This window comes from Urocitellus parryii, chromosome 12 (genome assembly GCF_045843805.1).
Source record: "Urocitellus parryii isolate mUroPar1 chromosome 12, mUroPar1.hap1, whole genome shotgun sequence".
NCBI lineage: Eukaryota > Metazoa > Chordata > Mammalia > Rodentia > Sciuridae > Urocitellus > Urocitellus parryii.
The window spans coordinates 39,103,372-39,245,091 of NC_135542.1; the positions used below are offsets into that span (position 1 = coordinate 39,103,372).

The 141,720-nt window shown below is 50.4% G+C and overlaps 1 protein-coding gene and 1 long non-coding RNA gene across 8 annotated transcripts; one reads left to right on the forward strand and one right to left on the reverse strand.

Annotated features, from left to right (window-relative positions):
• Nucleotides 1–1,210: 1,210 nt before the first annotated feature.
• Nucleotides 1,211–112,210, forward strand: Lpin1 (lipin 1). Of its 7 annotated transcripts, none has more exons than XM_026388963.2 (23): nt 1,211–1,414; nt 7,681–7,839; nt 28,434–28,490; nt 63,592–63,792; nt 64,415–64,510; nt 65,655–65,962; nt 67,368–67,493; nt 69,497–69,604; nt 72,914–73,043; nt 75,140–75,446; nt 76,196–76,289; nt 76,859–77,049; nt 78,929–79,022; nt 79,856–79,925; nt 83,348–83,440; nt 86,754–86,833; nt 90,648–90,774; nt 92,155–92,303; nt 92,755–92,841; nt 100,777–100,929; nt 105,868–105,982; nt 106,727–106,830; nt 109,346–112,210. In XM_026388963.2, exons 1-23 carry the CDS (start codon nt 1,334–1,336, stop codon nt 109,503–109,505), a joined length of 3,090 nt encoding a protein of 1,029 aa, XP_026244748.2. In that variant the 5' UTR covers nt 1,211–1,333; the 3' UTR covers nt 109,506–112,210. The 7 variants fall into 7 exon arrangements, with proteins under 7 accessions (XP_026244748.2, XP_026244814.2, XP_026244891.2 ...); XM_026389029.2 differs by having other exon boundaries at nt 69,500–69,604; XM_026389106.2 differs by lacking the exon at nt 69,497–69,604.
• Nucleotides 18,356–25,714, reverse strand: LOC113183345 (uncharacterized). The gene is made up of 3 exons (XR_003300863.2): nt 25,530–25,714; nt 23,047–23,229; nt 18,356–19,797 (listed from the first exon to the last, which is right to left on the reverse strand). It is a non-coding gene; the product is annotated as an uncharacterized LOC113183345 (long non-coding RNA).
• Nucleotides 112,211–141,720: the final 29,510 nt, after the last annotated feature.

Below are 141,720 nucleotides of genomic sequence, written 5' to 3' on the forward strand. Positions count from 1 at the left end.
CTATCTACAGCCGCGGGCCGGAGGAGATCAGAGCGCCCTTCCCTGGTTTTCCACCCGACTGTAGGCTATCTAGCGTCGTAAATTTGCTAGTCTAAACGATACATAGTTGTGCACAGGTTTCAAGAAGGAAGTGGAGTGTGATAAGGGGAAGAACTGGTTCCTATTACAAGGCCTTCCATAAATCTCTAGCTTTGGGCCTGGAGCCTCCAGAGGGGCGTTCACACTTCAAAGGGAAGTAGTTAGATCCTGAAGGGAGGGATGGAAAAGGAGGAACCTGCGGTGCTAACCAAGTTTCCAGACGGAGCTCTCTAGAAAGAGGAGGAACTCCCCCTTTCCCCAGCACTAATTCTCAAGACGGTGTCCTAGTTTACTTGGCGTCCAGGTCGAGTCAGTTACCACTGCACCACCCCCTGCAGGCGGCCTGCATCCAGGAAGGGCTGGGATGAGCTTGGGGCGCCTGTCTCTGCAGTCCCCTGGCCTGCTTTGCGACTTTCTGGCTTTGTGACCCAAGACCAGCCCTTTCCACTTCTGTTTTCTCCTTAGAGGGGTGCTGCCACCCTGGTCAGGCAGCTCCAGGGCCAGCACGGCTCCCCATGTGTCGAGGCTGTCACAGCTGGAGAGCGGGGGGTGACGCAGGCGGGCTGAGCTCCCTGGAGGCTGTGCGGTCACTGGGGAAGGGAGCTCGGCCAGGGCCCTGTGGGGCTTGAGGCAGTGGCCAGACCCAGCTCTCCTGACTCCAGACAGGCTGAGGCAGGACAAGGGACAGAGGAAGGGCTCCGTGAGGCTCTGGTGGCAAGCTGGGTAGAGCACAGCTGCCCGCACTCAGCCTGTGGGGTGGAGGGCCACCTCACACCTCTCCCCATCACCTTCCCCCTGGGAAAAGCCGGTGGATCTGAGCCTGATCCTGTCTTAGAGCTGTGACCTTGGGAGCTTCCTCAGTTTCTGAGTCTTGCTCCTGAGAGGATGGGCCCCAGGGCGCCTGGGTGGGACACGGCAAATCCCGGGTGCCCCGTGCTGGATGGGACTGAGGCCCTCCTCCGGTTTCCCCTCACCGAGGGGACAAAGGCGGGTGTCTCGGCAGTCTGTGCATCCGGGTTGTTTGTCAGCCAGTCCCCAGGTGGGAGAGGATTTGCAATTTAACACTCTGCTCTTTTGCTGAGCCTTGTGACTTGGCCAGGGCTCCGACCTGGTGTAAAGGGAAGCACCGCCTGCCGCGGCTCCAGTGTGGCTCCAGTGTCGCCCGGGCAGCCTCCCTGCTCCTGAGCTGCTGTGGCTGAGGGCATTCCTCTCCTGACACGGGGCGAGAAGGGGGCTCGCTCCCCAGGGCCCAGCCATGGCAGACCAGGAGCCCCTCTGCAGCTCCAACTGGGAGGCCCCACAGGGCAAGAGCTCCCTGGACTCAGCGTGGTCATGGGTAAGGGCTGGCCCTGCGACCTTCTGCCAACAAGGCCTCTGCTCTCCTGCCCCGTGTCCCCCCTCAGCTCCTGGGCACCGATGGGGCCCTGGGGTCGTGCTCCCAGAGGGGTCTCGTTCAGGACGTCCTGCACTCCTGTTCTCTAGATAGATGTCGTGAATGCTGGCTTGCTCCGTGGGGCTCCTGTTCAGAGGCTGCGTTATGGGTTGGGGTTAGCACATATTCAAGAATTCAAGGCTGTGCTCTTTCCTTGGGTGGGAGATGCACAGTGGCTGCTCTGATCCTGGGTGTCCTCAGGGCTTCCACCTCATCCGAGAGGGGAGGCGGGGGCGTGGGGGTGACTCCACCCTCTTATCCTTGCCAATAGCACGCGTGCTGTGTGTGCCTGGGCTCGCTGTTTCACACAGCCTGGTTTGGACCTTGTCCTAGATGCCAGGAAAGGGAGAAGTTTGTTCAAAGGCAGTTATTTTCACGGAGAGCCCTGAAGCAGGCTCCCGAGGGTGTTCAGATAACCCCGCGTGGCATGAGGACCGAGGGCACAACCTGGGCTGGAATTCAGGGCCTGGCTGGTTCTCCAAAGGCCAGAGGGTTTGGCTGCAGCGAGGATGTGTGGAACTCCCTGGCCTGGGTCCGCATTCTGGACGCCTCCATGTCACCCTGCTGTGGTCTCAGCTGCAAAAGGCTGGGCCAGCATGGAGGGAGGGCTCCGTGTGTTGGGGAGCAGTGAGCACCGGGCTCTGCATCCTACAGAAGTAAAACCTGGCTGCAGCCACTCTGGAGTATTTGTTGCCTGACACTTTGCTCAGCTCTGTCCCCCGGGGCAGCATCTTTCCCACAGGGGCAGGAAGCCTTGCTGGGGGTCACTCGGGGGCTCAGGCTGAAATGCAGAGAGGGAGCTGGAGGAGGTGAGGGTCCTGGATTCTGCTCCTGGTTCTACCCCACTGGCCACTTGGCCCCTTGGGCAGGTATTCCCTGCATGGACCAGATGTTTGCAGAAGTGTCACCTTGGGTTCATGGCTGGCCTCCCTCTGAACACTGAAGACAGGAGTGGGACCTCCTTTGGGAGTTCTGTGCTGATGAATGACCTCCACACTCTGATTAAATAGACTTTTTGTCATTGGTCAGGAATAGAGTGGCTCTGTCGTGTTCCCATCCTGGAAGGTCTCTTAGCGGTTGTTCTTGCCTGGTGTCACTTAGACTCACACTCTGCCAAGTAGGTGGGTGGGGAGATTGTGGAAGATGTGGTGGGGACCCAGGCCTGCTGGTGCCCTGCACAGCCACATTCTTTCCTCCTGGGCATCCCCACAGGCTCTGTAACCTGAGGAAGCTCTGATTTAATATCAGTTTCCTTCTTTTTGATTATTAGTTATTTTTCATGATAATAAAAGCCTGGTTCATATAGAACATCTAGCACATAAGGGGAGGTATAAATAAGATGAAGAAGTGTGAGTCTTTCCACTGCACAGGGAGCCTGGGAGCTTTGTAAGCAGAGGTCATGCTTCATTCCTTAAAGGCTGTTTATAATTAAGCCACAGAAAAGAGTTGAAACCCACCTCTTGTCCCCTTTTATTCCATATCTGCTCCCACCTGTGTGCTAGATAAGGCTCACTGACTTAGGAAACTCTAAGACCCCAGGTAGAATCCTCAGCAGGGCCGTTGGCTGCTGCACTGTGGTCTGGATACTTCTGCTGACCACTTCTGTGCAGGAGGGGTCTGAACCTCCATGGCCTGGTGGGTGGTGGGGTCATAGGATTTGCCATGCTTCTGCTGAGCACAGGCTCCCGAGAGGGTGGCAGCCCTGGTATGGGGTGTGCAGGGGCCTGAGGCCCTTGGGCTTGGCTCAGGCTTGTATCAGCATCTGGAAGAATCTGACATGCTGCCATGGGCTGAAGCAAGGCGACTGGGAGCTCATGGGCAGCTCCAGTGAGATCAGTGGCCTTCCTTCACTGCAGGGTTCTCGGTTTGGCACTAGTCCTTGCAGGACAAGAGAGGGCCAGGCCCAGGGTCAGGCAGCAAAGCAGAGGAACTGGGACACAAATCAGGACACTAAGGCAGACGCCCAAATGGAGTGATGGCCGAGCAGGGAGCTTTGGGGAGGCTGCAGGAGGTCTGGCGAGCAGGGTGGGACGGCAGGACCTGCAGCTGCCTTGGCCAGGAGCCCAGGTGTGGCTGGCCGGCTTCTGGGCTGGATAAAAGTGACTCAGCCACGGAGGGACTGGAAAGGGCAGCTGGCAGCAACGTGAGCCCTCAGAGGCACCTGCTACGTTGGCACCACCCACCTGCAGCTTTGGCTGGAGCTGTTTGCAGAGACTCTGGGCCATAGGCATTTCTGGACCCTGAATGTTTCCCGAGCCCAGTGAGGTGGGGAGATGGGTAAGCCTGGTCCTTCAAGAGGAGATCAGGCAGGAGGTGGGTAGGTGAGATGCCTCTGACCAGCCAGAGCACAGGTCAGGAACCATCCTCCCGGAAGGGCCAGAGGAGGCCCCTTTGAGAAGCTGGCCTGTGGGCCAGACCATGGAGGAGGGATCGGATTTCAATAACTGGGCAAAAGGGAATGGAGCCCTCTAGGCTGTGGGATGAACTTGCGCAGAGGCTGGATACAAGAGTACAGGGCGTTCCTCTAAAGTTAAGTGTGTTCTCAAGCCGCTGAAGATTTTATTTTTCCTTAGTTGGCACTTGTGTAGTGACACTTATCTTGGCTCGGGGCCCAGCCTATGAAGGATAGCAAGCAGTCACAGACCAAGTGAAGGCCAAGACCTCAGAGCCAGAGGCCTGGGCTGGCCCCCAGCTGAGCTGCTTGCAGGTTTTGGAATGATGGAGTGTCAGTTTTCATCTGGAAAAGGAGGGTTACATGTCGGCGGTGTGATCCTCACAGGTACTCCATAAATGGCTGCTGTCATTAACACTAGTGCTAAACCTAAGCAAAGGTGGTCTGTGCTTACAGGTGGGGCTGTAAATATCATGGTGGTGGACAGTCACATCCATTCACACTTGGACACTGTCACCCAGGATGAAGGAGGACTGAGTTAGTCTTTGTCTACACATTTAGGGTGGCACTCAAGGCCTCTCGAAAACTGGCCACATACTGGCCCAGAGCTGTGCCTTCCTCAGAGGTGCTGAGCCTGTTGCCTTAGTTGAGTCTTGGGGAGGTGACTATCCAGCCCCCCAGATCTACCTCCACGCCCTGTGGGCTTCTTGGGCCCAGACCGACCAGAGCATGTTTGCTGTTTGGACTTCTTGGGCTCCACTGACCAGAGTCTAGACAGAGGCTGGGCGATGCTTTCTCGGGCTTCTTTCTCCAGGGACATCTGATGGTCTCTGATGGTGGCCAGGCATGGAGACATACTCAGGGAAATGATCCTCCTCTGTCCACAGCCTGAATGGCCTGAAGTGCCCTTGTTGGTTGCCCACCAAGGCCCTTCAGGCCACTGCCTCAGGGCTGCCTAAGAGCACCCACACCTGGGCAGGTATGAGGAGAGTGGAGGGCCAGAGAGAAGAACCGTGTGGGGAAATGGCTGGGGTGGGGGGGGGGGTTCGTGGGAACAGCTAAGCTTCTTGACCTATTTGCTCCCCCTCCCAGCATCCAGGGCCCACTTTGAACAGCATCCAGGTGAGGTGGTGGCCTTGAGCTCCCTCTCCAGGTGGAACTCCGCTACTACACACATGAAAACCAACTGTTTTGTAAAAAGTCACATCACTAGTAAAACTACTAACAAGAAGTTAAGATGAACATCGTAACTTGGCCATGTAGGAGCACAGTTGGTCCCTGTGGGTGAGCAGCCAGGCCAGGCCTGCTTGGTGACTGACAGGTCACCTTCTGCATGCTGCTTGGACCCAGGTCTTGGATCTACTCTCTCAATTCCCCACAGCCTTCCCCCTCCTTCCAGGCCCAGTTCAAATGCCTGAGGCTTGAGGATCCTGTATTCCTGCCTGAATTTCCTTCATGTTTGACATGTTTCTCATGTACATAGATTTTGTTTTCCTTACAGAGTCACAGTGCAGGGGACAAGCCCCTGGATGCTGCTTTTAGGTGACCCAGCTGCTGCTCCTCCCTTTTGCCCTGGGATGTTCTAGAACTTCTTTATCTCCCCCCCCACCCGCCCCCAACCTAAACTGTGAGCTCTGAGGGCAGAGAGGGTATCCCCACAGTGATGTCCCTGGAGCACTAGCATGCAGCTACCGGACTGCCTGGCCCACAGCAGACCCTTGTTGCTGGCATGTGCATCCTGTCCTGCCTGTTGGTGGGGTTTACGTGTGTTTTCCTGGTGGGTTATTTACAGCATCCCCTTCGGCTCTGGAAGGCCTGGAAGGGGTCCCCCTCCGCAGCACTCCCTCACTGTTCAGCTAAAGAGCCTGGTTTGGGGCCTCTCCCTCACCTGCCACACATTCCCACCTGGTCCTCTCTTACCAGCTACTTGGGGGTCCTTCTGGTTTCCCCTGCCTCTCTGGCCACACTAAAGGGGTCGTGTTTAAAGTCCTCTCTGAGAGACTCGATTTCCCTCCCTGTGACTGTGAGTCTCAAATGGCTCACGGAGTCAACGCACTTTATACATTGTGGTGCTCCCCACTAAGGTACTGAGACTGGTCAGTGTCGGCTCTGCCTCTCTCCAGGCCCTGTCGGGGTCTGAGAAAGAACACCTGGTCTGGAATTGAAGTCACTTCCAGGAAACTTAGCGCTACATGAAATAATGTAGACCATACAAATTACATCACATTGACTTCTGGGTTCTGATATTTTAAAATGTATGACGGACAGCTGGAGATGACATCCAGGTCAGGCATACTTAAAGTGAAAAGGATCAGACATTGAGAGATGAAGCCATCAAAAGGAGGCTTGGCGAGCTGGCCTTATGCAGCAGTAGGCCTGGGGCCGAACCCCAGCCGGGGAATGAGGGGCTAAGAGGGGGTGCTGAGGGAAGAGGCTGAGATGGCTTTGATCTGCAAAGTGACAGGCCTCCACTGCATTGTCCTTGACTCCTTCTGAACTCCTGATATGCAGTCAAGGTGACCAGACTTGCCCCAAGCCCAACCTCCCCTCTCCTCCCCTGCAGCAGGGCTGGTGTCTAACCTCAGTCCATTGTATACCCAGGGAGGGATGTGCGTCTGGTAAAACCCAGGCTTTGGAGCTCAGGGTCTCTGAATCAGATCCCAACTCTGCTACCTATAAACTGAGCTACCACCCTTTTCTAAGATGCCTTTTGCCTTTCTGAGCTCTGGATTCTTAATCTTTAAAATTGGACTGAAGAGATCTGCTAGACCAGCTTATGCTGAGGATAAATGAAGGGAGCTTGATTGAGTATTATTATTATTATTATTCTCTTAGGAAAATGCTTTCTAAGATTTTAGGAAAATTTTCTCATTAAAAAATATGTTAGAAGCGGCTGTGGGAAAAGCATATATTAATAGGAAATTCCACGTGAATGGTGGTTTGTGAGCTCTGGGCTGGCGTCACATCCACTTAGGCTGATCTGAGTGGAGCCCTGGATCCCAGCGGTTGCTGCAACTGGAGCCCCGCTGTATCACTGCCAAGAATGATCCTGACGTAGGCAGATGCTGGTGGCACAGGACCAGTGGGGCTAATATCTCTTTGCCTCTCCCCTTCCCCAGGAATAACCAGAGTGACACAAAGCTGGATGGTTGTGGGGTGGGAGATGGGCCGGCCAAAGTTTCTGCTGATCCACAGTGAGACAAAACAAGACAATGCTGATGGTAGATGTGTTGATGTGGCCCTGCCCCCTCAGACCTCCTGGGGGGTGCCTGAGAGGAGCACGTTCCATTTGCAGGGAGGTTAAAGTGTCTTTCTTTTATAAAATGATTATCACAGTAGATGTCTCCTTCCTCGCTTTCTTCCTTTTTAAGATTAAAGTTGACAGTTTCATGTCAGTTACCACCCACTCTCCCAAGATGACTAGATGATTGTCTTTGTATTGATTAATTCATATATGTTGGCTGGAAATACAACCATGGTCCCTAAATACAGAGTTTGAGAACACTGGATCTGGTGCCGCCCCTCATTTTACAGAGGGGGAGTCTGAGTCCCCCAGGGCTGCCTTTTCTCGGCACATCTAGAGCAGCAAAGATTGGAAGTTCAGCTTCCTGACCTTCCATGGGAGGAGGGCACACGTTCAGATACCACTTTGCATTTAGATTTGGGACACTCGTGGCCTGGTGTTTCCAGACGTTTCCCTAATCTCGCTCCTCAGCTTCCTCTGCAGGCCTCTGCGTATCCAACCCTTTTCTCCTCTCCTGGTTTGCCCCATCATTAGAGCAGCTGGACAGCGGCCCTGAAGCCCAGCTGGGGGTGGAGCCTCCAGCCTCCAACAAGTCCCCTGTGGAACCTGTGCCCTCTCCTGGGTTCAGGACTGGTGGCGGGTCTCAGCCGAGCAGGGCATCTGTGCAGGAGCAGGCGAGGGAAGGAGCCGCAGGTGAGTGCCCACGTCTGCCTGCACGTGCTGAGGTCCCTGACCCTGCTTTTGGCACTTGTCTGTAATCATCCACAGCTGCTGGGCTGTCACGTTGGGAAGCCCTGCCCTGTGATGGGATGCTCCTGGAGAGGAAGAGCCAGAGTGTGGGTGGCCAGGAACAGTCTAGAGGTCACTCTGCAGTTAGGCCCCCTGGGTGAAATGGGAGAAGACTGGAGGGTTGGGACAGACAGACGCTGGGAAGGTGAAGGCCTGCAAGGTACCAGACGACTTGGCCCAGGTGAGGTGTTCTGCCATACCTGAGGCCAGTGTGTGTTGTTGTCCTGTTGTCTGTGGTGGTTGTCCTGGTTTAAAGGCACAGGAAGGGTAGATGGCCAAGATCCAGACACTATGGGCAGGGCTTGCCCACCAGGAAGACCACCCACCCCACACTCATATCCAGGGGTCAGACGCTGTTCTTCTGCCACCCCTGGGAGAGGATCCATGAAGACATTCCTCATGGTGTTGGTGGCTGGACCAAGGACCTAGCTCATGGGTGGACATGGGTCCTTCATTAGGTAAGAGAACCCATTCTTGACTTTCCTCTTCAGCAGCTGCCCGAGGCAGAGTTTGAGTTGGTGCCCAGTTGCAGAATTATCCCGAGTCCAGATTTCAGGAATAGTTCTCTCCATACCCTCCCATCATCAAAAATCCTGTTCCATTTTTTGTCTTTTAATCTATTTTTGAACAAGTCTATTGCTTTTATTTTTCTTTTAAGCTGCTTGTAATTCTTTCTGGATTTGATAAAATCTATAAGCAAATAATATGCAAAAGTGTGGAATAAATACCTAATACCTTTTTAAGTTGGGAATGACAAGAAAGCAGGGCACTGTTGGGCACTGTGGGAATGTGAGCGCTGGGATTCTGGTCGGGGGTCTGCCGCTGGGGTGCAGGGAGGGGCAGAAAGACACGATACCTCCTATGGCAGAGAGAGCGAGGGGGCTTTGCCACGGAGATTGGGAGAGACAGACTCTTTAGCGGGCAGAATCCTATAGTAGGAGGGAAGGTAGAGAATGGGGGGCTGCTGGAGGTCTGGGCTGGAGCCATCACTGGTGTGGCTCTAGTGTGGCTGCTGTGAATCTAGGTAATGACACTTTCCCAACAGGGCGACCGTGGGTTCCACGAGTCTCTGCAGTTCCAGCCTCGGGGGTGCCCACTCAGGGTCTCCACGCTGCTGTCATTCATGGGAGGCATCAGTTGAGGCTGGCCTTTTCATGTAAGTGGCTTCTGATGGGCATCTTTATAAAAAGAGGTCACGGCAGGACTGCTGTTTGTGGATTGCATAGAGAGCCAGCCAAGGGGACGATTGTGCTTGAGTCACCAGGCCTGCTAGGCCCTGAGACTGAGGCTGGCTGCGACACACCAGAAGAAAGGACACCTTGTTGACATCTGTGCACCTGGAGATGTCTTTTTTTTTTTTTTTTAATGGGGTCAGTCGGCCAGCAGTGGCCCAGGAAGCTAAGTCCAACCATGACTTCAACACCCGCATCCCCCAACATGGAGCCTCCTTATAAAGGGAAATACCCACAATCCTCTCTCTGTACATGGAGGAAAGTTGGGGTGACTCCTGCAGATTCAGGGATGGTGAGCTGGGCCCCCTGACAAAGCTCCCCTTTCATTCCCCACATCAACCCTGCTGCCCCCATGCCAACACCCGCCCTCCTCTGTCCAGTCACCCGGGCTCCATCTGCTCACTCCGGAAGCCCTGGAGGAGGCAATCTCCGAGGCTCCACCACGACATTCTGTAGTCAGAGGCCAGACTTCTTCTGGGAGCAACATGGAGTGACCGTCTCCGTCTCCAGACTTTAGGTGGCAGGACCAAGGCTTCCTGCTGGCCCTGCCGGAGGACCCTGTTTCCATTCCCATTCAGATTCTGCAGGCCCTGCCTGTCCTCATTTAACCCCAAGAAGCACAGCTCTTGGACACAACTTAGGAGTCCCAGCTCCTGGCCCAGAAATACCTTCTAGAGGGCACTGTCACACCAGCGCCCAGGCAGGGCATGGTCTTCTCTCCCCAGGCAAGGGGTGGGAGTGTGGACAAATGAAAAAACGACTTAATACACAAAACATTTCCAGGCAACAAAAATTCTTAAGTGATTTTTTTGGGGTCCAGGCGGGAGTGGGGGGGGGAATCTAAGAATTTTTTTTTTTATCTACAAGTAAGGTGATTTGAATATCAAAGTAATTAAAAAACAAAAAAGGATAGAGAAACTTGGCTAGTTGGCGTCTTCACCTGATTTGACCTGGCAGAATCTGAGTTATTAATAGCCTTCTGATAGACACTTTGCAGTTAATGGCGAAGCAAGATGGGATCAAGTTTCTCGTTTTTATCCAATTGGAAATGTCCAGCGGGTGAGAGAGGTCACCAGATAAAAAGAGAAGGAACAGTAAGTCTCATACACTGAACGTTGAGTCTGAATAGCCATCTTGTGAAACAGTACTTTTCCACATGAGTTATTCCCAACTTTTTGATAGTTCTAAGTACTTTCAAAATGATAAATGGTCAGGCTTATTCTTTTTGTCTACCAAATACCCTCTAGATGCCAGGCACCTAAATAACTCTACATGCCATTTTCTACACTTTGCCCTATGAGTCCCCACGCAGATGGATTATTTGCCCCAGTTTTACCCACAGAGGAGCTTAGGGAGGGTTATGAACTGGGTTGAGCTCTCACATCTAGCAGAGAAGCCCTAATTCCCTGGGCCTCCCGCTTCCAATGACCCTGTTCTCTCCACTGGAAATGACGAGTCCCTATTTCTCTTTGGACAGCTTCTGTAGGATTGAACTTGAACCTTCGCAGAAGGTGGTCCTCCCAGCAGTGATTAAAGATCTGGTTCTCCAGCGGGTACCATCTCACTGAAGTAACTGCCATTTTCTGGCCGATCCCAGCCTTCAGTGCCTCTTCTTTGGGGTGATGGATGTAAGGAGGGTCAGAGAAGTAGCACGAGAGGTGCTTTCCTCCTGGGACCCCGTCTTTGGAAACTTTCTGTGTGAAAGAAGACCTGATGGCATATGGGAGCTTCCAGTGTGTTGACCCTGGAAGAAGCCGTCTTGTCGAAGGTCTCCAAGGTCTGTCTGTCTTCTCCAGACATGAGGCCATCTTCCATCACTCTTGGTCCTGAACATCAGAATCGCTTACAGAGCTTCCAAATAATACAGGAGCAGAATGTTGGGGGTTGGGCCCGAGGCATCTCTGTTTTCTTACAAACTCCATTGGGTCAGGGCTGAAAAGATGATTCTCATCACACTCAAGTTTTCATCCAAAGATCCCTCATGCCGGTGCCTCTTTCCCAGGAGTCCCTGCCACCTGGTCCAGTGAGTTCTCTCGCGTCCTTCATGCCATGCCACTTTTCTTTGGGAACCTTCTCTTTTACCCTTGGAGGCCACATGGATTCACCTTTGTCTTGCCTATTATAATTGCGTCATCTGTCCTAGCCCTTCACTATCGTGTGGGAGACTGTGCAGTGTTGGTTTCCCTACCGGATTGAGGGCGAAAGCCCGGCCTGTGTGTCTTGGTTTCCCAGCCCCAAACGGCATCTGGTTAGAGACAGAGGAGCAGTAAATGCAAGCGGGACGTTGAGCAGCTTGTCCGGAGCTGGCCTAGCCTCATTAGGAACAGAATGTGCCTTTTTTGCAATCCAGCCTTGATCCTATTTAGATTCCCTGGTGCTTCCCAGAATCAGTCTTGTGTGGGTGTGTGTGCACATATCGTGTGTGTACGTGTGTGACTGCTCTCCTAGGATAAGCAGAAAATGTTCATGATTTTTTCTTCTCCAGGTTTACCATACCCAGCCCCTTCTACCGGCTCTTTGTCACAGAGGCGTGGTTTCTGGTTCTAGTACCATCCCCCTTGTACTCTTCCAGTGTTAAAAGTTTAGTGTGACCTGTGCACAGGACAGTGGCCACTAGTGTCCTCGAGGTGGATCTCAGACGTCTCTTACTACTTCCTAAGACAAAAGCTTTCTAGTTTCTTCACATAACTGCTGCAAGCGAAGGCTGTCCCACTTAGAAGTTATACAATCGACTTTTTGAGCCTTGCTTCATGTCTTAAATATCATCTTGTTGGCTTTCGATCTGTCAAAATCCTTTGGTCTTGATCCTGTCATTCTGCATCTCAATTTCTAAATATACGAAATTCCTAAATATACGACCAGCTTGCTTTTCTTTCCTGCCTTCTGTTGAGAATCAGGTGTATTTCCCTTCCCTCTTCTCTTTTTCCTCAATGGCTTCCCTGACGATAGATTGAATTTCTTTCCTTTCAGTGGTTCTCTTCAACTTCAAAAACATGCCCCTAAAACATGGTCTAATGCAGTAAGAATTATTTATGATCTCTATTCTGTCGAACGGGACTTAGGCCTTAGCTATTCAGCAGCGTTGGATATGCTCCCATCTTGTTACTACTGTCCAGAGTTTTAGTTTTTGTTTAAAAGGAAATCTAAAGACCTTTGTTGATATTTTCCAATAGAAGCCTATTTTACTCAAATGCCCAATGCCTCGTGTACATTGTCTGTGATTCACTGCTGTTCCTTGCACCCCACACCTTCCAACTGGCTGATGGTTCTTTTTGCTGGGAACATCATTTGAAGCTTCCTTTAGGGAGGGGATATAGGGCACTATCTGCTGCAGGCTACTCGGCCCCGGGTTGAGCGGGCTGGCTGAGCTCCGCTTTTGCTGCTGCTATCGCAGAGCACTGCCTGCCGCACCCCTGCTGAGCGCTTCCCTGCTGGGCTGTCAGTGCATGCCGGCTTGCAATCTTGCAACCCGGTTGGGCACAAAAACACAAGCCAGTCAAACTGAGACAAAGTTTTATTTTGTGAGAGGCCGTGTGCGTCCCCTAACAAGTGGGTCCACCACGTGTGTTCTACCTGAGGGGGGGGGGCTCCACTTCCCCCGGAACACCCTCCTACCATCCTTTCCCAACCAATGGGAACTCTCCCATTACAAGAGTGACATGAGTAACCTGAGTCCCGAAACGGGCCCAGGTAAACAGCAGGAGACAATTACCATAATGTAACTTAACATAATCATAATCTGAATGGCTGGTTGGCAGTCACTAAACCCAAAGGTGCCTGTATCAATATTTTTGCTGTGGCTCCTAGCACTATCTTTGTATATTAGAAAATGTCTTTTGCACTTTCTTTTTCTTGAATTGTCGTTTAGCTGAGTATAAAATTTTAGGTTGCCAGTTTTATTTATTTACACACACACACACATAATTAGTTTTCTGGGAGACATTAAAATTTTATCCTTTGCCTTGTATGCTCTGCTATTTTACTATAATGTAAATAGATGTGGATTTATTTTTATTTATCCAGTGCTTTGAATTTACTTGTATGAACCATTCAGGTCTTTTATCCATTCTGGAGGATTCCTGAGCATCTCTTTAAAGCTCTTTGGCTTACATAATTCTTTCTCTGGAAGGCTTGGACACAAATTTTGAATGCTCTCTGGATCTTTCATGTCTTCTAGTTTTTTGTTTTTTTTTTTTAATTTCTTCCTTTATCTCTTTGACATACTATTCTGGTTGAATTCTTCTTTGCTGTGTTTCAATTCATTTAATTCCCTATTTCACTGTTTCTGGATAGGTTTTATGTGCTATATTGATTTATATTTTAATTTCAAGGAGTATATTTTTTCGTTTCTAAGATTTCCAATTGGTTCTTTTCCCTAGTGACTGGCTTTTGTTTAATTTTGGTTATCTTTCTGTTTTATAATTTTTCTTCACAATGGAAGTTATTTTAAGCTATGTGCATCCTAACTATTCTTATTTAAAAGTCATTGTCAAGTTGTTCGTTGAGAAGACTAGTGTGAATCCATATTCCACATACTTATCTTGTCTGCTGTCCTTTTGAGAATTAGATGACTTCCCAAGTACAAGGAGTTTTGCTTCAGGGCTCCTTTTGAGTGAAACTTTAAATTTGATGTTTTTTCCTCCCTATTTTAAAAAAATTTAATTGACATACAATGATTGTACATATTTATAGCATTACTGGAGACTGGATAGGTAGAGAGGAAGGTTAGTCAATGGGTACAGTTTGGAGAAAGAAATTCTGGCGTTCCATGACACAGTAATATGACTGGGGTTAGCCATACTCTACTGGTTATTCAAAATGGCTAGAGCATGGTGATAAATAGCCTTAGCCTCTCCCCTGTCCTCTGTTTTGTCGTATCAGGGCTGGGTGATTGAGGGACACACCCTTCCCAGGCTCCCAGGGCACAGTCCAGATCTGGACTCGGTAAGGGCACTCAGGGTGTCTGTTTCACAGTGATACTGAGGATATTTTCGATGCAGGCTCTGAGCAAGGCAGCCCTGGCCGTGGTTCTGACTTGAAAGACTGCAGTGGCCTCCCACGACAGAAGTGTTTATGTCTCTTTTCGCCAGCAGAGGGAACGCCTTGCCAGAATTGCTTCACCTGTGCCCCATCTCAGGTGTTCTGCAGGGACCAACCTCTGGCTACCACCTGCCCAGGACCAGAGCCCACTGGCCTGGGACACCTGTCCATTCAACTCTTCACATGTTTACTCTGTCTTTGGTTCACAAAAACCACATATTGTGTTTGAATCTCACTAGGTCATTTGCTGTGTTGTCTATAGACTATGAGTTTGGGGTGATAGAAGTGTGAATTCACAGCACCATCTTGAGTGCAAGCCACAAACCTGCTTTCCATGACCCAGCATTGATAACATCCTTAAGAAGAAGCAAGAATAGAGCCAGCAGTGTGACACTGGAGGGCTATATCTAATCCGATTTCCACTTCCTCAAGAAAGGCAGTTTAACTCGCTGCACTTGTTATCATATTACCCAGCTTAGGTTGTCTAAACTATTCTTTACGGCCTCGTGAAAGATTTCATCAAATGCCTGGCGGGAACCACAGCATATTGTGTGTATGCATGTGACACTTCTCGACTATTCTTTGAAAAAGGAGAGCGCCCTCTTTAGCAGACTTGTTCCCTGTGAATGCTGGTGGCTGCCCCTTCCTTATACACAGCGAATGTGCCTTGCTTTCCAACATTAACAATGACTGATGGGCGGCTCTCAGAATCAAGCCCACACCCTGATACTGGTTATCTCAAGGAAACGCTGGCACGGTCAAAGCAAAAGGCCTCCTGGATTACTCCCCACACCGGGGATTCTGATTTGTTTACTTGCCGTGAAGTACCATTACTAAGTCTGGTCCCCATTTCCTTATTTTGGCTCTGGTGCTTCCTGGCCTTGTGGCTTTGGAGAGCCACTCCAGCCTTCAGGGTGGAGTCTATGAAATGGGCTTCTATGAGGGGGAAAAAAAGGTAGCTGAGTGGTCCCCAAATACCAGTCACCTGGGAGCTTTGCAAAGTTTCTGGGTTCCCTGTGTAGAGAATTGTACTCATTAGATTTGAGCGGGGCCTAGGAATGATACCTAATGCTACTGAATCCTTCAGCAGACTTTGATAAGTGGCCGGGTTTAGGCGTGGTGGTGTCATGTTTGTCAAGTGCTCCGCAAACTAATCATGGAGCTTAGAAAGTGCCCTGCTCCTGGGTCACCTCTGCTGCCCTTCCTCCCAGGCACACAGGGCTGCAGGTGAGGAGGGTGGCTGCCCAGCTTGGGTTACAGAGGAAACTGTAGAACAAAACTCATTTCAATTGCTCTAAGGTGGATGTTTTCCTTTGATTAAAGTAGTCAGAAAAAAGGGCGATGCTTGCCTCAGAGTCTTTACTCAAATCCCACCCTTGACTGAATCCCATGAGACAGATATAAATAGGGTTCTGGCATTGCACCTGGGGTACTGGGAACATATTGTCGCCCTCCAGCTGAAGTTAGGGAGAAAGTCTCTGGACAGGGCCCCGCCTTGTCTGTAAGCCTCAAATCATACCCTGGAGGCTTTCTCTGACTTTTGTTCCTGTGGATTGGAGGAAGCTTCTAGGTCACGGTGACCTATTTGATACAGTAGGTGGCGCTAGAGAGTAAGAGAAATAAGAGGAAAGGCAGAGAGCTGGGTCCCCAGGACCGCGGAGAGGCCAGCAGGGGTGGCCACAATGGAGAAGTAGAAGCTGCTTTCGCTAAAAGCATGGACTCTTCGTGTATCCTTGCTGTTGCCCAGAATTTTCAAGAATTACAAGAAAATTCAGCTGTCAGCTTTTATAACAACCTGTTCCCAACCCCCAGAGTGGAGCCTAGAAGTCTCCAGTCATTGTCCCCCACCTTCTAGGAGCAACGGAGTCTTGCAGGCAATTGGCCCCAGGATGAGACTGTTCCCCGCCTAAATAGGATTGGTCTTATGGGGACCTAACTGTCCCCTTCCAGGAACAGAGGTGTGATAGATAAACATCCTGAGTAGCAAGTGGAGATGGCCCCTCAAGTGATAAGGACCTCCCTGAGTCACCCCGCACAGCCAGAACGGAGATGGTGGTCAACTGGGCCACACTTTGACCAAGGCTGGTAATTATTTATGCATGACTCTCGCCCCTTGCCCCAGTTCTTATGCCATTTAAAGCTGAAACTCATGTCAGTGCCCAAAGACAGGGTTGAGACTCTTGATCTCACTTTGCCTTCCCAATATGACCAAAATTGATCAAAGTTCCTTCCTAGATGGGAATAGTGGCACACGCCTACGTAATCCCAGTGGCTTGGGAGGCTGAGGCAGGAAGAACGTGAGTTCAAAGCCAGCCTCAGCAAAAGCGAGGTGCTAAGCAACTCAGTGAGATTCTGTCTCTAAATAAAATGCAAATAGGGCTGGGGATTGGCTCAGAGGCCGAGTCCCCTGAGTTAAATCCCTGGTACCAAAAAAAAAAAAAAAAAGTTCCTTTCCTGCTTTTTACCTTTACTTTGTCAATTTGGGTTTGGGGATGAGTGGGTAGACTTGATTCCTTGGGACCCCCAGAGTCGGGTCTCTGCCCTAGGACTCCATTAACAGGTCTTTTACAGAAGATCTGGGCATTGGAATCACCTGGAAAACTTGGTTTTCTGTTCTATGTTTAGGTCTTTGAGTCCCAGATCCAATTCCTATGGAATGAAAATGTAGCCAGGCTTGGGAAACACCAATGTGGAGATTCTAGAATGATCCATGTGATCACAGCACTCTTCTCAATGGTCCAGTCACCAACCTCACTGGCCAGAATCTAGAACCCTGTTCTATTCCATGTGTGGTCCTCAGGCCAGTATATCCACACAGACCTCCCCCTAGGAGCTAGCAGTGCAGGCTCTGGACCCTGCCCCAGATCTGCTGAATCAGAATCTGCACTCTAACAAGACCCCAGTGACTCCCAGGTAAATTGAGGTAGGTGAGGCCGCCTGGCACAGTGCCTTTCTACATCTGAACCATCCGAGGATGGGAGCTCCCTGGGCTAGGGATGGTTTCATTCTTGGTACTTCCCTGGGGCTCAGTTTCCTCATCTTTCAAGGGGATTACAACAACTCTATCCATCCCTCCTTTGGAAGTCTATTAGGGGAACTAATGTGTGATTTCCATATTAGATTGTGAGTTCTTGGAGGCAAAGTCCTTTGTTTTTACAATTTCTTCATACCCACTGCGTAGCATGGTGAATTAGCCATTTGGGCATAGACTTATAGAACCCTGAAACAGAAAAGGGTTTGTAGGTTGTGTAGAACAAGGTGAGGTTAAACAATGTGGTCAAGACACTTGGTTACTGTCACACTGACCTTCCCTGAGAGTTCCTGTAACTGGGCCATGCTTTGACCCAAACTGGTAATTATTTATGCATACCTATCAGAGAGTGCTCCCCGTGAGTTGAGCTCAGCTCCACGACCTTTGTGAAGCTGTCAATCCCTCTATTCACGGCCATCTCTGGGCCCGCTGAGCTGCTGCAGTTTCTTGAGGCACCAAAGCACTGTCACTTTTTGCCTGTGAGCCCTGCCCATCTTCCCTCCATCTCCAGTCTTGTTGGAGCTTGCCGTGTGGTCTTACAGGGCACTATCAGACCCTCAGAAGACAGGGCCATGGTTTTCTTTGTTCCTTGACTGTTTTCCAACACCCAGCACAGGACTGAACACATAACAGGCATGGATAACTTTTTGAATATTTATAATTTTAAAAATATATATGAAAATTTTCACACCCATAAAGGTATGGAGAATAATCAGATGAACACCTGAGTTCCCAAGAAATAAAGAATATTATTGGAAGTGCTTCGGGTGCCACTGCCCAATTCTCCTCACCTGTGGGTTTCAGTGATAGTCTGTCATCAGGGACAACTTGGGGTTTATTCATTTGATGTTCCTGCCCATAAAATAAGCACCTTGAATCCAAGAGTAACAGTTCAATGACTTGGGAATGTTTGAGAGTTGATGAATGCCATTTCCTCAGCTGGGAACTTGGGATACACTGTGAATGGATCTCTGACCATGACAAAGCAAAATAAAAAATAAAGTCCTGCTGAGTTCAGAGGACCACCTGGGATTTCCTCATGAATTGCAACAAATATGATACATATGTAAATTGTGTAACATGCCAGAATTTAAAAGGCAATGGGAAAAAATGAAACAGGTTACAAGGACCACAGTGGTTAGGGGTGGCTTTACTGAGACAATGACCTCTGAGCAATGACATCTTGAGGGGGTGGAGACATTGAGGGACAGTTGTTCCAGGTGGAAGAATAACTAGTGCAAAGTCCCCAAGGTAGAGCATGTGAGGAGCAGCCAGGAGACCAGTGTGGCTGGGGCAGAGAGCAAGATGAGGCACGGGGAGTTGGAGGCAGAGGGTGAGGGCCTGCCAACAGGGCACCAAGGGCTTTCAGGCCATTGTGAGGACTCCAGATGTTACCTTGAGCCATTGCAGAGTTGCAGCTGAGTAATGATATTTTCTGACCTCTCTGGCTTTGGTGTGCAAAGTAGCTTCAGGGGCAAGACAAGGACTGGAAATGCAGCTAGGACTAGGCTGAGAGCAGTGGAGGAGTGAGCAGTGAGACTTAGGTTATGTCCCCAAGACAGCGTCACTGATCCGGGTTTCCTCGTGAATTGCATGTTGGGTGCAAGAGAAGGAGATAAACTCACGGATGCTTTAAGATTTTTGTCTGAGCTCCTGGAAGGGAGAGGTCTCATCACTCAAGATGAGGAGGTGGGGTTTGTGGGCAGAATCCTGAGCCATAGGGTCATTTAAGGTTTGGACTTGCTAAGTTTGAGATATCCACTAGATCTCAGAAATGAAGACGTTGAGTAAGCGGTTGGGCAGGCGAACCTGGAGCGTGGAGAAAACCTGGGCTCAAAACACACTCGACACACTCGGGAGTCATGGGCACCAGGATGGCATTCAGAGTTGTGAGACTGGCTGAGGTCACTCGGGGAGTTCATGTGGGTCAAGAAGAGGAAACGGGACTGATCCCTGAAGCCCAGAGGTGCGCTAAGAACGAGAGCCACCGTTTGAGTCAAAGGAAAGATCAAGAGAATTTGGGGACCTGGAAACTGGGTGAAGAAAGTATTTCAAAGAAGAGAAAGTGGTGAGGAGTGCCGAATGTTGTTGATGGACCAAAAGAGAGATGAGGAGTGAGCCACTTGGACACCACGGGTGACCTTGGTAGGGACAGTTCTGGAGCAGGGAGCTGGGGAGAGCAGAGGCCTGACTGAACTGGAAACAAGAATGAGTTGGAGGAAACAAGTGAGGACAACTCCCTGTGGAACTTGCTGGAAAGGGAAACGGAATTGGGGTAGAGGTGACAGGGGAGCTGGGGACAGGAGGTTTTGTAACATGCAGTGAACAGGGTTAGGCTGTGTTTTGCTATAGATGAGCTTGATCCAGGAGAGACGAGAAGCTGGCAAAAGGCTGAGAGAGGAGAGTTGCTGGAGTGCAGCCATGGAGCCCACCAAGGGAGGGGCTGGCTTCCGAGAGAAGCACTGTCTGCAGGGACAGAGGGCAAGGCGGCCCAGAGAGGCCCGCAGACAGGTCAGGGAGATCCATGGACGTTTTCTTCTGCTTGCTTCACTTTTCTCACTGTAGAGGTAGAGAGCGGAGATGGGAGGAAGGTGGGGGCATTTTCAGAAGAGAGTCCAAACTAAGAAGTAATCACTAGGAGAGTGGAAGAGTGAGTTGGTCTATTGTCCTTAAGCCCCTCCCCCTTGCTCTGAGGTCTGCAGTGGCCTCCGCCATCCCGTGGCGCTGACGGTTGTTGGTTCCCAGATGAGCTCCACCGGGAAGAATGGGGTGTAGTTCGTATCTGAACCCCCAGCTTCCTGCGCAGGCTGGCGACCTGGGTGCTCGTGAAATACTGGGTAATGTGAAATTCCTGTTCAATGTACATATACAGCCCTGGGGTGCTTTTTGATGTGGGTATGTTCTGAGAAATGTGTTAAGCAATTCTGTTGTTTGTGAACACTGTAGAGCATACTTGTGCAAACTAAGATGGCTGTGATGTCAATGGGCAGTGGAATCTTCGTGGACCACCATCGTAAATGTGGTCTATCAGCCACAGGAACATTTTTAAGAAGAGAATGGCTGTGTACGTATCTTCTCCTCTAAGCTATAGGTATATGTGACCTATGGTATATTTTTAAAAGCTGCTGGATTTGGACCTGAATTAGAGCAAGATTGTTCTGGGGCCTACGATGGGCCAGGACGGGGTCTCCATCAGAGCTGGTGGGGTCCACTGGCTGGCAAGGAGCCTGCAGGACTATTATGTTCAGCAGACACTGAGCTTCTGCCCTGCCCAGGGCCGGGGACGCAGGCGGCTTCCTGAATCCATAGGCTGGCCTGCAGCTGTCATCAGAGCAGGAGCCAAAGCCCAGCTCCACACTTCCGCCACAGTACCTTTTGGCCCAGCCGTGGCCTATGGGGCTCCCTCCTGCTCCCCTGCATGGGGCCCCAGCTGCTCTGAGCTTTGACACCTTTGGGGACTGTGGGGACAGTGCATGGAGTACTGCATACATGGCATACGTTAAGGGTGTCTTGAGTGGCAAACCACTCCCCCGTGCTAGGCATGTGAGTGGCAAACTTCTTACCCCGAAGGCACAACCCTGGGCGTGAGGCCACGTGTTGCAGTCCCTGCGCTTGCTCCATGGCCCACTCCTGGATTGGTCGCAGCAGGGACATTTGGCCAGCAATTGCATTAGTGGCTGCCTGTAATGCTTAGCTACTGCCTGAGTATATAAACATGGTAACTGCACAGAAAAACAGACCTGCTTCCTGCTTGTTTCTGGAGGTCTTGACTAGCAACTCCGCAGCTACACTCTCCTCTACCCTGTTCCAAGGACCTCCTTGCTGGATGAGAGAGAGCCCACGCAGGGGACCCCTTCCCACCATGTGGACCTCTTCCCCCTTTTGGCCTTGAAGCTTCCTTCGCCTTCACAGCTGCGCTCTGGTGTCCTCCCTTTGGCCTGCCCTCCTCCTTTCCAGTACTCTGCACTCTGCTGCTCTCTCAAGGACCTCTGCTCTGTCTCTGGGTCCCCAGCCTCTGGCCCAGAGAAGAATTAGTGCCCATGCATGGAGCAGCATCTAGTGAGAAGAGGCAGTGGCCACACAGCTCAGCTTGGGAAGGAGGCTCTGCTTCCTGTGGGCTCCAGGCTTCTCTGCATTGGTTTTCAGAGGCGCCGTCATTCCTGCAGGCAGCCTGAAACTGGAGTCCACGTGTGTCCACAGCCAGCTTTCTGGCTGCTTCTGGAAAGAACTTCACATTCCAGACCCTTCCATGCCTTGCCAGCTCCTGTGTTGGGGGCATCCTTTGCCTTTCTGCCTCTAAGGTGGAGCAGCAGCTCCTGGTAGCCTGTGGCCCAACACAGGGGGAGTGGGAAAGAGCCCTCAGGCCCCCATCATGGGCTTAACCAGGAGTGGGCATGGCTCCGGCCTCCCCTGTGGGTGCACTGACGTCAGGGAGTGCACTTGGCCTGCTCATCAGACTTAGGAAGTCGCCCCTGCTCCCAGCACTGGGCGCTCCGTGTCTGCTGAACGGTGCTGACCTGCCAGTCCTTTACTTGTGCCGTTGGTAGTGACCTGGCCTGGGACAGGGAAAGGACACTCTTCACAGGCAGGATTGAGTGGAGAAGTGCTTGGGAGGCTGGCTTTGCAGCCCTGAAAACCTGAAGTGCACTGAATTGGCCTGTTGGCCTCTCTGGTGTGGGCAGCAGCCTAGGGATACTCTCGGACACCCCTTCCTGGTGTGCCTTCCTCCTATGACAGCTCCCTCCCTCCCCATGTCACCAGGCCAGGGAAACAGCCATAGCACAATCAAACAAATGTGCTCAGAAGTGGCTGTGCAGAGAGGACAGGAGAGGACAGACCCCTGTGTCATCTGCCCCAAGCAGGTACCTGGCTTTGCCCACAGGAAGGAGGAGACCGTGGTGGTCACAGAGCCTCCCCTCCCCTTGGGTCCTGCCTGCTGGGACGTGACATCTGAAGCCTCAGGCAGCCTGGCTCTGTGGCCTGTCCCCAGGTCCTGAGCTGGCAGGTCCTGGTGAGGCTGTGGCCTTTTGCCTGCTGTCAGTCAGCCTTGCCCTGGCTGGGGACCAGCTGGCTGCCGGCGGCCTCGGGCCTGACAGCGTCGCTGCTGCCATCTCAGGAAGCCGGTTGCTTTTGTAGAAGGGACTGGATGTACTGAGGTCAAGGGGCTTTCTCCAAGTTCATTATTACCCCCTCCCCACCCCACTCCTGCTGCCTGCCAGGGTCCGCCACTGTGACTGGCTCCCCTGCACCCGCCTCTTCTGAGAAATGTCAGAGCAGCAGTCAGAACAGCATCACGCGGCCTGGCGCTGCCCGAAAGAGCGATTTCTTCATGTTCTGGTTGCTGTTTCCACAGAGAGAAACTCGCTGCTTTTGAGCGGATGGATCAGGGCCAGGTCGTTAATGCTGGGCTGCTGCTGAGCGGCCACGCTGAGACCACTCAGCCCTTCCTCCCTCCTGTGCCGGGAAGTGCCCCGCGTTCTTGGGACGTGGGTCCCAAACAGAGTGAACCTGGGTCCCTGGCCCCACGGCTGGAATCTGGGGAATTTAGGGCAGGTCAGGCTGTGCACAGGTTTGTCGTGGAGCGTAAGAGTGCGAGTGAGTGTGTCAGCTGCTACTCTGAGTGGCCAGCCCTGTGCCAGTGGCTGTTAGTCGTCTCACCTCCCTAGTTAGTCTCCTTAGTTCGGGAGGTTAGTTAGGGAGAGTTCTTACTTTTCCTTTTTTCTTTTAAACTACTCTGGGCCTTGGGGAAAAGGTGTAGCAATTGTAAATTCAGAACAGATCCTCAGGTGCTTTTGAACCCTCATTTACCTGCAAAATGGTGTCTTTGTTAAGTCAATCCACGTGAAGACCTTTCCAGGGGACACTTTCTTGCTCACCTTAGCTCTATAAGGTGCAAATTAAGGGTCCCGTGGTGTCTGGCCCTCTGGAAAGCCCTGCAGGTCCAGCCACACCTCAAAAAGGGCCAGCCAGGTTGTGAGGGGTATGGAGTCCCTGGGGGGAGGAAAGACGGTAGAGTCAGGAGGAGACAGGCCAGAGCTCCCCAACCCTGACCGACGTTGCTCAAGTCAGGAGAGCTGCTGTCCCCACGTGGGGCTTTTACTTCTGTGAGAACACAGCTCCTCAGGTGGAGTCCACCTCACGTTGACACTGAGAAACTGCTGACCACACACAGCCAGGTCATGGGCTCATTTTGTCCTTTCAATGTTTGGCACTCCACACAGTGTTGTTGAGTGACCAGAGAGTGTCCCCTGTTCTAATGCCAGAGTCTGGTACTGCTTGCTGGCGTATCTGGGGCAGAGTTCTTTCCACATGGTGCATGTGAGTTTGGCTTGGCCACTGTCCCTGCCAAGACTTCCGGAACGGTTTTGTACCATCCCCTGGTTTTAAACATGTCATGCTATCTTGGTTGTCTGTGCTGAGCTCTGGCTTCTGGTCTTGTGGCCTCAGGATGCCAAGGGTCCTAAGGTCCTAGGGATTTTCTTTCATGGGGTGTGGTAAGAATCACAGATGTAGAAATGGCCATAATGAAGCAGAAAGTCTGTGAAGCCCTAGAAAGAGGGGGCATGGTACGCCATGCAGGGCCCACGGGGAAGCACGGAGGTTGGCCAGGAGGCAGAGAGAGGGAGGGAAATGGGCGAACAGCAGCCGTTACTGTGGCTTGTGGGGGGAAACGGGGCCAAGACAGGGGCCACAGGCTTGGCTGAGTAATGCCAGCAGGCTGGGGCACAGGGGCTGTCCCTGGCTGTGAGATACCTGGCCTGGGCGGAGTAGGGCCCATGGATGCCACCAGAGTGGGAGTCCCCAGAGAGGAGACGTTTGGGGCTGGCTCCAGGTGGGTTGGTTTGCACATGGAAGATTTGCTTGAGGACAAGGACCAGCCCTGGGAGCAGTGTTTCCAGGTTCAGGGCCTGGGTATCAGCACATCAAAATGCAGAGAGTGAGAGGCCGTGGTAAAGCTGGCAAGGAACTGAAACAAACGCTGACTTAGTTGGCAGGGCCCAGCCGAGAAGGTGCCCGGGACTTGGTGCAATGGGACTGCACAAGAAGTCTGTGGCAGGATAGGGCCACCCTGGCCTCGGTCCTCCTGTCCCTGCCTGCTTCTCCCTCTCTCTCTCTCTTTGTCTCTCTGTCTCTATTGCTCTCTGCATCTCTTGGTCTCAATTTCCCGGACTCTGACTCTCTGGGTCACTTCTCGCAGTGGCTCAAAGATCTGCTTTTGTTTGCATCCATGTTTTCTGAGCTTTCCCCTCCTAACCATCATGGGGTCCTTCCCTGAGTCTCCCAATCCCTTGAAACGTCTGCTCTCCGGGGGGCAGTGAGGGCAGCTGACCCCCAGGTTTGGCTATGACGCCGTTCCTTCTGCCCCACTGTGAGTTAACGGAGTGGCACAGATGCCACCATTTGCTTAGTGAGGAAGGGCTTCAGGATGGTGGTTGGGAGAGGCTGCCTGTCCTCCCTTCTGAGGTTGACAGCACGCAGTAAGGTAGTGGAGCACGGAGAGGCTCTGCAAGAAAAGCCTTTGTCTCTGTTTTACCTCGTGTCTCCACATTTATCCGACCCTCCGTGGAACGGGGTTTTGCGTCACCCTGGCTACCACCCTCGAGAAGCCCTCTGGGAATGTCTCCCTCCCGCTGGGGCAACTGGAGCAAAGGTGGCTCTGGCCTGGCACTCCCAGGCTTGTAGTGAACAGTCTTTGCTCCTGGAGGCCAGTGCTTCAGGGAGCCCAAGGAACCCGTGGGTAGCTGGCCTCAGAACCCTAGGTCTAATCACGCCTGTCCTTGTAGAGACATGCACCCGGCGTGTGCCCGCAGGGCCTGCGAGGGCACTCTGCATTCATAGGTGAGGAGGTGCGCAAGCTAGGTGATGTGATTTCATACAGGAGAGTGTCACTTTGCCATAAATACACACATTCAGACACGTGTCAAGACACACACAGAGGCACACGCTGTCCTCCAGGCAAACACATTCAGCCCTGCACAGTCAGACACGGTCACTCTGCCCCAGCACAGCCAGGTACACAGAAATGCCAATCCAGTCTCACCTCACCACCCCAACACAACACCCCGTTCTGGCTACTTACTCCTCTGGGACAAACCGCTTCGAAACTTAGTGGCTCAAAACAACAACTATGTTATCAGAGCTGGTGATTTTATGGGTCAAGAATTCAGGCTGGGCTCAGCTGGGCATCTCCTGCAGCTCAGGGTGTTCACTGAGGTGACCCAGGGTACTGCCTGGTCAGTGGGCTCATCAGGAAAGACAAGGACAGCTCCCCTCACATGTCTAGTGCCTACCTGGGGCTGGCAGGAAGGCAGGGCTCAGTCAGGACTGTTGGCAGGAGTCTGCTCCAAGCCACTTAGGGGTGGCATCTCCAGGGACTTGGTTCTCTCAGCTGGTGGCTGGTGTCCCCAGAAAGAGCATTGCAAGAGGCAGAGGAGGGTGCTGTAAGGCTCCTGTGACCTCAGGAGGGAGCGTCCACCTGTCCTGCATGTTATTAATAAAGCAAGTCCCTCTGGCTTGCCGAGATTCAAGGGAGCTCATCAGTGGGAGGAGTCACAGAGAACTTGAGACCATCTTTAGTCCAACACTCACACACACACACACACACACACAGTCTACATAGCTCATGCTGACCTTGAGCCTACTTTGTCTACTACTTTGTCTCCATCCTCTCCTTACAGAGGAGAAGGTAGAGGCTTGGAGAGGCCACGCACCTCTTAGTTAGAACCAGGGTTCAAACCCAGGTCCATTCCCGCTTCCTGCCAGGACCACTCACTGCTTGGTGCCTGGGGCCAAAAGTGGCCCCAGGCACCAAGCAGTTTTGTGCAAGAATTTCAAATGACAAAAAAAAAAAAAATAGTTGTGGGGTGGAATGAGGTCGCTTTCTTCTCAACTTTGAAAAAATGATTGTGGAAAGATAAAGTGTCATCACGCTTGGTGTTCTTGTGCTTGGACTTAACCTCTGAAATCAGACCAAAGCCTCGGGGGTGCAAAGACATTACTCCCCTGTCAGTAAAAGCGTGTATTTTGGTATTTGATTTGAAATTTCATTTAAAATCGGGACCCAATTCAAGCAATGTGAGCGTAAGCTGCGGGCAGCCTTCCCAGTCTGCCTCGTGAGTGCCAAGTCAATCTAACCATTGTCCACACTGAATGCTGGGGTGCTTGTGACTTTGTGGCCCTTGAAGAATTTGAGTCGGATGGTCCAGGACATCTGTGTCCAAGTCGCATGCCTTCTTGCAGCAGGCCGGAACATTCCACAGAGCTGAAAGGGAAATGGCATCTGGATTCCAAAAAGTGCTTCCAATCCACTGTTTGGTTGAAACCACGACTTCACTGCCCTGTCAAGGAATTTACAGATGAAGAAACCAGTTCCTTTGTCCTGCTTTCCCTCAAGGGTACAGAAGTGGGTGGGATCCTGGAACACATCTGCCTTCTTTCTCAGGATCTGCCTCCTAGGGAAGTCCACCTCTTTATTTTGATGTGGTTCCAGGAGGACCCCCGTCCCCCATATTCCTATTCTCCTCTCTTAGTTGATGATGCTATTGTCTAGGTGGTCGCCTGAGTCATCCTTAAAGTCTCCCTGTTCTTCACCCACCTGTCCAAATTGCTTGCCATGTCCAAATGGGGTATTCAGAGCTGCCCTTCCTCTCTGTCCCAGCTCAGCCCTGGGCCTGGCGATGGCCATCTTTTGCTGGAATAACCTTCTGAATGGCCTCTTGGCCTCCAGCACAGCCTCCACCGAGCAGCCAGCGTGCTCCTTGTGGGATGCACACCAGGTCATCCCCCCGTTGCTCTGTGTCTCCCTGTTGTATGCAGCAAGTGCCCTTGACCCTGCTCTGTGACCTTGACCCTGCTCGGTGAGTCCCCATGCCTCTGTCACCAAGATGGGGAACTCCAGGACCTTCCCTGAAGGGACCCAGCAGTTCCCCTTTGGTCTGTTTACACAATGGCTCCTGCAGAGGGCCTCCTTCGAGGAGAACGTTCTTAAAGATTGATAAAAGGCCTGAGCTCCTCATGGGGCTCACGGGCCTCAGCCTTGTGGTACCTTCTGTCCCCTCCCAGGCCCCTTGGTGTCCACCCACACATGCTGCGCTTTCCTCCAGACACCGGCCCCCTTGCTGCCTGGCTCACGTTCGGTGCCCCTTTTCTCTGCCCTGCTTGGAACCCCCTCACCCTTCCTCTCCTCCCAAGTCAAACTTAAGCAGCTTAGAAGGCACCTTCTGCAGGTGGCACTGACATCATGTGTCCCTGCAGACAGAGGAATGGCTGCCCCTCCGTCCTGCAATCCCTAGGGCATATCTGGAGGGGGCTCTGGCCATGACCAGCTCTTTTACTGTCTTCCTGCTGATGTGCAGATCGTGAGTGACTCCTGCAGGAGATTCCCACCTCATTCCCTCTGAGCTGCCAGGGCTCAGCAAAGCTCGTGGGCCCCAGAGCCACTCAGCCACTCATCTCACGCCCCCTTGACCATCAGTCGGCCAGCAGCTGTGGGCTGGATAAGTGAGGCAGTCAGAGGGGGCAGTAAGTGGGCCCTGGGGCCCCCCGATTCTGGGATGCTTCAGTGGCGCTCCAAGCAGGTGTGTTCTGAGCATAATTTAAGGCCTAAGGCACAACTGGTCCCTGAGAAAGGGTCGGCTAAGCCCACACAGGGCAACCCTCTGGGCAGAGCTAACTGGACTGGATGTGGGAAGGGACAGCCAGGCTTCGCCCCTTAACCTTGTGCCCACATTCCGACCTCCAGTCCCATCATTCCATGCCTCCCAGCCTCCTGTGGAGTCACCAAGGGGCCCTGTGTCCTCTAAGAAGGATGAAAGGAGGGAGGAGGAGAGATGAAGTGAGTTTGAACCTTGTCACCTGCCCTGTGCAACCAAGGCTTCACACTCTGAATGTGTGCAAAGAAAAGCCACCACATCCTTACTACTGATTTCTTTTTGAAAATTGAGACATAATTCAATTACCATAAAATTCACCATGTTAAAGGGCACAGCTGAGTGGTTTTATTCTATTTAACCCCTGCTATTAATTCCAGAACATTCCCATAAATTTACTTTAAAAATCCTCTTTATTATTCATTAAATTCATTTTTTTAGCCCACAAAATAAAAAAAAAAAGAAGTGTAGATATGAATAGGGGTACCATGGGATGATTCAATACACACGTAGCACTAACTAACTTCTGATGTTTTTGTTTTCTAGATTCCAATAATGAGAGACCCTGGATGGATTCGAAATGTGTGGCCTTCAAACATTAATGTGAGTGCGATTGCTATAGAATATCATTATGCTTTCACATTTCAACATCAATCAGCTACCCCTGGTCTCGGTGCATTTCTGCTGTGGATCTCTGCAGCCTCCAAAGCAAGATGGCGCCCTTCAACCCACTCTTTCCAAGTTGCTCCGAGCACTTTCTCCAGGTTTCGTCAACTCCCCATGTAGCCACAAACACCTGGGCTGGTTCTAGTCTCTGCTTCTTGTGGTCTGTACCCTGCCATTCCCAGATGTGATTTTGTCACCTCCCTGATTAAAAAGCACTCAGTGGCTCTCTAGTGCCCTTGGACTGGTTGCTCGTGTCTAACAAGAGCCCAGCAGCTATTCCTGAGCCCGTCAAGGTCCATCTCCAAGTGCTGCTTCTTCCTCTTGTTCTCTTCTTAGAGGCCCTTGCCCAGGAGCTGGGCTTCAGGCTTCAGTAGCATTGCACAGTGTGCTGGGCCCATGGTCTGAAACCTACATCACAGAGGGGGTAGGGAGGCTGTTGGAGCATCCAGCAAAGAAGTGGAAAAGCCCAAGGGCCTATGCGTCCTTCCTGTGGCCTCTCCCAAACCTGTGGATACAGAACAAGGTGGCACTAGGCCTCTTCCCTGGGGAAGCTCACTCACAGGCTAGAGAGGAACTTATGAAAACATGGTGTAGACTAAGGATTTTCAGAGGAACCTGAGGCCTAGTGTGGTGACCACCAGAGCGAGATGGGCCCAGAGGCTCTAGTTAAATGAACTAAGCCAGGCCAGGGGACTCTGCCAGGAGCTGGAGTTCTGTTCCAGAGGGACAGGGATGGGGTCCAATGGGAGACCTGGAATCCTGGCCTGCGGGCGGTTAGTGGCAGTTGGAGTGAGGGCCACCCTTTGGGAGGAGAAGGGCAGGAAGTTCCAGTAAGTGACCTGTCATCCTCTGGGTGGGCGTGTAGGCCTGGCGGGCACGGGGGCTGCCCCAAGCAGCTTTCCATGGTGAAGTCCCTGTTCTCCAGACCCTGGTGCTGAAGGCACTACCACCAGGTTTCCAGGCCACCACTGGCCCCTGTGCAGGACGATGGCTGCAGTGTGTGGGAGAGGCAGCCCAGTGGCCTCTGCTACTGCGGCCTCTGCTGAGGTTGTCCCTGCAAGACAGGAGGCAGGGGGCAGGGGGCATCTTCACCATCCATGACTGGGGAGTTGGATTAGGAGTCTGCCACCTGCACTGTGTGCCACTGAGAGAGTCGCCTGCCCTCTCAGAGCTCAGCTCCCGGGTGCAGGAGGCGTCCATTCAGTCATCATCCTACAGTGCTTTACCCTAAGCTGTAGCAGTAGGACCGAGCGACCTGGGTAACCCGGCGTGGGTGGGGAGGGTTAGAAGCGGTTTTCAGGGAAAGGCCTATTGATGAAGGCAGGCCTTCCGGGAGTCTCGGAAGAGCCCTGACCGTTGGCAAAGCACAGAGGTAAGGAACAGCAAGGTGCGTCTGGGAGCTGGGCCCATGATTGGAGAGGGGAGCAGGGGAGATGAAGTCAGGGAGGAGGAGGAGGGCGCCAATGACCAGGAGCCTCATGTGCTTTTCTAAGGACCTTGGACTTATCCTGCAGATAATGGGGTAGGGGGACCTTGACAAGCAATGTCATGTCAGAGCTGCAGACTTCGAGAGGTGGGGAGACCAGCCAGGAACTTGCTAGTGGCCTGGTTGTGTTTGGAGTCCTTCAGGACCATCCGTGTGCAGGTGGCCAGAGGTGGCCAGTCTGGGGCTGGGGCAAGGCCTGGTCTGTGAATACTGAGCTTCAGAGCCATGCTGTCACCCAGGGAGGGCGTGCCACGTGCTTTTTCTGGCCCAGCATTTGATTGCTCCTGTTGTTCTCCGTCGTCTTCAGAAGGTAGGTCCATGAATTCTGAAAATGTCTGGTGTCAAGAAAGCCAAGAGGAAGGGGAAGTCCACCAAGAAAGAAAGGAAGACTCCAAGTCTCTCTCTCGTCTCCCTTCCTGGTTTTGGTGTCACTTGCCAGGCATCAGGGACACAGTGCAGACTGGGTCATGGTGGCTCTCTTCCAACGGCTCGCTGTGGAGGAGGCAGGGTGCGCGGGGGTGCCAGGTGACACGTGCTGTCGTTGAGGTTCAGGGGAGCTGCTTGGTGCAGAGAGACCTGTGACGACTCCTTCATGAGCCTGAGGAATGTTTCGGGGAAGGTGACCTCGGAGACTTGGGTCAGTTTGAAACCTGGGGTTCGCAGAAATCCCAAGACATACACACTCTCCAGCAACCACCTGACTAGTCCCTCCCAACAGATTCCCGTCCTCTGGAGGACACAGGCTGAGCCACGGCATGTTCACAGGCAGAGAAACATGGTGGTTCAATCTGCAACACTGAAAGCAGCAGCAATTCCCAGGTTTTCCTGGACGGTTACGTGAAACCAGATTTTGCCCATTTATTGTATCTTTTGTTATCTTTCGAGTTGAGACAAGGACTTGGGCCTGAATTTTAATTTTCTTGTGCATTTTGTAGGGGGAGGATTTAGATTAATTTTTGAAAATTTTTATCCAGGTGACTTGTTGTTTGACTTCTGTAAGATCATCTAGGAAATGCTGGCTCACAGTGACAACCACATTGTCTGCTCCCACCCAGCTGACTGGCAAGTCTCCTTTGCCTGTTGCCGCAGGACTTGGCCTGACGGAGGCCCGCCTGATGGAGGCCAGCCGGTTCTCCAGCCTCACGCACGAGGGGCCCTTCCTCCTGCTGTGACATTTATGCCCATCAGGTTTCAGCCTGCTGTGCGTTCAGACTCTGCCTTTCTTGTCTAGGGTGTTGGGGGGCTCAGTTATTCCAACAGTGTGTTCTTCTTCATTTATGTTTGCCTTTCTTTCTTCCTGCCCTTCTCCCTGACCTCCTCCAAAAAACATTGTACTTCAGCTGCTACTGTAGCCCATCGCTTGGAAACCATCACTTTACTTGTAGGCCAGTTAACTTACCATGCCATCCATTTCTTCTATTTGGATGATCATAATTTTCATACAGCTTTTTAGGGTCATTTATTTATTTAACGAACATTATATAGTACTTACCACGTGACAGGTTTTTTCCCCCTAGGAGTACTATAAATATTAATTAATTTAAATCCTTTCAACAATCTTATAAGTTAGACCTATGATTATTATCTCCCCTGATAAGAAACACCCCAGAGTGGCCGAGTCACTTGCTCAAGGTCACACAGCTGGTAAATGGCAGGGCTAGAATTTACATCACTCCTCTGGCTCCAGAGACATGCTCCTAAGCACTAGAATTGCTGCCTCTAGAAGAAGTTTCTGTTTCCATTTTTTTGTTTCTCGCATTTAGTACTTGTATCCCGTTCTCCAGATCTTCCAGATTCTCTGCTCTCGTGCAGCAGCCTTTTCCTCCCGGCCTCTCCCTCCCAGGAGACCTCTCCTCCCTGCCTCCTCCCGGGTCAGCAGAGAGGTGACGGGAGCCCTCCCTCCTCCAAGGTCGCCAGGTGGAAGTTTTCTTCTTTCTGAGTTTACCCTTTTAAAATAAAGTAAACGTGGGGCACCTTTTCAGGACAGAAAATACAGGTGGGAGATGTGTTTTTGAATCTTGCGTGAGGGAATCTCTTCTTTAACTTGGCTTCACATGTTATTTTGTTAGGATTTCAGATTGGAGCCTACTGTTCCCTTTTCACAGAATTTTGGACACGTTGTCCCATGGCCTCCTGACAGCTAATGTTCCCCGTATGTCATGGGACTTTTGTTCCTTTGTAGGTGACCTTTGGCTTTGTTTTTTCCTGTCTGCAAGAGTTTGGAGTCCTCTGTCAAACCTTGGTGTCCTAAAGCCTCCTGTGCCACGCAGTGGTCATTCCGTTGACCTTCTCTTCTAATCTGATGCCAGCAGCGGAGCTCAGGAAGACACAGGGCAGCAGTGGTGACCCAAGACAAGGGGTGCTCCTCTCCCTCGTCTGTCTCCTGCTGGCCAACTTCTCTGATTTCGTTCATTCCGAGTCTGATGGTTGCTTCTTAACCTTCAACGTCCTTTGGTGGTGGTGGACCTCTATTTCTTGGTACAGCCATACTCTGTTTTGCTCTTGTGAATGATACATCTCTCCAATGACTTTGAGATTGTAATTTGGGGGCTTCTTCCTACCCATTTCTCTCCGGTCACCTTGTCTCTGTCTCTTCTGGAGTCACGGCTCCCTCTTGTCTCTTGCCCTTTCTCTTTCATGAGCAGGACTTCCTCGCCCCTGGTGCCTGACTCTGTTCAGCACAGATGGGATCAGAGGGCTGCTTGGGGCTTCAACTGGCAGAGGCCACTCTGGAATAAAGGTCAGGAGCTGGCTGTCCTGCAGGGGATAGTCCCCACAGCGACTGCTGGAGGTGGCACTGGGCACTCCCACCCGCTCTCGCAGCCCCTCCTCAGGAACTCGGGGGCACCCTGGGCTCCCCATTATCCCTTTGCTCCAGCTTTCTTTGGCTCTCACCTTGCAATCTGACTAAACGTCTTTCCCAGGGAGACGCCCCTCCTGGTCCCACACTGCTTTGCAATCTGAAGTGTCCTTGACATTCATGAGGAATCTGGCGTGAAGGAGGCTGGTGCCTGTTGGTCCACTCCACCACCCTGTCTGCCCTCCTGCCCTGCATTTTCCTTCCCTGCCCGGCCCTGGTAGTGAAGCCACCGTGCAGTTGTCTGGTGACAGTCATGTGTCCTTTATCTAGAAATGCACTGTGCTAACTTGGCTCTTAGAGCCAATTGCTTTTGAATCATTATCGCATGGATGAGCGACAGGCACAGCAGAGTCAGACACAACAATAATGCATTTAATTAGAATCTTACATTGTACAGAGAGAATGGTCATTTTCTTTCCATGGATCCTTGGGTTTTATGGAGATGCCCCAAGGCACTGTCTTGTTGGTGAATAGGAGCACTGTGCCAATGTCCATCTTAGTGTCTAGTCCCGATTCTCCTCTTATCAATCCCTTCTTCTCCCACTCCAGGGAGCATCCTGTCCTGTGTCCTTCTACCCGCTTCCTCTTGCTGGAGACACGGTGAATCTGCAGGGTCCTGAGCTCCTTGGGGCGGGAGTATCTCCAAACCATTTACCTGCCCTGGCCCAGAACACAGGAAATGCTAAGACGTGGCCCATGACAAGAGCAGTGTCATCCTCAACACCAGAACACGACTCATCCATTCATTTTATGATGCTGAGTGTATTTTTAGTCTAGTGTATTTATTCATTTGCTTTTATGATGTTGAGTGTATTTTTAGTTTGTTTCTTATTATTTTTAATTATGATGAATGTGTTTTTGCAACCAGATGTTATGACCTGTGATATGATATTTAAGCATCCATTTAAAAAATATTTGTTGAGCATCTACTAAGAGCCAGACACGGTGCTAGATACTGAAACAGAAATGGGCATTTCCCTCCCGCAGCCGCTGCCTGCTGGGGGGTAATCATAGACGTGAGCAGGGTGTCCGACCCCAGCAAGTACTGAGAATTCCAGATGTACCAGCAAGAAGGGCCCCACAGGGAGGGCCACGCCACCGGGGCCGTTAGTGATGCTCCAGCTAAAGTTGAAGAGCGGGTGGCAGCTAATCCAGGGAAAAGGGAGAAGACTCTGTACCAGGCAGAGCGACTCAAGGCCCTGAGGCAGAGGGGTCGGGGCCAGCACAAAGGAAGGCCCCGGTGCAGCTTGAACTCAGACCCGGGAGAAACCGCGGAGCCAGGGCAGCGGGGGCTTCCCACACGTGCTGGGATGTGTGGGGCAGGTGTAGGGGCAGCAGAGGCCTGTCCTCAAAAGGAGGGTCTCTCGTGGGTTCCGGTGCCCCAGGGTCTCCTGCAGCTGAGTTCGGCCCTAAGACAACAGCCGCAGGCCCGTCCCCACCCCTCCCTCACCCCCTGCCTCTGGTGGCCTCCCCTGGAAACCTGAGGGACTCTGCTGGTCCTTCATCTGACCACGCTGTTCTCTGCTCAGAGCTTCTGATGATCATGTCACCCACAGAGAAGGGAGGGAGGAGGAAGTGCCGGGGGGGTTGCTTTTTTTTAAAAAATCACAAGGAATTCACATTAATTCCGTGTTCTGAAACCCACTCTGTAGAGGCGATTGGAGATGCCCTGGGCTATCATGGACCCCCGATCCACAGCTGCTGTACTGTGTGTGTGTGTGTGTGTGTGTGTGTGTGTGTGTGTGTGCGCGCGCAGTGCCTGTGTGTGAAGGGAGCTGTCCTGCTGGTCTCTTTGTCACTTTTCAATGCTGGGACTGAGGTCCCCAGGTGACTTGTGCAGGTTCTCATGACAATGACAAAGAAAACAAGAACCCAGGTCTCCATTTCTCCAGAACCAAAACCATCCAGGACACCCCCAATTCAGAAATACCTGAGGGTCCCCCCACCCTAGATCCTGACTTCTGGGCGGCGCCAGGTCAGAGCGCTGGAACAAATTTGGTTGAGGCCTGTGGCTTTAGTGTGGGGCTCTGGGACAGCCACTTCTCCTCTGTTGGTTTACAGATGGAGCCTGAGGTCTGGCCCAGGGGCAGATGTGAAACTCAGACCCTTTGGCACAGTCCGCTGCCCCCTGGCCCACAGGAAGGAAGCTCTGTTCCTCTGTGACCACCCACCACCGAGCCTCCTCAAGGGGGATGGGGAGTGGGGAGCAGCCAAGAGCACTGAGGCACAGCCAGATGGCACGCAGCTTTCAGAAGACCGGCTTCCCGTCTCCACTCAGGCCGCCCTTGACTTCCTAGTTGCTCAGTGAGGAAAGGTAGTGCTTAACACAGAATTCTAAAATGGGTTTTGCACAAGTAAAAGTAATTCAATTTGGAAGACGAAAAGATGGAGAGAGCTTGTTCACTGAGTCAGTCTAGATCCACTTGCTGGACCACGTTCAAAGCCCTCCACTGCCCTCCCCCCAGGGCCCTGGGGGAGGTGGGAGCCCAGGACACTTCTCCCAGGCCGACTTACTTGCAGGCCTTTTACTTGGTCAACCCAAATCCAGACACCTTCATCCTTCAGATCCTTTGGGTCGACCGACAGATGTCATCTGTCCTGGCCGCCCCCGACGTCGGGCCATCACTTCATCTCCCGTTCCCGCTCCAGGTTTTCTTTGCAGCTTACACCTCTTCCGTCACTGTTTGGAGACTCTGGTCTCCCCTTTCCATCCTGTTCCAGACAGGGGAGCTCTCACTCTCCTGTCCGAGGTAGCATTGCCTGCACTGAGTGTGGTCAGGCCTTCAGAGAGGACCAGAGAGAACAGCTTGCTTTGTTTCAGGCTGTGACAGATGTGTGACTATGCAGCCCAAAACCACAGGGTTGGGAAAATGCAAAAACTACGTGCATTTATTCTGCGGGGCCTAGTGGGGTGTGACGTAAGCTGGAATCCGTGGCCTGTTGAATATGTTGGCTGGAGTAACACCCCTTCCCATCTCAGTAGAATATTGTCCCCTTTTGAGGATGAAGGTCATGATTGCAAAAGCAAGTGAATTTTTAAAATTTTATTAGTGCATTGTAGCTACACATAATAGTTGGGTTCATTGGGACAAAATCATACATGCTTGGAGTCGGACTACAAGTGATTTTGGTCTCCCAGATTTTGGTCCAGAAGGATTGGCATGACCTGGAGATATAGAAGCGCCTAGTGCTGAGAAGGAACGATTCATAAATATTTTAAATACAATAACATTCTGTTCACAGGATAACTGAATGTGCTAGATTTGCACATGACTTACTAAAAAGTGCTGTTGTGTGATGACAAGTCAACAAAGCGACATTCAAATCCCCTGCTGTTACTAGAAACTACTGCCTTGCCTTGGAACATGCACACATCATTTGTAGGACTCGGCCCATCTCTAACCAGGGACAAAATCAAAAAGTCTCTTCCTGTAGAAACTCCTTCCTGTAAGAAATGCAGCTTTTCCCATCCTGGTTCAAAAGCACCACCCAAGGAGGGCCTGGGAAGGGGCCAGCGAGCAGGTCTTGCATCCTCGGAGCACCCAAAGAGCCGGCTCTCACCTGCAGGTTTGCAGAGAACGAGGAGGGCCGAGGGTCGTGAGCTGAGACCTCCAAGTTTCCCCTTCTACTCTGATGGAATGTTCTGCGGGAGGCCCTCTGATCATGCCCCAGGAAACCTGAGAAGAAATAGGTCTGCTCTAACCCTAAGCCTCTGCGTCAAGAGGAGGAAGAGAGGAGCCCAGGCTGCGCCTTGATCCTCAGGGAGAAGTCCGGGACTCCAGCACCCGTCATACCCCAGCCGACTCCTGGCGCGTGTGGGGCAGTGCCGTCAGTTTTCAGCGGACTCCATCACATCTCTGCAGTGACTTTCCATTTTTGCGGCTGTTTATGAAGTTTCCATGTGTAGTTGATGGGGTACTGAACCCAGCAGTGTCTCCCGCCGTCTCCCTCTCCGGCCTTAGTTTCCTTGGACGTGAAGCCTTTCCTGTCCACCACCATCCGTCCCAGGACTCCACACAGGCCGGACCGGACGGCACCACACGTCCAGGCTCTGTAGAGACCAGCGTGGTCATTTCCCCCTGCCCCCCGGCACTTTCTCAGTGTGTTGGGGTGCAGTTTCCTGGAATCAGGAGCCTAGGTAGCCCGCGGTGACGCCAGCCAGCAGCTGGCTCTCCGGAGAGGCCTTGGTCCTGCTGTGCTCCCTTGGCCCAGCACTGGCTGGGCCTGCTGTGAATCTGGTGCTGCTTCCTGAGTCCTGGTCCCTTCTTTCTTTCCTCCAAATGCTGATGTCATAACCCCAGTGGGAACATCACAATCTTGCCACCAAACAATGAGGTTTTTTCCTGGAGCTCCTGTGCAGGGATGAAGGAGGGGAAGGTGGAGGGGACGATGGGAGGGGAGGGGGTGGGCTGAGGGGCAAGGTCAAGCGGAAGGAGAATGAAGGGCAAAACCGGGGACACCAGCCACGCCTGCCCTGGCCACGGCCACAAAGGGGTGGCCCAGCCTGCGGTAAACTAGAGGACCACGGCCGAGAGGGCCGGGACCAGGAGACCCATGCGCCCCCAGGAAGGCCCTTCCTATGGAGTCAGCGAAAGCCGAGCGGGGTCTCCCCCACACGCCTGCCAAATCTCTCCTGGCAACTAAGGTACAGCCAAGCAGGGAGGGTGGGCCGAGGACGTGGGTCAAGACTGTCCCCTGCAGGCTTCTCAGCACAGATTCACCGAAGAGGACAGTGACTGAAATGTGGGGGAGCTAGAGAGAGCCCTCTAAAGCAACTGGGAGTTTCAGTTCCACCCTCTCCTCCAGAACAGGAGCAGCTTTGAGAAACAGGTGACATCTGGGCCTGGTCCCTCCTCGGTCCCTGTTCCCCGGAGCCGCGGCTCCTGTAGACTGAGCGCCATTGGCCACGCACACGTCGACAGCGCGCAGGCCCAGAGTGGGTAGGGAGGCTGAGGCAGGAGGACCAGGAGTTCGGGGCCAGCCTGGGCCACGTGGTGAGACCCTGTCTCAAAAAAAAAAAAAAAAGGAAGTGCTGGGATGTAGCTCAGTGGTCAGGCCCGGGCTCCTCCCTAGTAGGAGGGAAAAGAAAGTGTTTAGAGGAAGTGCAGTTGCACGGGGGCATCGGGACACCAGGCTGTGCGTTCTGATCTGTTTCTGGGCTGGGCCAGGGTGGTGGCCAAGGGCGTCTCCACACACAGTTCCTGAACCTCTTCTTCTCAGCTTCGTTTGTGGATGACCATGGGAAAAAAAAATGAAGGTTCAGTTCTCCCGAGTCCAGAAGGACACTTGGGGGAAGCTACCAGGGCTCTCCTTCCACGTTGCAGTCAGGACGCACGCCTGTGGGGACGTTGGCCCGTCCCATCTTGAGCCCACAGGCTTCAAAACCATTCACTGGCTGCTCCCACTTAACTCCTAGTGGTTCTCTGGGGCCTTCAGGGAAAGACACTGGCTCCTTGGGCTGCAGCTACTTCCCCAAGTAGCTGCTCAGTCACCCTCAGGGCCAATCCTGATGGTGTTGACAGCCCTGGGGGGTGGCTCCACCTCTCCCCTGCCTCCTCTGCTCATCCCTCTGCTCAGCAAACACTGTGCCTGTGCGTCTGGCTGTCTAACCAGCCCCTCCCCCTGCCAGCTCCTCAAGTCTTTGGGTCTGAACTGATGGTTTGACATTAAGCTAACATGCTCGCGTGGACCCAGTTGTCTCTTGAGCCTTTTTAAACTAAGCAGCAGTTGATTCCGATTTTTATCAGTTTTCCGACTAATGCACTTCTTCTGTCCTAGGATCTAAGCCAGGAGCCCTCGTGCATTTGTTTGCTGTGCCTCCTTGGTCTCCTCCTGTCTGCGACAGAGCCTTGTTCTTTCCTTGTCTTTCATGATCTGTCTCCCTCCCTCCCTCCCTCTCCCTCTCCCACTCTCCCCCCACCCCTCTTCTCTCTCTCTTCCCGGTACCAGGTGTTGAACCCAGTGCTTTGCACACACCAGGCAACCATTCTACCATTGAGCTCTAACCCCAGCCCTTTTTATTTTAAAACAGGCTGGCCTTGAACTTGCCATCCTCCTGCCTCAGCCTCCAGAGTGTGCCCTCGCACCAGGCTGATCACACTTTTGAAAAGCACTCACCAGCTACTTTATTAGAAGGTGCCTCATTTTGGGTTTGCCTGATGTATTAGCATAGCCAGGTTCAAGTTATTGTCTATTCTGGGGAAGAAAGCCACGGAGTCCAGGGGCCCACGGTAGTGCACCTGGATGTTCACCCTCATCCTCCGGCAAGGGCATGTCTGCCAGGAGTTTCCACTGTAGAGTAATTTCTCCTTGTACTGACCATCTTGAAAGGAATATCTGGAGACTGTGAATACCCTGCTTCTCCTACCTTTGCCCACTAACCTTAGCTTCTGCCAGCGAATCCCACCTGCAGCATTTGTAACGGCGGCGGCAGGTTAAAGGGGAGTTCTCTTTCACTCATTCTTTCTGCACTTATTAATTGGAATTCTTTAAGGCAGGGTTGCATCTTTATCATTTATTTGAAATTGAGTTATTATATCAATAAGGATTCATGGATTTTAAATTGGCTTGGGTTGTAATCCAATGGTGTTACTATTAATTTTGTTAGACAAGTTCAACTTTGGTAACGTGGGGTGCTTTCAGGTTGGCGCCTGTGCACTTTTAATACCCTTGCCCATATTTTGGGGGGGGGGATTCCTTACTTTCTGGTAGCACAAAATCCTCCAGACTTTTTCTTGGGATTTTTTCAACTTTCACCCTGGAATCAGTCTTCTGGCAAATCCTTTTATTGGAAAATGGCATTTAGAAACCAAGATCTGACAGCAGTGTGCTCATGGCCATCGAGGTGTCACCGTTGCTCATCCCTCTCAGGAGACAGAGCTAGGGAGTGTATGTATGGCGTGACCCCTGCATGCACCTGTCTCTACCTCGCCCTCATCTATCTATACTCAAAAAACAAATGAGTCCTCACTGACTCCGATTCAGACAAGGAAATTCTAGTCTTTCCCCTTTCCTCATTGTAATTTCTTTCACTCAACAGCAATAAACCTTGTTCACATTATCTACAACTTATAACCACCTGTTTTCTTTTGTTGTTGTTGTTGTTGTTGTCATTGATGGACCTTTATTCTTTATATGTGGTGCTGAGGACCCAGTGCCTCGCACATGCTAGGCAAGCACTCTACCACTGAGCCCCAGCCCCAGCCCGTATAACCACCTATTTTCAACCTTATTACCTCTCAGAAAGTAGCTCAGAATTACTCACCCATAGCCCTGTCAGAATCACAGTTATGGATCGGAGCAAGTGTTTGTGTTTGGGTCTCTTGTTAGCCTGATGGTGTCCAGTCAAAATACTTTCTGCCTGTTACTTGGGTCGGTTCCTATCTTTTCCTTCCTGTAGTTATGTCAGTCATCTGGAACACAGTTAGACTCATTTGCCAGTCCACACTCCTCCTGTATTCCTACATCCTGTTTGATTTTTAAAAATTTGCAAGTAGTAATATTCTTTGCAGTGTACAGTTATATGAGTTTGGGCCAATTCATAGAGCAATGTCTGCACATCAGAGTTTGATGTCCTTATATTTAAGATGGGTTTCCTATGGATAGTACATAACCAGGTCATGCTATTTACATAAGCTTACGATTTCTATTTTTTACCTGGACTATTTAATGTAATTTATTTTTTAATATGGTGGAATTTAAATCCATCTTAACTAGCTCTTTTCTGCCTGTGTTAGCTGTTCTTTGTTTCTTTTTTTCCATCTTTTTCTGCCTTCACTTGATTTAATTGAATACTTTTTTATGATTCTGTTTTGTCTCATTGTTGACTTATTATTTGTCTCTTAAGTGATTTTAGCGATTGCCCAAATGCTGACAACTTACAACTGTATTTACAATTTACCTAAAAGCATGGCTATAGCACTTTATGTTTAGGATGAGTACCTTACAGCAATATGTTCCTAAATCTTTCCTCCCATCTTTCCTGCTTTTTTCTTTCACATGATCCCTTGCCAGACAAAGCAGTGCTGTTATTTTTGCTTTAGACAGATGATTGAAAAACTATGGCAGAGGGGCCAAAATCTGGTCTGCCACCTGTTTTATCAATAAAGTTTTATTGGAATGAAGTCAAGTCCATTTGTTTATACATCATCTATGGCTGTTTCTGTGCCATAATGGCACAGAGATGCGTATTTGCACAGACATGATGTGACCTGCAAGTCTATAATATTTGCTAGCATTCTTACAAAATTTCTGATGATGATTTGTGTCTTGTTTCTCATCGTAATTTGCTTTGTCTGGCAGCCTTCAAGATTTTCTCTTTCCTCTTTTTTTTTTTTTTCTTGGTACCAGGGATTGAGCCCAGGGGTGCTTCACCACTGAGCCACACCTCCAGCCCCCTTTTATATTTTATTTTGAGACAGAATCTTGCTAAGTTGCTCAGGGCCTTGCTAAGTTACTGAGGCTGGCTCTGCACTTGCAATCCTCCTGCCTCAGCCTCGGGAGCCACTGGGATTACAGGCGTGGACTCCTGTGCCCAGCTTCTTCTATTTTGAGTAGTTGGAATATGACATCGCATTCTCCCTCTCTCTTTCTGTGTTGATTTTTATCCAGCTTGGTTGTTTTTGTAGTCTCAGCTTCTTGGATATGTGGTTTGGTGTCTGTCATTAATACTGGAAAATTTTTATTTTAATATCTCTTCTGTCCTTCCTTCTCTCTTTCTTCCTTCTCAGATTAACATATATATATATATATATATATATATATATATGTATGTATATATAATGTATATGGTATATACAAATACCATTTAATATTGGCCCACAGCTCTTAGATGACCTGTTCTTTCTTTATTTTCTAATCATTTTTTTCCCTCTCTGTTTTGGTTTGATTAGTTTCTGTTGCCTTCAGCTTCATTAATTCTTTCCTCATTATGCTAGACTACCGATGAGTCCATGGAAAATCTTGTTCCTCTTTGCTGGCATGCTCTTCATTTGTAACATTTTAATCTGACTCTTACACTTTCCTTGTCTCTGTTGAAGGTGTTTTTATGAACTTGCATATTATATATGTGATCTGGTCTGGAGCAATGTAGACCTAATGCACCAGGGGACTCAGTCTATTAATCCTAGTTTTTAAAAATATCCATGTCAGATAGCTCCCACCAAGTCATATCTTCATCTGGTTCTTATCACTGCTGCCCCCTGGAACTGTGCTATTCTCAACCTTTCATTTGCCCCGTGACTTTTTCTTGAAAGCTGGACGTGGTGAGCAGAACTGCAGGACACAGGTAGTTTTTGTCTCTGGAAGTGGCCCTGTGTGGCCTTCTGGTGGGCCTTTAGTGTGGGGCTGAATGACGTCAGGCAGAAGTTGGGTTGGTTTCAGGCTCATGGCTGCAGTGGTCATCCTCGGTGAACCACAGCTTTCAGATCCCCATGGAAACACCCTGTGTTTTAGGGTGGAGTTTGGTGTGTCACAGAAATGTGTGCACGACCCTCGCTGGGGCCTGGCCCTTTCACTGTTCCTCCTCTGCACGTTACTGTTCTGTCACTTGTGGGAGCTCTCTGTGGTCCTGATAGATGCTCTAGAAGGCAGACTCACTGGCTCCCAGAGGTCGGACTTCCTCAGTTCTGTCCCTTAGCAGCAGATTTCATAACTACCATGATTTGGATTTTTTTTAAAGAGAGAGAGAATTTTTTAATATTTATTTTTTAGTTTTTGGCAGACATAACCTCTTTATTTTATTTTTATGTGGTGCTGAGGATCGAACCCAGCGCCCCGTGCATACCAGGCAAGCACGCTACGCTTGAGCCACATCCCCAGCCTTAAAATTTTTTTTATTTGTTCTTTTTAGTCATACATGACAACAGAATGTATTTTGATATACATACATGGACTATAATTTAACTAACTGCATGTGATATTTTGCGATATTTGTATCAGCTTTGATGTGGTATAAAAGTAGCTGTGATTTTTGCTGGTGGTGGTGATGCTGGTCACATACTCAGGTAATACTATTGCTGCTTATTGCCTGTGTTCATAATCGAAAGAAATACTACTAAATTCCACCTAGAAGTTAGTGAAATTAAAACATCATTTCCCCACATTCAAGTTCATAGACTTCTGTTTTCTATCTACTGAGCCCCTGGACTCCTAGTTAAGACCCCTCTAATATAGACTAACCTAGCCTTGAAGTAAGGGACTATCAGACAGACCCAGGATTTATTCCTGGCTGCCTGTGTGACATTGGACATTCTGCCTCACCACTCTGACATGTATTTCTTCATTAGTAAATAGAAATGATAAGAGTGTTAATTAATGAGATCACCGAGAAATCAAAAAGGCTTAGATAATGTCTGTGAAGGATTCTGAAATGCCAGTCCACAGCAGGGTTCAATTAATAAGTGTAAGCTCTCTTTATAGGTTGATGTCTGGCCAGGCGGCCACCGATAATGGCAATGTCGAAATAACAGTCCTTCTGGTTGGGGTCTGCTGCAGTGTGGAAATGGTAGGTATCTGTACCCCAAAAGATCATATGCCAGAATCTTGGCTCCCAGTGTATCTGTGTGGCAGGTGGGACCTAGTGGGAGGTAGTCAGGTCACTGGGGACGTGTCCTCGGAAGAGGTCAATGCTGGTGCCCTGGATAGAGTAGTTCTTGCAGGAGTGGGTTGTCCTGCAGCAAGGCTACCTGTGTCTGCCTATAGCTGTTTCTCTTTCTGCTTCTCCACCATGTGGTGCCACAGAAAAGGGGCCCAGGTCAGAGGCTGAATGACCAATTGCTCGATCTTGAACTTTCAGCCTCCAAAACTGTGAGCTAAATTAAGCTCCTTTCTTTACAAAGCTCTCAAACCTTGGGTATTTTGTTATAGCAACAGAAAGTAGACTAATACAGGGTCTTGAGATGGATATGATTTGTGCTAAATTCCACTCTGTAGTGAAATGTCTTATAATCTGAGAGTGAATATAAACCTTTAGCTGAAAATACACGGAAGACCAGTCATAAGGGTATGCATTGGATTTTGAAATGTATTATCCTAAAGACAATAACCAGAATTCTAAGTGTCCATTTATGTGAACGAGTTGTGTGTGTGCGCCTGCATGTGTGTACAGACGGCAGTTCCAACCAATATTTCAACATGTGTTTTAAAGGAAAGCAGAGGGTCAGGGATCAGGAGAGTGGCTGGTGACAGTGCTCATCCTTAACAGTTTCACTGCCCTTCCCTAAACGTGCCTTCTCAGTCAGCAACACGAACCCCACCTCCCTTCAGTCTGCAGCCCTCAGTGTTCCCCGAGCATGCTCCCTGGGGTTCCTACCCCCTTCTCCTTGCAGATTCTGGGAAGCTGCTCAGATCATCTGGCTTTACCGTAGCAGTATGTATGATTGCGAACACACACACACACACACACACAGAGGGTTCACACAACCACCTGTGCACACACTGCAATGGTCCAGCAGCATGACTCTCTCTACTCTTCTTACGAGAGGAGGAAGCACAGCTTAAAACCCAGGGACACTTAACCACAGAGCCATATCCCGAGCCCTTTTTATTTTGAGGCAGGATCTTGCTAAGTCGCTGAGGCTGGTTTTGAACTTGCAATCCTCCTGCCCCAGCCTTCTGAGGGGCTGGGATTACAGGTATGCATTACCGTGTCCAGCTGGAAATCACCATTTAAAGATCAAACCGAAGTCCAGAGTGGTTAAGTGTTTTGAACAAAGTCACACAGCTGGTGAAGTGACAGGGCAGGGTCATAAAGCCATTTGTCCTGATTTCAAATCCTTTGTTCTTTCTATTATGCCATCCTTGATATTCTAACCAGTTTGTACCTGTGTGACCCTGCAGAATGGGGAAGAAGCAGCGGTGGTGGTGGTGGTGGTGGGGGTTGAAGGCCGACCCAGGTTTCAGTTAGCTGTGGAGAGCTCCAGACACCAAGCACATGTCCCTAAGGATGGTGTGAGCCAGCAGTCCTCAGTCCTTCATGGGGAAGGATATTCTCATTTGGGGCATATCCAGTCCCTTTGGCTCTCCTTACTGCTGTAGAGCTGACAAACGACTACATCATGCGGCATTGTAGATCTTAACTGTGCAAAGGTCCCTCTGCTGAACCACTCCGGGGGCTGAACAAGTACCCCGGGGCTGGCTCCGATGTCCTAGCACCTGCGAACAGGTGGCACAATGTCGTCTTTGCAAAACCTGATTTTCTTCGGAGGCCAGCTTCGCTCACTGGGGCCAGTGGCTGGATTGCTCCCTGACGGATGCCTGAGCTTTGTGTTTGGGTTTTGCAGCGTCTTGGCGAGCCCACAGGAGGGACTGAGCAGCAGCCTGCCTTCAGCACAGGTTGATTGGATTTGCAGCTGCCCGGATGTCCTTTGGGCCGCAAGCGTCTCTTCAGGTCTAGGAAGCTGACTCAGTTCAGGTTGCGAGAACAAATACCGCAGCCGGGTGGCTTCATGAGAGAAATTGGTCTCTCGCAGATCTGGGGGCTGCAAGTGTAACTGAGGCTGCCAGTGTGGGCGCCTGCTGGCGGGGCCTTCCTGCATGTAGACCTGCCTCCTCGCTGCGTCTTCTGGCAGAGAGCTCTGCCCTCATAAAAGCACTCACCCCACCACGGGGGCTCCCTCCTCGTGACCTCATCTAACCCTAATGGCACCCAGGCCCTGCCTCCTGATGCCATCACGCTGGGACTTCAGGCTTCAACATGGATTCGGGGGGAACACACATCGAGTCCACAGCAGATGCATTTCTCAGTAGAAGCTCCAAGCGATTCCAAATATGTTTTCTTCTGGGGCACATTCTGGTGTGGACTTGCCAATGACTAAAACATTAGAAATTTAGAAACAGCACCTGTAGTCACTGTCCCAAGTCCCCCATGTGGCCCCATCCCTGCACTTCATCTCTTCTCCCAGGTTTACCCTTCCCTTGGCTAACTTTGTGATCCAGCAGGCCTCTGATCTGCTGTGGCTGGATACTTATGTCCTGCCAAATAGTTGGAACAACATCCTTGGGTCTGGCAAAGGAGGTGCTGCTCAGGATAAGGTCGTGGGAAGGTGGGAAGAGCCCGAATTCCACCAAGCCAAATGCAGACAAATGTACCAAAGTCACAATTTCCCAGGTGACAGCGTGGTTCCACTTGGGTCCCGCAGTGTACTGAACAGCCATGGCCTTGCTGAGTGTGGAGTCATGCAGCTGCTGGGGATTGCCACTCTGGCCCTGTTGGGAGAGCAGGGACATTTGCCCTCTTGCCTTTGACAGGCAACTGGACCAATATCTGAAACAACAGTTAGTGGACGTGGGACAACAGGTGGTGCAGGCCAGTGATTCCTGGGAGAAGAGAAGCAAACCAGGGGAGACTTACCAGGGCACCTGCTCAGCAAGGAGAGGCAGCCAGACAGTGCCCTGAGGGCTTGCTGAGTTCCAGAGACAGGCTGGAGTTCAAGGCCAAGGCAGCTGGACCTGCAGGCAGAGTTCAGGAAGCTGCAAGGGGAGTGCTGGCCTCCACAGGAACAGGAGGAAGCCACCACAGAGCGGATCAGAAGGGGGAGTGAGGTGATATTTGCGTAGAGGTGAGGGCATGCACCTCCTCTGTGCTGCACAGCCACGTCCCTGGCTTGGTGCAGTTTCCTGTAGGCAGGAACCACACCAGTGGGGGAAGAGTCTGTGTTCCAAGAATCCAGGAATCCTTGGATCCTCTTCCTTTTAAAAGGAGGAGCCCGGCCCACCTTCCCCAGCGTGCTGGACTTGCTCACTTGCTTCCAAATGAGGAGCCTGGCGGCAGGGACGGTGGTGAAGGGCCCTGTGGCTTCCACTGTGCCCTGTCTTGGGACGCCAGAAGTAGCCCCGTGGAGAGGTCCACGTGGCAGGGAGCTAGCCCCTAGGGTCAGCCCAGCTCTGGCCACCACCTTGATGGCAGCCTCAAGAGACCGGGGGTGAGAGCCACGCAGGAGGGGTGTTCCTGGGTTCCTGGACACTAGGCCACTCTAGACCACCCGGGCTCAGCGCAGGGGGCACAGGTGAGGGCAGGGAGGGTCACGTGGTTCTGCCTGAGAACAGTTTCTGCCCCTCAGGGGACTCTTGCTGGGTGCTGCTTTGTTTAGTGGCCTGTAAGAACGTCCTGCTCTTACCCCTGGTCGCAGGGTTACATTTGGGGCACAGAAAAATTGAAGTCATGTTCCCAGAGATGCCAGTGAAAAGCCAGCTAGATCCTTGACTGTCCACCAGAGGAAGGGAGTCAGGAGCCCGCTGCCCTCTTCCCTGAGCAGCGGCTGAGAGGCCACGTGGCCCAGACAGACAGCCAAGCCTGTCCTTAACCGGGTTTCAGACTTCTTTAGCGAGCTCTCAGAGGTGCTGCACCCCATTTGCTAATTCTCCGTTTGAGGACAAATCTTCCTCGAGCCAGGGAGGGGCCAGGCCTGGTCAACAGCAGGAAGACCTTCACAGCTACCCAGGGGGAGCCCTGTGACAGTCTCCCGGCAGGCGGACCAACAAGGGCCCCAGAGTCCTGCCCCAGCCGTGCCACCAACTGTCTGAGAGAACCATGGTGGACTGTGAGGCAAGCGTGGTCACTTTCATCCTCCAAGGACGGCGAATGAGAAAATTCTGTGCCTGGTGTCCGGTGTCCACGGGTAATTTGTGAAGTGTGAGCTGCTGGGAGTCAAGACCACCGCTCAGTGGGACACAGTAGGAACCTCATTGGTGGGCACAGCCAGCCCAGCTGTGTCGTATCCCTGTCATCTGCTGAGGTGCGGTGACCTCTGGTACCAACAGTGTGATTTGGCAACCAGAACAGAATGAACGGCGGAAACCGGTTCTAAAAATACAACGGCTCCATTGTCGGTGATAAGTCTGTAAACATGAGTGGGGAGAGCTGAGCTGGGAAGTGACAGGGACGTTCTCTTGCTTGTCACTTGGTCCCAAACCCTGCTGAGGAGGCTGAGGCTTAGGCAGCACCTGCCCCACACGGGCTGCGCTGGACTTGACCTCCAGCCTGTGAGCCCCAGACTTGCGAATCCCACCAGGCTGCCTGATGGTCATCGGAGGCCACTGGAGGCCAGGCAAGAACAAGGCCAGGCACTTGCAGGAGACAGCAGAGTCCCCACGAGCTTCAGGAAAACAAGCCAAAGCATTTTCCTGTGGCCTCCTTGGGCTGGACGGGGTCCATGGAGAGCATGTCTTGGCTACGGTCACCCAGCTGGTCTCTCGTGGCTGACCCCAACCACAGGCAAGAGTCCCACACAGTCCTGCCATGAAAAGAAGCAGTATTGAGCTCGACCCACCGCGTGGGATGGGGCTCGAGGGGACGAGGAGAAGCCTGGGGTGACACCATGTCTCTATGAAGCCTTTGATAGCAGGAGAAGTGTGGCACAGGTGGGCTTCCTGGCCTGGGTTCTGCTACTGGCAGGTGGCTTTGGTCACCTCTCTGCCTTATCAATAACATGGGACTCACCGCAGTACACACCTCTGAAGGTTGTTTGTGAGGAACTCACATCCAGGAGACGACCTTAGAAAGGCGCCTGGATTAGGGGAAGGGTGACCAAGTGCTGGTCGTCACCCTTGTCACCCTCGTCACTGCTCATGGCTGCCGGTCACCTCTCCGACCCCAGTTTTCCTGTCGATGAAGGGGAACTCTTAAGCTTCTCGGCCTCTGAGCTCCCATCTGTGGAGCTGCTTTCTTCTAGGCCCTGGGGAATGTGAGACCGGAGGCCAGCGGCTCCCAGCTGACCCTCACACCTATTGAACAAGGTCCCAGCGACTTAGGATGAATGCAGGGGGACAGAGGGAGGATTCTGCACCTCCTGGGGCTGGCACTAGCAGCCACTGTTCCTAAGCAATGGGATGGTCTTGTCCGGGTCTTATTGAGGGTCTTCTCCACGGCCCCTCCCTTGTGCCTTTCTCCTCTCACGCCCCTGCTCTGTGTTCCAGTCCTGCTCATGATGAATCTTGCCCATGTGACCAGAGAAGGCACGTGGCCCCTCTTGCTAGCTCACAGGGAGAGAGAGCCCCGGGGCTTGCTGTGCTCTCCCTCCCTCCCGACCCCTGCCCACCGGGGACCATCACAGGCCTTCCTTCAGCCCTTGCCCACCCAAGACCGTTTGGCCCATGACATTGCTGACCCTTTGTTAATTCTGCTGTTTGATACCTGGCCTAGATTCAGCTAAATGTGTGCCATTCAGGCCACCAATTTCCCCTGAATCCTCCTTCCTGGGGGCTTCCCCAGTGTGAGAACTGCCCAGACTGTGCATCCACTGAGGACAGGCCGCAGGTCTGGTCCGCTTTCTCACGCAGCCTCAGTGTCAGCACAGGACCCACGGTGCTGAACCAAGTACAGGCGAGAGTGAGCCTGTGGACAGTGGCTTCTCCTGTGTGGATGGTGTGACATGTGTCCCACTGGGCAGGGGTTACCACCCAGGTGCCAGGGTGAGCCCTCATGTCTCTGTTCTGAGCCTCTGGACATTCTGCGGCAGTGTGTGTGGGTCCTATGAGTCCCGACTGCCCAGTTTGTGGCCAAGGGGGGCACGTGTGCTGTTTAATGCGTGCAGCTGTCGGGATTATTGCTGAACAGTGGGAACTTTGGATGACAATTGCTCTAATGAAATTTCTATTGAGAATTGTCCCTTGTGAAATTGAGTGACATGAGTAAGAATAAATAGGCAGAATCCTTACTGGGGCCTCCACCTGGGAAGGAGACAGGACAGAGATTTACTGGGCGCCTGTGGGGGCTTAGGGACGCTGCCCTGAGGAGTGAGTGCCCAATTCTAAGGATGCTCCTGGTGTCGCTCAGGGTGGGTAAGAAGGAGCCTTTGGCATTTGAAGTTAAGGTGGGACCTTCTAATGTCACAGGCCCAGGCCCAGGTGCATTGGCCTTTTGTTCCTACTGTCTCAGGAAGGACTGCAGGGGCCTGCCTGCCAGGATCCCCACCCATGGCCAGTTGTCCGTCCTTTCCCTTTATCTCCCTGAGACTTCTCTTGCCTTCCCAGATGGCTGGCTCTCATCTATGAGCCCCACCCTGCTTCTGGGGTGGGCCTTTGGACAACCCCAGAGTGACTGTCCAGACCTCAGTGCGTGTGTTCCTAACATTCCCTCTCCCTGGATCACCCTCTTCTCCTCCTCCTCCCTCAGGAATCACCCTGTTCAGCCAGCCACGCGTGGGGTCATATCCTGTCTTGGGTGGATTTCCGGATTTCCTCTTAGAGCTGCTCTGTTCGCACCCACCCCCAACTCTGCCCTAGTGAAATGGCACCAGGTCACTCCTGGTTCCCACTTTGTTCTTAAGGGCCCCAGCAAGGGAGTGCCTGTGGTGACGTCACCTCTTTGGGGGCCCTCAGCTATGGACTGGCCCACAACGGGTACATTTCTTGGAGCAGAATTCAGTGTCCCTTCTTTGAGATCCCTCTGCAGGGGCTTTTCAGAGCTAACTGGCGATGCTGGAGTTGGGGGGAGACAGGCAGTTGTCCGCCCAACTATGGTGGCCCTTGGAAGAGGGGTGCTCACCCTCGTGCCCACTGCCCAGGGATTCCGGGTCAGGTGGTAGAGCCCTTTGACTGTGCCATGGTTGATTTAGAAAAGTTCAGAGTTCCCAGGATACTACAGCTGTTGTCACCATCTGAAAGAGGGCGGGCGTGGCTTTCCAGTTAGAAGGAAGAGGCTCAGCCTCTGTCCTCTGAGGAGAACAGCTCCTGGGACCCGGCTTAGCCTGCAGCAAGTGCTCTCAGCAGGAGGCCCCTTCTGTCCTTGGGAGATGATGCTTGGATGCTTGATGCTCTCAAGGCTCCCCTCTTAAGAGGGGAGCAGTGGCCTGCTGGGTTGGGCCCTCACTGTTGTCACTGCTGGGCCGGGCAGTGACCAGATCCTTCTGAGAGTGGCCACTCTTCAATGTACTGGATTTTAGGATTGAGAAGCCGCCAGCAACGTGATGACCTTTTTATCCTCCAGGTGGACCAGTGCTGAGAGCAGCTGCACCCCATTTCCCAGATTGTGAAATGAGTCTCTGGGACCCAGGGCACCAGTGTGGCTTTGCCCAGAGACTGTTGGGCAGCTCCTTCCTCCTCAGGCACCTGAAGATAGTTTACTCAGCCTGCGGGTCTTTCTCCTCTTCCTGGACTGACCACACCAGGTCCTGGGATTGGCCCAGGGGATCACCTCAGCTCTAGGGCTGAGTCACAGCCCTGTCACCAGCCAGGTTGCTGACAACACAGCTGAGGGCCCTCCCAGGGGGGGACTCCAGACCGTGAGGAATTGGAAGGGCCAGGAGCTTTGGAGAATCCAATGCCTTTCACAGCCCGAGTGTGATCTGGGTTCTAGCGAGGTTTCTTCTCATGGCCTGTTTGTCAAAAGTGTCCTCCTGTGAGTCTGGGTAGGGCGGGATCTAACTCCTGAATCCAGCCCCATCCTGCTCATCAGAGCTGACCTGTGGGGACCGCAGCCCAGCTCTTGCCTCCAGGTTCATGGTTTATATTATGAGGGTTTGGGGCTGGAATTTAAGTTTTTAGGACCCCCCCCCCCCGACTCATCAAATCTGAGGAACTCAAGATTTTTTTTTCTTTTTCCCAACAACGTTTCATTTAAGTGACCTGAAACTGGACCCACTTCCTGGAAGGCGGGATCCGCGAGGGCACAGGGTGCTTTCTTCTGTGGCCTTGCAGCCTCAGTGTCTGAGGGCAGCAGAGAAAGTCCTGTGGCTCACTGGGAGTGGCCCAGCGCCCAGTGGCCAGGGGCATGGGTACCTCCTCTCCTGGACAAGTTCTCCAAGCAGCTGCCTCCAAATTCCTCCCTCAGGCCAGCTGGGTCTGCCCCTTCCATTCACGTGCCAGTCCATGCATTTCACCTCCAGAATCACCCCAACCCACTGCTCAGGGGCAGAGCCCTCTGCATCCCGGCCCCTGGTTTCCTGCAGCCTGTCTGCTGGCGTCCACTCCTGTGGTCTTCTTTCCATATACAGCTTCCAGGCTGCCCTACCAGACCCTAATCACCTGCCCCAGCACCTCTGGACTCGGTGCTGCAGCTCCCAGGCAGCCCCTCTCCCCATCTCGGTGTGCTTGGACTTTCTCATCCCTGGGTCTCAGCCCAAGGGTGCGGCTGCAGATGGTCTGACATCGGCTTGTATTCTGACCCTGCCCTGCCCGCGGGGAGCGTGTGAGCAGGGGGCGGGTGGCTGCTGACTGTTGGGTTGCAGAGGACCACTGTGGCCCAGCTGCGAGTGCAGGAAAGGCGGTCAAGCAGCTGCCACTTTAAGGCTGAAGAGAGGCAGGCTGAGAGGGTCACAAGGGTCAAGGATGTGCCCAGGAACCTGAGGAGGAGGCCGGGAGGGCCGAGATAGGCCCGCGTAGGTTTCCCTGGCGTATTCCTCGGCTGCCCTCCCTTGCAGATTCTGCACACCACTCCACTCCAAGGCCTAGCTGTTACGTCAGTCTAGACAGTCGAGCTTTGGCTCTGGTCAGGAGGATCAGAAACGGGGCAGAGGGCTAAAGCAGGCAGCCAAGGATGGCTGTCGGGTGCCGCCTTCCTTCCAGGGAGCTTCCTGACGCGGGCCTGAGGGCCCTGAAAGCAGCCTGGCCGTCGGCCTCCCGAGGCGCCCTGGCGGCGCCCCTCTGGCCCCGCCCCGGCCGCGCGCCCCGCCCTCGCCCCGCCCCCGGCCGCGTGCCCCGCCCTCGCCCCGCCCCCGGCCGCGCGGCGGCTGACAGCGCGCGGCGGGCTGGTGTTTGCATACAAAGGCGGCGGCGCGCGCCGGAGGGTGAGTCTCGGCCGCGTGCGGGGCCGCAGCTGCAGGGGCGGGGCGGGCCGCGCGTGGCGGGGGTCTGGGGACCGAGGACGCAGCCCTTTCTCGGCGGCGCGTGTCCTGGACGTGGTTCGGGGAGGAGGGCGGAGAAAAGGCCCGGGAGGCCGGACGGGCCGCGCGAGCATCCCTCGGGCCTTCCCTCCCGAGCGCACCCGGAGGCCGCCCCGGGGCCGGACGGCCGCCCCCGCGCGCGGAGCCCCCGGACGGCAGCGCCGAGGCCGGCGGGGAGTGCGGGTGCGTTCCGGCTGCGGAGCGGTGCGTCCCGGCCCGGCTGAGACCCGATGGAACTCTCTGGAGGGAGTCAGATTCCTGCTTTGTGACTGAGGAAACTGAGGCTCAGGGAGGTTGACCTACGTGCCCAAGGTCACACAGCGGCCGGGCTGCGGGCCGGCCGAGCCCAGGTCGGTTCTCAGATTACAGACCTCTTCTTCCAGGCCTCCCTGCCCCTTTCCTGCCGCCTGTTGGGCACGAGGCCGATTCATTCCATCAGTTGCCCCGAGAACAGTTTTGGAGAAGGCCAGGAAAACGAAGGGTGAAAAGCAGTGTTTAGAGAGTAACTGTCAGTGGCAAGGAGTGAGCATCTAGGCCGATAATTTGTGTGGTCAGTTGTTGCCGGAGAAAGCCGAGGTCAGCCCGGGTGTTGACCACCAGGCAGAAAACTTGAGCTAACACAAGTGGCAGTGTTGGTGGGAGATTTTGGAACCCGCCGTTGCCACAGGCTAGGAGCGTTTTTGGGAAAGGCGAGCGGAACACCGACTTTACGTTGGGGATGGTTGATGGTAAGGATCGTGAAATGTACTCTGGGCTTCAGTTTCCAGTTGGGTTTTATGAATGAAAGTAAGCGGTTGAGGGAGGCATAGTAATCGAGGAACAACTGCATCTTCACCTGAACACCTTTTTGTTTCCGCCCAAATGTTGAAAGGTCTAAAAGTTTGATAATTCTTCATGTTGGGCTGATGTTAGTTTTACTGTCATGCGTTTGGTGTGTGGCTCTGTGTTTTGTTGGTGGACAAGGTCGTTGTGTTGAGAGGCCTGAGCTTGGTTCTGGCTTGGCTGTGTGTGTGTGTGTGTGTGTGTGTGTGTGTGTGTCCTGTGCTCCCAGGGGACAGCCATCAACAGGCTCATCATGTTGGAAGGGAGCCAGCTGCAAGGGGCAGACCTGCTGGACCTGCTATATGGAAGAGGTCCTGGGGTTTTGGGAAGAATTCCTGCTGTGGGGGAGTCTGCCCTGGGTGGGGTGGGGATGGCCCTTCGGCCTGGCCAGAAGGGAGTCTGTGGACTCTGCTTGGTGCCAGGCCAGCTGCCCTCAGTGTCCTGGGCCAGGGAAAGGGATGTTCCAGAGACGGACAGCAAGGAGAAGCTGGGCTGCCCTGGCCTGAGAGGCCGGTGCTGAGATCTGGGGCTTGGTCGGCTTCTGACTGCTGGATGATGTGGAGCCACTTCACTTCTCCGAGCCTCAGCTTTGTCATCTGTGAAATGAAGAGAAATTAGACCTGTTTTCAGGATACTGTAAAAATTAATTGAGATGTACAGGAACCATTGGGGACATCATATGGGGTATGTGAGTCACTGGAGCTGTTGTTATCTTAAGGGAGGAACTTGAGGTGCCAGTGAGGAGGGCTCTTTGGAGGGTGGGGCTGCCTCCTGCTGGCCCCTGGTCCCCACTGGGGGACCACCCTCCCTGCCTCCCTCTTGGACTGTGAGTTGCTTTTCCTCTGTCTTCTTCCTTCTGGGTTCCCAGCCTAGAAGGTACCAAAGTGAGACTGATTTAGGTGGCTAAGGGGACAGGCACCCTGTTCCCGGAAGACCCCAGGGTGTGCACTGAGAGGGTGGTGTGGGGAACATTTTGGGAAACTCCCAGAAGGTGGTGATGCAGCTGGACACCGAGGCTCGTGGTCTGACCTGCGTGCTCTTGGACTTCTCCGAGACAGCACAGGTGGGAACTTGAAGCTTCCGACAGGTGTTGGTGAGGAGGACCCGGTAGCTGTCCAGGGGGTTTCCTGTAGAGAGTGAAGCCATACTTTTTACACTTTGTGGAACCCTAGTTCAATTTCTTATAAAACAAGCCCACTCAAAATCAGAATGGATTTGTGGATGGGGAAGGTCCACCAAAGCCTGAACGAGCCTTTCAGTGTTTTACAGGTTCTTAATTTCTGGAAGGCCCCAGTGCTTGTTGGGTGGCTGTTTCTGAAGTTTGCATTCTAAGCTCTGGCACCATCTGGAGAGAATTCCACCCCACCTTGGAGCTAGACTGGAGACTCTTGGTCCTGGGGCTGATGGGCCAGGGGTGTGGATGCTGCCTCTCTTTCTGGGTCTTCCCTTCCTCACGTTGTTCTCTGCACCTTTTATTCAATAGACAACTGAGCAGAAGCTCAGCAGGGCTGGGCTGGGGCTGGACAGGCTGGAGAATTAGAGGATTGTGAGGAGTTTTCTGCCTGTAGTGAGCTGGGGGTTAGGTACCATTGGCTGCGAGAAGAATCAGTTTAGCAGGCGGACAATATTTTTTTAAGAAAATGAAATAAAATTGAACAGAATGTATTGGGAGTGCGATATACTGATCCTAAGTTGGGTGTTATTTTGTACAACATGTAGTTGTGACTTGTGTATGCACACGTGTGTGGTTTGCACAGGGCCCAGAGCTATGGTCTGACCAGGTCGAGCTTGTGGGGTGTTGGCCACCAAAGGGAGGGTTGGGGAGCCTGCCTGGCAGTTCTCATCACCCCTGGTCTCTTGGCCCTCTGAAGAGTGGTGGGGTCTCCATGTGGGTGTTTTCCTTATTGTGGGTCCTAGTCGGAAATTGTTTTGGTAAAATGTTGGTATGTTGTTCTTGCAGAGTGGAGAGCCAGCTCTCTTTTAAACTGCAGACTTTATCGTCTCCTCTCTAAAATTAGGATGCCTGAGGTGAACGCAAGTTCAGTAGTGAAATGTAAATGTGCCCTAAGGACACCTTACTTTTAATTAGTAATATTCCTTGCCTTTGTCTCTTTGGGAAGGTACAATGTAAATAGGCTGAACTTAAGTATTTGCAATACTCTCAGATCCAGTTTTCATCTGGAGCCATTTATGACCAAGGGGTTGTCACCTGGTTTTTATGTGGTGTACTTTGAAAAATATTTTACATGAGCTACTTCTCAGCAATCCAGTGTGGTGGCTACAGTTGATATCACCCATTTTATAGATGTGATCCAATGCCACCAGTTTAGGAAGCTGCCCACGGCCATGGGGTCCGTGGGAGGAGGAGCTGGGGTTCTCGGCCTGTGCTGCGGCCTGTGTGCCTTCCTGGGCACTGCAGCCTCTCCTCCAGGCAGGGCCAGCAGGGTTTTTGAACACCCAGGAGGTACTCACCCTTGCTAACTGCTGGGTAGGTGGAGTAGAGGCCACAGAAGCAGAGCATGCTTTTGACCAAGGCCCAGATGGGGACAGAGGGCTCTCGTGATTTGTGAGGAGAGTCTGTCATTGCGTCCGCCCAGGGAAAACAAAGTCCTGTGCCTGATAAGGAGTAGAATGATTAAAGCAAAGGACCCCAGTCTGAACCTGGGCCATTTGGTGATCAATGGCCAAGTGCAGCGGTCACTCTGTATCTCACATGTCTCCATCCCCTGTCCAGGCCCTTTGTGTTGCTTGGCAGGAGCCCGAGGACAGGAGTCTCCTGGAATTATGACACTCAAGTGTTGCAAAATCTCCACACTGAAGGAGCCAAGTGGTCACCCATCTGACCTTGGGTCAGAGCAGGCTCCTCCCTGCGCCCTGTTTTTGTTCCATGGTTTTGGTGACAGGGAGACTCTGAGACTGAGTGGGCCAGAGTTCTTCACCTCCCTCTCCCCCCTTCTCTGAGGTCATTAAAGCTTGATGCTAAAGTACAAGGTGTATATGTGAGAAACCCGAAGCAGAAACCAGCACTGGCGGCAGGGGTGAGCCCTGAGAATCTTGTTTGGGATTTAACTCATCCCATTGTTTTTTGGTGTGTGTCAGAATATGTGTAAATGTCCTTTGCTTTAATCATTTAACTCATTTTAATATGAGTTCATGTTATGAATAGTTTGGCACCTTTTGCTATTCAGTGTATAGCTTTCCATTTTTAGTATTTATGGAGCAATGCCTCTCTCTTCCCATTTTTAATGTCCTCATAATATTCCATTCTATGGTTGTTTTACTTGGCTTTTTTTGCTGCTGTGGCTGAAAGATCTGACCAGAACAATTGTAGAGAAGGAAAAGTTGAGGGCTCCCAGTTTCAGAGGTCTTCGTCCATAGAAGGCCAGCTCTATTCCTCAGGGCTCAAGGTGAGGCAGAACATGGCGGAAGAGTATGGCAGAGAGAAGAGACTCCACTCACCTCCTCCAGCCACACCCCACCTGCTTCAGTTACCACTCAATCTCATCAGGTGAAGGCTCTCATAACCCAGTCATTTTTTCCATACAACTTCTTGCATTGTCTCACATGTGAGCTTTTGGGGGATACCACATCTAAATCAGAACATTCTGCTCCTGGCCCTCCAAAACTTACACTCGTCTGACAATGCAAAATACATTTAGCCCATTCCTAAGAGTCCCCATAGTCTCAGCAGTTCCAAGATTGCTCAAAGTTCAGGTCCAGAGTCTTCTCTGATGCTCAAGGCAGTCTTGCATTGTAAGCTCCTATAAAATTAAAAGCAATTTACAAGTATCCAGTAAACATTTCATTCACAAAAATAGGGCCATAGAAAAATGGGAGGGGACCAAAGGAAGACCAAAAATCTAGCTGGGCAAACAAGTCCTGTAGTTCTGTGTGTGGCATCTGGAGCACATAGCAAGATGTCCTCTCCAAAGGGCTTCTGCCCCAGTGGCCACGTTGGTTGCAGCCCAAATGGCTTTTCTGTTGGCTTATCTCTGCTCAATTCCTGCAGCTTTCCTAGGATGATGTCCCATGTTATTGGTATTTTTTAATCTTGGGGGGTCTCCACTGCAGCTTCAGCTTCCTCCTCAAATCTCCACACATCACCTTCTCAGGGGCTGTCTGCAGGGACTCCAACCCTGTGGCACTTTGCCTGGCCTCCCAGGCCTTCCTTTGAAATCTTAGTGGAAGCCTCCGTGACCCCCTAATTCCAGCATCCTGCATTCTGGCAGAACCAGCACCATCATCTTGAGCAGTAGCCAAGCCTCCAGGGATCCTGTTTGCACCAGCCTCCGAGTGTCTGGGTGGCTGAGCACTTTGAACAAACCTCCTAGGGCTCCTGGTGCAAGAAGGGTGCCCCATTGGTCTCTTCTCCAGAGAATTTTTACTTTTCCTTCTTGGAGTCTGAAATAGGTCTGGCCAGCTCCTGAGATGCCCTCCAGCCATCTTTCTTATTGTCTCGCAGGAAGTCTTTAGCATTTCTTGAGCAGTGGTAATGTTTTTAACAACTCAACTACCTTAGCCCCAGTTTTACTCCCACTTTTCTAGTCCAAGTTTTTCAAATCCGCTCTGCTGTCTGCTTCTGATTACCACAATAAATTTGGCTAAAAGCCGCCAGCAATATCCACGCCAAGGCCTGAATGCTATGCTATCTAGACCTTTCTTCTGCCAGATTAAGAATCAGCTTCACAGAAAGTACCAGGATATGGGCAAAATGCAGACAACTTCTCAGCCAGAACATGACAGGAATGGTCTCTGTAACCACCAGTGTCCTCCTTTTCCTCTTGAGCCTTCACCATTCACAGTCCCATTGGCGTTTTAGTTTGATGAACTCCCACCAGAATTAATCATTAAGCTCCGCTTACAGCAGTCTAAAGCATTTCCAGCTTGCACTGCTAAACATTTAAGAATTCCAATTCCAACCTGCTCCAGAAGCTCTAGACCACATGGTCAGGTTAGTCATAGCAACGACCCCACTCCTGGTACCAGTTTCTGTTTCAGTCAGCGTTTTTGTGCTGTTGTGACTAAAAGGTCTGACCAGAACAATTATAGAGGAGGAAAAGTTTATTTGAGGGCTCATGGTTTCAGAGGTCTTAGTCCAAGGCTAGCTCCATTCCTCAGGGCTTGAGGTGAGGCAGAACATGGTGGAAGAGTGTGGGAAGCAGCTCACAGACGATCGGGAAGCAGAGAGAGACTCCACTCACCAGATGCAAAATATATACCCCAAAGCCATGCCCCCAATGCCCCATCTCCTCCAGCCATACCCCACCTGCCTTCAGTTACCACTCAGTTAATCCCATCAGGTGATCAATTTACTGATTGGGTAAGGCTCTCATAACCCAATCCTTTCTTCTCTGCACCTTTTGCATTGTCTCACACATGAGCTTTTGGGGGACACCACATTTAAACATAACAATGGTGTGGTTGGTAATTTATTAATACAGAGTTGTGTAGATATTTAAGTTATTCCTAATTTTCCCTATTATAAGGAGACAGCAGTTACTGTCTTTGACCTGCGATCTTACTATGTCTGTAGATGAGTTCGTAGCAGTGGAATTGCTGGGGTTTGTTAGCATGTGTATATGAAAGGGTAGCTGTTGCAACAGAGTTGACCCCATTGATGACCCCATGAGGGGTAGGTGTCTGTAATTCCCACCTCACCAATCCAGCAGTTCTTAGGAAGTACTTTGATTTTAGACCCTCTAAAGGCCACATTTGACTTGCATATCTCTGTGAATGGTATTTTCTTCTCATATATTATCGACCAGATGTATTTCTTCTTGTGAACTTTTTATATATTTTGCTTGTTTTTCCAGAGGGCTGGATGAGGCCATCTTAAGCTGATCTTGATCTTCTAGAAGTGGATGGGGTTAGCAGAACTTGTGGGGGCAATGAGAGCTGTGGCAGAGCTTTTGGATTTTGACTCAGGTTCCAAGAAAGCAGTGTTTCTTGGCAATTTGTGAAGCCTGGAGGTGGATTCTTCCAAATTTGGACTAAAGCAGAATCTTCTAATGTAACAGCTAGGTGAGGAGCCTGGAGACTCGGGTCACTGTGCCATTTTGACAGTGTCAGCAGTGCTGCCCTTCTGGGACCATGCGGGGTTGGGGTGTCGGTGCCCTTGGGTGTCTGTAGTTGCCAGGAGTTGTGCAGATTAATTATCGGGTGCTGCCTGCCATCCTGGGCGGGGGCCTTGAAGGAGGAGATCCCTCCATGCCCCCCAGGAGCTCCCTCCACGACCTCCACATTTATCTAGGCAGAATTTACCCAGGAAAGAATATCCAGTGGTCCAGACTGGAAGACAGAAGTATGTTCAGCAAGACCGAGAGCTTGCGTGTTTTCGTAACCTCACAGTTTCTCAGAAAGCCGGCGGTCCAGCTTCGAGAACCCAGTCTGGCCCCAGGAGTTTTGCTGATAATTGACTGGATTCTCTGTCAAAAGCTTTTAAACTAGGGACTGTGGAACCTGCAAGCCTTGCGCCACATTGTGAGATTGAAACCAGTAGGTTTTAAGGCCGTGTGGAAGGGGGGATGAGTAGCAGGTGTCTTAACGCTGTTGAACAGGAAATGTAAGCATTTTGTTTTGTTCCTAAGCTTTTCCTTACCTTCTGTTACCTTGAGGTTATTTACGTACGTACTTCTTCAAAACAAGCACTGCCTTACTGCCTGGTCAGGTGTCTTCCAACACCAGGAAATGCAAATAGCGACTGATGAGGTCATCTGAGATCATGGCATGTTAGGAGTCAGCCCATCTGGGCCGGTTTTTGTCTGGCTTCTTCAGGCAAATTGAATTAATTTCTTCCTTAAGAATTTTACTTTAAATGCAACAGGATAAAGTGAAATTTGGGAATTTCCGCCCAGCTGGTTTATTCTTGTAATCTTTAAATATTTGCCTATTATTTATTCAGAAGAAAACCTGGGAGAGGGATGGAGAAAAGAGCCCTGGGTGCCCCCAGCACCTGTGTACCCTCAGCCAAGCAGGTGCCTGTGTGACTGGGTTTACCCTGGCCCCACCTATCTTGCCTCCTGGGGAGGCATTACCCCTCTACCCCAAGTTGATGTCAAAGAAGTTTTTTAATCAAATGGTATTCATCTTCCTGGAATGAGTTCTGGTTAATATGGTGTTTTCCCTCATAAAAATAATCGTCGTGAAATACACATAAGATAAAATTTATTACCTTAACCTTAATGCTTGTTTAACTGTTGAGTAGATTTCTGCTTCCGCATGGAGGCATTTTCAGATTCGCAGAGAAGTTATCCTTAGAGGGGAGAGCAGCAGGTATCAGAGCTACTGGTTTCCTCCGAAGACCAACAGCAGTTGTGATGGCAGCGCCGTCTGGCTGCTTGCAGTAGGAAAGTACTCCAGCTTCAACTAGTGGCACCCACGGTGGGTGAGCAAGCAGAAAATCAGTCTTGGCTCCTTCTGCCACAGGGGGATGGTGGTGCAGTTCCGGGGAGCTCTGCTCAAGGCACTTTCCGTGTAAGGGCTTATTTCCTTAACATAAGGCCCTTGGAGCAGCCATGTGCTCAGGATCCTTCTGGTTTGAAACTTTTCAGATTCTGGGAGATCACCTTGAGTGTGTTTACTCTGAGGGGGAGGGATGCTTTGTTCTGGAGGACAGGAGAGCAGAGCAACAATTAGTTTAAATTATTAAAGATGCCTATTAGGTTGCTGAGCGTGAAGGAGTGCAGCTTTTATCTTGGCCTGATTAGAGCTGAAATTGGACCTTGCAGGTCATCCAGGCCCTCATGCAGAGGGAAGCTGGGCTGCAGAGATGTGCGAATACCATCCCATTAGGAGCTTTTTCTTTCATATGCATGAAAAATACCAGCAGTCCTTTATTCAGTGATAAGCATAGTCTGCATATATATTCAAGGTTGAGGAGATTAGGAAGCTCTGGGGGATGGGAGAGGGGCTTGACAAAACTCATCGAAGGCCCGCTTCAGAATCCAGAGACCCCATTTCCAGTCTTGCACTGAACTCCAAGCCCTGAAGTCTTGGATAAGGACTTTGCTGCACTAGGGCTTATCTCCAGCTCCCTTCTGAAAGGCCTGTATCTGCAGATTCTTGTGAGAGACACATGAGAATGAGATGTGCAAGGCAGAAGCTGTGCATATGCCTTTGACACTGCGCACACATGCTGCTCACACTCAGCACAGTGCAGCATACCAAAACCTCAGTGTAACTTCTGGGGTGATAATTTCTTTTATGGAGATTTGCTGAAAGAAGTGTCAGGGTTACAGAGAATGAGTTTTATATTGCACACCTTTTCAGGGCCCCTCGCCTTCGCATGAAGTTAGGTGAACCTGCACCACTAGCAAACTTAGAAAAGGCAGCTCTGGCATTTACTTGTTTGAGAGGAAGGCAGGTCTGAGCCCCTCAAATGTGCTGGCTACAGGGTCTGCTGGATTCCTCAGTGGTGGCAGGAAGTGGATCATTCTGGAGCCTCCCCTAAAATCACAAAGGAGCCAGAGAGGGTTTCCTGTGCTCTTTTCTTGCAGGCTTCCTTCGTTACTTCCAGGTCCCTGGCCAGTTCTAAGGCAGAACTCACGCATGCAGGGCATCTGACTTGCCACCTCTGAGCATGTTTCCGCCTACACTTATGCCTAGTTCATAGGGTAGAGGTGAAGCTTATATAAGGTTTTTTTTTTTTTTTTTTTTTTTCCCCTAAAACGAAGTCCAGGGCTTGATCAATGAGAATAGTGTAGCTTATAAAGAATAAAAAGAAAACTGTTTGCTCTCACCCAATACTCTGACTCCAATAGTGTGGTCTCTTCCACACCAAGCATTTCTCCAGTTCTTGGCAGATACCAGCGGGTTCTGTGTCACCTGGAGCTAGTGTCACATCCCACAGGTGATGGGCTTGGCCCACGAGACTGTACTGACGAGACTGTACTGATGAGACTGTACCCATGTTGAGTGCCACCTGCAAGCTGCAGCCTCCTGCTCTTCCGACCGACTGGCTAGAAATTGGGGCTTCCCAGGACCCGCTCTGGGTCTCTTTCCTAGGTCACACCTCCCCTAGCCTGCATTTAAACACAGCAATGCTGACTTTTTTTAGTTACTTATGTAGTGCCTCTCAGTCCGTCCCAAGTCTTTAAGTCCCTTCAGGGAACAAGGGACTGTGTCTTAAAATGTATTTTTATTTTTAATTAACACACAGTAATTGTAATATTTATGGGGTAGAGTGTGACATTAGTGCATGTATGATGTGTAATGGTTAAGGTAACCAGCAAATATGTCACCTCAGACATATCATTTCATTGCGTTGGGAAGAGTCAAAATCCTTTCTACTAGCTATTTTGGAATACTCAATTTTCAAGATTGAATATTTTGGAAAATTCCATTGAATTAGTGTGAACTCTAGTTATCCTGCTATGCTGTCGAGCATTTGAAGTTGCTCTCCCTACCCTTCCGCACCTCTGTGCCCCAGGGCTGCATCTGTTTTGTGAGTAGATGCTCTGAACATTTGCAGGGCCCTGAACCTTTGCAGAGTGGCAGGTGAGAGGCTGTGGGCAGGCAGATGGCAGCACAGTGCGCGTGTCCCTCCAGTGGTGGGAGAAGAGTCCGCAGGCAAGGACCTGGCTGGGAACTGTTAGAAATGAGAAGTCAGTTGCTTCCTTTCTCAGGTGGAAGTAGTTTCTCTCAGCTGCTGCTATTGGGCACCCACTCTGCTGGCACATTCGGGGTGCCAGCTGTCTAGAATAGAGCCTCTCTCCTGAGGAATATTTAGTGTGTGAGACCTGTGCACCTTGGCAGAGCAGGCACAGGTGGCAGCAGCCATGAGGACTCCGCAGACAGGGCTCACAGGCATCAGAGAAGACACCCTGGTGACACCTGCAGTTTGTCTTCATGGGGCTTGGGCTCTGTGGGCTGGGCCCTGCCTGGGTGGAGGGTGTTGCTGGTGGTGGTGGGTGTGTGGAGAACATTCCAGAAACAAAATAATCTGAGCAGTGTGAAAGTGGAATGTGTGAGTTGTATGGGAGTTGTTCACTTTGATTGGCTCTGGTGGCTTCCCTGGTTGACTGTGTGTGTCCTATCTGTTCTGTCTCCTAGGCCCAGACCATGAACTACGTTGGGCAGCTGGCCGGCCAGGTGTTTGTCACTGTGAAGGAGCTCTACAAGGGGTTGAACCCTGCTACTCTGTCGGGATGCATCGATATCATTGTCATCCGGCAGCCCAATGGGAGTCTGCAGTGCTCCCCTTTCCATGTCCGCTTCGGGAAGATGGGGGTTCTGCGTTCCCGGGAGAAAGTGGTGAGACTGGGGCCCCGTCAGCCAGTGCACGGCTTCCTTAAGGACTGCATCCTGCTTCTGTGTTGTTGCACACCCCGAGCTCTGAGACCTGGCTGTTAGCTGTCCCTTGGGAATGGCAGTTCCCTGAGTTGACAGTCACTAATTCAAACTGCTCCAGTGGCTGTGACTGTCAGTTACTCTGAAAGATAGAGGCACAGCTGTTTATCAAGGCCCGGGTTCTGTGGCTCAGGGGGACCGTGGGGCACCGCTGACCTGCCTCTGCTCTCTTTTGCTGAGGCCTCAGCCAGAAGGCTCACAGGCTGGCACTGGATTCCTCCTCGAATTTGCTCTCTCCCAGGACCAGTGCTTGGCTGGGGAGGTGTTGACGTAGTCTGAAGTTGAACTCTTGCCACTCACCAGCTGTGAGACCCTGGGTTCAGCCCCTACATTAGAAAAGGAGAGACTGGACCCCAGGTGGACTCCGAGGAGCTCTTCCATTCTGGGTCTCATCCCTCATGGTCAAGGGCCTCTTAGTTCAGGACCCCAGTGCTCAGGGCACTGGGGTTGAAGTGTGTGGGGGTGTGGCTGCTCCCTGAGGTGCCCTGGTGGAGCTCCTGTGTTCCTAACCATGCCTTTCCCTCAGGTTGACATAGAAATCAACGGTGAATCCGTGGATTTGCATATGAAGTTGGGTGATAATGGAGAAGCATTTTTTGTTCAAGAGACTGATAATGATCAGGTGAGGAAGGCTGTGTGGTCAGAGTCACTTCCACATTTTGAGCTTTGCCTATTTTTTCTTTCTCTTTAAAAGGATTTTGTTTAACTTTTAATTATTCTAGTTTTTATTTTGTTGTTCATTGTTTGGTGTCCTACCTAGCTAGGACTCCTTTGCCAAATCCAAGGCTGCAAAGATTTACTGGTTTCCTTCCAAAAGACAAACTAAACTACTTTTTAATTTTTAAATGTTTTTGGAGGGACCAGGGTTTGAACACAGGCACTGCTCATGCTAGGCAAGCTCTGCCACAGAGCTGTACCTGCTTCCCCTTGAACTCTTTTGCTCACTGAAGGGATCTGAGTAGTGATTCCTCCTTGAGATCCTTGTGAACTAGATCCTTTTACCAGCAGAGGGCATGGTGGGAAGGAATGGCTCCCTGTAGCCCCAGGCCTAAGTGAACACCTAGGGTGCTGGTGTTCCTGTGAGGTCCGAAGCGGGAGGGCCCTGTCCTGTCATGGCCCTGTGGCTGTCAGGGACCCCAGCTGTCTGCTCTGTCTCTGTGAATACGAAGGCCTGAGGATGCCTGATGGTTCCTCAGGGTGTCCTGACGGGACCTCTTCATGCTCAAGCAGCCGCTTGCCTTTTCAACCTGTTCACACCTATTAGGCTGCAAGAAGTGTTGTGGGCTAGGAGGCCACAGAGGCTGCACCCTGCAGTGGCCTGCTCCCCTCCACCTCACTGGGCATCTGGGAGGCTGCTGGAAGATGCGCTGCGTCCTGCACCACTGATCATGGACAGTGCTGGCTCACACACAAAAATAAAAAGAAATAAAAAAGTTGAAAAAAGAACAAATAGAAACCAAAAGAATAAATATTTAAAAGGTACACACACATTTGCTCTGCCTGTCTCCCCCACCCACATTGACACCCACGACAAAGTGCAGAGCCGAGTCGCCTTCTAGCACCAAGTGGTGACCTAGAGCCCTTCCTTTTTCTCACTGCTCTGGGTATTTCAGGTGAGGAGGAATTGTGGAGGCTGGAAATCACCGGTTCTTGATTCACTGGGTTCTGATTATGTGAATACAGATGGCATTTGGTAAACTGCTGACCTGGCTGTTGCTCCTTGAGCCCAAATTAATCAGACTCTTGTAAATGCGTCCTTTCCCCAGGAAGTGATCCCCATGTACCTGGCCACCTCCCCTATCCTGTCCGAAGGAGCTTCGAGAATGGAGTCCCAGCTGAAAAGGAACTCGGCAGACAGGGTGAGGAGCCTGGACCCTTGCACGCCTCCCCAGGTTGTGCCACCCAGCGAGACCTCGTCCAGTGGCTCCTTGGTAAAGAAGAGGCGGAAGAGGAGGAGGAAGTCCCAACTGGACAGCCTGAAGAGGGATGACGACACGAACACGTCTGAGGACGAAGACATGTTTCCCATAGAGATGAGCTCGGATGAGGACTCGGGGCCGCTGGACGGCAGCAGGTGAAGGCCCAGGGAGGGCGGGGCATATGGGGTTGGAGGAAGTAGCTTTTAAGATGGCTTTTATAAGTTCTTTTTTTACTCCTCAGAATTTCTTACTTTTAAGCCCTTTAGTCTGGATTTTGGAATCGAGTGTCCTGAGTGGAGTTGAGATTCTGTGTAGCTTCTCACTGGGAGAGTGCAGGAGAGGGCCAGCTCCGTGGCCGCCAAGTCCAGCTCAGAGTAGAACCCGGAAGCAGGACGCAGTCGATGAGCAGTGGGTGAACAAAGTCATTTCCTCAGACCTTGTTAGTTAGTTTTTGGTGCTGGGGGTGAAACCCAGGGCCTTAGCAGCCTAAGAAGCCTAAGCTCTGGGCTCTGTTTTGAGCACCAGCTCTGCGCGTGGCTGTTGGCTATTTGTAGGTTGCTGACATGTGACAGGCTGAGGTTGAAATGACTAGTGCATGCTCACTTTCGTCTGCATCCCCACTGTGGATATTTTTACCCCTATTTTTTTTTTTTTTTGTTTCTAAGAGTGTAGTGAAATTCTGTTTTATATATTGCTATTTTGGTGAAAAATGCCAGTTAGGAAGACAAAACTCATTTTTAAAGAATACTTGCTATTTTACATATAATTTAGTGTTCTTTTTGATAATTATTTTTACATCTTGTTAACGTAAACGGGGGATAAGGAACATCAGGAATGTCCCTGCTTCCTTGTTCAGGATAGGATTTATTTTTTTCTGGCTAAAGATGAAGGTGGGTGGGCAGCAATGCTCTTCCTCACTCCAGTGGCCTCCAGGCTACTGTGGGTGCAGAAGTGGGGGCTGGGCTTGTTCTTGCACTTCTGGGTGATGTTGAGCTCTGGAACTTGGCTGCAGGCATTGCAGGCCCCGTCGTGGGTGCAGGCAGATGGCCTCTGCAGGAGTGAATCACATCTTGCTGTGAGCATGCTCATGTATCAGAGACTGGGCAGTGTGGCCCTCGCTTGGTGATGAAAAGATACATTTGGTTGATGTCATTTATTTATTCTGGCTGACAGAACATGGTTCAGGCCTGGCCCTGTAGTTACAATGCAGTTCCACCTGCATATAGCAAGGGTTTTGTAACCCCTGGGTCTGGCTTTGGGTCAGATCTGCCTCTCATACATTTGTGAGGTATAATGCAGAGGGTGACAGTAAGATGCTGCAGTGGGACAGGAAAGCAGGGTGACGTGCCTATGATTGAGTCCAAATGCTTAAACAAAGCATTTTTAAATTTGTGACTCAGCCTGACACACAAACACATTTTTTGTGCTCATCTCTATATTTTTCTCTCTCCACTGCCTAAGCTGTTACGCTGGTTGATGAAATACTTAAAGAACTTAGAACTTGACTTTATTATGAATATGTCCCTGGAAGTTCTTTGACTCTAACCTTTTTTCCTCCAGAACTCTTCCTAGTGACATACCACCATTCCAAGATGAGATTCCCAAGGAAAACCTCCCCTCAGTCTTGCCTTATCCCCAGTCAGCATCATACCCCAATTCAGATCGAGAGTGGTCCCCCAACCCCAGGTGAGTTGCCTGTGTGTGGGTCATGGTTCACTCGTCCCTGTCCAAAGAGTTAGGAGCCAGTTACTGGAAGCATGTCAAAGAAAATAATGGAATATAAATACCAAAGAAAACAATTAGGACCAGAAAACCTCAATGTAGAGTAGCAGGTACTGGGTAAAACCAGGACAGGCGCAGATCACACACTGAATTCATTTGTTGAGTTAGCTGTCTGCCGGTGATGCTGGAGGAGAAACGCTGGCTAGTTATGAAGTGCTGATTGTTAGCAGGAGGCAGGGTGGCAGAGGCCGTCATGGTCCTCTGTGAAGTCAGGTTCAGAGAAGAGAGGTTCCAGCTGCTGAGGTCCCTCAGGGCTGTTACAGTGACGGCTTACCCCACACCTAACCCATGCTGCTCGATTCAAGAGTGTGTATGTCCCTGAACACATGGAGCTGCCTAGGAGCTCCCAGGTGAACTTGGCTGCTAGGTGTGCAGATCGCCTTCCCGAAGACTCCACAGATTTAAATCGGGAAGCCTTGGAGAACACAGGAGCACTTTTGCCTGGTTTTTCCCTCTTGGGAAGGGAATGGATCTAAATTGTGTGTTCTCAAAAGGGGCAGTATCACTCCTATCACTCCTGTTGTGGCAAAAACTGGTTCTTGGGTGGCAAACAGATCCTAGATGATATAAAGCCTTGCTGTCTCTGACAGGGTACGGCATTAGAATGCCAGGGAGTGGGGTCAGACTACTAATTTCTTGAAATGCTCAGGGGTGTGGTGTTAATGAGAGAAAAAAAGTGAGAAAAATACTTGTCTACGGACAGTCACGTCCTTGGGTGGTTCTTCTGGAGTGGCCTGAAATGGAGCTGGACGAGCTCCTACAGCTCTGTGTGCTGTAGGGGACTCCAACCCGAGGCTGGTCTCATCAGAGCACTCTCCTGGGTCCAGTTGGCTCAGGGTGATCTCAAGAGAGAGGCAGCAGCATGGGCTGATATTGGGGGGTGGGTGCTGGGTGGGTGTGTCCTGTGCCTGTGCCCAGCCAGGGCTGGCAGTGAATGTTGGTCCCAGGGTGAGCCTGGGGCTCTGATGGATGGTGACCAGCCCTGTCTGATGGAAATACAGTGCTTAGCTACATATGTAATCTTAATTTTTTTGGTAGCCATATTTAAAAAGTACAAAGAGTGAAATTAATTTTAAGGGTAGATTTCATTTGACCCAATATATCTGAAATATTATTTCCACAAGTAGTCAATTTAAAGATAAAATCAATGAGATAGTTCATGTTCTGTGTTCATGCTGTTTTAAATTCTTTTGCATATTCCATGTGCAGCTCATCTCAATTTGGACTGGCCACATTTGAAGTGCTCAAGGGCTACATGTGACCAGTGGCTCATTGTACTGAACAGTATAGACTCAGGGCCATTCCAGAGCCCCATGTGTCCTTTCCCTGGATCTGCGGGGATAACCTCTATGGGAGGAAACAGTGCACAGTATTTAGAAACACTAGTAGGTTGAAACATCCATACATTAGTCTTAAGAATATAAAATAAATGTTTTAAACACAGCCCCGAGTAAGTTTTTCTGTGTCTAGTATTTTGCGTTATGAATTTAGAATAATCTAGAATAATGATTCGACAGTGACCACTGTTAAATGGAATTACAAGTTAGGCTAAGTAGATACATTTCCATATGCAGAGATAATTGACAGCATAGATGCTCTCAAGACTTTGGGTGTGTGGTCTGATTAAGCACTAAGCTACAGTCAGAGAGACAGGCCATCTTTTGTGGGCACATGGATGAAATGGAAATTGAAATAGGGTTTTCCTTCCTGTTTTTGTGGAAAAACAGGAAAGTTAAGTTGAATTCTTCATAATCTTGGCCCAGAGAGCTCTGCTGTCAGAAGCCTGAATGTTTTCATTTTTTTATGGACATTACTATTGAGAGTAGCTAAAAAGTTTACAAGAAGTTTCACTTAATTGACCTCTGATTTTTTTCTTTCTTTCAATGTGTATCATGTGGTGTGTCCAGCAGCCCGGTAGATGGCAAAAGGACTCCCCCTCATCTTGCAGCTGCAGCCGAGGGTGGCCTGTCTAGTTCCTGCCCTCCGCAGCCTTCCCACTTCCATGCTTCAGAAAGGTAGATGTGCTGCGCTCCTGACTGGGCGCTTTCAGCAGTGGAAATGTTGATCTAACTCCTGAGTCTGTCTATTCCCATTAACCAAATGACCGATGAAGAATATGCCTGTCAATGATAGGGAGTGGAGGTTTTGATCTACACAAATCTATTTTACTAACCAACTCACCTCTGAAGAAAATACATATAGATTATTTTTCTTTCACCTGAAACATTTGTAGTTTATTAGATTTTTTTTTAAAGTCCTAAATTTGACTCTCTGGAAATGATGGTTGACATATCACTTTTCCTAATTCTATGGAGTGCTTTGAACACTAGAGTAATGAGATATAGATTGGGAATGTGATCTTTTGTTTTATGTCTAGGGTTGTTCAACAAATAAGCCTACAAGCTCTTTTTAGGAGGTCACTTTAGTATAAGTCATCATTTATTATAAATATTTCAGTAGCCTGTCAGGCTATCTGAATAATGGGTTCAGAATTTTCCACAGCATTTCTAGAGCAGGATTTAGGAGACGAGCACAGCATGGATTTCAGGACCTCATTTGCACCATCATGGATGCTGTTGTCTGGGATTTCTGCTCTCGGCTCTTCAGCTCTGTCCACACTTTGACTTACCGACTTGATGGACTTACACAACTCGAATAGGAACTTCAGCAAATGAAGCCATGGGGAATTTCTACAAGGAGAAACCTATTTTCTTTTTGATTAAGGAGCCAAGCCTCAGGGTGCACTTTATTGAGAGGCTGTTGTGAAGAAGAAGGGCAATTTTAAAATGAGGTCAGGTCGTGGATAGTTACAGCTGACAGCCCACCTGGGGCTGGCGGAAGTCCTGAGAGTGTGCAGGCTGATGACGCCTTGTTTTTGCAAATTAGCCAGCTAGCCAGCGACCTTGTAGGCTTCCTTTTTTGAATAACCCTTTACTTTAAGTGTGATGTTTGATAAGGGGCCATTCTAGAATCACAATTCTGATGAATCACACTCAGCCTCAGCCTGTCTCCTCCCAGCTCCTCTTCCATGGGCCTCAGTGCCCTCTGCTGGTTGTGAAGTGTGTGTGTCTGTGTGTGTGTGTGTGTGTGTGTGCAGCGTCTTTTGGAGCAGAGCTGTGTGTGTGTGTGTGCAGCATCTGTTGGAGCAGGGCTCTGTGTGTGTGTGAGTGTGTGTGTGTGTGTGTGTGTGTGTGCAGCGTCTGTTGGAGCAGGGCAGTGTTTATGATCGTGTCATATTTGTCCTGAAGAAGGTGCCTCCAGCTTATGACCTTCACAGGACTCATACCCCTCAGTGCCTCCATGGGCTCCCTCCACATGTAGCTTTCATGAGGGACTGGAGTGTGAGTGGCCACAGAGCTGGGGTGGGCCACTGGCACCATGTTCAGCGTCTTCATTCTTCTAGAGCAGAGGTTGGCAAATGTCAGCCCAGGGCCCAGTCCTGTCTGCCCTGTGCTTCTGTGGAGTTCTGTGGAGCATAGCGAGTCCCTTTGCATACGGGCTGGGCTGCTTTTGTGCTGCAGTGGCAGAATCCAGAATCGAGCAGTTGCAGCAAACCATGTGACCCACAGCCTATTGCACTGGGCCCTTGACCGGAGCAGTTAGCTGAGCCCTGCTCTAGAGCAACTTCAGTGCCGTGGGTCAGACCACTGCTGTTCCCAAGAACTGAGAACAAAATGTAAGTAGATTTCGCGTGTAATGTAGAAGGGAGGACATTTTAAATAAGAAGCTGGTCAGGGTGGACTTCCGTGAGGGCCCCAGGGAAGTGGACTCAGGGGCCACAGCCCTTCCTTTTTCGTTTCAGTGGTGTGAACATGTGATTGCGGACACATGAGTGCCAGGAGAGGAAAGCACAGTTACAGAGGGAGAGGAGGCAGGCTGCTGAGGGGCAGTGAGCCCTCCCCACCCAGGCAGGCAGGTGCGGGACCCAGTATTCCTCCTCATGGACAGCTTTCTTAAGAATATAACTGTGTGTGTGTGTGTGTGTGTGCGCGCGCGCGCGCGCGTGTGTGTGCGTGCGTGTGCACACACACACACACACACATACACTTCCACTGTGTCACGGTGTAAGCCTTGTAGTGTGATTTATCAGGAGCCTCCTCCCCATAGAAAGATGAACTGCAGTGGGGGGGCTGCCCCATGGCTCGTGCCACCTGGAAAACTCAGTGGTCAGCCAGCACCAAGGTGGGAGGGACCAGCCTATGTGCACTCAGTGGGAAGAGTGCATTCAGTGTGTTGGCTGCAAATGAGTTGACTAAAGGACATCCGGTTAGCCACAGGGAACACCTCTGTTGGCCACAAGTTACATGCCGTCATTAGCTCTCCTTTACTGACAGGAAAGTGTTTATATTCAGCTGGAGTTGAACTCTAACTCAGACAGATAAAGGAGACCATGCGCATCAATGAGAGGTTGCTGAGGAGGCTAGATAAGGTCTGTGAAAGGAGATGTGAGGGGAAGTTGTGGTCTCTTTGTTTCCTGCTTTATTTAAAGACTCTGCCATCTTCCCTTGGAGGAAATTGATATAGGGGAATAATTCAAGAATTAAGTAAATGGTATTTTCTTCTTGTCTCTGTGTTATTTAGTGTGCTATGGGAATCTTGAACATATTTGATTCTTTTATCCAGTTTGGTTGGACAGAAGTAAAACTTTGTTCAGGTGTTAGGAGTAAAAATATAGAAAACCTGGAGGGAACAGCCTGTTGCAGCCACTTACTTAGAGGCTGGCCTGAGTGAAGTGGTGTGAGGTCAGTGCAGAAGGAGCCTTAGCAAATTGGGAGTGTCCCTGGAAGAGAGCTTGGGAGATGATGCTCCTGCCTTGTTATAGAGGTTCTCTGTGGAAATTGCTACATGATACAGTTTCTCTAGTTTTCAGAACTAATGCAGATTTGTAAATATTTTCAATACTCGGTGTAATGTCAGAGCTGGCCAGGATCCTCTGCAGCTGTCTGGGAGTTGGGACATTTGATTTGGAAGGAGTCAGGGAGGCGAGCCCAGGACAGGTGTGAAAGGATGGTGGTCTTGGTGGAGGGAACTAGTTTCCTTTACCTTTGCTTCTCTCTTTCTCAATGTTCCTTTTCTCGCTATAGCCATTTCTCACTGTCTACCTTGCTTGGCAGCAGGTTCTTAAGACTTGCCCCCTGGGACCACTCACACCTAGAGACAGATGCGGGACCCCTGATGGCTAAATCAGGAATTGTCATGAGGCTATGCTCCATAGAGAATGACAGTGTTGGGTGCATTTTCTGGGCTCTTTGAACCACAGACCTGGACAAAAAGCAATGGAAATTTTTTTTCCTTATCTAAATTATGCGTTTATTTTTTTTAAGTCCTTCAGGTTCCCGACCCTCAACGCCTAAAAGTGATTCCGAGCTGGTCAGTAAGTCGACGGATAGGTCAGCACTGAAGAGCAACCTAGAAATGCTCTGGCTCTGGGGAGAGCTGCCACAGGCAGCAAAGGTGAGTCTTCCCCTCCATCCCGCCCCACACTGAGGATTTCTACCTAAGTTTAATGATGAGGAATTAATGTCACATCACAGCAAAGCGTAACCATAGGAGATATTAGTCAACAAAACCACATTGAACAGCAGAGTTGCTTTTTTGTGCATTACCAACATTATAAAAGGGTCTTGCATTTATATATTTTAAACATACAGGATCTCTCTTAGGGTCTTCAATTTATATTACAACTAAAATAAAATTATGAAACAAACAAACAAAACCTATACAGAAACCGCAATGTCTAGAAGCCATAAACAGAAAGTCCCACCCAGCGTTACTTCCGCGAGGTCAGTGGTGATGGGAGAAGCACCACAGGAAGAGACACTTGAGGCTGAGCCCTTTGAATCAAGGGCTGAGTAAGCTATGAGGGCCAGGATCCATGTGTTCCTGTGTCCCTCAGGCAGATGTGGAATAGGACACTAGGTTGTGAGCCTCATAAACCAGGAAATTCTCAGGCTTTGATTTGTCAAGTGGTAAATATTTTTGGACCCTCGTTGTTGATAGAGCTCTGAATCTGACTCTTTGAACAGCAAGCAGAGAAGCAGCTGAATGCATGGGGCGGAGGGCCCGGGAGGCCAGCTCACTCTGCACTCCAGCACTCTCTAGAAAGGTAGCCTCGTGTTGTTACCTGTAAGATGAGAGAAGACCACAGATTAGAAGAGATACTATGTGCGGAGTGTGTGGCTTGCAGAAGCCCTTTGAATATTTGCTTTCTTCCTCCTTGTTTGTGCCACATACCTAGCCTGATTCCCTAGCTGCACAATGTAGTGTGTTGACCTCAAGTACACAGGAGTGGCAGCAGATGGGTTTCTAAAAGTATGGAGTGGACACAGTCTTTTCTTTGAAAAATTTTTTTCTTGTATTCCAATGTATTATAAATATTTCGAATTCTATTATATTGTCAGCTTAAAAAAAAAAAAAACACCCAAAAACAAAAACTTGAGGTCATTGGAAGAGGTCACAGCCTCCTGTACCACAGTGACTGTTTGTGAAGGAAGGAATGAGTCAGATTGGAGGCATTTCTTGCAGCGTCAGGTGGGCAGCTTTTTGGAGAGCAAGTCTGTTAAGGCTAAACTGTGGATCCATCCCTTTCTTGTCTGTGCTTAACTTTTATATAAATGCTGATTCTCTGCCCATGAGCTGTAGTGGTGACCCAGCCAGTGAGCTTTACAAATTCATGTCTGTCTGTAGTTGCTTGAGGCAGAGTGTGAACATGCAGACTTATCACTTCTACAGTTGTAACCACAGATCTGTGGCTTTGTCTGTAGTAGACATTGCAGATCAGATGCAGAGTAACTGCATTCCCTTCCCTTCCTAGCCTGAAAATGGCAGTTTGGTTTTTGTTTGAGTCCTGTTTTTCCACAGCAGGTAATCTCTAGTGCAGTAGAATCAGAAATGAGATTTCCCCTCCCATTTGAACAAGCAACCCCCGAATCTTCACTTATTCACTTGTGATCTAGGGGTGAACTTAGTAATGAAATGTAACACAGGCATAGAGAAATACACAGATCACAAGTGGGAGCTCAGGGAGTCTTCACAGTGTGAGCTCATCTAGGCACCCTGCTCCCAGAGGGAGAGGCAGGACCAGGCCAGCAGCATGGAGGGCCGTGCTGACCCCTCCATCCCCACAAAGATGAGCGTTCTGTCTTGCAGTAGCAGAGATTAGTTTTGCAAGATGCATCCTTATCATTCTGAGTAGTTGTAATACATTATTCTCATCACTGCAAAATATCCCATTGTGTGAGTCTGCTTCTCATTTTGCTGAGGTCCCCAGAATTCCCAGGTATTGAGGATGAGGGACCTTGGGTTGCTTCCACTCCTTGGCCATTACTGATCTCATTTACTTCTTTTTGGCAGTTGATGTTGTATATGCAAGTTCATTTGCTTTGGAACTTCTATTCTTGGTTTCTAGGCCTCTGGGCAGGTGTGGAAATCCCTGGGTGAATCCCGAGGTTTAAGTCTCTGCCACAGATGGCTTGAGTCAATTTTTCTCTTTGCTCATGCTTGGACCTGTTCTCAAATCTCTCCCTTCTCTCTCTCTGTTTTGGTCCTAGTCATCTTCTCCACACAAGATGAAAGAGTCCAGCCCACTGTGCAGTAGAAAAATTTGTGATAAAACTCACTTTCAGACCATTCACAGCGAATCTTCAGATACTTTTAGTGACCAATCACCAACTTTGGCCAGAGGGCCTCTTTCAGACCAGAATAAGCCTCCGACAGAGATGCAGTTTGTCAGTGAAGAAGACCTAGAGGCCTTGGGAGCAGCAGCCCCGCCATTGCCTATGGCGGAAGAACTCAAGGCCCCGGCTGCCAGTGCAGTGCCCACTGCAAGCAAGACGGACTCTCCTTCCAGGAAAAGAGGTGTGAGGCCTGCGCCCAGCTCATTCCCACAGACTCGCATCCACTGGGCACTTGAATTCCTTCCTCCCAGAGTTCACTTCAGAATGCCTTGAGGCAGACATGAACCACGACAGTCTTAGTATCTAATCTGTGCTTTTTTGCTGAGTGTGCATGTTGAGTGTCCCTCATCCTCAATACCTGGGAATTCTGGGGACCACAGATTTCAGAGTAGTTTTGTAGACTCTATAACTGAGCATTCCGATCTGGGAATCTGAGGTGCTCCCCTGATTGCCTGTTAGTGGCGATGATGTCGAGCCTCATCATCACCCAGGCAGTTCTGTGCAGTTTCTGTGGAGAGGAAGTCTGAAGTCATGGTGCACAACGATTGGCCGTGCCCCAAGTTAGAGTGCTGTGTCTCGGGGTGTTAACGGGTTGTGCTTTATGAAAGTGTTGGTCATTAATAGCAGTGATGATCTTGTGATGGCTCCAGTGCCTCCAGGGCTCAGGACAACTCGGCTCTCTCTGGATGCCGGGCTGGGGCTGAGTGCAGCCATGGGGCTCCATCAGGACCGCACAGTGGGAAGCTGGAGCCTTGGTTCAGACCCGGGCAGCTGGCCCTGCAGCGATGCTGCCCACTGCACCTCTTACCCTAGTTCTTGGGTATTTAGGGACATATCTGCACGTTGAGCTAAAATGCTATTCCTGGAGGTGTGGTCTGCAAGGTGGTTTCTGGAGAGCACTTTTCCAACTGCTTCCATTTGTTCCTTCAGATAAACGAAGCAGACACCTCGGTGCTGATGGCGTCTACTTGGACGACCTCACAGACATGGATCCTGAGGTGGCAGCCCTGTATTTTCCCAAAAAGTAAAATTTCCTTTAATTCCTCCTTTCGTTTTCTGTAACTTGAGCATTAGTTCGTGTGAGTCCCGCTTGTGTTGACGGTGCCTGATTGGAAAGTGGGCGAGCACAGCAGTGGGAGCCGCAGCCTGGCCTGCTCAACCTGTGTGGGCCTGCGGCACCCCCACCTTCTGGGGACATGAGGGTGAGAGGCTGAGGGCTGGGAATGGGTGGCACAGCGAAGTCCGGGGCTAGCTGGGTCTCAGCATCCAGTGGCCACAACTCAAGTAAGAGCAGCTGGCAGCTCTGTTTTCCCCTCCCCGGGGAGATTTTCTGGTGGTCCTGGGGACCCAGTGTGAGCTCTCCTGGGCTGTAGGGAGGGCCGTGTCTGGGAGGGCGAGAGTCGAGAACCGTGCCCTCCCAGGGTTGGGAGGGCTACAGGGAGATTGTAACAGGTGGCAAACGGGTGCTTTCTCTTCAAGGCAGTTCATTTACCTTTGGGCGCTGTAGTGACAAGCCTGTCCTGAGGGGTCATGTGGTGCTGCGGGGGGACCCAGGAGGGGAACCCTCGGCAGTTGCAGCTTTCCCTCTTCCAGCGGAGACCCTCCAGCGCTCGCCAAACACACCAGCGACAACGGAGCCCGGTCAGCCAACCAGTCCCCGCAGTCTGTGGGCAGCTCGGGCGCTGACAGTGGCATGGAGAGCACCTCGGACGGCCTGAGGGACCTGCCATCCATTGCCATCTCCCTCTGTGGGGGCCTCAGTGACCACCGGGAAATCACGAAAGGTACTGTGGCCGTGGTTAGGAGGCCCAGGTGTGGGCGGCTGTGATGGGTCATGTCGGAGGCAGCTGGCCTCTGGCTGTGGTCGGATTGGCTGAGCCACTCATGTTGCTCTGCCCGGAGTTCCTGGCTGGCCATCAGCTGGCCCCGGGGTGCTGTTGGTTACACATGGCTCTGGGCAACAACAGGCTCTGGGGGTCAGTCATCATGTGTGTTTGTTGAGCACCTCTGGTGTCCCCTGTGCCTTGGACAGCCCTGCAAAGCTGTCTTTCAGGGGCCCACTGTCTGGGGAAACGGTGGTCTTCTCAGAGCAGGCGCAGGGGAAGGTGTGCAGAAGGTGTGGGGGCTCAGGGGTAGTCTGTCTGAGGAAGAGTGGAGATGCTTCCCAGCGGGGTGAAGGGCGCCATTAGGGCAGGCTTGGACGGTCAATTCATAGCATCTGATGTATTCCCAACAGTGATTTCCTAGTGACAGTTACATGGTGAGACACCCAGGAACACCCCCCCCCCCCACTCCGCTCCTGCTGGCAGTTGTCGGCTGATGACTCTTACTAGAGTCTAGTGACCCAGCTGCCAGCACTGCCCCTCCACCACCACGGGTCTCTCTTCTGTCCCGTGGCCGCTGTTTCTAGCAGGGCATGGGGTGGAGGCCCTGCCGTGCAAGAGCCACTCCACTTTTCTCTCCTGCCCAGGGAAACCCTCCTGGACCCATCCTCATCCTAAAGTCCCTTCTAGACTTTAAAAATTTCTTCTCACATAAAGACTGGGGCCCCTGTTCTGGCCCCTGTACCAGCTGGTCCTTCCTGGTGGGCTTGATTCGGCTGCTCTGTGGCGTCTTCCTAGGATCACACATTTAATAGCCAACCCCAGTGTGTTCCTGAGGTCACCATGGGACAAGCACACTCCTGGGACCAGTTAGAGGATGAGGTGGCCAGTGTCCTGCTGGCACCCCCTCCTCAGTACACATGCAGCTGGTGGGGGAGGGGACAGCAGCAATGGGACAGGTGGGTCACCTGAGCTGGCTCTTGGGTGGAGCTCAAGAATGTCTTGTCTGTGCAGAGGAGGTCAGGCGCTCTGAGGAGAGACCCCGTGGTCTCGGGATTCTGCGGGTATGTGTTCTGGCCAATCTGGGTTGCCGTTCATGACCAAGCTTGCCCATGGACAGAGGTGATTCTCAATATCTGATGGGTCTTGAAGGTGTGGGCATGGGTCAGGGCCAGGGAGATGGTCAGACCCCTGGTCAAGGCCCAAGGGACCGTCCAGCCGAACTGAAAGTTGAGTGGAAGCCAGGGTTTCATGCCGCAGCCCCTCACTGAGTGTCCTCCTGTTCCTGCTGCCCTGGGCACAGTGGTGCAGCCTCTCCCCGGAGGCTGGGCACGGTTAGCACTGGCTCTCACACCATCACCCTCCTCCCACAGACAACAGCTCCAGCGCCACAGCTGCCCATATCGATCACTCTGCTTTCCTCGCATGACCTTGTCCTTGCTCATGAGCCCCCAGGAAGTTGCCCTCATTACTGTGCTGCAGAGGAGGGGCTGAGGCCGGGGCACAGGAGTCAATTGCCCCGTTACCAACTGGGGTGACTAAGCCGAAGCCTGGCTTCCCTGCCCTGCAGAGCCATCAGATTGCCTGTGTGGATGCCCCTCTGTGCAAGCACACGCATCACTCCCATGTGTGCGGGAGAACACATGTCTTCCACACCTGCAGGCTCCACTGCAGCCTCCTTCATGTTAGTGCAGACACTGCCCCAAACAAGCACGGGCGCCTTTTCCGTTCTACAGGCTGTGTGCGCAGTGGAGACTTCTGCTCTTGGAGATACTTGTGAATGAATGAGGGCCCAATTCCCTTTGTATTTCTCATTTATTCCTTACAAATGCCATTATAGATGCGTTTTTGGAGCAAGCCGTGTCCTATCAGCAGTTTGTGGACAACCCTGCTATCATCGATGACCCCAATCTTGTGGTGAAGATCGGGAATAAGTGAGTACCTGTCTTGGCAGCAGCTTGACACGGGCCCCGTGGTTCCCGCCAGTACAGACACCTGGATGTTAAGCTTTAAAGCAGATGAAACACAGGTGTGGTGAGGTGTCCTGTGTGTCCTCACTATTGGCCTGCGTAGCTGATAGGTCGAGGTGATGATTGGCCTGTGGGTTCCAGTATTCATCTGCACTGGACTTTATGATTGATGGTGTAAAGCTGTGGAGTTTAATCTGTAGCCTGGGACCTTGAGTAGCCCACTTTTCAAAAGTGCCATTATGCAAAGTCAAGGGAGGTGCAGGTGTCTCTGTGGACTTCTCTGAGCAGAAATTGTGGACATTTTATTGATTAATGTAGACTACCTGGTTCCCCTCCCCCAGCATTGGTGCTTGATGCAGTCACTCATTGGGACTTGGCAGTGTCATTGACATCAGGTCTAGGTTTTATCCTGCTGCCATGATTGCAGCTGGGCCCCTTGCTGGCCAGTGTGGCTGGGGTCTATGGAGAGGACAGGAAGGGAGCAGCAGTATTGAGCTCCTTGAAGGCTCACTGGCATTCCAGAACTTTCCATGGAAAGTTATCATCACTTGGCATGATGATAGCTGGGTGTGGTGGTATCTGCCTATAATCCCAGCAATTTGGGAGGCTGAGGCAGGAGGATTGTAAATTTAAGGACAGCCTGAGCAACTTAGTGAGATCCTGTCTCAAAAAATAAGAAGGGCTATAGATGTAGCTCAGTGGTGCAGTGCGCTTGGGTTTAATCCCCAGTACCAAAGAAAAAAAAGACTTTAGGTTTGGGCAATGGTCTAGTGACAACTTTCTCATTGTTTTGTTAGATATTATAACTGGACGACGGCAGCACCTCTACTGCTGGCAATGCAGGCCTTCCAGAAACCTTTGCCAAAGGTGAGCTGTAACCCGACAAAGAAATGGGGCACTAAGTGATGGCTGTGTTGTGGGGGTGGGGTGGGGTTGATATGGAACATTTATTTTAGACCCTCACTGATAGTTATGTTGTGCTTTCCTGAAGTCTGGGAGCAGGCCAGGTGTCCCTTTTGCACCCTGAACACCTTCCTACTCTTTACACGGCAGATCTCCCACTGTGGCAGTGCAGACGAGGATGATGGGTAGGAAGGAGCATATGGTGGTCAGTGGGCAGAGCCGTGTGAGGGTGGGTGGCAGTAGGCAGGGAGGCAGAGTATCAGACCCAGGTCTGCAGGGCCAGAGCCCCCCAGGATCTGGCAGCTCGCAGCCTGCATGTGACAGTAGGTGAGTCCTGCAGGAAAGGATCCAGTTAGGAGGGCAGATCCCACCTGTGAGCCCATGGTGTGCTCAGCCTGCCCCGGGAAGCCCACTGGACACTTGGCCTGAAGTTGTGAATTTTTTCAATGTTACGTCTGCCTACTGAATTATACTTTGTTTTTGTGTAAGATGCCATCTTAGACTTGTTCGTATCCTCGGTACACTTAGCAAGTGCTCGATGGGGCCGAGCTGTTGTAGTCTAAAAGTTCTAATGCTGGAGGTCCTGGAGGTCAAATCCTACTGTTGAGTCTGTGCTGCTCCTTCAATGTGTGTGCATGTGTGTATATGCACATCTCTCTATATGTGCATGTGTGCATGCATGTGTACATGCATGCATGTATATGTGCATGCATGTGTGCAGGTATGTACATCTGTACACGTACATATGTGTACTTGTATGTGTGCATGTGTATGCATGTGTGAGCATACACATGTTTGTGTGTGCATAGGCTTATATGTGTACCTGTGTATATGCTTGTACATGTGTGTATGTGAACATATGAGTGTGCATATTGGTATGTACGTGTGCATACTGTGTGTGCATATATGCATGGCGCACACGTGTGCATGTGAGTGCACACACATGTACATGAATGCGTGGATGGAGGTGTGTGCATGGTGGTGTGCATGCATATGTACATGCATGTGTGTGCATGTGTGCAATACCTGTGTATACGTGCACACTTGCATGTGTGTGCATATGTGTGTACACATGTGCATGCACATGTGTTTATGTACGTGTGTGTGGTGGTGTATTTGTGCACATGTGTGTGTGTGTGTTTGTGGACTCTGAGGCATGATCAACAGAGTGGTTTTTATGTTGTCCTTGCCAGATTTCTCAAGGTATCCATGGCCTGGGATAAATTTTTATGTTAAATTTCTCAAGTTTTGCAAATTTTTGAGAAAAAAAGACCAATGCAATAGAAATATAGTTAATTAATTTAATTTACAGGAAAATAAATACACATGGCTGTAAAACTTAAATTAGTCCTGTGATATGTGATATGAACACTGAACAGGTTTAGGCAGTAGATTTTTTGACTTGCAGAGTTTATCTTTGATGGCTGCGGGGATTTGTATCAGTTGGAATGGTCTGCCTTCCCCATTTCCAAAACTAGTGACATATGGTTCTGTATTTTCTTTTAGTACTTTATTTTAAATCTTTGACCCATCTATATTTTATTTTGAGAGGAATGAGGGAGGTTTTGGGAACCAAACCAATTTTTTTCCCAAGTGGTTACTGGATCAGGATACTTTTCATTTAGAAAGCACAGTGACTAAAAGTGGCCTAAATCATGTGGGTTTATTATGATAATAATTCTTATCATAATGAGAGTCTTAGATGTTCTGGTTTGGGACTTGATTTCTTCTCTGATGTCCCTGGCTTTTCCTTTGCCGTCACGGGATGATTGCTGTGTACTTTCCTTACACAGCAGCACCCACAGAGGGGAGGGTGGGCGGCTTCCTCGTGTCTCACTGGCCCAGGCTCCAGCACCCCCAAGGCCAGTGTTGCAGGTGGTGGAGTGACTGGAAAGGCACAGCCGGTCAGGGTCCATCCTCCAGAACTCGCCTGGGGGACCTGGGGTGGCTGCCATCGTCTCCGCCTCCCCAGTGCTTCATGGCAGCCTGGTTCTTGAGTATCGAGTTTTGGATCCTTTGCCAGGAAAGAAAGGGGAGGCTGGTTTGAGACTTGATTTCTTCTCTGAAATCAAGCTTCCAGGGTCTGACAAGGCAGCTGAATTATTTTGATATCATTTATTAAATAACCTTCCCCCTCTGATTGGCAGTCACAACTCCATCACACTCAGTTTCTCTATGCACTTAAATTTATTGCTAACTCTGAATTTTAGGTTTCCTGTTCCAGTGATGTATTTACTTATGGATCAGCACTGTGTTTTTAAATTACTGTAGCTTTCAAATACATTTTAATAGCCTGGAGGGCTGTGCCTCATTTTTCTACTTATAAGTGTTTTCTTGGATATTTTTGTTTGTTTTCAAATGAAATTTAGAATCAGTGTGTCTGCATCTGAAGCATCACACTGTTAGTTTCTTTTTCTTTTTTTTTTTCTCCCCAGTTGGAGGTTTGTTATATTTATGGGTGAGTTTGGAGGGACAGGGTATTGATGTCTTTATGCATTATCATTTTCATGACTGATGTATGTATGACTTACATCTTGGTATATCAGGGCTTCTTTGGGGTCAGAGCAGGATCTTTTAGACAGCAAAAAGTAGCAGACTTCAGGCCAACCCTGTGGATTATTCCCTTTCCACTTGGCTGCTTCCTGCTGGGCTGAAGGACCTCAGATCATCTTTCCATGTTTTTAGCTAAGGTCTCAGCTACTTCAAAATTCTATAAACCGAGGAAGGGAAGGGAGATAACATTTACTTGGGTCGTGGAATTAGCCTTAAGATACTGTTATTTGGAAATACTTAGAAGATTTTTAATTCATATTTAATCTTCCCCATCAAACTTCCATGTATTTAGGGTGTCAATGTGAATTTTCTTTGTAGTACTTGAGATTTTAAATCATTTGCATCTAAGTTCAGTTTGTCAGAATTTGGAAACTGACATGTACTAAAAAGTCGTGGGATTTTTCCTTTTGTTTAAGATCATTTTATCCTGTACCATATTAATCATTTCATGTTTTATTTTATAATCATCATATTGAACGTAAAGTATCTTGATCAATTAGCCACTTTAGTTTGAAAACTTCTGGTCTTACTAATCACTAATGATTTTTTAATGCTTTCTTTTTTGTTGTTGTTGTTGTGTTGTATTTTATTTGTTGTTTGTTTTTTCTTTAACATCCTCTTAAGTCTTCATGCTTAAGTTACCTTCATGAAATTTTGGACACCATTAGGTTTTGCTTCTCTAAAATTCTTAATTCACAATTAGTATGTTGTTCTCTCTCTGACTTTTTTTTAAAAATCTTTCTTTAATTTGCATGTCTGTTTCTTTTGGTTTGAAATTGCTAAGTTGATCTTTTTTTGGTTCCATTATTTATGTCACCATCCATTTAAAACAGGCCACTGTGGAATCTATCATGAGGGATAAGATGCCCAAAAAGGGAGGAAGATGGTGGTTTTCTTGGAGGGGAAGAAACACCACGATCAAAGAGGTAAGCACAGAAAGCAAAACGGCCTCTGCCATTCGGGGTGTGGGGAGGGTGGGACAGAGGGTGAGGAATGAGCAGAGGCGGTTCCCATCTGCATCTGTCACCTGTCAGGTAGGAGCCTGGTCAGGTCGCTCCCTGCTGGGGGCATGGTGTACCTCAGCCCTTGTCCCTGCACCTGCTCTCCAGAGAGATCCATTGCCTTGCTGATTTCTTCCGATTGGCTCTTTTTGTGGTGCTAGGACTGAACCGAGAGCCTTGCCCATGCCAGGCAGGAGCTCTGCCACTGAGCCGCATCCCCAGCCCCAAGGCGGTTTCATTTTACATGCCGTCTCCCCGCTGGCGTGTGCAGACTCGTCTCCAGTGGGACTCTTTCCCTGAGCTCCACATTTGCACACCAGCTGCCCTGTTACTTCTCCACTCAGGTATGTCTTATGGATGCCCCAGATTTAACAGGTTCATTGTGGAGTTTTTGACTCCCCTCTGTCTGATCCACCTGTGGTCTTTCCTCCATCAGTAAGTAGAACATTCCTCCTTCCAGTTGTTCAGGCCCCGTCTGGTCATCTTGGGAGAGTCTGTTCTTTCACAGAAACCTCATGTCCAATCTGTAAAAAGGGTTTCAATGTGAGAATTTAATTAAGAAACTTCGGTACCTTCCTTCCTCTTGTGCTCTCAGAACAGTGACCTGGTTCTCTCCATCTGTCCCCTGAGGTGGCTGTCTAGGTGACGCAGCTCTGGTTTCCCTCCACGTCTGCCATCCTTTGCGTCCAGCTTTCAGCTGTCTCGTGGGCACTTATGCGCTGGCTCTGGCTGGGTGGCCTGGCTTTCCTCCCCATCCAGTGGCTTCCCCCCGGCTGGCCCTCTCTGAAAGTCCTCAAGATTAGTCCCCGGGCCTCTCCTCTGCTTATAGCCCCTGCTTTCCCTGGCCCTCCATCCCTGCATCTGGAGACCCATCTTCATCTCCCGGCCAGGCGTGCCTTGTCTCTCCTGGATTGTTCATAAGTGGCCAACCAGACAGACACCTCCATGGGGGAGCTTCAAGGCATTTAGACTCATTTCTAAAATGGAATTCCTAGTACGCTAGAGAGCTCTTTCCTTCGTTGGAGCCACAGATAGAAAATGGTGTCACTGTTTGTTCATGGGCCAGGTGCTTCCCTTCTCTCACTCCCCTTTCGATCCCTTTGGCTTACCATCATAAATGCCTCTCCTGTTTATCCATTTCTCTGCAGCTCCACCCCATAAGTCTCAACTGCTGTCATCTCTCAAATGGTCTGTGTAGCTGTTCCCGCCCCCACTTCTTGGTTCTCTGTCCTGTAGCTGGATCGTTCTAGTTTGGATAATGGTCCAGTTGATGTTGCTCCCTGCTTATAGACTGAGGTTTCCAGACCCACATACTTTACTTCTTCTGTCTCGATCATCAGCCTTATCTTTATCATTCTCCTCCTGCCTTCTGTGCTTTAATAGAACTGCTAAAAGTAAATGGTCTACCCCAGGGTTTCTGCACCGATTATTTTCTCTGCCCAGAGAATATAGGACCCTCAACACTCCCTTGCTATTATTTAACCAGCTGATCAAGTTCCGCTTGGCAGATTAATGTGTTCTGCCATTCTCTGTTCTCGCAGCCTTGCCTATGAGATTTTCCTTCATAAATTGCATCAGAGTTTATAATTATACACTTAGTAGTCTGTTGAATAGCATGTCTTTTTCCTGGTAGACCCTAAGCTCCATGAAGGGAGAGGCCATGCATAACTTTGACTCTGGGGTGCAGTCCTGGAGCCCACATTGGACTGGGGCTTTGGTAGTAATTGTTGAGGGAATGATGACCACCTTTGGAATGCAGCGTGTAGTGATCATGATATTATTTAACTAGTGAAAGAAAACCCATTGGACTCAATGTACCATTTGTTCAAAGGCAAAAGTTCTATTGAAGAGTTTTATCCAGATTGAGGTGCTCTTTGACATTTTCTGTTAGCACATCTGAGTTTTATTGTGAGTCCCTTTACTTCTGAGGTCTACAAACAAGCTAGAGCAAATACATGCTTTCCCATGGGGAATTAGAAGTGTGAAGGGCTTTCCAGTTTTCTTACTAGAGGGCAGAATGTTCTATTTTGTGTATTTACTTATTTTTCATGGTGCTGGGGATCTAACCCAGAGCTTTATGCACGTCAAGCAAATACTTTTTTGAACTACATCTGCAGTCCTGGGCAGAATATTCTAGAGTTTAAGACAGAAGAATGTTTTAAAGACCTCTTTATTTTATCTGTTTCTACTGATTGTGATTGAGGGAATGCTAATATGAAGTAAGGAGCATTTATTGGATTAAACCTTTCTAAAAAAAAAGCAGAAATATACTTATTTAACACAAGTAAACAAAATAAAAATTGTTAGTAGTAGTGGCAAAGTTTCCTTAAAAAATAACTGGGTATATTATGTCAGTTTTTTTGTGTATTCATATAAAAATTAACAAGTATTTAAAACAAGTTTATATGCATTATATGTGGGGAAGGGTATCTGGTGATGGGGTTTGTGTTGTTCCTTTTCTTTATTAAAGTGCTGCAGTGGAAGTATTAACTTGCCTCCTAGCCAGAGGACCACAGATAAAGAGGTCTCACTGTGTGCCCTGGCATGTCTGTCTGGCCCCATCTGACTTGGTGGGAAGTCTCCGGGGCTGGTGTCTGCCCATCATCGGGGTTGATGCTGTGTATACAGCGTGTCTCTCCGTCTTCACTGCAGTGCTGGGCCTCAGTGACCTCACCCGTTTCACAGATGGGGAAATGAGGCTCTGAGAAGTTCCATGACTTGCCCCAAAAGAAGTGAGAGAAAAAGCCTGGGGCCTGGAGTTTTCTTAGAGATCTAAGGCTCTCCCCAATATACCCCAGGAACATTTCCTATTAAGACTGTAGTACTGAAAGAGAGAAAGATGCTTCAACATTTTCCCCAAGCAAAATATGGTGTGAAAACGTTTTCAAGCATTTCTATTGGCAGTTTAAAGCAAATATTTTGAAAGCCCACAGGAATCCAAGCAGCCCTTGATAAAAGCGTTTGCATACGCTGAGGCAATGATGGAGTTTGGTTTCGTGCCATGAACACTTATGGATAACACTCATTTCTGTCAAAAATATTTCTCAGCTTAATCATATAAGCAAGGGAGTAACTGGGACCTGCCCAAATGAAAACACCCAGAGCCTCCTGGGCCATCCCTGGGTGTGTGCCCTTGGGAAGGGCCACCTTGGGGGTCTGCCTGTCCTTGGGGAGCCCATGGCAGAATGTGAGCTTTAGTGCAAGAGGTTTTTCTTGACTTTCTTTTCTTCTTCTCCAGGAGAGTAAGCCCGAGCAGTGCTTGGCTGGAAAGGGCCACAGCACTGGAGAGCAGCCGTCACAGCTGAGCATGGCCACCAGGTACAGGCGGGTGCCCTGTTGGGGTGTGGCCACTTCTTTCCATACCCAGGGCTGTGCACATGCGCATGGACGCTGAAGGCTTCACAGCGGCTCAAGCCTTGCACCTTGGTCTCAGCCCAGTTCTATGATGCCCTCAGTGACAATTATGTAGATTGGTTTTCCCGTTAGTCTTTGCAAGGTCAACGTGACCCTGAGATGAGACAACAGAACCAGAGCATTGCTCATGGCCCTGCATGTGGTGGTCCTCCAACATCACCATGGTGATGTGGTGATGGTGATGGCGGGTGGGCATTCACGGTGATGGGAAAATAAGTTCCTTTTGAAGGATTTCCCTTTCTGTACAGTTTAAATATGTGCTGATTCCTATTAACTTACAAAGGAGAGATTAGGTTTTAACACTGCTGGTCACAGTTAGTGATGTTTTGTGTTCATCTTAAGCTTTGTAGGAATTTGAGGCAGACCACATCGACATGCTGATACTAGGGGGTCCACATTGGTAGTATCCCTTTTACTTCACCTTGCAGCCTTTCTGTGTGTGAGAAACCCAGACTGCATTTCTTGTTCTGTGGGTAGAGATGAGCTGTGGGCACATCCTTGGAGGCCAGCCAGTGCCTGCCTGGAGTAGGCCTGTTATGGATGCTGCTGCACTGATGGGATTTCCCTGTGTGTCGGTCGGTTTATGGGAGAAGCAGGCTTAGATTTCTGTCCTCTGTCCTGACCTCTTGTCAGTGTCTTAAACAGAGAATTCTCTTTCTGGAATTATTTGCTGGAAGTGGGAAGCCATGTTGGTGACAAGCAGGGAATGTGCTAATTTCCTTATTCTCTGTGGAGAAGGACAAGGTGGGTAGAGTACTCCTCAGGACCAGGGACAACTGTTTTTGGATGTGACTGTCCAGGGACTGGACTCATCTGGCTGGGATGTTCTTGAAGGGAAACTGCTGTTTTTTTCTTTTTTTTTTTTTGGTGGCACCCCAAGCGGTGGTACGTTTCCACCTGGACTCTGCTGCTCTGTGCCTTCCTGTGACTCAGCCAGACCCTAGTGTTAGGCTTGGGGTGTGGGGGCTGCTGTTTGTTCCCCTCACCCTCTGTCTCTGGCTCTTTCCCTGGGGACAGGCTCTCAGGCACAATGATTTGGTTGCTTTCCAGGAATTTTGAGTTTGGCTCAGAGCGAGCTTGGAAGGGTGAAGGCAGGTGTGTTCAGGACGGAGCCCCGGCAGAGCATGGCTGTCCTTAGAAGGGGTGTGTCCAGTACCGGGAGAGAAGCCAGGAGATCTTCAGCAAGTGGCTCCTCTTGTGGAAGACCAGCAGGGACAGCAGCCTCTGAAGTCGGGTGGATCTGGTTAGGAATCCTGGCTCACGCGTGGCCTCAGGCAGAGTACTTCATGTATCTGAGCAAAGGCGCCAGTGGGGGGTTGATGCCCACATGGGCTGGGAGGAGACGGCGCAGGGGGTGGCGGCCTTCAAAGAGAGGACACAAGCAAGGGTACTAAGCTGCATGATGTAAGCACTTGAACCCGAGGGTTCGCTGTACGGGAAATGCCCTGTTTTCCTGGAATTCTCAGGAGCCCCCTCTGTCCCTCTAACGGTTTCTAAATACCAAGCTACCAGAGTAGGATTTGAAGCAGGGCGTTGTCAGCCTCTGAGCCGTCTTCTGCCACATGAATACCCACCTCTTAGCATCTCCATTTGTGGAGTGGGTAAGAGTGGGCCCAGCACCTGCCTCTCCCTCCAGGCCCCCCACTCAGCGCTCACGACCCCAGCACCTGCCTTCTTCCTACTCACTAATGCTCACTCATGATAGCTTCGTGACAAGGTGACCAGAATACACAAGCCCCTGGTCCAGCCTGTGGTCACCTGAGGGGTGTGTATCTGTCTAGAGCCATGCAGTTTCCACTCTCTTGTGGTGCCACCCGTGAGCCAGACCCATCCTGGATTGAGTTAGAAGGGACCGGTGGGGACAGCCACTGGCAGAGGCCCCACTGTTGTCACCACTGCAGTTTTTGCCCTTTCTGGCTGTGGTGTGGACCACCCCAGGAGGACACTGGGCAGGCAGAGGGTGGCGGGCCATCAGGACACTTCAGTAGCTCTTCCCAGTTGGGTTGTCGGTTGTCATCAGCTTGTAGTTCCTTGAGCTGTGACGGCTCTCCTCACTGTCTGACGCAGTCACACTTACCTGTTGACGAGAAATGCTGTTCCCTTTATGTAGACGAGGTTGGACCTTTCATCGTTCTGAATTAGTCAAAACATTTCTTTATCAAACCTGAAAAGTTCTAACTCTTGTGCAATGAATTGAGATTTCAGAAGAAGTAAGTTCTCTTGAGAAATATGAGTCTTTTACTTTATACTGGCATCTTAGACTTTTAGTCTGCTTATTAGATTCATGCAGATAACTTAAAAAAAGGCGTTGGAATGATTTCCTAATTGACAGACTTGATTGACAGAACAGTCCCCAAAGTCCCATAATTGAGCAAACAGCTTGTCACCATACAACTAATTAAAACACCATTTGAAAAATGTATGCTGTGACGAGGGCTGACTCTGAGGCCGTTCCCAGCCTCTCTTCCGAGCACAGATTTCCAAGTGGTGGGAGCCTGTTATATTGTGCTGCTGCTTGCAGGCTCCATAGCGCAAGCGACATTTAATGAGCCGTTGCCGGAGGGGAGTGGGGACTCTGAATGGGAGGCATTTTGTTCCTTGCGGGGTGGCAAAGGGTGGCGAGGGCCGGAAGGCGGCAGCTGTAAACCACCGTCTCCTCGCCCTGGGCTGGCAGTGCCGGCAGCCAACTGTACAACTCCCGTTAGGCTTCGTGTCTGTGTTTTCCTCTCCATGTTCCTTCAAACATGGTATGCTGCGTGAATTTGTGGCTTTTTTTTTAAAGCAGCAGATGGAAATCACAGCTCTTCCCCTTGCGGCTTCCTCCTCCCGGCAGAGGCACACATCAATCTGTTTTCACCAAGAGCTTCCATTCACATTTGGATCTCATTTCAGTCCAAACTGTTTGGTTGGAACATAAACATTTTCCTTGTCAGTAAGGGCCCGTAGCCTTGTCCTCCTGCTGCTGACGAGGACGTCTGTCAGGCCTGGCTGACTCCAGGACTGAGTGTACCGCGCTGGAGAGCCTCCAGGTTATTGGCTGGGCAGAGCCGGTTTGTCCACAGGATCCATCGATGTTAGAAGGGAAGGGACTTCTATAAACTGATTTCTTCCCTGCTCCTCTGACCCCCTCCCCCACCCTCAACAGGAGGGTGTGGCAAAGTGGGGGTGTTGGCTGTGAATTCTGGCAGCTTGTGTGGTGACCCATGGGGTCCTGCAGGGCAGAACTGGCCTGCCTTCCCTGTTACACTGGCCCTTGTTTAGAGCTCCTGGAAGTGCCCTAATTGTGTAGACTCGTATTTGGAGAGGTAGATACAGAGAACAGATGAGGTTGAACTTGTACAATTTGGACTCTTAGGGCTTGGCCTGCCCCTCAGATGGGAGGAGAAGAGAGGCAAAAGAGTGTCAGCGTCCCTAGGTCGGGAGGGATTTGACCCTACTGATTAGGAGTGAACATGTGCTGGTGGAGAGGGAGTGGTGTCGGCTGGAAAGTAGGCAAGTGAATGAGCAGTGTGACCCCCGCATGAATAATGCAGGAGCTGCATGAATGGGGGGGTGCAGCGAGGATTCATTGATAAATTTAATGCCATATGGTAAATGACCACCCAGGAGACAGTTCTCCGGAGAGACCCAATTGACTGAGTTATCGACTTAGGCTAATGCATTTTTAATGGCTGCCCAGATGCATTTTCTAATTTGTGATTACATCACTGTGTTCCAGAATAAAGCACGAATCATCCTCCAGTGACGAAGAGCATGCAGCTGCCAAGCCTTCCAGTGTGAGCCACCTCCCTCTTTTGTCTAACGTCAGCTACAAAAAGACTCTCCGGCTCACATCGGAGCAGCTGGTGAGTCTCCCGGACTCAGTGTGGCTGTGTCTCCAAGTCCTCGGGGGCCATGGTTGTACAGACTTTGGGGTTGCATGAAGGCTTGGATGCTCCTCCCACTTGTACTTTGTGGCACCCTTCCTGCCCCAGTGCACCTGCTGCCCTCTGGCAGCATCACATCCCTCATTTGGATACCGCGTATTTCCACCCAGACTCCGCGTATTTCCACGCCGACACCTGTTGAGGTGGGCCCCCTCGTGACTTCCCTCAAGTTCCCCTTTTTCCTGACCCAATAGAAGGCACCCTGATTGAGCTCCCTTATCCCAAGACATCAGTGACTAATAGACTTCTGAAAATCTCTCAGGGTGCTTAAGAGAGATGTTTGTTAACACAAATGCATCTCTTAAATTGGTGGAAATCTAGGAGAGGCGATGGGATGGGGAGAACATGAGGTAGCAAGGGCATCATCTGGTTATAGTGTTGTGAGAAAGTGTGTGTGTGTGTGTGTGTGTGTGTGTGTGTGTGTGTGTGTGTAGCCCAGCTTTAATCAGGCCCCTTCTGTCCTTGTATCCTATTTCAAACCATGACCATTCAGAGAGCAAATATCCCTGCTATTTTGCAAATGGAGTCTTTTGCATTTGACTTAGTGGGGAGCAGTCTTAGTTATGGTATTTAATGGGAAAAGTTCAGGCCCTGGTACCCATGTTAGCCATGGATGAGGTCCTGTGGCCTGCAAGTTACTGTGTGACATAGGCTCCTGCCAGCAATCTGGGGGACACCTGGAGTCAGCCCTGTGGGTCTGTGCAGTCAGCTAGCATGCACCAGAACATCCCAGCAAAGAGACTCAGAACTCCCCAAAAGTCATTTTACTTTCTGAATTCAGTATGATTTCTTTAGGTCACCACTATATTCTGTGGCTGATAATGACTGATAACTGAGCCTTCTTTTTTCTAATTTGTGTCAGTAAAATAACTATTAAAAACACATTTTAAATAAGCATGAAAAACATGGTTATTTAGGGAACATTTTCACATTTGGTTTAGATTTGTGTCTCCATATCAGGACCTTCACATGTCTCTTCTGTAACTACAGTTTATCTTGCCAAGGCTCATGGCCTGTCATGTAGCCCTGTCCAGAAACACTGGATCATGTCAGAATTACCCTTGGAAGCAGGATACTTACGGGAAGTGGGTGATGCTGTGCTGGGTGTGGCCTGGGAGCTGAGATTCAGGTTGCCTGTCCAGTCCCAGAAAGACCAAGAACAAGCAGCAGAAGAGGAACTTCACGGTGGCCCAGGGCTGTGATTGCTTTTGGAACTTTGGCTTCCTTCTCATAGACAGAGGCCCATGTCCCTCACCCTGGGCCTTCTCTCAAGCAGACGCAGTTATTCATATTTTTCAGAAAAGCTTGAAGTTGAAGAATGGCCCCAATGACGTGGTTTTCAGTGTCACCACACAGTATCAAGGCACCTGTCGCTGTGAAGGCACCATCTATCTGTGGAACTGGGATGATAAAGTCGTCATTTCTGATATTGACGGCACCATCACGAGGTAAGACGACTTCAGTGTGGGAGCCTGGTCTCCAGATGGACTTCATGCTCCTCCTCGGGAGCCTGGTGGGACTCCAGAGTTCAGCCCCTGGGCCTCAGCAGCTGTCTTTCATGGCCTGGGGATGGTTTTCCCTGGGGTGCCATCTTTCTGCCTTGGTTGCTGACCCGGATGCTTTTGGAGAAGGCCTCTGTGGAATGGTCAGCGCCTCTTCACTTGAATTTAGCAAGCCTAGCTCTTGGCCTGTGGTCAGACTGAAGGCGCCCTCTGGTGGCTCATACCCCGTTCTGACCAGAGTCTACTTGATGACTTGAGTCTTGGGCTTTGTATCCACAGTGTCCTGGGTCTTGTTCATATTTTTTATTGAAGTATGAATGGTGTGTTGAATTTGAATAGGTTTTAAAAATCCCTTTGTAGTTACCTTGTTATTTTTCTCATCGTTGTCTTTATTTAGATCAGATACCCTTGGCCACATTTTGCCCACCCTCGGGAAGGATTGGACCCACCAGGGCATTGCGAAGTTGTACCATAAAGTGAGCCAGTAAGTACAGAGTGCTCGTCTCCTATTTCCTGGCACCGCTGGCACATGCACCGTTCTGAACTCAGTCTTTCCTGCCAGGCATGGGGTGACTTATGGAGATGGGGGACCTAACCCAAGAAGGGGCAGTGGGAGTGGAGAGTGGGGGTGGAGAATCCTAAGTTGCACAGAGAGTCCTGACAGTTCCATACTTGGGTCAGGACCACGAAGCAAGAAAGAAAGTGTAGGTGAGTCAAAAATTGCTAGGAGAAAGAAGAAGGTGGCAGTGTTAGCTGAGGGACTGGGGTTCGATTCAACCAGGGAAAGTCAAAAGGATAGGCTTATGTGTGCCAAGCGATCACCTCTGGTCTAAAAAGTTGCAGACTCCATGCAAATTTTAGATGAGGTGCTGGTCCTGAAAGTCAGCTTGCAGTGCGCTCCGTGTCCACCTGGTCTGTGGAGTGCGCAGTGAGTGGGATGGCAGTGCTCACTGCTGGGGCCTACACCTGGGATGTCAAGTGGTGACTGGTTCTCAAACTGCCATCGTGTGGGGCACTTGTGTTGCTTCCCTTGATCTTATAGTAATTCTGAAAAGCAAGTAATATCATTTCTGTGTGAGTATAAGGGGAATTAACTTGAAAAGTTCAAATTATTTGTCCAAATCCTGTAGCTGCTAATGGGCAGGACTCATTCAAACCCTGGTTGCCTGGCTCCAAGGCCACAGCTTCTGCTCTGCTTGCCTCCAGGGGTTGGAGCCCTTCAGTGATTCTCCACCTGCCATCCTGGCTTGCTGGACTTCGCCTCTGATCCACATAGTTACACCTTCTCTAGCTTTCTGTGGACTAGAGTCTCCAACACCTCTCCCTCTGGTGTCTTCTGTTCTCCATCCAATGAGAGCTGGAGGTGTGTCTGAGTCAGGAGAGCCTTGTCTTCCATGGGTGAGCAAGTCGAGGACATCACATATTTAGTGTCCGGATGGGCATCTCAGGTCCGGTGTTCCCAACCTGATGTGCTTACCTCTGATCCACATGGGTGGTGTTGAGGTGTGGGGAGTTGTTTAGCTGGACAGAGGTCTTTCTGGAATTTTGCACACAGACAAATAAATAGTCTTCCCTGCCCCATATTCTTCCATTTATGCAACATTCATGGAGTGCCTGTGAGTGCTCTGTCCTGTGGCAAATGGTTGGGGTCATCATGCACCAGCCAGTCACTTACTCCAGGACCTTATGATCCTGCAGTGGAGGATCTGGTGGATTGCAAGATTCAGATTTCTTCTTAGATGCCCAGCCTAGTGGTTTAACCCTTTCTAGATTTCATCTTTAAAAATTTACAAGAGTAAAGCATGCTTCTTTAAAAAGATTTCTAAAGATCCAGATTACAGAAATTTTAAAAGTTCCAAGGTAAAGGTTATAGCTGCCTCCTCCCTACCCTACCCGCTAGTGAATTGTTCCCAGAAATACTGTGGACAACCTGTTCTATCTTGCTGTTGTACTTACTAAAAAAAAAAAAAAAAAAGAAAGAAAAAAATCCATTCTACCCTCATATGTCCTCATGATGTTTAACTGTCTGTCATATCTTTTGGTTTTGTTGCATATGAAGATTACCTTATTCTTTTTAGCTGCTTCACAAAATTCTCTTACCGGTATACCCTGCTTTATTTAACCCATAACTCTGTTGATGAACATGTAGACAGTCTTTTTTACTATTTCCAAAAGTGATGCCACAAGTATTTACATATTTTGGTATTCTACTTATAATGTGTGTGTGAATGAGTAAAGGAGGCGTGAACCTTAGCAAGTCCTGCGGGAGAACTAGACGTGGTGTTCTTCCCCTGAACTGCACGTGGTTGCCCCCAGCCTGCACTCTTATAGATGTTGTGTGCACCCCTTCCCCACAGCCCTCCATGGCTGGCTTTTCACTCAGGAGGATTGATCTGCCCCTTGGCTAGTGTGACACTTAGAGTTGCATTTATTTTTGGTTTAAGGAAGATGCCTTCCTGGGTCAGGATGTTGAGTTCTTCATAGCCTGATTCATTTTGAGTATTGGAGCATAAATCTATTTCTGTCTTTTTAGTGACATTAGAAAAGGGCCACATTTCTTTCTACCTCCCGCCCCTTTTGGTCTTGATTTATCTCTCTCTTGGATTTTCCTGAAGTAATATCTTAAAAAATAAAGTCTCGTGGCTTCCCAAAGTCACTGGATGGTCCTTTTCTTTGAAAGTTTAGAAAGAATAAACTCTGTTGGGATCTGAGGATGCTGCAGAATTCTTCTTAGTCGTCATTTTGGTCGAGTGGCTGGAGTGTCATGACATGTGGTCTGATGTCAGTTTGCTCATTGAGTTTGGTGTGTGCTGTCTGTGGTGCCCAAGGACAGTCAGGCTGTGGGATTTGCAGTGCTGACTGGGGCTCCTGGGGCAGTGTATGGGTCTGCAGGGGCGCCACACCAGCACCTACCAGAGGAAGTGCTCAGGCTCATGCTTCCCAGCAGTTTCCCAGCCTCATGATCACTCCTCCTTTCCTGCTGCTCTTGGACCTTTGTGCTCTGATGTGCTGTGTTCCCGACTCTGCTCCTTTTCTGTCTTCTTGCCTTTGCTCTCGCAATAGCTTTTGCTTAACGTGTCTCTACCTCTGATTTTTGCCTTTCAACATTTTTCCAGCCTTTACTGTCTGTCTCACATGCCATAGTCTTCATGATATGTTTCCAGGCCAGAACCCGTGACCCTGGCCAGCTGTCAGCTCCTGCCTTCCCTGGCTTTGCAGCTCTTCCCTGGTGTCCAGGGGCGTGGGCCTAGATTGTTGGCTACAGTCCCCATTGTGGGGCACCAGGCTGGTCACAGTGTAAGGCATCTGGAGCTAACCGTCAGCTAAAGTGGATTCCTGTCCAGACAGTCTCACAAGCCAGGCCCCGTGCACGTTTCAGACAGCCACAGCTGGGAGCAGAGGCAGGACCAAGCTGACTAGGGCTCCTAGAGCGCCTGTCCAGTTAGTCCAGGCCATTCTTTTGAGATTTTATTGTGATTACCCAGAGAAATACTTAAGAGAAATGTTCAGCATGCTGGAACACCAGGAGAAAGGTGCCATTTAGTGTAGGAGTTTTGGACTCATTAATCTCTTTTCTGACATTGCTGCCATTGAATTTGGGTACCACTTAAATTTTATTCACTGCAGTATTTGCCTAATGAATAAACCAGTCTTGCAGTGAGCTACTTGCCTAGAAATTACAGAAAATAAGGACAACTTTATTTATTTATTTTTTGCTGAATTTAATTACTTGTTTAAATATGGTTAGTCCTGAGGAATTATCTGTGAGTCTGATTATCATCTCATTCATAGGAAGGGTATAAACCTTGCTTAGTTAGTGTTGAAAGAGAACTGTAGCAAATATAAATGGAAGATAAATGAAGCTCCCTCAGATTCAAATACATTCAATAATTAGAAGGAGCATAAAGAAGGACTATTTCCTAAAATATTGAGACCATTGAGCGAATAGGTTTTTGGGAACCTAATTTTGAAGAATGATTGCTCTAATTTTCTACCTTAGTTGATGTGTATTTTTATATCCATGTTACCTGGAGTCAGTGTCTCTATGACTCGGCAAGAATGAATTCTTGTGTTTCCGTGGACAAATTTGTTTATCTGTGGCTTAAGGAACATGCCACCTCAGGCCAGCATGTCAAAGGAGGGGTAACCATGAGCAGACTCATTGGGGGTTTTCCCGTCTCCTGCCCACAGCAGTCACTTCTTTCACCTCAGCTCTTGGTTTACTGCAGGGTCACTCTCTGCCAGGAAGAGAGGCTGGTGGGGAATAAAGGTCTGTCTGTCAGTCAGCAGGGCTGGATTCCAGCAGCGACAACTGTGCCTTACCTGAGGCCCTTAAACTAGAGTGGGAGCATGTGTCCCATTCTGAGCTTTGGTTTCCTCCTCTGTAAAACGAGGTTAGGCCAGATGACCCCTTAGGCCATCGCCATCCATGCTGTGCTCTGCTGCTGAAGTGTGTGCATGTGGGCTGCAGCTGGGGGACTTTCTCAGCCCGGCCTCTGCCAGAACTGGGAGGCACCTAGCTAGACTGCGCACTTGCTGTGCCCTGGGGGCCGTCCCCCTGGGCCCTGATTTGTGCACCTGCTGTGTACTGGGAGCTACTCTGGGGCTGCAGGGATACTGACCACCTCTCCTTTGAGGAGCTTGTGATGAGGAAGGAGGAAGCCTATGGAGCTCCTTGTAGAAAGGTGGTGAGTGATCAGGACACTGGGATGCTGTCTTTGAAGGACACGGTGAAGGGGACACTAAAGATGTCACAGGAGGTTTCAGTGAGAAGGTGGCAGCAGGGTTTCGAAGGAGATGACAGGTCATTGTAAGTGGATGTAGGAACAAGAGTAGAGGTGGCAGATGAGCTGTTGCCCAGTGGCCTCATGGTGCCTAGGAAGGGGGTGTGAAAGGGGGAACAGGGAAGGAGGTGGGGAGCAGATCACAGGGTTCAGTAGACCAGGCTAAGGCCAGCGGCTTTGATCCAGAGCCTTCCTTAAGGGACTGGGTGCGGGGGGCTGTCCTTCTTCAGATTGCAAATGACGCCCCAGGGTCCCTTTTCCCCTACAATAGTCATCCTCTACCAAGAATGTCTTTGTCCCCTGTGGGACATGTAGCAGTGTGTGGTGACAGTTTTGATTGTCTTGGTGGGGTGTGCTGGTGGGTGGAGCCCAGGGGTGCTGCTGAGAACCCCTGCCGCAGCATTGCATGGGCCTCTGTTGACCTCAAGATGTCAGTGTTGTGGGCTGCAGTCTGGAGGCTGGTCTTAGTAAGCACTCCTGGTGGTCTGGTGTAGTCCCAGAGACTGTTGAAATCTCTCGGGTTCGGGATACGGAGACAGGGACAGAAGGAGAAAGCCACTTCTATCAGCCTGGACTTGGATCACTTTTTCTTACTTTGCTCTGGTATTTCCCCAAGTCCTGTTCCAGTCACCGAGAATATCAGAGGAATTCCCACCCTGGGCCCTCCTCTGCTTTGTCACCTGTCCCTTTTCTCTAATTTTGGTCCCCCACCCCTGACAGTCTCTGCTCCCGTGGGGCAGGGCCACGCCAAGCCCCATGGTGCCCCTAGCTGGCAGAGCTGACACTGGAGGTTCAGAGAGAGTGGTTGAAAGGATGGTGGCAAGAGCCTCGGATTGTGTAGAGACCTGGGCCGGGTGGCCTGAGGGGTGCATCCTGACATGGTTGCCCTTCTGAGTAAGGGATCTTATCCTGAAGAGCGTCATCCAGATAGACTTGTGCCACCAGAGCGTTGATGGAGGGCATTGCTGGCATTTCAGATAGCTTTCCTTGAGGCTGGGAAAGGCTCTGGAAGGGAAATTCTTGTTGCTACCAATAAGTATTTTCCCCATTAGGACATCCCCAAGCTGATTTCCAGTTTGGTTTGGTAACAGCCTTTGAATCAGAGTGCGTGAGTAGTGACAGCAGCTGGCAGTGGGCTAGACTCTGAAAATCAAGTTTTGAATAAAATTAGCATCTCAGACACCTGCAGGTGGCAGCTTTAGGACTTTGATATGAAGAGCTATATGCAGAAGTGGTGATTATTTTAAAAGACTGCATGAATTAGACAACTAAAATACAAAGATGTTTAATTCAAAAGCCTACTTGGTTTTGAGGTGCGTTCCTCTATTCCAAACAAGCTGATCTTTGTTTTTGTCTTAAAACTTTCCTGTGTCTTGGTTTAAAACATATTGTGAAGTACTTCTTGAGACCAGTCCTTGGCCACCCTGGCCCATTCAAGACAACTGTGAGTTGGAGAGGAGTGGGTGGCCCATACCCATGTGCTTGGCGAATATTCACTAAGTGGCACTGCGGAGCACCGTGTTTGGTCCTTGGGTCACAGCAGGGGTCCCTGTCCTCCTGGGGTTTGTGGATTAATATGAGGGACAGTTGGAAGAGGGACTGTGACTTATTAGTGATAAGTGCTATCAGGAAAAATAAGGCAGGACCTGGGGCTGGGGATACCGACCAGCCTCTCCTTTGAGGGGCTTGTGATGAGGAGTGAGGTGGGTTCATCACAGGGGTTGACGGCCCTATGGAGGTGGGACAGGCCTGTGTGAGGTGAGTGCAAGCTCCCCCTGAAGTCAAGGGACGGACGGTATTGCAGGCAGGTGGGTCTATGCCAGCCCAGAGGTGAGCATGGCCGGTGGAAGGAATGGCGGGCAGGCGGGCGAGTCTGCATGGGAGAGATGAGAGAGTGCTGCCCACAGAGCTGGAGGGAAGGGCAGGGTCTGTGGCCTTTTGAGCCATGGTGGAGAACTTGGGTTATATCTGAGAGATGGCAAAACTTGGGAGGTTGTTAGCAGGAGCAGATTGAATTTTATGTCTCCATAGGGTCCCGTGTGAAGACCTAGAGAAGCAGCCCAATGAGCCAAGGCTGGGGCAGCTGTGGGGGCCCAGAGGCCATGATGCGGTGCTGGGGTGGGGCTGGCGTGGCTTGGGGTAGGTGTTGGGAGGAGGGGGACGGGGTGGGGTGAGGAAAAGGGGAAACCAAGGAGGGCCTGAGGTGTCGGCTTCACACCTGGTGGATGAGAGGCCTCACTGAGGCAGGGACCACCTAGGGAGGAGTCACTGGGGTGCATTGGTGGTGGAGAGACCACCTTTGAGATGCTGCTGTGTGTCTGGTAAGTAACATGCTGTTTGCTTTTTTATATTGCCCTGGAGCTTAAGAAGGGCTGAACTAGAACGTGAACTTGAGAGATGGTGGTGTATAGATGGTATTTTAAAATTTTTTTCATAAGTATTTTGTTTAACGTAATATATTCAAACTGATTATCATTTAGACATGTAATCAATATGAAAATGACTAATGGAATATATCTTGCACTCTACTTTTACAGTGAGACTTCAAAACTGTCATATATTTTGTACTTACAGCACATTTTATTATGGCTACTAAATTTTTAATAGTTAAAAACAGTGGAGTCCAACTAAAGCAGGTCCGTTGTGCTTAAAAGAGGACTGTCATGCTGCCTCAGTTTAGATGCAGCACTTGGAGCTCTGGGGAGGGAGGAGGAGGGTGCTGAGAGGACATGAGGCCCGGGACCTCAGGGCACTGTGCATCTTGAGTGGGTAGAGGGCGTGAAAGTAACCTGGGTGACATGTCTGGGAGGAGCCGGCTAGGGACTGAAGTCCAGGGAGCCAAGTGGCAAAGGTGCTGTGCTAGAGGGTGGACTGAGCACCTGGCAGAGGCTCCTGGGAAGTCTCTTCACATAGAATTGAGAACCACTGCCTGAATTTAGCAAGATGGCCTCGTGGCTGACCTGTGCAAGGCCAGCAGGGAGGGGAAGGAGAGCCTGCTCCAGAGCAGGGGTGCAGAGGAATGGAGTGAAGAGGTGGCTCAGGGCCTCGGCACAGCTTTTGGAAAGAATTCTGCCACAAAGGGGAAGAGAAGTGGGATCTTAGCTGGAGAGAGCCCAAGGACACAGGATTTGTGAGTGGTGTTTTCTGCTTGGTGTGTTTGTGGGGGATGAGAGTATCGCATGCTGGTGGGAATTAGCCAGTGGAGAGGGGCATTTGAGGGTGGGCAGGGGAAGAGCTGTGTGCCCAAGCAGGGCCATGCACGAACAGTTGGCTGCCCTGGACCTGGCACAGTGGATGGGTGACCCTAGCTGGAGCAGGGACAAGTGTGTGCAGAAACGCTGGCCAATTTGATCCCTCTGAACCTCCATCTCTGTGGCAGTAAACCAGGGGGAAATACCCACCTAAGCATGTTTTTCGAGTGAATTAAATCTAATGAGGAATGTGAATGTGCTTAGTAAATTAGAGAAAGGCAATTAGGTTTATTTCTCAATTGAAAATAGGATTTTATAGAATGTGGACTTTCTTATGTGGGGAACTTGCAACAAAGGCATTCTTCATGAAACAGAGAGGGTTTGGGAATGCCAGAAACTTTCGTTTCTGATTGCCATTAAATGTGGGTGCTTTTTCTCTTTCAGAAATGGATATAAGTTTCTCTACTGTTCTGCACGTGCCATCGGGATGGCAGACATGACACGGGGCTACCTGCACTGGGTCAACGAGAGGGGCACGGTGTTGCCGCAGGGGCCGCTGCTGCTCAGCCCCAGCAGCCTCTTCTCCGCCTTGCACAGGTACCACCCTGGCACTCTGCTCCCATACTCAGATCTGTGGGCCAGCCCCACTCCCTCTCTGCAAGAATAAATCTTCTCTTACACGGTCTTCTCCAAGCAATGCCCGTGCTTCACAGGGGCACCAAGGAGACCATGGGCGTGCAACACCTTGGCTTACCATTGGCTCTGGGGTGAAGTCCAGTCATTAGCTTGGCTCTGGGTGGCTCTTCATGACCTGCCTCCCAGCCCTCTGTCTCATTTCTAAATCTCAGCCATACTGAACCCTCTCTGCTGGGCAGTCCTCTCCTCCTTGCTGTTCTGTTTTGGGTAGCTCTCCCTCTCCCTTTCTCCCTCAGTGGTCAGGCTGGGTCTTCATGGGGACCCTTGGGGAATCAACTTGCATCTCCTCTCACTGGGAACCCTGCTGGGGTGAAGTGGTCCCTCTCCCAGCTGCCCCATCCACCTGGCCTTTGGACCCTCTGCACATTTGCTGATCCCTCTTAGAATTCTAGACATACTGCCTCTTGGAGATCGATTCTGATTGTCCTCCTCTCTTCCCCTTCTGGCCATATTCAAGGCAGCTGGTCACCTCTGGCTGTGGAAGGGGTGGGTGGGGATATTGCACTCCTTTTCATGGGGGCATCCATTGTGGTTTCCCCAGCTTCCCTTGAAGCATAATCTCTTGCATTCCACATGGGTCAGATTGATGGTCCCTGCTAAAGGCTAACTCATAGTGTTATATCCTTGCTCTTGAACATCAATGAAAGGCTTTGGCATGGTTCTGCCCCAGTTAGAGGAGCAGATTAGCTGCATGTGCTGCTGCTGACCATTGAACAATGGACAAATCTGTATGGATCCAAAATGCCAAGCTGACTCTTGAGTATTTCTCTTATATACATCTTTTCCATCATAGGTTTGCTTTTAAAATATCTCAAATTAAAGCTTGCTCATTCTTGGGAGAAAATTCAGGCAAAACACATGAAACCATGTGTTTCAAGTCTTATGAATTATCACAACAGTATAGCTTCAATGCAATCCAGAAGTTTAATGGAATTTTGTCACTGAGCTACATTGACAGCTTGAAGCTGGCTGTCATTAGCATGTGCTGAGCACTAAGTCTATGCTGGGCGGAGTGGAGAGTGGACATTATTACCCTGACATCCTGCTGTTAACTTTAAAGTGATCCTTCTCATGTTCTTATTTACATATCTTTGTTTAAGATGTATTTTTGCCTGTAAGGAGTTATTTTAAAAACTCTCAAATATCACAGTTTGCATGGTGTTCTGGGAGATGGAAGTGCCCTTGAAGCAGTCCTGCAGTGTAGCCAAAGCCATTTCATGGTTAGCTGCCCTGTAGATTTTCTAGAATTGATGGGTGAGTCTGCTATGAGCACAGACGACCTTCGTGAGCAGGGTTTGGTTTAGCTGGGTTCCATCCTAATGGCATTGTTTAGCTTTAAACTGGATGAAGGAAAAGAAGTGGATGAGGCTGTGGGGGACACGGGGACCTGCATGCATTGCAGTCTCAGGAGCAGGCTCTCACCAGGGCAGGGCAGAGGGAGCTGCTAGTGGGGACAGAGCCTCCAGGCAACCTGGTGTGGCCAGAGGCACTCCGCCTTCCATAGGCTGTGTCTCAACTGCCAAATGAGAAGGTTAGCTTAGATGCTCCCAGGAGGCCTTTCCAGCTCCATGCTGTGATTCTAGGAAACACTGAGAAACAAGTTGGGGGGATCTCTTCCACACACCTGCCCTTTTGGTTTGTTCCACGCTCCCGTCCATTTGTTCACATTAAGATCAAAACTGGAGTTGAGGCCCGTGTGCCCTATGGTGGAGACAGAACTGTGCAGATGGTTGTCATAAACCCCCATCAGTGCAGTGCACCGTTCCTAGTGCAGCTCCAGGCTCCGAGTGGTGACCTGCTGAGGAGTTGGGCTCAGAGGCAGGGGCTTACAGATTAACCCTGGCTGGTTCCTGCAACTCTGGGTTATGGGGCAGAGTTGAACTTCTGGAGTTAGGCTGCAGTAGAGGCTGCTCTCTGTCTCTCGGAAAGAGGCCTACTTCCATAAATAGCTTCGATTTCTTGAGGTTTCTGAGTTATGAGACTTGGACATGTGACACTTGTGATTCAGAGTAATTTACCTCTCGTGAGGTGAATGACCCACGACTGTTTGCAAATTCAGATTATCAGAGACGGGATATACCTAGGAGCAGTGGGGACTGGCCACTGTAGTCATACCAGGGCTCTCTAGGTATCCAGCACTGTCAAGCCATGGGTGGCCTGGGGCCACAGTATCTCCCTGCTGAGCACCAAATACCCATTCATGTTGAACTGTCCCATTCCTCCCACCCCCTGTGAGTCTGTGTGTGTGAACGTGAAGTTACTCATGTGTTCACCCACAAGGGTCCTGAAGTGTGGACAGCCACTCATGTATCCGTACACGTACACCAGGGTCCCAGGCTGTGGAGTACAAGACCCTTACTCAGTGCCCAGGAGGACCTATGGCCTGGGAGTCAGCACAGAGCCAGGACCATCCTGGGGGCTTCACATATTTAGTCTGTGCCTGTGGTTATCATTGCCATTGTCATTGTCACGAAATTACATTTTTCAGTAGGTACAAGAGGAGATTTCTAGGATATCTGCAAGGTATAAAGCAAATCAGATGGTGGACACAGGGCACCTGGCATCCACTTAAAGATCAGAGGTGTGCCATCATGTGCAAGTCTCAGTGCTGGACCCCACTGCCCCTCAGTAGTGCCCGCTGTCCCCGAGGTCTGTTAGTCATTCCTTATGGTCTTGCTAATCTTCTCACCGATATTTGTGACCCTAAGCAAAATATTTACTTGTGCATGTTTGTGAGTTTTATGTCAATGAAATCAGGTGTTTTCTTGGAACATATATTTCAGCTCTTGGTGAGAATCTCTAGGATTTCGAGTGGAGCTGCAGTTTGCTCATTACTTTAGTGGTTTCTGTTTGCGTGGCCTCACACCTATTTATTCATTCTGCTGCTGGTGGATTCTGGAGTCATCTCTAACTTTTTGCAGTTGATACAGTATTTTATTTATTTATTTTTAAAAAATATTTTTAGTTGTAGATGGACACAATACCTTTATTTTGCTTATTTGGTTTTTTTATGTGGGCCTGGAAATTGAACCAGGGCCTCGTGCGTACTAGGCAGGTGCTCTACCACTGAGCCACAACCCCAGCCCAGACAGCAGTGTTCTTGTGTGTGTCCCTAGGGCACGTGTGCTGGGTCGAGGGCAGACTTTTACATTCTTGCCAGGGGGTATAAATACCTCTTTTTAGACTTACTGGTCCGTGAGGACCTCTTCAATGATGTGCCTATCCAAGGCTTCCCTGCAACTTCTTTTTGCTTTGGGAGAGCGCAATGTGTGTTCTATGAGTGCTGCAAATCTCTTTTTTTTCAGTTTATTGATTCTAATGAGCGTAAGTTCTTAGTTACTTAGAGCTAAGCATATTGTTGGCTCTGAGGTTTAGGCGTTTGTATCTTAACAAAGTCCTCCCTGACCTGTGAGCATAGTTTCTGAATTCTATTGACTGGCGTTGACTTTCTCATTAGGTCTACACTAACTAGGAACTGATTTCTGTAGATAGCCTGATGCAGAGACCCAGAGTAATTTTGTTTTTCTTCTGTGGGTATTCATTTGTCCTGGCACCTTATATTAAGAACACACTGCCCTTTCATCCTGTTTTGGGATGCTTTGGTGGTCATCAGCCAAGCATCTGTGAATGTGTGATCGTTTCTGGGCTCTGTTTTTCCCTTGGCAAAGGAACATATGGACCAGGTACTGCAGTGTGTCAGGCCCCAGGGCTTCGAAAGCCCTTCACCCTCCCACCAGCAGGGGTGTCCTGGCTTCGTTCTGCTGTGTGGCTTTTGGAATGCAGTTATATAAAAACATAACAAAAATCTTTCATAATTTGGATTAAAATTGCAATGACTCTGTAGGTCAATTTAGGGAGAATTAATATTTCAGTATAATATTGAATCTTCTAATTCAAGAATATAATTTATTTCTTCATTTATGTAGGCCTTCTCTTAATGTGTTTTAGTAGTTTAATAACTTTAGCTAGAAAGGTCTGTCATGACTGTTAGGTTTCTAGACATTTGATATTTTAAAATCTATTTTAAATAACGTTTACACAATTATATTCTCTGTTTCTGATACATGGAAATGCATTGATTTTTTTTTTCCTTTGACTTATTAACCTTCCTGAATTCTGATAACTCATCTGGGTTTTTAAAAAGTGTAGGTGGCGGCTTTTTGTGAATATGAATAGTTGTTTCTCTCACATCCTTTTCAATCCTTACAGCCTATATTTATTTTTTCATGTCATTGCTCTGGGTGGGACTGAGTGTACACACTGAACTGCCGTGGTGCTGGAGACCCCGGCATTTTACTGTCAGGAGGTTTGAGTATCCCCTTCTCATCCTGGTTTAAGAATTTTCATCCTGATTTGATATTGAATTGTATAATTGTCCTTTTTATATCAGAGATTTTTTCCCCTTAATCTGACAATGTGTTGTGTTATACTAATCAATTCTAGATATTATGTCACTCTTGCATTCCTGACGTGAGCCTGGCTTTTGGGTATTGCTGGTTTACACACATGTATGTATTTGGAAGCCTTGCCCTTATTCATGGGCTAGATTGGTTTACCGGTTGCTCAGAATTTTCCTCAGGTTCTGTGTTCGAGCTGTACCTGTTTCATGAGTAGGTGTGGAGATGCTCCCCTCAGTAGGCCTGGGAGTCCCTGCTCCTTAGCCGGTTGCTGGAAGTCTTTCTTCCTCCTGGCGCCGTCCCTGTGGGGAGGCTGGCAGGCCACCCCTGACACTCTCCTAGGCTGGCTTCACTGACTTCACCATGTTGAGGCTTATAAGTAGTTTAGTGTTACTGAAGTTATTCTCCTGCTGATCTGTTATTTACTTGTTTGTTTTAACAGAGAAGTGATTGAAAAGAAGCCAGAAAAGTTTAAAGTCCAGTGTTTAACCGACATCAAAAACCTGTTTTTCCCAAATACGGAACCCTTTTATGCTGCATTTGGAAACCGGCCAGCTGTGAGTACTAGGTTGAGTTCCTAAGAGCCCTGGACATTGCTCCCCCAACAGTAGTCACTGGAGAGCTGTGGCCCAAACCTCATGTAAAGCCAGTCCTCATCCTGTTCACATAGCCTGGCAAATGGCTGCATCTCAAGGCAAAGAGATTTGAAATCATGTCACATGGCCTCCAGCTTTTTCTGAAGGCTTGCTGGTGGGTTTGACCTTGAGGTGTGGGCCTATAAACTTGAAATTCCATATCACTTCTTTATGAGTAAAGCAAGGACATTTAATAGCATTAGATCCTTTCTTCCACAGGGTGGGGAAGTCCACATATTGAGTCTTAGGGGTGTAGCGTTTTAAGAGTGTGGAACATATAATCTTACAGGAAGAGGAAATGCTTTGAGGTTGTGTGTGTGTGGCCCAAGTTTAGTGGAAGGTTCAGAATTCTGGAGAATACAGTGGGTACAGTACTGTTTGCTCAACCAGAAAATTCTTGTACTCTTAAACATCATGACAGGTTTTTATGAAACAGGAAAGTGGGACAGAGTAACCCCAAAGAATGTCAGGATTGCAGGAGACGCAGGAGTTTGCTTGCTCTTTAACTGGGTTCCTGAACACAGAGGGGCCCGAGGCTGGGGGAGGAAAGCTGGCTGGTTCCCCACTTCCTGCTCTTGTTGGTGCGAATTTGATGCTCTTACTTTAAAACAGAGATCACACACTTTTTTTACAGTGAACTTGTTTAAATCACCTTTCTCCACACAGGACGTGTATTCCTACAAGCAAGTGGGGGTGTCCTTGAACAGAATCTTCACTGTCAACCCTAAAGGAGAGCTGGTACAGGAGCATGCCAAGACCAACATCTCCTCGTGAGTATGGCAGGCGTGTGCCACCTGGGGCTGCAGCTGTGTCTTGAGATGGCGCTCTGCCATTTACAGTAGACTCTTGAAGCCCTTGCTACCTATGTTTTTAATCTTTAACTACTCTAAAGCATGTGGTTTAATTCCTATATTTTTTGTCCAAAATTTAATTTTTAGACAGCTAGAATCAAATCAGATTCCCCTCTAGGTGTGAAACTTGAACTGGACGTCAGATTCTGCTACCAAAAAGAATTGAATGAATTCAAAATGTCCTTGTTTAGATTTGCCGAGTTAGGCTTGGAAGCCTAGAGTGTGGATTAGAAATGTAACCAAGCAGAAATATGGGAAGCTGGGTGTCTCCTCAAGTGCTGAAGCTCCCTGTCCTGTGTAGTTGTTAAGAAATTCTCTTGTATGTTTTGGTTAAAACTCAGGTTTTTCAAGTCAGAGGGCTAACCCCAATGGCTATTTTTGTTTTTGGCAGTACTGGGGATGGAACCCAGGCCCTTTAACATGCTAGGCAAGTGCTCTACCACTGAGCCAGATCCCAGCCCTTTTATTTTAGACAGGGTCTCACTAAATTCCCCAGACTGGCCTCAAATTTGCAATCAGCCTCTCAAAGAGCATAGCTGGGATCACAGGCGTGCACCCTTGAACCTGATGCTTTGTTTATGATTGATTAGGATCTTGGTGGGTCTATTTCTCTGTACTCATAATATAGAAATTTGGGAACCTCTGATGAATTCTTGTGTCCCCTTGTTCTAAACTGCTTCCCTGACAATGTCTCCATTCCTCTTCTCCCTAATGCCAGTGCAGCATGTGCCCATGTGAAAGGGTCCCTGGCCTAGAGACGATCTATGGATTTTTGTTTAGGGTTACAAAGAGCTTTCCGTGGCTAGGGATTCAGTTTCTAAGACTGCTTGCCCAAAACCTCCAGCGTCACTCTGCTTGCCTCCTGAGACTCGGGTTAGATTGCTGTAGCCCCTTGTTGTGGCCTGTCGCTGGGCCCCAGGGTGGACTTATGCATGGAGCCAACTCCCATCTTGCCAAATGATGCTCTCCCCTGACACCTGCACCATGATGGGACTACTCCGTGAGGGGACTACTCCCACATTGCTCAGGCACTGAACTTGCTACATTTCTAAGCCACGTGGGTATACCTGGCCAGTTATCTGGAATGTCCTCAGGGATGGGCATAAAGTAGCTCGGTGCTTTCCTCCATTTGCATGTTATGCCCGCCTGCTGCAGGGAGCCCAGTCGTGGAGGGCTGAGGCACCCACTGGGTCTTGCCTTGTCACCAGAGCACGTGGGCTTGGTTCTGGTGCCTACTGCAGCCTGGCAGAGAACTGCTGCAGCCGGGAGGCTCCTCCTATAGCCATAAGGCTCAGATTAATAGGCCTTAGAGCTGGGAGGTCTTTAGAAATTTTGTTTTAATCCCCGGTAAAGACATAATTCTTGGTTTTATATTAAGAGAGATTTTCCCATTTGTGCCAGTACAGTGTTCCTCATGAGGCCTGCAGAGGCCCCCTATTAAACACACACACTCGTCCTTAGTTATTTTATGCCTCAGAACATACTAATTCCTGGAGACTGGATTTCAAAAGCCCCTTTAGGTTTTCAAAAAGCAAATTGGAACTGGAAAGAGGCCCAGGGATTGTCAGGGAGGAGCCTGGGGATGCGAGGGAGAGGGCCAGGCGTGTCCGAGTCGGGTGGAGGTGCCTGGGGGTCTGAAAAGGCAGATTCAGAATGCAACTTTCTTTTTGTAGTGCAGGCACAAAAGCTAATGTGCAGCATCCTCTTGGGAATGCAGAGAAAATAGAGTGAGAGAAGGTGGTAGGGAGCATTGAGAAACCTGTTCTAGTCCAGCTCCACACACTCTGAAGATGAAAGGCCTGAGGCTCAGAGAGGGCAAGATGTTTACCCAGGTCCCTCAGCAAGTAAGGCAGGAGCAGCTCCCAAATACCTTGACCCTCATGCCAGCCAGAATTTTTTCCCTGAGACATGTTAATGATTTGCTGAATAAATTTATTGAGTACCCACTATATGCAGTTCTATTGCTGCAGATACTATTTCATTTAATTCTGATAGTAACACTGTGGCAGTTTTCATTTCCGCCACTTTACAGGGATGGAAATTGTGGCCCTTTTCCCAAGATCACAGAGCTGGAAAGTGGCAGGGCGACGGCCAGGGCATGGCTCCTCTCGCCAGGGCTGCTTGTCTTTTCATCCTGTAGTGAAGCAGTCTCTGTTGTCTTCTCCTGGGAGGTGTCCCCTGTGTCCAGGTGGCCTCTGTGGCAGGCAGCAGTGTGGTGGCCGTGCTGATTTCCTCCTATTGTCCTTTGTGTGACCCCTCCCGTGGAGCCCTCAGGACTCCTTTATGACTCTTGTTCTCACCTCTTGATTCCTCATTAGTAAGGGGTGTCCTCCTAGTCACCTTGGGCAGGTGGTCACTGGCTGGGGTTGTGGGTCTTGCCTACTGCGAGGGCAGCCCTGGTGCTGGTGCAACTCAGTGTCCATTTCCCTTGCAGGTATGTGAGGCTGTGTGAGGTGGTGGACCACGTCTTCCCGTTGCTGAAGAGAAGTCATTCTTCGGACTTCCCCTGCGCGGACACTTTCAGTAACTTCACCTTCTGGAGAGAGCCGCCGCCACCTTTTGAGAACCAGGACATTCATTCTGCTTCAGCATAGTACATGCCACACAGCCTCCTGCAGTGGTGCGGGAGCCTGTCACCACTAAAGAATGGGTTGTGGGGACCCTGGAGCCGGCACTGGGAGCCCATGTGTGCTCATTTTCTTAGAATTGAGGAGCATTTCTCCCCCTTCCCCCTGCCATGGGGTGACGTGTCTAAGTACACCACGGAGGTTGGACCTTCTAGCCAGGAGTGGGGTGTTCCTGGGTGCCAGGCATCCTCAGTGTGGCTGCTGCCCACGGCAGCGCTGAGCCCCAGCCTGCTCCAGGGTCAGTTCTGGTTGATGTGCAATATGGGGCTCCGATGCCCGAGCAGAGGCTTGCCCCCTGACGAGGTTCAGCTGAGGACTGCCAGATGTGCACGGCTGGGGTCCTGAGGGGCACACTCCCATGGCAGCGACATTTGTGTCGCCTTCTACAGAGGGCAGACAGGGCAGTGAAGGGTCAAGTGACCTGAACCCGAGGTCCCTGATGGCAACCTGACCCGCATGGGGTCGGGGCCTTGAGCAAGCCTTAGTCTTGGCCCCGTGGTTGTTCCCTGGCAGTGTTTGCTGACTAGCCTCATTTTTAGGTGACATGTTCTTAGTTCCTTTGGTTAGAGGCAGCCTGCATATCCCCCCATTCTTTATGGCTCAAGGCTGGGACACTTTTGCCTTAATGCATCCGTGGCAGACATTTTACTTGGAATGCGCTGTGTCCAGCTCAGTAACTGCTATGCCTTCAAGGAAAATGATCGTGACTTTTAAGGCGCATTTCAAATCAGTTCAACATCCCGTTGTCACCCTTTCACTCAGCGAGGTGGCGCTGATCATGTGGCCTTGACCGGGGCTTATGCTGAAGGGTGATGACGTTGATTTTTGTTGGGAGCTCTCAAAAGAAACTGGTTGGTTTTAAGAAAACAGTTTCAAGCAGTTGCATTCTATTCTTTATAGATATTATTTATTGCTTCTCTCTGATTGGGTCACTGTTGTAAGCACCCTAGCCATATTCTTTCAATCACAACTGTTATTAATACATTAAAAACGAGTGTGCTAGACATCTGAAGAGCCTTATTCTGTGTATCTCATGACCGTGCTTCTTTTGGAATTACGAATAATTTTTTTTTCTTAGCTTTTTCCACTCAAATTAAGGGTAAGGTTAAAAGTAATAATTTGAGTGACATTCTTGAAGCCAGTAGAAGGTGGTTCTGTTTATTAACCTAGCTGATGGAAAGAACAATGTGAAAAATGAAAGAATTATTTTGGTAAAATATTTTGCTTTACATTTTTGAAGTATTTTTTTAAGGAGTGTTTTACTGTGAAGACTGAAATGCTTTCCAATTAAATCTCATTGTTAGAATGGTAGGTGCAAAGCACGGAGCAGCTGAAGGAAATGTTACTCTTTCTGTGAAAGAAAACCCGGCCTCATTGCCTTTGTTGTGGTTGGTGGGTTGTTAAGGATGGGTGGCTCCACTGAGCTGTTCTTGGGGACACCCAGAGTCTGGCAAATCGCAGACTTCCTAGAGACGTGGACATGCATGTGCAAATTCCCTTTGGGAGGTGTTAAAATTAATTAAAAATATTCCTGTCTTAACGAACTCCTGTTTGTTCTCTGCTGACCTTTAGAAGGCACATGATTCTTCTGCCACCAGGGAGTGTGAGTGAATTTTCACTGCTCACTAGCCTGCAGAGGTCCCATGCTTTCTGCCTTGCGCCCCAAGGGAGCCTTGGCTGGGGGAATGGTTGCAGCTCACTCTTCACCTGCTCTCCAAGTGAAGCCTGAGACACTAATTTGATGTACCTTGAATTTCCATAGGAACCCCCCCAAAAAAAACAGAGCACACCTTCCATTGAGTCACACTCACTCACACGTGAGCCCTGGGTGGGCTGTAAGATTAGCACCTGTTTTACAGCTTCTGAAAAGGAGGTTTATATGTGGCCACACCCAGGAATAGGCGGATTATTTATCTGTGTGTGTGCTGTGACCTGGTGACCCCAAGGTCATATGCTAGACAGCTGTATTTGGACCACACGTTTCAAATGGGTCCATGGAAGGGAATCACTCCATTGTGAGAGTTCTCCAAATGTCTGTCACACATGATGAGGAAGAATGTATATATCTGCAACATGGGAGAGAAACGGTTACACCTTCAAAAAGAATTCCCCTTTGGGGCTGGGGATGTGGCTCAAGCGGTAGCGCGCTCGCCTGGCATGCGTGCGGCCCGGGTTTGATCCTCAGCACCACATACCAACAAAGATGTTGTGTCCGCCGAGAACTAGAAAATAAATATTAAAAAAAAAAAATTCTCTCTCTCTCTCTCTCTCTCTCTCTCTCTCTCTCTCTCTCTCTCTCTCTCCCCCTCCCCTCTCTCACTCTCTCTTAAAAAAAAAAAAAGAATTCCCCTTTTGTTCTGAGGTTTGGATCACCACTTTATTTTATTGACAGTATTTGATGTGTGTTTGTGTATGCTGGTGCAATGATGAAAATCACTGTAATACTTCATTATGTTGTGCTGGATGCAAAGCTAAAAAATATTGTAATAAATGATGAGGTGGAAAAAAGACTTCTCTGAAAATCAGGCAAGTGAATTTTAAATAGATTTTGGTAAGTCGATTAGGTTGCTATTTTTCTGATGTGTCATCAAGCACAGCATTTTATTCTCTACTTGAACATGATCCTGAAGGCGGTGGCCTGCTCACCCTTAGAATAAACATCTTTTCTGATGGTTCAGTGTCCCTTCTTCAGAGGGACAAGAGCGATGAAGAAGGAGAAGGGTGGCTTGTACCTTGGGGCTCCTCCCTGTTTGGGTAGGGCGACTTAGGAACCAGGAGTCTCAGGAAGATGCTGATCCCCAGGTGCTTCCCAGGGCCTGGCCCCAATCAGTGTTTACACATGGGGTCCTTGGCCTCACAGGCTGCCCTCCTGTGCACTTTTGACTTCTTTGTGGTGGACTGCAAGTTCATTTATCATTTAAATGAATGAATCACAGTCTCTGACCTATTAAATTATTTAGGCTAAGAACGGCTTAATTCTTAGTCAACACGGCTGGAGACTCCTGGTGATTACCTAAGTTAACCTTAGCATTTCGAAGTAAGTGGAAGATTCTTGGTACCTAAATGTGGAAACAGAGCTGCAGGAGAACTAGGCTGAGTTCCTCACACTGCCAGGATCCACATGATTTGTCCCTGGCATCTGTAGTACTAAGGCTGTGTGTCTCATGTGGCAAAGCGAGCCTCACACAGTGTCGAGAGCTTTGTCACAGATTCACTCCAGCTCGGATCCAGTCAGCAGGCTCTTTCACCTGTAACCTAACCGTTAGCTTCAGCTGTGACTGTAGTTCTGCACCAGCTCCCACAGGTATCCAGGGAAACTAGTCCAGTAGATTGGTGTCCCGTGTCTCAGGTGTGATCTGACCATTTGAGATGCTTTATAGCATGTTTTCAACACCGGCACAGCACTGCCCTAGCATCTGGGGCTGAGGAGTGGAGATGGTGGGTTGCAGCCATCAACCTTGGGTCACAGAGTGCCCTTTCCAAGCAGGTAATGCATGCCACCGTGGCTCAAGCCAGGAACAGAATCATCTTGGAGGAACACAAGGAGGGTGCATTTGAAAAGGATAAAAACAAGCTCCCAGAATCTAAGTACCCTCCTCCTGCAGGACTACTATCTGGCCAGCTGTCTGGACATCACTGTCCATCTCCCTCTTCTGCCTCCCTTTCATCATCTGTATTTTGTCTGTGAGAGCAGTGCTCGGTCTCAACTTCTCCTTAAACTTAGAGAAAGTGGTTAAAAGGCCACTGGAGTTTCTGACTTTACTCTTCTAACCTCCTTTCAACTCCAGCATTAAAGGTGGTGATTGGAGTCACTTCTGTTGCAAGCCAGGCAGGGGGCTTGGTACCCAGGGAAGCCAGGGTATGACCAAACAGAAGATGTCCTTGGAAGTCAATGGCCCAAGTGGCCACCTGGGGGCACAATTGGTTTTGTTTTGGCAGCACATTTTTTAAAAAGCATCTCCCACTTCGCCAAAGGCCCCCCTTCCTATGGTGCTTGGACTTGGAGATCAGCCAGGAGTGGACTGGACCTGGAGGGAGACGGGGACGTGCCTTGTGGGGACTGTTTTGGTACCAGAGTATATCCAGTTGGCACAGCCTGAGGCCCAGCATCACTGACTGATTTCATAGGGGGAGCAGCCTGTGGCTGCCTGTTCAGGTCTGGTGTCCTTTTAGGTTTCTTGTTCTCTAAGTGTCGTCTCTGGCCTGCAGCTCCAGCAACAGGGAGCTCATTCGATACAAAAACAAATTCTTGGGCCCTTACTCTAGACATACTGAATCAAACCAGTGGCTGGGCCCTGCAGTCTGTTTAAAGAAGTCCCCTTCAGGGAATCCTGGTGCTTGGTTCCTTTGATGCTGCAGAGCAGGGTCCTCTGCCTTCTCCTGACTTTCCTCTGGTCAGATCAGGGAAAGATAAGCGCCCAGAGCTCACACAGACCTGCCCAGAAAGGAAAGGGGCATCCCTAGAAAGATGAACTTGCCTCAGCTAACCTCCCGAGAAGGGGCTGAAAACCAGTGTGGGTGCCTGCTTGAGTCAGAAGGTGTCGTCCTGACCCTGTGACACATCTAAGCACCCTTCCTGAGATCTCTGATGTGAGCCATCAGGGTTGGGAGGGGACCACAGGCTGGGCAGCCTGGGGCAGGGTGGGGGTGCATGGGAAGGAGCCTGGCAGGCTGTGCCCGGATTCCTAATGGCTCCCTTCCTCCCCCAAATTGTTGGAGCCTGGAGGTGCCTGTCCTGATGCCAGGATCTTTTCATCGGCGCAGGAAGTCCATTCAGCCTGCATTGCTTTTAATGAGTTTTGCAAGCAAGTGGCCCCTTCCTGTGACTCACTCTGCCTTTTGTGCACCGGAGACTGTGGTTTTAAGTTTCACTTTGGAAAGTAACCACCACTTCTGCTGCTTTCTCTGCTGCTGGAACCCGAACAAGTCACATTCATTTTGCAACAAAGAAATGTAAATGTAGGAGCGGCCAGTCATATTTCTGCCCTGATTGTAAAAACATCCTTTTCCGAGATGGTCGACAGAGCCAAACTGAGAAGAAATGGTTTATATTTTCAAGCAACACATTCATTTGGGAACTTCATATTTTTCCTTCCAGAGTGGTTTGGTAGTTTCGCTTTTGTCCTTTGTCTTTTTGATTCATGTTTCAGGGGTTATCGTAAAAGATACACAGTGCTTGTTAATTGAGACAATTAACCTCTGGGTTATTGAAAGACTTAGTTCTGAACAAGAGTCTGGGTTCTTGCTCTTGGGTTCTTGCTTTTGGGTAGCACACAAAGGGCGATAATAGGGGGAATTTCTTGTATACAAAAATGTTTTCCATCTGGACCTTCTCCAGAAATCAGGTAGGACCCAACTAGATGAATTTCTTAGGATTAGCCAGTATGTGTTAAGTGGACAAGTACACGTAGCCTTTTTAACTCAAAAGGTTACAATGTTAAATTATTTTTTAAATATTCACAAACATAAAACAATGGCTCTTTTGCAATTGCAAAGCCAAAGTGCATTTAAAATTAAGTGCAGATAAAAATAGAGCACGAACAGAATTCCAACATTAATGTTATGTGGTGGGAAATGGATGCATTGAAACTGGTGAAACAGGCATGGATTTGGGTTTATGTCTGATGCATTTGTGTGTTATGTTTGATTTGACAACCAGATCCTTTCAGCTTTTGAGCACGATGGACCGTCACTGAAGTCACCATGAACACTGACTTCTGTAAGATGCAGTGATGCAGAGTTCTTATTCCCTGTTTACATCCACATTGACTGTTAATGAACTGGTGCAGATTTTTACACCAGGGATGGGTCCCCCCTAAATCCATCATCTCATACTTGGATATGGGGACTTTTTGGTTCAGCTAGGGACTATGCCACCCAGGCATTGTCCCACTTTTCTCTTTAGAACCTTTGTTTGGACCTCTGTGGTCACTGAGCCTACTTAAACCATCCACTCACTTAGGGGCTGGGTTTGGAGGCATGTTCCTCTCCTGTGGAGCTGATGAATGGGTTATCCACTGAGCCAAACAGGACCCCCATGTTGGCTTAGGCCTTAATGTCCCGACTCCCTGGCAAATTGCACTGGAGGTAGCTTAGGCCTGAAGCCACGTTGGGGATTTTTAATTCTCTACTTTCACTCTCAAAGTTGGAGGATTACTCCCCTCTGACTCCATGAAGGTGAGGGGTTTTTAATACTCGTACCTAAGTAGGGTGCTGGTACCTGGGAATGAGGCAGTTTTGCACCCCCAGTCCTGCACTCTGATTCTGTGGGCCGAGACTTTGTGTCCCCATCTGGGACAGAGCCCCCGTTTCAACAGGGGCAAGGAGCAGCCCCGAGGGGAGATCTCCTTCAGGGGGTTGCTCACACACCTGCACAGCGGCTGACACCTGTCGATCAGTGGAGGGACCATTTTTAGAGAGCTGAAGCTGTTTTAAAACTTCTCTTTCGTGCTCCCTTTGGGATCCAGATGACAGATGATCATGTGAGAAACTTTGCATGGACTTGGGAGCCCTGGGGTGGGAGGAGGCTTTCTCTGGGGACTGGGGAAGCTGGCCTGGTTGCCTCTCATTCCCATGGGCACCTTCTGTTGCAGGATGGGGAGGGATAGCTGATCCTTAAGATCTGTCCCTATGCACCAAGTCCCTGGTGAAAGGATGGGGGAGGGATCTTGGCATGGCACCTTGAGATGAATGACCTGTGGTGGCCTCTGTCTCCCCTGCACACCCGTTTCCTGACCCCCGTGACCCCAGGCTGATCAGAAAGCTCCAGACCCTCAGCAGTCCTGAGATACCCTTGGCATCTGCTGGGAGGAAGGAGGCAAGACTCTGGCTCGGGGAGGCCTTTCTTCCTTCTGCAGCAGCAGCACCTGTCAGCACCCGTTTGCAGCAGAGGGAAGCCATCAGCTGGTGTCTACCGGCTGGAACTCAGACACGGGCCCTTGGGGGTGTCAGTTCTGAGTGCCGTAGTGTGAACTGTGAGAAGGGCAGACATCAACCCCACGTTGTCCTCAGGAGCATCTTGCTGTGCCTGTGGGGATGTCATGGCTTTTTGGAGCACTCATACTATTTGATGTGCTTCACCTGTAGGTGGAAGTCCCCTAGGAAACTGTCCCCACTGGCATCCCAGGGGTCTCTTCCAAACTGGCCCATTCAGAGTGCTTGGTGCTTTGGAAACTAAAATGAGGCACAACTGTCATTTCTGTCTCCAAGTCCCTTTTCACAGTCATTCTCTCCATTTTATTGAGAAGTCTAGTAGAACGTGAATTCAGAGAGGTTCTTCCAAGTAAAAGGCTGAGAGAGCTCCGTCTCCAAATTCAGCACCGTGTCAGGTCGTCCTACTGTTTCCAGTAGTCGGTGTGCATCCACCAAGAGTGACACATATGTGTGGCCACCGAGGTGAAGTGGGAAGTATTGGGGTGAGGGCCACATGTGCCCAGCCTAAGAAGTCCCACGTACCAGAGAGGCCCTAACATCTGTCCAGGCTGAGCTGATGACAAGGAGAGGACACAGAGCAGGGTCAGGCTGTGAGAAAGGCTGAAGCAGCTCCACCGTGTCACCCGGGGCTGATCGTCATGGGCACCACACTGTATTTGCTTTTTAAAAAAGCTGTTTGAAATATTTGCTTTTTAAAAAATGGGGTAAACATTTCCTGTTTTGACCAGGGACAAATGCAAACCAGACCCCGCTCCTCTCACCAAGCAGAGCTGGCCCTTGGTCCTCCCAGGAGTTGGCCTGGGAGGGGAATGGGGCACGTGGAGCTGGAGCCCCTGTGGCCACGCCATCTCAACTGAGCTGGAAGCGTAGCCAGGGAGCCACGAAACGGCTGGTTGGACCCACCAGAGCGTGAGCAGAAGGAACGGCGTGTGGGCCAGGACTGGCACGTTAGCTCTGCTGGGCCGCTCCGTGCTCTGGCGTGGTACGATCAGTCGAGGGAGAACAAAGGAACGACACTTGCATTCAGTGCAGAGTCCCAGGTGTCTGGCATCCTGGTGGCAGGGAGAAGGGTTCGGGGTTTCTGTATAAGCAGGGGCAGTGATGGGGAGTTTGGAGACCTGCGCCTGGGCGGTGCCGTCAGGGAGGCTGGTTGTCCTCTGAAGCAGGGCAGGGGGCGGGGCCTGAGAGTGTGCCCGGAGTGGGTACGAGATGTGGGGGGGGGCAGGCGTAGGTGGGCATCGCCTGGAAGGGGTGTGGCTGTCCTGGGAAGCACAGAGCCATGTGGGCCGAGGCGGGTTTCACCCAGGGGACGTACTGCAGCGTGCTGTGTCTGTACGGCTGGGAATGGGGAGCAGGGAGGGCAAAGCTGACAGATGACTGACAGGCCTCTGCTGTGTCCTTGAGTGGGAGGGAGAGACCTGGGGCAGTGAGGCCCTAGACCCAAGGCTGGGTACAGGGACCCCACACATCGAACCTTCAACATCCACTTCCTTTGTCCAAGTCAGAAGGCCGGCCCTCGGGCTCCCCACCACCATGACCTCAGGAGTCCAGGGCCTCTTCCCTGCAGGACCCGCTGGAGAGGAGACCTGCAGGTGCTAGAGCCTGGGGAACATGGAGACTGCTGCCGAAAAGCCACCACCAACAGGTCCTGCACACACGCATACCCTCTGCCCCACAGGCAAACCATATACCCCCTCCCCCCATCCCAGGACACACCCCATATCACATGCACACAAAATATATAAAAATATAGACACACACTTGTATACCTCAACCTGTCCCCACCCCAGACACACAAGATATGAATCTACAGACACACACACAGATGTGCACTTTATCCACACCACACGCGCACACAGACTCATAAACTTCCACTTCCCACCTCCTCCAGAGACACACACAGACACACCCACACAAATACAGGCACACAGATGCACCCATACACACACCACATATGCACACACACTCACGTACCCATGTCCACCCTCTCTGCATCCCCAGCACCCCCACCCCCACAGCATTCCCCCCACACACCTCCACACACACATCCACACCCCCTCATCCCCACAACCCCCCCACACCCACACCCACACACCCACACCCACACCCACACCCACACACCCACCCCCACACCCACACCCACACACCCACACCCACACCCACACCCACACACACAATGTTTAGTGCATGTCTCTTCATGTACAAACACAGGAAACCCTCCCAGATGTTTGGGGAAGTCTCCAATAGAGGAGCACACGAGCAGCTAGATGGGATCATCATCACTATCACCGTTACCATCGTCATCCTCCTCCCCCTCCTCCTCCTCATCATCACGAGAGTGGAGGAATCAGCAGAAAATTTCAGACGCTGTAACTATTGTCTTCAAAAGGGAAGCATATTGTGTTCATGAAATGAGAAAAGGATACCATTAAAAACAAACCAACCAAGAGAACAATCCGTCTGCGGTCTGGGAAACGAGTCTCCAACCCAGGAGAAAGGCGAGAGGATTCCAAGTAGGCCGTCAGGGTCAGAGCTGGCCTGTGGTGGGAAGATTTCCAGGGGCAAAAAGCAGATAAAACATACTTAACGATGTGGAAAATGCTATGAGACCCTTTCTCCCAGGCCATTTTTGGGGGTGGTGTCAGGGGAGGAATTAGTAATAGCTTGAGAAAATAATGAGCAATAAAAAAAGCAACATTTTTAACCATAGGAAAACCCAGAATGATAGAAATACAAGTGAGTAGATGGCTATTCTAGGAGGCTCCAGCATGGGAAAGAGCGTATGTGAAAGATAGAACTTCATTTGTCATAAGGTAATGAGGAATGACTAAATTTGGCTGATAAAAATATTGTAGTATGTTTATATTATTTTGAACCATAAAAACCAGGGTGCATGGCTAGAGGGTGAACGGGTTCTCTGGGGAGCGCAGGGGTGCGTGTGGAGGGGCGGGTGGGGCCAGCTGCGTGGGTTTTACTCAGGTTTTTGGAAATACTCTGACTTCTCCCACCATGTGAATATCTCCTTTGGATTTGGAAAAACTAGAGACAAGTGTAAAAATAAAGCCACCAAAATACAGGGATGAAGATGAAGGCAGTAACGAGGGGGTGGGCGGGGGTGGGGGAGACAGCCAGGGGAAATGGAGGGGTCACTGGTGGTGCCTTCGGCACCCTGCCCTGTCTACGGGCGGGCATCTGTGACTGGCCCAACTCTCCCCGAGCCACCCCTTTTGCTCATGCACGCACTTGACAGCTACTGAAAGGCGAAGGAGGAGATCAGCTTGGTTGGGTGGTGTGTTAGAGATGGGTGGAGGGGGCTGGGGCCTGAAGGAGGGGGACAGAGGCAGCTCTGGGCGTGCCAGGAGGACTAATTTCAGAATCCAGGACCAGAAAAAGAGCCAGTCAGAGGCGAGGACTGGGACATTCCGAATCAGCTTGAGCCAAGGTTGGCTGATGGATCATCAAGGAACATCCACGTGATGGCCTGTGAGTAGCAGGTGACTTGTACAATCTGGACATCTTTATTGTCCCAAACAAGGTGGACAGGAGGGACTCAGACCCAGATGGAGAAGTTGCTGGAGAAGGTCTACTCTGGAGAGTTCCAACATGGCGCCAATCTCTCATGGCCCCTTCCCACTTCTCCTCCCTGTCAGACTGACCATCGCTGCCTTTTCACAGAGGCACAAGACTCGGGGTGAGGAAGGGCTCCCCTGTGTGGTGAGCCACTCCTGGATGCACACCAGGGCCCCATCTCTATGTAAAGCCACTGAAGAGCAGGACTCGCCCCCTCTGGGAGCCCCTGAGGTGCAGCTCCTACAGCACTGTGGAGCCTGGTGGCCTTCGACTCTCCCTTCTCAGCTTCTTGGCCCACATCTGGCTGAGTGGACACCTGCTGTCCATCTTTGCACCTACGCGGAAGTAGGTGAGGAGCCTCATTGGGCCTCGGAGAAACGAGGAGACCTCCATTCCACTTCTCCTTGTATTCTTCCTGGGGGGTGTGGGGAAGTGTGAGTGTGTGTGTATGTGTGAGTGTGTGAGTGTGTGTGAGTGTGTGAGTGTGTGTGAGTGTGTGAGTGTGTGTGAGTGTGTGAGTGTGTGTGTGTGTGGGGGGGGGTTTAGCACCCGTCCAATGAATAAAACTGTTATTTATGTACACCTATTAGTTCTTTTAATTAAAAGAATTTAATTTACTTTTAATTGACAAATGAAGAATTATATATATTCATGGCGTACAACTGGATGCTTCAATATACACGGTGGAATGTGCCAATGCTTTGTATATTTGCTAAAAGAGTAAATTTTAAATATTCTCCTCACAAAAGTGGTAAGCACAGGTGAAGGGTAGATTAATGCCTGAATCCTTCCACGACATAAGAAGAGGAGAAGGGATGTTGAGGGGAAACCCCGAGCCCTCTCACCGATGTTGGCTCAGCAGGAGGCAGAGGGCTTCTGTGGTGACACACTGTGGAGGTCCACTCTGCTCTCCATGGCCTCCAGACTTCTTGTCAAATGAGAAAAATAAATCTCCAAGGCCCCTTCCACAGTGTGTGCGTCTGTCAATGCTGTTAGTCTTTCCTGCAGTACAGCTGGGGGTGGGGGGCATGTTTTGGCTGGGAACCTTTGAGAACACACGGTTTTCCATGAAGGGAGGGAGATCTGCGGGGTACACAGCCTCACCTGACCCTTCTCTATGGGCCTGGGGCCCCACTTGTCCTGCATGGGGCACAGCAGCTGTCAGCCCCAGCAGAATGGTGCAGTGGCTGAGGCTGGTGAGAAGTCCTTGGATCAGGCCACCTTCTGGGTCCCGTCAGCAAGGAGGCTCAACCTTGGCTGTCTTTTAGACTTTACTGGGGCAGGGAGTAGATTTTAAACATTATGGATGCCTGATTCCCACCCCAGACCAATTGCATTGAGTCTGAATTGACACCCCTTGGTGCTCTCCAACCAGTGGATTCTGCCTGGGAGTTCCCAAGCCTGGGCTTCCCTGACTAATGGCTCCAGCTGCTCATAGATGGCTTCCTGTCAATTAGCGAGGAAACTGTAAAATGTAAAAACATTCTATGGAAAATTCAAAGAACATAGAAATGTAGGTAATAGGAAATAAAAAAGAACTTACAAATAAATCCAAAATAAGGAATATCCTTGTAAGACCTGAAATTCACTTGCATTTCCATGGACAGGAATTATTTGCATGACTGTCCATTTTCTACAACTCAAAGAGTAGAAAAACAGAGGTGTCTGAGAGCTCACGGTCCACCCATTGGTCTATCAGAAAGATTTTCAGAAAGTGCTGATAGCCCAGAAGGATTGCTCTAGAAAGAAAACCCACTCTCCTAGTTTTTCAAAATCTTTTGCCATTTTTCCTGACACTGGTGAATACTGGGATAAATGAATGACCTGGGGTGTTACTGAATCTCTCTGAGTCTCAGAGTCCTCATTTGTAAACAGGGCTAATATTTCTTCATTGAGCTATCCTAAAGACTAAAAGTGGTAACATTGTAGACTTCTTGACACAGAGTATGTATTCAATCAATACTGGATCTCCTGCCTCTGTGTTTTTCCTCCCAACCATTTGGACTTGCTTCTCACAAATCCCTTTCTTTGTGCTTCTCTTTATTTGGCTTTTGCTGGAGACCTGATACCCCAGGACTGTGCTAAGCTAATTGCACAGCCAATGACCACAGATGAACAAATCGCAGACGTTACGGAGCTTGTAGACTGGTGGTGGGGATGGGAGAGGAGAGAGACTGACAAATAAGTCAGTAATGATGATTTTGTGTGTCTTGACTCAGGAGGATCCGGGAGGGTAGCTCAGGGGAGGGTCAGGAGGGGTTGGAAGCAGTGACTCAGGATCCAGGCAGCCCAGGCTGATCACATGTATCCTTGATAAATTGCTTCACCATTGTCTTTAGAATGGAGATGATACCTGCAGATTGTGGTGCAGATTAAATATGTTAATATTTATAGATACTTGAATCAGTACCTGGCCCCTACAAAGTTCCATCTGAGAACTTGCTATTATTATTTAATGAATATAATAAACACAGATAAAAATCAAATTATGGAAAGACAAAATCATAAAAACAATTCACGTGGGTCTGTTGCTAAACTGAACCCTCAAACCGTGCTGATGTCCAGACTTGACCTCGTTCCCACCTGGTGGAGAGGGCACTGCGGCCTTTCTACTGTGCCACTGTCTTCAACATATCAAAAAGAGTCACCAGGTGGTAGCTGGCCCGTCTGTGGTCGGGAGGAGAAATGGCCACGAATTTGGTCAGGGTTCATTGAGAATCTCTTTTATGTCAAGAACCATAATATGCTTTCTGCTTGTTGTAACTTAGTTCTCAGAACTGCCCCCAGGAAGGAGGTTGAAGGCCGTGTGTGCAACTGACCAGCAACTTGAATCCACAGCTGGCACCAGAGCCAGGCTCTGAAGATCAGCCCCGTGATGGTGAGATCTAACCTGCTGTCAGACAGGACACAGGAAGAGGCCCGGTGTGCTCAACTGCTTCCCTCTCACAGGACGTGGTCCCCATGAGGGGTGGGTGATGGCTGCAGGAGGTGTTGTGGCTTCAGAGCAGATGCCCACATTTCTGAGATGCCCAGGAGATGACCAGCACACGTGAGCAGGTGGCCCCTCTCTCCTGCCAAACACGCTCTGAGATGGAGTGGTTTCCACCCAGGTGAGATGTGAATGGAGGAGGTATCCAGCAAGTCCTGAGCTCGGGTTCATGGGGCATCTGCTACACGTCCTGCACACAATAGGGCTCTGGTTCCAGGCACACTCCCACCCGTCCTGCTCCTCCTGGTGTGTCCCAAAGCCTCACAATCTCACACCCTTCAGTTGTGCCCCAACTTCGGCTCAGTAATGTGCCAAGTCTCAGGATTCCCTGTGCTCTTCCTGGCTGATCCCTCCTATCATGGCCACAGGCCTTCTCCAGGCCCCTGGCCAGGCCTACAACACTGCATACTTGACTGTCTCTGTTTAGATATTCGGGAACCATTTTTGAAGCCACATTGGAACAGGTCCCTTGCAATCCCTTTTATCTCTCTGCTTATTCACATGGCTCCTGTCAGTGTCTCCCGGTGGGAGCGAGCATTTAGAGATAAGGATGTCACCCAGGGAGGAGTCACAGCAAAAGGAAGTGGGGTTTCCTGGTGCCTGGGCTCAGCCCTGCCCTGAGTCCCTTGGGGAGAGCCCCTTCCCTCTCTGGGCTTCTGTTCTCCATGTTGTGCTCATGGAGTGGCCTAGTCATCACCAGCACAAGTGGACTCTGATCATCACTGGGAACTCATTAGAATGCAGATTCCCAGGTCCCCTCCAGATCTCTTGGATCAGGAGTTCAGGGCAAAGGGTCAGGAGGACATTCTGAGAGAGCCTGGAGCTGGGAAGCAGTGGCCACACAGAATGTTGAGTCCCTTCTGGTCCTGAGAGTCTGTGAGCTCTGCTCCTAATAAGTGGACGGATTGTAGCTGTTATCAGTGACATCTGGGATGGCAAAGGGTGAGAGAGGGCTGCGCCCAAGAAAACGAGATGCACACAGTAGCCTTGGAAGTCCCTCTCGAGGCAGCCCTTCCATTCGCTTGCTGTTTTCAACGCTCCCACGTCCCTGCAGCGTTGGCCCTGGAAAAGTCCCTGGCTGTCCCTGAGCGCCCTCTGGAAAGACTTCGTGGGGCCGGCCCTGGAGAGGGGGCCGATGGCAGCTCTGTGTGTCTCAGAGCAGATACTGTTTCTCCATTGGTCCCCAACACAATCGGGCAAGTGTGCGCTGGCCCGGCTGGCCTCCAGCTGCTCCGAGTGCCCAGCTTTCCTGGAACCGTGCCTCGGCCCGAGAAGGGGGATCTGTTGCTACCCTGGGAGGCAATCCCAGCTCCTGTTGACAGGTCCATAGCTCACTCCGCCGGAGCTCTGATTTCTGGAACTGGCTTTGAACTGGGTCGGAACATGGTGATCCTGGACCCCAGTGTGTGGCTGGCCTGGTGGCTGTGGTGACTTTCAGCTGATGGTGGCTTGAAGCATGTTGGGTGATTTCCTAAAATTGCACTGGGCTCCTGGGGAATCCCAGAACCCCTTTGGCCAGCTCTTGGCTCCCCTGTGTTCTGGAGGGCGTATTACGCAAGCCTCCGGCTCTCCAGCTCCTGCCTAGTGAGGGGAGGCCGCAGGACCACCATGATCGCTGCTGGGTTCTCAGTTCCACGCTGCGTCACAGACCGCTATCAGCAGAGGTTTGCAACTTCCAGAGATGAAAGATCAGGGCTGAGAGAATCTTCCCGAAAGTGACACAAGAAATAAATGATAGGGTGAAGATGGTGAAGGGTGAATTTGGTTTCATTTATTGAGGATTTACCATGCAGCTCAATAATACTCATTGTAAAATGGGTCTCTGATTATTCTATTTTATCTACTTAGATGAATCCTCACAGGAACGCCTTATAGTCAGAATCACTGCACTGCTTTACCGATGAGCAAACGGAGGCTCAAGGGAGTAAACCAACGCCCTCATCACAGCACGGCACACTGTCTGGGTGCAGATGACTGGATGGGTGGGTGACGCCAAAGCCTGCTCTCCACTCGGTTCCTCTCGGGGTTGACTGGAGGGTGACCCAGAAGACCCGGCTCCCCTTGGGGGGTCACAGTGTTTGAATGTTCATCTTCCCCAAGTGGGACTCTCCCTCCTTCATCCTGCAATCCCATCCTGCCATCTGCAGGTGTGGGTGTTCCTGCCAGGTGAGTGCTAGGTAAGAAGGATGTTCACAGGGCGAGGCTTTGGGTGAGGACTGGTGTTATCACACGTCCGCACTATGAAACTACAGCTGGCATATAGATGTTCCCTGGGATGGAAGGACTTTAAGGCCTATATCACCCACTGGTACTTGGCAGGAGGTGGGCACTAACCGGGAGAGATTCCAGAAAGGAAGAGGGACAGAGGCTGACACGGAGGATGGAGCACGGCTTCACTCCATGTGGCTCCTGGGGAAATATGATCTCAATCTGCAGGAGGAGAAACGGGCCCACGATGGTGGGTGAATGGGTTGGGTTAAACTGAGGCCGTGCAGCCTGAAGTTCAGACTCCAACAGCAACTCCTCTGCGCCAAGGGCAGTGTTTCCCAAGGGGAAGGCAGAGAGGATTCCATCCCTGCCCCGAGAGATCCCAGTCAACCGGCAGACAGACCAGTACATCAGCACGTCCCAGACAGGCCGAATACAAGAGGAGAGGACGGCGGCACCAGCCAGGTGGTCTTTCACAGACCAAGGACAGTGGAGGAAGTCGCCTTCCCGTTTCAGGTGGCGCCGTGGACGCAGGTCTGTAGCCATAATGGTGCTGACGCCCAGCCTTGCCCGCCGAGCCCCAGCCTAGAGAGTGGACAGATATCACCCTCGGGTCCCCCATTTTCTTGAAGTGTCTGGGACAGGCCAGCCTGTGAGGGCAGCTGGAACTGGAGCCCAGGTGACTCTGGGGGTTGGTGACATGGCCAGCCGAGTGAGGGCAGGGCGGGAGCAAAGTCCTTCTTTCCTCATGATTTCTAACAGATGAAGGGTGCACGGGTGTGGGGGAGGGAGGGGTGGGTCCTGTCACTCCAAAGCCCATCCTGAGAGTTCCGAGGGCTTCAGAGCAGGACCCAGGCAGGGGACGGGCTGAGGCGGTTGGCAGGTCTCGAGTGGAACCAGCCTGAGGCTTTCCGGGTGGGATCCGGGGAAGGGAAGGGAGAGCAGCAGGGAGAGCCCAGCTCCTGGCAGAGACCTGGGGAGGTCAGGGTGGGGAAGGGGAGAGAACTGTGTGCCGAGCACTGTTCCCAGTGAGCCACTGGACGGTCTCTGACATCAGGCCATGAGCTTACTTTAGGGACCAGGGGAACTGGCCCGCTCCAGCCTGCCTGGATCAGAAGCGGCAGAGGTGGGTCTGGACTCCAGATCCAGTGTCCTCTGCTTTCCCGCACCATCTCCCCGGCCCACACATCATGCTTCTTCCTGTGGCACCCACCTCGGCTGACCTGACCCTGGCCGTGACCCTTACACACGATGACGCATGACAGATGGCACCTGCTCACATGTCAGCCTTCCTGTTAGGGTGGCGCAGCCAGCTGGTGGGTGAACGGGGACCGCTCCGGGAGGGCTGGGGCAGGGGGCTCGAGGGGAAGCAGGGCCTGCAGCCCAGCTCGGAGGAGGACGTGGAGAAGCCCAGACAGATAAAGGAACACGTCTGAGCAGGAGCCTGCAGGTGTGGCGAGCACACACACGTCTTGGAGTTTGGGGCCTGGAGTGCCCATCAGGGAGCCAATGTGGGAGGCGAGGCCAGAAAGGGGAATTGGGGTCGAATAGCAGGCCTGGGGCCTCTGGGTCATCCGGGTTATTGGAGGGTGTTAGGAAAAAATAACAAAACCAGCAAGGCAGAAAACCCTCGCCCTCGCCCTCGGTGGAGAGACCTTACCTGAATGGTGGGTGGAGAGGGTGGAGCTGGGCTCCTGGGCCGTCTCAGGACGGAAGGAAGCCCTGGAATCTCTCGGTGCAGTCTGCTCTGATTGGCTGGAGCTGCTCAGGGCCTGGCCGGGCGTTTGCCTGGGAAGACCCAGCGTGAGACTACCTTGCAGGCCTCGCTCAGCGGCTCCTGCATCTGTCACCCTGTGCCTCAGAGGCAGAGGAGAAAGCCTGACATCTTGGTGCTGTCCTTGGGGTTGGAAGTGCCGACACGGACTGCACCAGCAGGAGAGTCCTCCGAGATCCGGGAACAGCGCGGGCCTGGGGGGGTTCCTGCAGGCCTGGGGGGTGGCCTTCAGACAGCTGATGGGTGGTTTGTGTCTCAGGCGGCTCAGAGGACGGGAATGGAATCTTCCATGGAAAGAGCCGGGGAACCGGTTTTCCAGGCAGAGGGACACCCAGGAGAGGACCTGGCAGCTGGACAGGCCATGAGAGCCAGAGAAGGCCAGTGTGACGGTGGTGAGGGAGGGGCAGGCAACTGTCTCTGGTGACGAGTTAGGGGCTGGATTGTGTCCCCTCAAAATACAGATGGAGGCTCTGAGTCCCAGTACCTTGGAATGTGAGTGCGTTTGGAGATAGGGCCCATTTAGTCAGCTTTCTGTCACTGCGACCAAGAACCACTCCGAGGAGGAAGAGTTCCTCTGGGGCTCATGGTCTCAGAGGTCCACAGAGGGCTGACCCCATTGCTCCGGCCCCAGGTGAGGCAGAACATCTGGGGGCAGGACCCAGCCCAGGAAGCTGCTCAGCTCAGGGCGGAGTCAGGAAGCAGAGGGTGGGGGGCTAGACAGGGCCCCAGGGAAGACGCACCCTCCAGGGCACACCCCAGTGACGCCCCACCCGCCTGCAGTTGCCACCATCATTCAAACTAGGATGGACTGGTGGGTTCCAGCTCTCACAGTCCAGTCATCCTACCTCTGAATATCCCTGCTCCATCAGGAAGGCCTGGGGCACTCAGTATCCCAGCCATAACAGGAACTTTCAAAGGGCTAAAAGGAGGCCCTGAGAGTGAGCCCTGATCTAGCCTGACCGGTGTGCTCCTCAGGAGAGGTAACTCGTGTCTAGACACGTCCCACACAGGAAAGACCCTGCGAGGACACAGCGAGAAGGCGGCCACCTAGAGCCGAGGAGAAGGGCCTCAGAAGAAACCGCGCCTGCTGATGCCCGATGTTGGACGTGAACTGGGAGAAATCGCCGTGGGGTCGGCAAGGGGCCCTAGCAACCTAGCACAGGGGGTCCTCAGCACCCCAACACTCACGGCTGCTGGGGCCCTGTACCTTCCACGGAGGCTGAAATGACCTGGCCATCATGACTCAAGGACCATGCCCTCTGGGAAGCCCCCTTTGCACACCCAGGAGGAACAGGGAGCCCCTCTCGGAAGCACCCACCTCCGGGCCGTCTCATGAGTGGGCTGACCGCGCCTCTGTCCAGTAGCTCCTGAGGGGGCCAGGGCTGCGTTCCATCACGATTGTGTTCCCAGACCCCTACCCCAGGCCACCTGCGGCTCTCTCCCTGTTCTACTTTCTGGTTTCTTCTCCACAGGACTTGCCACTTTACAGGGCCACACAGATGCTCCTCGATGACCGTGGGGTTATGCAGGTGGAAAATATCAGAAGTTCATACCCCTAACTTACCAAATGTCACAGCTTAGCATCACGTGCTGGAGGGTCTCGGTGGTGTCCCCTAGTGGTCACAGGGCTGACTGGGACTTGTGACTGCTGCCACTGCCCAGTATCTCCAGAGGGGACTTACCTAACCGCACACCATTAGCCTGGCAAGAGATCAAAATCCAGAGTTTGAAATATGGTTTCCACCCAGTGCACCTTGCTCTTGCACAGCGTAAAGCTGAAATAACAGGCTGACCCACCGTCAGCTGGGCACTGGCCGGGATTGACTTTGTTCTTTCATTTGCTCCCCTGGTGTAGAAGCTGCATGTGGCCAAGAGATTTTGTCCACTTGGATCTACTGGGACAATACCGGGAACACAGGTCCATCATCCACGTGGTTTTGTTAACGAAAAAGTACATGAGAAATAAGCATGCAAACACCTCGTCACTGCAGGGAACTTTGTGGAGAGAAGGTCCCTGGCCTAACGGTGCCATGGTTCTTCAGTGGGATCCATAGCTCAGCAACCTTCCTTGCCTCCGTGTTCCTGATGTGATGTGGTATCGGGCTCCGTGTTGACGCTGTCCAGGAAGACAGACCAGGGGTCGGCTAGCCCAAAACTTAGTTCTGGTAAAATAGGATCATCCTGCTTCTCTGGTTAAAACTGGCTCATGCTTATTGGCAACTTTAATTAGGACTTTATTCCCAAGGCTTGAGGAGCTGCCTGACAGTCAAGGTAGGGGCAGTACTGGTTTCCTGGGGTGGGCACAGGATGGGACAGGCACAGCTCAGGGGTCTGCAGGCCTTGCGTCCCTTGACCAGCTCACAGCTGGGCCATGCAGGAATAAAAATATTGCAAAGACTCAAAATGTACCAGATGCTAGTGTTCAGGGAAGTTGGGGTTTGCTGTCATGGCCAATGGCTGCGGCAGTTTTTGCCTGTGTGGCAGTACGGAGACGCAGCCGTGCTTCTGTGATTGCAGAAGGGTGTGGGGTGGGCTGGGAGGGGATGGATGAGGTGTGGGCAGAGTTCAGCTGCAAGGCTTGTTGTGCCTGCATATAACTGGACATTTGGGAGGACAAGGTCCTGCCCTGGGCCAGGAAACAACAGGGTGGCTGGAGTGAAGTACCACAATAGCCAGGGTTCTTCAGAACCTTTTTGTGGTGGCCTGTCACCTGCCACCCTGGGACTGGTTTGAGTGTCTTTGAAGTCTGGAGCTTGCCTATGCAGCTTGATCTCTTCTTTCTTGCTTATGTGGCTGAGTGCTGGGTAGAAGATGGAGAGGAGCAAGCCCTCGCCTGGGCTTTGAAATGTTCGTCGTGTTGCAGGATGAAAAGGGAGGAGGAGGGGGTCGTGCACTGGGCAAGTCCCGAGAACCACCTGAGACCAGAGCGACCATTCTCATCTTTGCACTCACTTTTTTTCTGTTCTGCTGGGTTCCTAGACATATGACAAAAGGCAAGTCACTCGAGCCTTATTCAGCCATTCATTCAGAAAGCATTTATGTCCCAGGAACTAGTCCGGCCCCTGTGGGTTCAGAACAAGGAATGATTATTCAATAACAAAGAATTCATCCATCCTTGCTCCTGGTGAAATGAATCATCTTCCTGAACCTCAGCTTCCCACCTGTAAAACAGGCAAAGGAATCCTTGCCTAGCAGGAATGCCACCTTCAGAGAAGATGGCCAGTCCATGTCCACCGGGGCGGGGGGGGGGGGTCTGGCTCATCTCAGGTGAGAGATTCGTCTTCCACCCCACCCTGCAGACCTCTCACTGAGACAGCCTCTCAGGTGAGAGATTCGTCTTCCACCCCACCCTGCAGACCTCTCACTGAGACAGCCTCTCAGGTGAGAGATTCGTCTTCCACCCCACCCTGCAGACCTCTCACTGAGACAGCCTTTGACTTCCTTGGGTCCGGGGAGGAGTGTGGTTCCTCTCACCACCAGCAGGTGGCAGTCAACAGCCCCTGCCAGGAACCTGGGCCAGCATCCTCCCATTCGGCCCCTACCTCCCTTCTCTGGGAGGCGTCCTTCACCCAGGTCCCAGCCCAAAGTCACACAGAACATTTTGTGTCTGTCAGCAGATTCCTGGAAGGTCACGCTGCGAAGGATGGCTGCTCCTGGCTGGGACTGGAGAGCTCCTTTTTCTTCGTCTTTTCTTCTTCTTGGCCTCCTGTGAACCGCGGTGCGGCGGACTCCTGGGCTTTCCAGGCCTTTCCCAGTTGCTTTGTGTCTGCTTCTTCTCCAGGCCCCTTTCTGGCCCAGGCAGGACATTCAGGGTTGGCCGTGGCCAGCTTGTGGCCATTGCCCAGTGCCTTCCAAAGACACGTCTGCTCACCCTGTCCCCAACTCCCAGAGCCTGAAGAGAGAGGTCCTGGGGTCAGAGACCCGCTCATTGCTTTGACCCCGTGACAGTCTCCCACCCTGATTTCCCAAGGAGGGGAGCCCTGCCCAGCAGGGAAGTGGATCTTACCTTCAAGTCTGAGCTTCCCAGGGTCAGGCCCTTGGAAATCCTGCTCTCCCCTCCTTAGGTTTTAAGGCCTCATGATGTTCTTAACTTTGCTGATTCTTCAGTCACGCACCTGGGTAGCTGTCCCCCTGCCCATCCTGAGATGGTTCCAATTTAACATCTGGACCCATTGTGGGGTTATCAGGTCTTCAGAGACATGATGTGAGTGCCACAAGAAGGCTCTTTCGTCCCCACCTGTCACCCTTGCTGTATGCAGGGCAATGTGGGCTGCTCTCCCATAGACAGAGAGCAATAAAAATAGACCCTGCCCTCGAGGATCCCCTGGCCAGGGGCCATGAGATGGGCACTCTAGGCTCTGGAGCGAGGCATACTATAGAACAGACAGAGCATGTGAGACCAGGAGCTGAGAGATGGGGGTAGAGGGGGCTCTGCTTCCCATCACCCCTAGGGACCCCCTGGGAATTTGCCTCTGTCCCTGCTACCTCAGGTCCTGAGGGTCTCGAGGTCTTGATTCCCAAGGGGGAGGGGTTACCACCAGGGACTTGGCAAGTTCCCAAACCTAAAGCTCCAGCTACTGCCTGGTCCTTTGGGGTCCCCTGTGCCAATAGATCATCAGGCAAAGAAAGGAGACCCTGTGCCAGGAGGAGGGATGGACCCGCTCCCAGGAGCAGACGTGTGCCTCCCGATGAGGGCCCTGAGGAGTGGGTTTGGGCTGAGATGGCTCCTGGCAGCCCTTGGCATCGCCATCCTCAATGCCAGGGGTGAATGGGCAGGCTCCACCGCCTGGGTCTAGGAAGGGGAACGGTAATAGGGGCTCAGACCCCTCAGGTGAGGACCTCGGTCCTCTCTTGCTCATGGAGATCAGACCTGCCTGCCCATGCAGGAGGATTTAACATGGGTGCTAGAGAAGGGAGAGTTGAGTTTCAGAGGCACTGGACCTAGGACACGGCACCAGGCCCTCGGTTCTTCCCACTGTCCCTCTAAGTCTTGCTGGAAACTGGGACCCATTAGAACCCCAAGGAAGCTGTTCTTAAATGGAGTGACCCCATCAGAACCCCGAGGACAGATTGCCTACTGGGCATGAGCTCAGGGAGAGAGACGGGGCGATGAAGGGGGCAGGTGGCCTGTATTGGATGGTGCTGGTGCCCGTCTGGGTCCTCTTTACCCCGTGGTTCCTTCTTGGCTCAGAGCTTCTTATTCCTTGGATGGTCTCATTGGGTGCCACCTGGAAAGTGCTGGGAAGGTTATGTCTGCCCCACGGGGATGGCTTCCTGCCATGGTGGGCTGGTGGGGAGTATGGAAGTCCATACGGATGCCGCCAGACACAGCCTTCGCCTCAAGCAGGGAGGACGGGGGAATTCATTCGCACTCCACCTACACAGACTGCAGCTGGACCTGTGCCCGGGCTCAGCTGTTCCCTCATCCATCCTGCTTCCCTCCCCTCTGGGGCTTCTCCTGAACTTGTGGAGCAAGAATGTCTGCTCAGGCCTTGCTTCTCAGGATCCTGGCCTGAGGACACAGACTGTAGGAACACAGAACAGGGAGATACTCCCCTTGCCTGGGGCTCCCAGGAGTCCTCCTGGGTTTGTCTTGAAGCTACAGGTAGGAGTTGGACGGTGGGGCAGGCCATCCCCGCGAGGAGGCAGCTTCAGCCAGGTGCAGCGGTGGTAGAGCCCAGCCCTGGAATATCAGGTGCCTTCTTTGACCAGAGAGCTGAGCACTAGGGAGGGTGGTGGGCTGTGAATGGCAGCAGTAGGTGGACACTGATTTGTCAAGGTCCAGGTGAGGAGCCTGCAATGTCATCCTGCCTAGAGCTCTTTGTCGTCTTCCTAGGGCTCTGTTGTGCCTGGCTTAGGTCTGGGGGCTAGGAATTAGTCAGGAGGTTGGAGGCCCCCAGCTCTCTGGCCCAAATCCACTCCTGGGGCTCCACCCCATGACCAAATTACCTCCCAAAGGCCCTCCCCAGGGCTTGGATTGCAGCCAGAGTAGCTCAGAGTCATCCCACTTGTTCATCTGTCTGGGCTCACTCTCTCCAACTCACTTGGTTCTCGCACCTGCTCATGAAGTGTGTGGTGTCATTGTCCTTCCGTAGATAACACAATGGACTCACAGCCTGGCTGAAGGGTGGATCCTGCAGAAGAGTCCACTATTATGCCAGAGAATACGTCATCATATACCAACATGCCCCAAAACTTGGTGGGTTAAAACAACATTTTATGATCCCATGGGTTTGCAGGCTGGTTGGGCACAGCTGGGTGGTTTTCTTGCTGCTCCTAGCTGGGCTTTGGAGTGCATCTGTGGGCAGTTGCTGGGTGACAGTCCTGCTAGCAGGTTAAGGTTGTCAAGGAGGGCCCTTGCCCTGTGCCACCTGTCCTTTATCAGCCGAGAGATCGAGCCAAGCTCTTCTGGTGACCGTCCTTAGGGACTTCAAAGAGCAGCACATTAAGACAAGCTACTGTGTGTTGTGCCTTCAAGTCTGTCACATCCCAGCTGCTAGCATCCCACCAGCCCAAACGAGTCCTGTGGCTGAGCTCAGCGTCAGTGTGGCACCTCACTGCTCAAGGGCACAGATTCAGGCAGGGGAATCATGGGTGGCAAAATTTTCAGTCTACCAGATTTTGTTCTTGAAAATCATTTTTTAAAAATTATAAAAAATGCATACATATGTGTTTGGAAAAATTGGGAAATACAAAAAAAAAAAAAGATTTAAAGGGGAAAAAAACCCACCAGTAAGTCACCATCCAGAGATAACCATTGTTGAAATTTTGTTTTGTAAGACTTTAGTGAATCATTGTGTGACTGGGAAAATATGTTTGAGTAATATTCAGAGCCTCTGTTTTTGATTGACATTTTATTATGAACATTTTGCTGTGTCATCAAATAATTCTTGAAAATGCATATCTCCCTGTTTTATTTTGCTTAACCCGGTCCTTTTATTTATCTATTTTTTTTTATGTTAAGTTGGCTTTTTTTTTTCTTTTTCTCTCTTTCTTTTGGTTATTATAAATAACACTATGTTTAACATTCTGGAATAAAAGCCTCCCTCCATATCTCTGATGGTTTTCCCGGGACAGATTCCCAGCAGTGAATTATGGGATGAAAGAAGATGACATTAGTTGGGCCTTGTATGTGCCTTGCTAATTGTTTTCCTGAAACTTAACCTCCCATAGCTTCAGGAGAGAAGCCTGCTTTATGGACTCTCAGAGGTACTATGTAGTGACTCCCCCCCCCCCCCAAAAAAAGTTAATTAGGTGAAAAATGGCATATTATTTAATTTGCATTCCTGGTTACCAGTAAGGGTGAACAAATTCCTCACGACTATCTGTATTTCTTGTGTAATTGCTCTTTTCTTTAAAGAAGTGCACTCAAGATGGACTTGCATGAATTCACCTGTGTTAATGTTATACACGTGTTACCACTTAAGTTGTAAATGTTTTTCTCTTTGGGTTGCAATTTGCCTGTTAATTTTATTTGGGGAATTCTTTTGGACATACAGAGATTTAGAATCTTCCATTGTTGAATCTATTTCCCTTTCTTTTTAATTTCAAACATCCATTGATTTTATGCTCATAAAAATCATTCTTCATTCGTTTCTTTAAAAAATAACAGATGCACAGGCTTTGCCACTTAGAAGACCACGCTGGAGAGGTGTCTGTCTTATGAATCGGCATTGACGGGGACTGATTCTCCACGGGAGGGTTTTGCCTCCAGCTGAGCTTGGTAAACTGCCTCACGGGTCCTGATTTAAACGACACCTGCAGAGCCCCTCTGGAGCCCCGGGTGTTGCTGTGAGCCCCTCAGGCAGACTGCAGCCCGGGGTTCACGTGCCCCGAAGCTCACGTGTAAGATGATGCAGAAAGGCTTGGAGGAGAAATGACTGGGTTCCAGCCTTCACCTAAACAGTGAGTCAAGCCTGATGGGATTCACCGAGTGGTAATTGGAGGCAGGTGGGGGGTGGCTGGAAGAATTGGTTCGTTGGGGGCGTGGCTTGGGGTATATATTTTGTATCTGGGGCGTCCAGTCTCTGTTTCCTGATCTTCGTGTGAGCTGCTTCCCTCCTGCCGTGACGTTCTGCCTCACCTTGAGCCCCGAGGACTGGAGCTGCCCTTCGGTGGACTGAGACCTCTGGAACGGTGAGCCCTGGACTTTTCCTCTCCTGCGATGGTTCTGGTCGGGTCCTTTACTCAGCTGCAGTGAGAAGGCTGGCACCACTTGTGTGCCCCCGGCTTTCCTCCTTGCAGTTGGCCCTGTCCTCCCGGCTTCCCCTCCGAGGGGGGTGGCCCTCCTCTGTGCCTTTGACCATCCTGGTTTGGTTCTCCCCCAAACCCCCCCCAAGGCCCGGCTACCACAGTAGATGTGTGTGGATGTGAGGGCGGTGGCCCCCGGCTGGGTCTCCGCCTGGTTGGTGGGGGTCAGGGGCCTTGCTCCTCTCTCCCTGCGCCCTGCGGTGCGTGCCCTGCTACTGAGGAGCAATAAAACTGTTTCTGGGTGAAGTTTGACCCTGAAGAGCCCGTGTCCTGTGCTCTCGTGAGTCGCCCTCCGTGTTGGAGCTCTCGTTGGCTTTGGCGGAGTCTGGTTTGATTTCCCAGCTGCAGGCCAGAGGGTGAAAAGTGAGGCCTAGGAGCCACTTGGAACTGGTCTGGTTCATCCTCTGTCACCTGCTAGTGGCTCTGACAGGCCATTCATCCTCCCTGGGCTTCTCGGGGAGGTCCTGCTGTCCCTTTCTCAGAACCCTTATGGGTAGGGACGAGATAATTCCGACACATAATGGGCTCCCAAGTAAACGGTAGCGGGTATTTAATCCAAGGGAGAGTGATCTAAGTAAGAAAGTGGTCATCTATTGGGGCAATTTGTGAATATTTCAGAAACAATTTTTTGGAACAATAGGAGTGTGTTCCCGAGTTTTCCAGGGACATGAGGTGACGGGTTTGTGGGGAAGCAACAGTACCAGATCAGGCTGCAGTCGGCTGGGGCCTGAACGCACACGGTGGTGTGGATGTGGACTCCACATGAAACCCTAGGGTAAAACGAGCCTGCGGGTCTGATTTTGGAAGGAAGGAAGGAGAGGGAGAGGAGGGGTCCTCTCCCTTTAGGACTTCAAATGCGGATGCTGGGATTACTGGGTATGAGGAGCTGGGGACTGGAGAAGTTCTGCCAGTGAGTCACAGCCGTGGCTCTTCCAGGCACTCCGGGGTTCTTTGCTGGCTCCTGGCTGTGCCTGGGGGGAGCAGCTCTGCTAATGCCCCACACGTGGCCTATCCCATGGCCCAGGCTTCCACGGCTGCTGCACAGGGACAAAGCAAAACAATTGATCTTCAGATCCTCTAATGACTGCAACATTTGGGCTTACTGAGCATAACTGAATTAATTCATGACTTTCCTAGAATAGGAATTGAATCCGTTGACTTGCGGCTTGGTGACGCTTGTTGTGGAGATTCGTCCATTGGTTGTACTCATACTGGGAGAAAATTGCTGGGAGCCAGGGTTTTTCCCATCACCTGTGCAGTGGTCTGCCTCTCCTTCCAGGTGAGATGAATCGGCTCCCTGCTCTGGGACATGAGGCTTGCAGCCCGCACACCATCCCGTGGGACATCGGCCCCCTTGGTTCTGTTCTGAAGGCCTTGTGCAATAATGAGAAGCACATGCTGTAACAAGGTGTGGCAGGTTTCCACGCACACATTTCCAAGTGACTGCCTGGGTTTTCTAACCAAGTGCAAATTATTTAGTGACAATGGAGTGAAGTGTTCACTCCAAACAACTTGGCCATTATTTCCTAAATAGGAAGCCCACATGAGATGCTTCGGCTATATAAAATATATTGTGGGTAATTATGCAATTGCTAAATTTCTTCGAAACATATTTGGAAATTCAGGAAATGGGTACCTCCGCAGATCTAGTATTTAACCTTGGCTGGGATCACAGCCTAACTCTTGGCAAATGGCGGGGGGAGGGGGCAATAATTATTTGGAAAACAAGAGGAAAAATTTAAAGGTTAAGAGAGTTCACAAATAAGCCCCTTGGTGTGGCACTTTTCTGCCCATCTTACGGACACCACGGGGTATATTCTGAACTTTGAGCAAGTGGGATAATTCTTGAAGTGATGAAGAAAGTGACCTTCTGAGTTGTCTGGACCAGACAACTTCCCTTGTCAAGGTCATCCTGAGGTGGGATTTAAAAAAAAAAAAAAACAAAAAAAACAAAAAACAAAACAAAACAAAAAAACCAACCCATTGACTTCAAAATTCCTCCTGATCAGGAACCTGACTCTAGGGACTTCCTTAATCCATCGTCTCCCAGGTGTGCCAAATGCAGGTTCCTAAAATTGGGAGGACTTTGAGGAGGGAGACAGGAGGAAATCTATTGCTTAATTAAAAAGAAAAGTCACCAACAAACTCGTTATACTTCTTAATGTCCTCCTCGGGAAGTGTGGGGACCAGCATTGCCCAGAGCACTCCTAAGCCTGCCTGGCAGTTCTACGGGGAGCTCCGTGCCCTTCGTGGTCCCTCAGCTGGTTGTCACTGTCCCTTTCAGAGACCTGGGGGCCGCTGATGGTGGCAGCCTCCCAGGTGATTCTGAAGCAGTGTTGCGCAGGTGCTGCCCCCAGCCAATGGCCTGGCTTTAGGAAGCTCATGGCCCTCTGAAGGGTTCGTCAGGCCAAGCTCCTTGTGAAGTCCGGACCCAGCGCCGGAAGCCGTGGTCCTGAGGAAAGATGGGCACAGGTTTAATGGGTCATGACGCACTGCAGGAGGGCGTCCAGGTGACCTGAGCTGGCCTTTGGGCGGCAGAGGTAACTGGGAGCTTAAAAGGCTGAGGCAGGAAAGGGCAGGTGGGGGTGGAGAGCAAGGCCCAGTAGGGTCAGGGAAGTGACAATCACAAAAAGCAGGAAGCGGGTTGGTCCGCGTGAAGCCCAGCTGGCTTTGGAGCTGGCCGGTACCGGGGTGGGCCCCTGCTGTCTGCAGGTGAGCCGGAGCAGGGGGCGAGCCTTGGGTCTCCTCAGCCTTGATCATTTCCAGGGTCTGGAGTCTTCCCAGGGATGTGCCTGGGGAGTTGGAAACTAGTTTGTTTGCTCGATTCTCGGCCAAGGTTGAAGCCCGTGGAGGAAGGCCCCAGGAGCCTGGCAGGAACCTGGTCAAGGAGAAAACCTCCCGCAGGTGTCCGGGAAGAGCAAGCAGGGCTCCCCTTGATGGCTTTGGGGAGCAGGCAGCCACTTACCAGCTGACTCCCCAGGTCACAAGTTGGGGCTCTGGGACACCTGGACACTGGGCAGCAGGCTGGGCTCGCCACCTATGGTGTGTCCACTGGGCCTCAGCTCGGCCCTGGCTTCACAGCTCCTGCAGGGGAAGGGGTGTCACCAGCTCAGTCTGCTTGAACTGCTCTGTTAACGTGGATATTATTTCTGCTGTTATTTCTGCTCCTTTTCCTTTAAAATACTTTTCTATTAGCTATATTAATTGTGCAGTTTGGTGTGATATTCCCCACACAGCATGCACTCAGCAAATCCAAGCACCCTTGCCCACCCGCCCTCACCATTTCCAATCTCTAGAAACTGTTATTCTATTTTTTAAGCTTCTGCCTGAGAGAACTTTTGTACTTGTCTTTGTGTCTGACTTATTTTACTTACTGTGATGACCTCCACCTCCAGTTCCATCCATTTTCTGTTTGTTTTTGCTACAGATGACAGGACCTCATCCTTCTGTATGGCCGCTGCTCCCTGTAGCCATACGCCACGTTGTCTCTGCCCCCATCTGTGGGAGGGCAGGTGGGCATTCCATAGCTTCTCTTCTCTCCTTCCTCCTCTTTGCTTTCCTCTTTTTTCCTTTCTTTCCCCCTTTTTCCTCCTCCTGCCTCTTTCCCTCTACTGTCCTTCCCCTGCTCTGCCGCAGCAGCAGAAGTGGTGGTCAAGAGTCTCCTGTGCTTCACCCCCCACCTCTCAACACCTCGGCTGCTCCTCGGGGACCACTCAAGGCCACCACCCTGCTAGCACTTCCCACACTGCCCAGCAAGGACTCTTGAATTTCTCCTGCACATTTTGCTACTAACTCAGAAAGCAAGGTCTGAACAAATCTGGGTTAAAATCTGGTTCTACTTAATTTTAAAAAGATAAGTTGAAGCTTAGACAGTGTAAAAGGCTCTTCTGAATTCATGGAGCAAATCGGGATGCAGTCAGATCTGCAGCCTGGACAGCTCCCAGGACACCCTCCCCTCCCCTCGACGTCTGTCCTGCTCCAAGCTGGGTCGTATGTCCTTTTTTAACTGTGAACTCTGGGAGGGCAGAGACCATGCCTTATTCCAAGTTCTTCCCTCTAGTGACACTCCCCCTGAGCCTGGCACAACACTGCTGATGGCACAGATGGCTGCTGAACTGAGGCTGGGGACCAGAGTGAGACTGAAAATGAGGGACTGTTTGGAGCTCCTCCTGCAAATCCTTTGCAGGTTCTCCTCCCGGGCCTCCTTCCTCACCCCAGGTGATACGCCAGCCCGTCTTCCTATCCAGGGCCACGCAGAGGTTGTCACTTCTCTCATTAAGTTTAAAGGAGCGTTTTTGAGATTCCCTGTATATATCCAGTACGTCTTGCTGAATAGGGGTTTTGGAACACCATCTTAAATTAAAAAGACTCCGGAGGACATGAAAGTGGAAAATTCAGTTGCTTGTAAGTGACTTCTTGGCTTATTGCAGTGAGAAAAGTTAGCTGACAAGAGTGAATCGTCGCAGAATTAATTTACAAACTACACATTTCACATTGCAGGCTCAGCTGAAAGGACCAGAGAGCTGGAGAAAGTGCTGAGTGGGGGCAAGTTACCGAGGGCCTTCGCGCACTGCGAGGAAGCCTGGCCATGAGGGCGAGCCCGGGTGGGGAGTATGGCGGCCATTGTTCAAATGAGCCACGCTCTGCAAGGAGGCATTTCACCCTCCTGGGTTCTGTGGGGAGGACTTTCAGGCAGGGCCAGTGCCCTGGAGCCACCTTCCAGGGCCACAGTGAGCTGAGAAGCCAGACTGATTCTCATCATGCCGTGTGGTCTTGTATGTGTCTCAAGGAGGGCAGACGCCACTGAAATAATACGACGGCTTCATGCAGGAGAGGATGTACACATTGAACCACAGGGACAGGGACTGCTCAACTCCCTCTATTTCTATTTTTTGTACCAGAGATTGAGCTTAGGGGTGCTTAACCACTGAGCCACATCCCCAGCCTTTTTAATTTTTTATTTTTTGAGACGGAGTCTTGCTAAGTTGCTTAGGGCCTTGCTTAGTTGCTGAGGCTAGGTTTGAACTCGTGATCCTCCTGCCTCAGCCTCCCAAGTCGCTGGGATTACAGGTGTGTGCCACCTTGCCCTCTACTTCTTAACACGGTCTATTTGGTGCTCATGGCAACACTGGACTGGTAGCAAGCAGGAAGAATTAGGGGGGGAGAGGGGGGCACTCTGAACTCGGCATCAGCCTTGGAGCCAGCCTGAACTGGACTTGAGCTGGTGCTCTGCCTTTACTTGATGATCACCCTTTATAAATAATCTGCCTCATTGAGATTGTTTCCTCACCTGTGAAATGAAGAAGACACCTTGAGAGCCCTTGCATTTAGTGGCAGTTGGAATGTCTATAGCTGCTGCTGGTGCCCAGGTGGCAGTGATGATGGTGGGCAGTGGTCTTGTTAATCATGGTCACCATGCTGATGGTGGCTGTCATATCAACGGCACTTTTCCTCTGTTCAGCATTTTGAAGTACCTGTTTTCTCACTGTGCTAGGAAAGTACTATCCAAACACAATGGGTTTTAAAATCCACTTTAATTGGTTTTTATTGCATGGACCGTCTTCTTTCATTTGTACTGTATCATGCTCCCTATTTTCCAATTCCTAACAGATTCATTGATTCTTAGATAGACTTGAGATTTTTCTCTTCTGAGATTTTCTATTGCATTTTGATTGAAATGGCGTTAGTCTTATTGGGATGAAGCAGATTTCAGAAATTGATGTAAGGGAACAAATAGTAGCTGAGTATAAATTAAGAGTTGTACAGAACTAAATGGTATAGGAATAAATGAGTGAAATGTGGGGGAAAAACATGACAGAAAAAAATAATGTAAACATGGATTGGAAAATGGGCAACTACTGGATCTAAACAACAAATCAGCAACAATATAAGAGTGCAGAAAATTTTTCTGAAACAAGTAAATGATTAATCTATGAATCTTATCAGAAAAAATATCTCAATGAACAAATATCTTGACATATTATGATGAAAATATTTAATTCCAAGAGCAGCAAAACAATTCTAAAATACTCGGGGGAAAAAGTAGTACAGTAAAAAAACGGGAGGGATCCTTCAGACATCTTCCTATAACACTGAATAAAAGCAGTCAACAGAATGTTTATACAGCCTGGGAGAGTAAGGGCTATGATTCAAAAATTCTATACCCAGCCAATCTATCTTCATAGTTTTAACAAGTTCATTTTCCTATTACAAAAGGAAAAAACATGTTTATTATAGGGGAAAACCATGCTATTAAAAGTTCAAATACATCTCAGAAAATAATCTCAATTATAAAAGTCTGAATTTCTCACTATTTTTCTGAAGTTGCCTATAGTGAGATTTAGGGAATTTGTATTTTGCTCATTCTGTTCCCTTAACCTCAAAACAATGATTGTAATTTGGTTCTATAGTCATACTACCCACCATGTAGAAAGATTTTATTTTGGTTTTGGTTACAG

Bases quoted from the DNA above. Each gene is read 5' to 3' on its own strand.
- Lpin1 (XM_026388963.2), top strand. From the start codon at position 1,334: ATGGCAGACCAGGAGCCCCTCTGCAGCTCCAACTGGGAGGCCCCACAG. The intron at 79,926-83,347 runs GTGAGCTGTAAC...CATTTAAAACAG, and splicing joins TCCAGAAACCTTTGCCAAAG to GCCACTGTGGAATCTATCAT. The intron at 92,842-100,776 runs GTAAGTACAGAG...TTTCTCTTTCAG, and splicing joins TTGTACCATAAAGTGAGCCA to AAATGGATATAAGTTTCTCT.